Source organism: Cornus florida, unplaced genomic scaffold, assembly GCF_030987335.1.
Source record: "Cornus florida cultivar Cherokee Brave unplaced genomic scaffold, ASM3098733v1 CherokeeBrave_3.0.0_Hap2_Chr06, whole genome shotgun sequence".
NCBI classification, from domain to species: domain Eukaryota; kingdom Viridiplantae; phylum Streptophyta; class Magnoliopsida; order Cornales; family Cornaceae; genus Cornus; species Cornus florida.
Window position 1 is genome coordinate 5,419,930 of NW_026775576.1, and position 144,179 is coordinate 5,564,108.

General features: G+C 38.2%; 1 protein-coding gene and 1 long non-coding RNA gene across 7 annotated transcripts; both read right to left on the bottom strand.

Annotated features, from left to right (window-relative positions):
- Positions 1 to 5,541: 5,541 nt before the first annotated feature.
- Positions 5,542 to 7,377, bottom strand: LOC132311072 (uncharacterized). The gene is made up of 2 exons (XR_009482812.1): positions 7,099 to 7,377; positions 5,542 to 6,501 (listed from the first exon to the last, which is right to left on the bottom strand). It is a non-coding gene; the product is annotated as an uncharacterized LOC132311072 (long non-coding RNA).
- A 1,448-nt stretch (positions 7,378 to 8,825) lies between these two features.
- LOC132311073 (probable disease resistance protein At4g27220) lies at positions 8,826 to 74,363 on the bottom strand. Of its 6 annotated transcripts, XM_059808791.1 has the most exons (8): positions 74,163 to 74,360; positions 73,891 to 73,992; positions 73,354 to 73,482; positions 21,632 to 21,722; positions 18,203 to 21,546; positions 12,520 to 13,314; positions 10,086 to 10,244; positions 9,611 to 9,994 (listed from the first exon to the last, which is right to left on the bottom strand). In XM_059808791.1, the coding sequence occupies exons 5-7, from the start codon at positions 21,533 to 21,535 to the stop codon at positions 10,233 to 10,235; spliced, it is 4,140 nt and encodes a 1,379-aa protein (XP_059664774.1). In that variant the 5' UTR covers positions 21,536 to 21,546; positions 21,632 to 21,722; positions 73,354 to 73,482; positions 73,891 to 73,992; positions 74,163 to 74,360; the 3' UTR covers positions 9,611 to 9,994; positions 10,086 to 10,232. The 6 variants fall into 6 exon arrangements, with proteins under 6 accessions (XP_059664772.1, XP_059664774.1, XP_059664771.1 ...); XM_059808789.1 differs by lacking the exons at positions 9,611 to 9,994; positions 73,354 to 73,482 and adding an exon at positions 8,826 to 8,994; XM_059808788.1 differs by lacking the exon at positions 73,354 to 73,482.
- Between the last annotated feature and the right edge of the window lie 69,816 nt (positions 74,364 to 144,179).

Below are 144,179 nucleotides of genomic sequence, written 5' to 3' on the forward strand. Positions count from 1 at the left end.
AACACCCACGACTATAATCGAGAGAACCATTCGACCTGTCAAATGTACCATTAGGTACCCGGGAAAACAACCCATCATCATAGCTCAAGGATCAATTGATCTAACAACTGAAACTTCTTGGACACATAGTCCCATATCAAGTACACCACCATCCATGACAAATGACCTAAACACGTACAAAGAATACCATCAATCCCAAGTGAGTCTCTTTCTAAAATGGGATTGTACTACAACACGTACGCAACGCACAACACCGTACTCCGATTGTTACTAAGCATACTAAAAGCAATGATCATTGATCTTTAACCCGACATTATGTTAAGGAAAGACTGACTCAGAGAAATGGTTGGTTAGGCCATTCCCATCGTCGATCCGACCTCAACATCAATGTCGTTCTTGTCCTCAGGTCCAATCCTCAAGTACACTTACGCACCAACTCTTACGTCTAACTGTAGACACACTGTTCACGACACACGGTCAATCCAACCTCAATACATAAGTCCCATCACAGCTACTAGATACTACTGCTAACATCAAGAGTCTAAGAAAACCTACGTAACGGTCAACAAGTCGCGTCACACGCCGTATCGATCACGACCTCTCGGAACAAATCCCATAAAACCAAGGACTTCACCTCCTACCGTGGAGGTAAGTCGAACGATCCAGATCAAACCCTCACTCGAGATCCCTAATAAAAGGTAGGACACTATAAAAATCCATCCATCCACCGACACGCACAACTCCTATGTGGAGATACTAACTCACAGGAAACAATGTCCTTGCAAGGACTGAAACAAGAAGAAGGAAGAGCAAGTCCCTCTCCCGTAACAAAATAAACACACACTAATCGACACCTCGCATACGAAATACTAAGAAAGAGGAACTATACAGAGGCAAAACAGCTCAATCTGTAACTTATACACCTAACATTCGTACGTAATAGAGACCTGTGCCCCTTCCCGAAACACTAGAGCTAGACAACGAATCCTAAGACATCGAGTCTCATCCTGCCCAAAGAAGAACCTTACTAGCAGTAATCTAAACCTTCCATTCATAGAAATAACTACATGACGGTAAACAACCTCATCAATAACCTTTAGAGTAACATAGTTAAAAACTTTCTGTCATCAATCCATTAATGAAACCAACATATAAAAGCTCAACTACTAATAAAATATATGTCATTTTCTAATAAAACTGTTTATGAATACACACAGTCATATAAATACGTTATTACTTTAATATATAACGGTCACAACTGGTACATCATTACAACTTGAAACTCATACAAAACATTCTCGAACTAAATCCTGCTCCAAGGGCTCACACTAAGCATCATCAACATCACCCAGTCCGGAACCACAGTACGGGATATGTCCACTATCTTTGCACAGATGAACTTGACACTGCACAAAGTGCATAGGCATCTACCCAAACTCACGGGTAGCCCCCGTTACCAAAACAACAGTGTGCAGGCATCTCCTATCACACCCAATCCCATAGGTATCCCCCGTTACAAAACTCACAAGTATCCTCCATTACACAGTCATAGGTAACCCCCGTTACAACACCAAACTTACAGGTATCCCTCGTTACGACACGACACGACTCACAGGTAGCCCCCGTTACAATACGACATGACGCACTGGCAACAACATGACAAAACACACATATGACAATGAAACATGACTCCCAGATAACTATGTAACACGACTCACAGACAACCATGCAACACAACTTACAAACAACAGTGTGACACAACTCACAAACAATCATGCAACATAACTCACAGGTGTCCCCCATTACAACATGACACAACTCACAGGTATCCCCCGTTACAACACAACACGACTCATAGGTAGCCCTCGTTACAATACGACACGACTCACAGGTAGCCCCCGTTACAAAACTCACAGGTATCCCCCGTTACACAGTCACAGGTAACCCCCCATTACATCACAGTCACAGGTCGCCCCCGTTACATCATAATCAATTACAGTAATATCTCATCTCCTCTGTGGACAATCCCATTTTCATGTGGCCCAGCGATCACACCAAAAATAAACTTCGGAACTAGGTCTTTCAAGAGGACACTCCGCCTTGCAATGTCTTGGCTGCTTACAGTGATAACACATCACACTCGTCCTAGAGGACCCTAAAAAAGCACCAACAATAGGAGTAGCACCTGCCGTTCGCTGCTCCTGAGAAAACAATGAAGCACCTCTGTGCCTCTTCCTGTCCTAGCTCCCGAAAAAAGTACCCACACTCGTACCTCGTTCCTGAGAACCCACAATACCACTCCTTTCTTGCTAGTCCTTGGCTTCTGCTTCTGCCATCAGTGCTCTCATAACCGCTTCCGAATAATTCTTTAACCTCAAAAGTGTCACCCCTGGCCTAATTAAACGATTTAGACCATACACAAATTATCATGTCTTCTATTCTTCGTTCCCTAACACATCTGTAGCGAAACATGAAAGAGAAGTGAACTTATTCTCATATTCTGTCACTGACATGTCGCTTTGTTCAAGCCCGTCAAACTACATCCTTAATTCCCGTCTCTTAGTCTGCGGGAAATACTTATCGAAGAAAAGACTCTTGAAAGCATCCTAACTCATACTATCAATATCATGCGCGCTAGTCATGGTTTTCCACTATACTGCCGCATTGCTAACAAATTTATACGTGGCTAAGGTGATCTTCAACCGATCATCGGGTACGGCTATTGCCCTAAAATGCTTTTCAACTTCATCTAACCAATCATCCGCTACTAATGGATCTGGACCTCCCTCAAATGCTACTTTCATGAGTTTGTCAAACTGAATCAGGTACCTAAGATTCCGCTCCACTTCTGTCTCCTGTGGTTGAATAGCCGGTCGTGGTACCACTTGAGGAGTTATGGTACTCGCTAAATTCTGAAAGGCTGAGGTTACAGCCCTTGCTAATAGAACATCATCCTCTGTTACTTGTGGATTATCATCCACCTCTCCAACTCAGCCCTGTCCCAGTGAAACCCTATCCGACTGGGATGGCCCTTCACCTGTTTGCTCCCCAACTTCATCCGGATCCATCACTTCATGTAGTCTTTAAGCGCGGTACTACAAAAGCAACTAAATGATTAAATGATACATGAAGTAGCTCAATCCACGAGCTACGGTGATCACACTATCCGTTCGATAAGAACTAAAACATTTAGAGACATAGGAATAATCAAGCTCCTTATAAACGTGGGTCAAAACCCTTTATAACCCAACACAGCACTACTACGAAACCTCAAACTCGTTAACAATGGAACGTGCTAGCCATACATACATCAACTCCCTGGACGACCACAACGTAAACCTAGACGTGCAACTACGTCCTAAAATAGGGTCATAACTATCGTGCTCAAATAAGCATCATCACACCATATAATTCATGTTTTCATAGATTATAAACACTTAACTATTTGGTACATAGTCAATCAAGCATGTTTTCATTAACAATAAACAATTAACAATTAACCACATGGCAAATCAAGCATGCTTTAAACAAATTTAATCATATAAGTAGTTGCATACATACATTTAACATTAAACAGTTGGTCAAGCTTTTACATTTGACAATTAATAAACTCAATGAGTAATGAACACATAGACATCCATCAAACATGACCATGAAATAGATATATTAACAATTAAGCACATAGTAATAAGTCATGCTTTAAAACTAAACAAGCAATAGTTATATAAGTACGTAATACCGTTAAACCCAACTCTAACTCAATCTGGGTCAACCCTACCCATCGTCCTTAGGTTTTTGAACCTAAAGCTCAGATACCAAATTTGTAATGACCCGAACTCGGGGGTCCAAATCACTAACCGGTCCTTACCTGAACCCGAAGACACACTAGGGGTAAAATGGTCTTTTTACAATATGAGAGGATAATTTGCCTTACAACTAGTCAAACTAAATTTAAAACAATCATTCTAGTCGTTCCATGATGTTTGAAGAGGTTCTACGGTCATTAGTTATGATTTCCCTAAAACCGCCCTCACTCGGTTCAAGGTTACTTCCGACACTGTTCCACTAAAACCACCATAACTCTCAACATGAATGGAATTTGAAGATGATATTGGTCTCATTAGAAAGCTAACTCAAATCCTTGAAAATGGACATAGGAATGACCTAATTTGGGTTTAGAATGAAAAAGTTATGACCGCCCGAAGTTGAGTGATCTAAGCTGTCAAACTATGAAGGGCAAAAAGTCCACTAGAGGACTTGAACCGGTTCCCAAATCTTGGTACCGGTTCCACATGGGCAGAATGCCCAAACGTGAACCAAAACACCCCTTGAACCGGTTCCACAAATGCTGAACCGGTTCCAGAAGATCAGAAGCTTAAAATCAGCCCAGAAAAGCCTAAAACTGAGTATTTATGTACATGAACCCCCCTTTGGCCCCTTAGTGACCTCATTTAAAGTTCAAACATGTCCCAAATTATGCAATTGACAGTGTGTACAACAAAATTATACTCTCGTGCCTTCAATTAAACTGAGTCCGAGTCTAAGACATCATTTAAAGATCGATTTTATACAAACCAGATTCTTATACAATTTCAAAGAGTTAATTATAGAGAATGAGGCTTCCATGGCCAAAACTACATAGCTTTAATAAAAAATGAATTGAAGTCCTAGCTACATCAATATCCATGGATGTACATCATTCTCCAGCTCACCTCCGAATTCCTGAAAAGTGTTAACAATAATAGGGTGAGCTCAACAGCTCAGTAGAGAAAGCCTAAAGTACATTCCTAGAAATCTCGTGAGCAACAACCAAAGAAGAGGAGATCAAAGAAAAGGGATCATGGGAATATAAGTCATATCAATCATGCATTGATCGGTTGGTCAATTAAACATCAACATTCGCAATAGCACGAATCATTGTAAAATAGGGCTATTGGTCGGGTAAGTCGAACCACTGGGACTGCGCTAGTCTAAGGCAACCTAAGTGTCTAGAGTCATTCTTAGGATGATGAAGGGGTGTTCATAGAGGTTTTGTTTGTTGTCACTTAAATTAGGAATTCCAAATGCATAAAACACTAATTGCAAGGAATTTAGGATGAAAAAAATTAAGAAGAGGAGACTAGGGACGTGAATCCGCCTCCATCCCTATACATATACTAGATTAGACCTAAATTGGGGGAAAAACAACATATGATGGTCAAGACTTACATAGCAACACATGGTTGCCATGTAGGTAATCAAGGTACATTAGGTCTCAAACAAGTATAATCCATCAAAAGATAAACATGCTTCGACTACCTATCTAAGGTGTAGCTTATACACATTTACTTAAATGAGAGACTATCAAGTTCTTGACAAAATGATAAAGCACATGGAGTTAGAGATTAAGCATACACCATCAAAGGATTTCCTAAGCAATGGTCTATCAAAGTCACCTATCAACATGCCATGAAACCATTTCATAACTTTGCTTCCACTTTCACCATGAAAACTCAAGCAACATGATTACTCTAAGATATCATCTAAAACAAGATAATCAACTTAAAGAAATCATCCATACATATATCAACATTCATTACAACAAATGAGGTGCTCTTGGTTATGAAAAGACCATAAAATATACATGGCAAATCCCCAAAATAGACTATCCTAGGACATGCTTACAAGGGAGGGACTTCATCACCTCCCTAGAGAAAGAGTTAGTTACCCATTGCTAAGCTAGAAGAAGGAAGAAGCTCCATCCAAGACTCCATTTTCGTGCACCTACTGTAACACTCAAGAACACCCTCTTCCTTGCTCTCTTCTCTCTCCTCTATCTTGCTAGAATATAGGATAATGATTTTATGTGGTCCTCCCTTTCTCTTATCAAGCTCAAGTCAAGGCTCTCTCTCCTCCAAGGAACACCTCCAACCACTTCATAAAGAAGGAAGATGGCATTGAGGAAACCAATGTGCAAGTGGCTGAAATTGAGCCATTTTCGAGTGCAATCTGCCTGAATTTCGAGCACTCGAAGGGTGGTCTCGAGCACTCTAAATTAGTGTAATGAGGAACATGCAATTCTTACCCATCTCCGACCCACTGTGGAAGAATAACCATAACTTTGTGCTCCGAACTCCGAATGATGATCTGTTTGAAGATTTGGAGAGCTGATTCAGAGCTTTAAAAACTTCATGTTTTGATGAAGACCCAATTCTCAAGTCTGGTTAGTCGAAAATGGGGAGAAAGACAGTACTTCAGTGCTGCCAAGCAGTTCTGCGCACCTCTGGTAACAAGGCCATAACTCTCTGCTCCGAGCTTCGAATGATGAACCGTTTGAAGATTTAGAAAGCTAATTCAGAGCTCTAAATCTTTTATGTTATGATGGAAGTCCAGTTCTTGAGTTTGCTAGGTCGAAAATGGCGACAAAAGTCAGGTTCTACTGTTGCCAGAATTTCAGAATTGGCACCCTTTTTGTTCAAAATTCCACAAGGCATCATTTTTGCTTCCTTTTTGCACTTTAACCTGAAAATGTACAAAAACATGCAAATGGAGTTAATCTACATAAAATAATCAATTAATGGACTTTGTTAATGTAATTTAGGGCGCTTGAATATACAGTATTCAACGCTTATCATGCATGAATTTCACAAATTCACAAACCATTCAAATATTCCCTTCTTCCTTTCCAACCCAACCTCAATAAAACTCTCATAACCACCACCTTAATTTACAACACCACCACCATCTCATTTCCTAACCTTCTCTCCCACATCAAACCTTCATCCTTTCAACTCACCCCATACCAAGGATATGCACATCATACTACCACTCATCAATATATAAATCATCATAATAATCATATCAAAATACCCAAACATAAAATTTGATCATATAAATCATATTTTCACCTTTTCTCATAGAAAAAATAGCATGCTTGACACAAATATAAGAAACCATCATATTCTCAACCCAAGTAATTAGATCAATATTATCTTATGCTTAATATCACAACCAAAAATTTACAAACTAAGCATGCTTCACAATATCAAGATTTTCATGCAAGAAAATATATAGAAACCCACTAAAACTATAGCAATTTGTAATTTAAACTTCCCCTACCTCAATGGAGCAAGCCAAACAAGGCCTTAGCAAGCCCCAAATTTTGAAATTCTCTAAACCATAGCAATATGGGTGCCAAATGGAAGCCCTCTCCAAGCTCTCTAACTTCCCTACTTGCTCATGCTTAAAATCCCACCTTAAACTCTCCAAATCAAAGCTTGAATGATATATGACATATATGTGTGTGCATATGTGTGAATATAGAGAGAGATGGAGAAAGTGATAGAGAGAGAAGAATGGTGCCCGAAAATGAGAAGGAGAATGGGGAGAAGTGGTTGTCTTGCATCTTCTATGGCAAAGGTTGTGTCATGTGTCACCATCTTATGGTTACCAACTTATGCTTAAGTTACCAATATGTCCATACACTTTATACATAATACCATCCACATCCCACAAATATCTACCTCTAATATATAGATATAGATGTATACATATATATAAGAAAAGTCCATTATCCCCTTTCTTAAAATGGCAAAACTGGGAGAAGTTCTCAAGTCCGGAAATCGTCTCGACTTCCCAAAAATTCTAAAAATGATACCGTCACTTCTAATTGACTTAAAATGATTAAAAATAAATTTTCAAAACCCTCGGCTTAAGGAATTAACTAAAATGGCCCTCGGGACCTGCGTGGCACTCAAAACGAGAGGAGAATTAAAATAATCTAGAAAAATAAAATAGAAAAAATCAGTAACATTACAAAAAGTCCCATTTTAGCCTGAAAATCGAGCGTTTTCGAAAAATAACTGCTCACAGCCAAATGTTTTATCTTCTTGACATACCTTGCACTCAGGGGCATTTTGGTCATTTTATGTTACTTTTATTCTTGGTTTAGACCATCGTTGATCAGAGGACTTATTTTAGGGAGGGTTTCTTCACAAACTTTTTCCAAAAAGTCTCTTTTTAGCTTTCAAAATCACATGTTTTCAAAAAAATGACTGCTCGAAGCCAAATCGATCGTACTGGACACATTTTGGCAACATTTTTGTAAAACTTCATAAATTTATTTCTTCGTTCCAACTCCAAATCAAGTGATTTTTGAGTCAAAGTTTATTAGTTTTTCATTGTCTATCCAATGGTATGTACAGTAGCATCCATTTCTATTTGAAATGACCATTTTACCCCTAGTTTATTACCTTATCCGTTTTAAAACCCTAGCTTCCGCAATTTACCCTATTTTCAAAGTGTAAGTGATTTGTGTGTATTTCTTGTCAATGAAAAGAATAATAAAAAAATAAATATTAACATTGACTTGATTAAATAAGTGTACTTTTCTTTCTCCTTTAACAAGGATAAATTTAAAATTTCACTTTTATTAATACAATAAAAAATAAAATAAAATAAAATAAAAACCCATTAAAAATCTACTATCATAAAAAGTTGATTCTTTGGAACACCCCAAGAATTTTAGTGGAACTATTATGTTCTATTGGAATGCAGGCTAATCAAAGCAGAAAAGCAAGAGGTAATCCAGGCTAGTCAAATTCTCTGTATTGAATATAATGTGTGATTTTTTATTTATTTATAATTATTATTATTATATTATATACATATATATATATTTATATTTATATTTCCGAAAAACTCATATTCATTTAGCTCTACGAGAACTTCAACTCACACCTTTCGCTTTGAAAGGTAAAGAAAATACCATTGAGTTATATTGAGTTATAACCGGTGATGATAATAATGTGTAAAAGTATGTGTGTGCTATAATGTGAAAAAAATAATAATAATAATCAGCGCTCTTTGCTTAATAAATTAAGCAAATTTACTAATTCTGATAAAAATAATTAGTCTCCACAGTAGTCTTTAAACTTACTCTATCTCAAAAAAAAAAAAAAAAAAGTCGACTTTCGCCAGTATGTTGCCTCTTACCAACTGAACTCCCACATTTGCCTGTAAAAGATTTACAGTACAAGCATTTAGCATTCACTAAAAAACTATAGCTGCAACCAATAGTTTATACAAAGAAAATTGTTCATATAGAGTCATAAATTAAGTCGCACAATGCGGAAGCGAGATTGAGCGAATAAGAGAGTAGGAGCACGAAAACGACAAAATTTAAGTCACAGAGTAAAAAGGGAAGCAAGAGCGCGTAAGACGTAATAGCGACCCTTTGAGGAGAATTGTGTGACTTATATTGTAGTAACAAATTTGATGTATTTTATTAATTACTCACTCTACTCAAGTACCAGTGTAATAGTAAAAGCTGGATTAATAAGCATATAAGTTTATATATGAGACTGGTTGTTTTGCAAAAAATAACATTAAACGTTGCCTTTTTCTAACCTCCTCCCAACGATATGGATAATCCCACAACCACCAAAAAAAAAAAACCCGGGGGGGGGGGGGGGGGGTGTGTGTGTTTACATTTGTCCATCTTCTAACATTTCAACTTTTGTTAACATTCACAAGTTCAACTTAGAGGTCTGAGTCCCACTTCCCAATAACGTACTCAAGTCCAGTAATGAGAAGCAAGTTGTAAGAAACATTGATTGTTGCTCATCTGTCATCCCAAAAGAAATGTTCTGCAAAATCTCATTTTGCAATTGTTTCCACCCAACAGAGAGAATAAACACTCTTACTGAAGGGTTCAAGTACTAGAGAGCTACACAAAGAAAGCAGTAAATATATTGTAATATATACAGAGAAATCACAACATTTTTGTTACATATTGCTTGGTCTTTCAACATTTTTGTTACGTACTCAGATTTTTTATGAAGTATATCATGGAATTCATAATGTATGGAAAGTCTAGACTCTAATAAAGAATGACCCTTCCCTTGACATCACAGATGAGAAACATCTTCATTAAGGACTCTCTTTAGCATGTACCACCAAGGTTACTGCAGTTACGATCTGATATTAAAGTATTGGTGCAGCAAATCATGATCAACTACATGCAGTCAAAATAATCAACAAAAATCAATAATGGAGCCAAAAAAACAGCAAGCCAAGAAAGAAACACAAGAATATTCAAGATTTACCTGGTTCGGTGACCGAAGCTTCTAAGGTTCCTCTCCCTCTAGGTGTATATATATAGATATAGGTATACTATCCATTGTCAAGCCTTTAATAACATAGCATCCAACCTGGTTTAGTTGTTGTAGACCTCCCCTGGATAGGTTCATCAGCTAACACCAGTTCTGCACATTTTATTGCAATTTCACATATGAATAGTATTATTATGTTGTGAAGGAACAAGAAAGATTTTTTTTTTTTTTTTTTTTTTTTTTATCAATAAAAGAATATATTATTATAATGTCCAAGTAATTTTGAGCCAAAAGATATCCATTTATATAACTAGCTAGCCTCAACTACTTGATATACAACAGCATACCGTTGATCTCTGTACAAAGTGAGATAAGGCTCTCACCAAAAAAAATATAAATATAAATAATAAAAAGAAGAAAAAAAAGGTAAAAAAATAAAAAGTTGAAACAATTACAAACAATGCATTCAAGCTGTAAAAGTTTCACAACACATCCACCAACAATGCAAGGATTGATAAATGGTGCAGCAAATGAAAATATTGGAGGCTACTATGCGATGGATAAGAATATAGAGATAAAGAATGTGCATGACAATTGTTTCCTCATTCACTGAGGCACTTAACAGACAGTACAGGGTCCTCGGACATTATATACTCAACTACTCAACTGAAAAATGTTTAATCCCAACTAGTTGGATCCAAAAACTAAATAAAAAAATTAGTGTTTGATCATTTTGTGGTGCCAATGGCTCAGGCCAGATGTATAATATAAATAAATAATATTAGATATTGTAAAATTTAAACTAGGGTTCATATCCTTGGGCAAAATTGTGTAGATGTTACTAAATACAACAGACAGTAAAAGATCGAAAAGCAGGAGCAACGGAGTAAAGCTTTGAAGCTATGAAACCAATATGCGTGCGAGTCTTTATATACACATTTATACTTGAGGCATGATCATAAGTAGTCTAATGCAGCCCTAGGGTTTTCTTTCTCGGAGAAAATAATAATAATAACTGGTAAAGTTTAGAGAAACTTTTATGTGAATATAATAACTTCATAAACAATTACAAAACAGGGATTACTGAATTGCATACAAGTACAATATGCAGAATTTATTGGTAAAGGATTAATTACCACTCAAATCAAAATCATAATTGCTGAGGACTTGCTATACCCCTCATTACATGTAACATTAGTGTGTAAAGAAAAAAGTACAAACAGTTTAAGCAGAAAGGAAAATCAAACACTAGTAGCAGAAGGGGATTAACGAAACAACTACAATAAAAGACTAGTTTAAGTGATGGTATTGGCAATCATAACATTTATATGGGCTGTAACTTACTTAGCATAATGGACATGACCATCGGAGCTTGACATTCTTTTTTTTTTTTTCATTCCACAAGCATCACAAAATGTATTAATACACATGTTTTGGTCTCAGAATACAATAAATCTAGTTTTCGAATGGATTTTCATGACTGCTTTGTGAATTATAAAGATGACGTTAAATGACCAATCAATAAATTTTCAGGAACAAAAGTTTGATAATTCTTTTCAATATTTCTATGACAAAAATGAATATGTTAGAAACTATGCTAACTTGGAGAATCCACGGTTTGCAATGTGAGAAATGAAAAGAGTTCAAACAACTGTCTGATGCTGTCGTTTTATGAGTCTCATTCTAATCAAATATAGTGTATAGTAATGCTTAATTCTTTAATGAGTGTGCACATAGATGAATATATTTTACATAATGCTTAATTCTTAAATCACCCGCAGCATCCCAAGGTTTTAAACACACCAAAATAAACAAACTATATTTACATAACAGGAGATAAATAAATAGTCGCTGGTGTCAAAAATAAAAGCAGCTTGATAAAAATTAATGGTTTAAGCTACATTATCATTTAATTGGTCAAACTCCAAATCAAAATGATGTTCTACCCTTTCGTTAGATGTTTGCATTCCTTTCATGCTAATTGTGCCAGAACACTCATGCTATCCATAAAGAATGATATGGGCATTAAGGTAGAGGTCAGGATTGAGAAGAATTGCTGGGAAAACCATAGCCTGGTGTTCAAGGAAACCATACTTTAGTGATTAAAAACCGTGTTTTGTGCTCTGAAGGACTTAAAAATATTCAAGTACAATCGTGAACTGATGAAATGTTGGGATAAAAGAATTGGAAAATGAACGGAAAAAAAAAAAAAAAAAATATGACCTTTTATGATGTGACTTACATTTAGTTCTAACTGTAAAACTCATCAAAATTGCCAAATACACAATTCATGGACCACGTGTAATATGTTTCCTTTTCTTTTTTCTTTTCAGATATTTTTGATCCATTGAATGTTCAAGTTTTGTTATTTTCGTTATCTAAAATTTTACAAAGCATTGACAAGTATATTATGTATGCCATTAATCACCTTTCTTGTAGCGTGCAGTGAATCATCCGAATCAGAAAGAAAGCTTGCCGTCATTTTATGGCACTGATTCACCCTGCATTCTTTCAATGATGGAAATACAAATTGGGAACTCTCAGAACAGAAGCCAATGAGGTTTGGTAGTTCTTGGAGTAGCAGTTCCCTCAAATAGGGGAGCACAATCTGCTTCCCATCTCGACTATCCCCTTCCTTTTCTTTGCTAAACAATTCTTTTAATTGAGGGGATTTAGAAACTTCAAGAGATACTAGTTGCTGCAGGCCTTGAGCAATGTTGATTGGGAAGAGGCTCTTCAATTTGTCACATTCCATTACTGAGAGATACCTCAGTTTTGGGAAGGATATGGACTGAAGATAACTCTCTGATAACATTTTCTCGTTATCATCCTCGGCAATAATATGCTCCAATTCATCACAATCTTGTATGCAAAGAGTTCGCAGTTGCTGCATACTTTGAGCAAGAGTGGGGGAAAAGAGATTTTTTAATCTATTGCAACAACGCACTCTTACTTCTCTAAGACTCCTGAGGTTTACCGGTTGGGTGGGTCCCTTCCATATGCACTTCAATTCAGGTAAAAACTTTAAAATCAAGGTGTTCAATTTTGAGAGAGGCAGCTCATAGTCTTCCTCAATAATAATCCCATCAAGCAGAAATATCGCTTGCATTTCATCACATTCTTCAACAGTCACTTCTTTCAAAGCCGGTGATCTCATCAAGAAGTTGTTGAGAAATACTGCACACAATTTGTTGCATCTTCTCACATTAAGTACCTGTAAATTCTGTAAAACTGCAAACCCAATTAATAGCAGAACATGGAACATAAATTTATTGTGAATGCCATTGATTTAGATATATTTTAACCGAGTTACTAAATGAAATAAGTGGTAGTTATCAAACTGCATTATTGAAGCTGTTTCATGTGTTTCGAAATAATAGGATAATATAAAATTCTATTACATATGTAAATCAAATTTAGTGTGATAACCATCCATTGGGAGTTTGCATGAGCTGAGCTCATCCTTTCAAGGTTTCACCTGTCTTTTTTAATTCAGATCATCAATTTACTTCCTTTACTCCTAAAAGCAAAGTACATTAGGTAAGATAGTATAAATTAAAGACGCAATCATCCCAAAGTATAAGTATTACAAACTAAAAGGGAAAAACTTTTGGGAAGTGTAGGTTGCCAGTAGGCTGTAGCCACAGTACAGAACTCGTCAAAGAAGATCAAGTGCCATCATCCACAAGGTCAACACCAAAGGAAGGAGAAAAAGAAAAGAAGTGAAAAAAATCATTGAGTGTATGAACGTTGAAATATATGAGACCGATTAACGGTTTAATGAGCCTTAATCAACAATTTAACTAATTTCTTAAAAAAAGTAATGCCATATCAACAATATTTGAAGAATTGTTTTTTTCTGGACCACTCTTCCTAAGTCTCTTTTTCCAGCTGCTTGGAACAAGATTTTCCTTGTCAGGTCTTTTATGATTCAGAACTGTTCTTTTCAGACTGGAGATGGCAACAGTTTTAACTTCTTCAAGATCCTTGATGTGATGGTCTCTCCTTGTTGCAGAAATTTGGAGCAAGATCCTGCAGGGGTTTAGGAAGGGATGCTTTAGTTTCTTCCATTATTTTTAAAAGTCATTTGACTATTCCTAATTTCTTACCCCAGGCTGTCAAATATTACATCAGTTGCATGGAATTACTGTACACAGCACAAGCCTGGTATTAAAAAAAAAAAGAGTGTCGAATAATTGTAGTCCAAGGGTAGCTGTGTTCATTTCCTTGATTTTGCAGAATGCTATTCCATCTTTTGTCAATTTAAGGAAAATAGGTGTACAAATTGCTGCTATGTCATAATTATTTTCAAAATGAAGACTCAACTGATCATCACTTTTGGAGTTGTTATTATGCAGCTGCTGTTTGTAGATGTACTGTTAACCCCAAGGTTTCAACCCAAGGGCAATTGGGTAATTTTAAAGATAACAAGCTATTAATTTGAGAGTTTAACAATTTACTTGAGTGTGATCATTTCAGATTATTTGTGAAACTCAAGTACTCGAAGCACATCTGAACCTATGAATTATGACGATGATGGAATTTTAAGGTCAAGATCATGGGTAGTATAGGTTTGGTGAGAACTAGGTTTGATTGTAAACTGTAAAGTAATTCTTGTTGCATGTGATTTGAAAGCTCAAGTATAGGACTCTAAAATGAACCTAGGACCAAATAGATTAATTTCATGTCATATCATGGTCCCTAGAATGATTGACTTGACCCTTGGACTTAGATGATTTAAATCATAAATGCAAAACAGCCATTGAACAAGGTGAAAGTCACTTTGAACCTTAAAAGTTCAAATTCAAAAGTACAATTGACTAAGACGTCTACATGGCCAAGAGAAAAATGAACTTAAATGCAAATAAGTCACAGACGTCTATGTCTTCATGTTTTGGCCAGAAACTGCAAGTGAAAATTTTTCAGAAAAAGTCTATAAAGATGTCTATATGCTTGGACACAGATGTATATGCGCTCAAAATCTGCAGATCCATTTTTTTTTTCTTATTTGTTTTTCAAATAAATAAATAAAATAAAATAAGTCTTACAGGCATATATATCGTATAGATAGACGTCTATGCCTTCGTGATTCAAGACTTAACTGAGAAGGCATTTTCTGAGTTGTTCTATCGAATATCGATGTCTACCTGAAAGGTTACAGACATCTAACCATAAGGTAAAAAGGTCTCATTGGCGTCTATAGTCTCAGACTGACATTTATATGAGCACCATATTTCGCTTATACGCAAAACCAAAAACGCCTCTTAAGTGCTAAACAGATACTTTTCCCAATGAGGCTACAAATAGAAGGTCCTTGGCTCACTACCTTTATACTTTTTACTGCTTTACCAAATTAGGTAATAATTTTGAATATCTTGCCAAGCATTCATACCTTCATATTCTAGAGTTGAGCTTTGAGCTTTCATCACTTGCTACATCTATTACTTTAGAGAGAGAGCTTTGATTTGTAAACTCCATTAATTAAGGGATATCTCTTGTACACAAATTTTTCTATATTTGAGACTGTTGTAAAGGGTTAGTGCATGAAGTTGAGGTGAGGTACTCACTTAGCAAAGGAGAACAAGCTTGTGAAGCTGTGGAAAGGTTTTCTCTCCACCTGTGAAGGGGAGTGGTATAGTGGATTTGGAATCCTCGAGAGGTGCTCTGAGGCGTGGATATAGGCAGGAGTGCCAAACCACGTTACGAATTGGTATTCTTATGTTTGCATCTCCCTATCCTTGTATCTTTACTTCTGAGTATTGTATTTATATTAGCACTTCCATTTGCTAAATCTATTTGCACACCAAGTATTTGATGAAAGTAAAAAATCTACTATAGTTTGCCAAAAAGACCCAATTCACTCTCTTCTTGGGTCATTGTTTGGGTAACATATACCTTTGACATGGTGAACATTTGTTTGCCTCAAATACTCACTATTGATATGCTGGTTAAATGGTTCATACAATCCACATCCATTAAGTCTTCTAAATCAACCTTTCAGAACTGTGTTCTGCCTACTATCTATGGAGAATTTGGACTCAGATGAATTCTGGTGTGCATTGTGATTCTAAGAGGTCTGTTTAGGAGTTGGCTATGCTGGTTCTTTGAGAGTGCCTTGTCAGGATGGGATTGCAGCTGCATGATCTCCACCTTTTATTTCCTGCCATTTGATGTCTTTTTTGTGTATTGATTATGATCTCTTTTTTGATCTTTTTGCATTGGAAATGGTCTCTGCCATTAACTTTATTTTGGTAGGAGTTTCTGCCCTCCTTTTCCTTGTCCTTTTGTAGTTTTCTTTCAATGAAACACCCATTCAGGAAAAAACAAAAAATTATATATATATATATATATATATATATATATATATATATATCTCGTCTCCATCGGTGTTCCATTGCATAGCCTTTTCTTTAAATGCCAGATGAAGAATCAAACCCTTAACCCAGCTCTCCTTTTAGCTATCATGCCAGCAACAGTTTTCGAACGTAACCAAAGTTTTTTGGTTGGTCCATTTGCATTGGCATATGGGACTCATGGTTAGTACAAAAGAGATTGAATGTAGGCGAACAAAATATTGACCTCCTATTAAAACACATAACTAACAAAACAAACCTTTAAGCCCCAGCATGTTTGAGAGATTGTTAATTTTGAATTTAGGGTTTTTGCTCACTTATATTTCCCTATTTTTTCTTTTTTTCTTTTTTGATAAATATTATCAGTAATCGTCGGGACCAAAATAAATAAATGAAAGAAGAAAATCAAAACGTAACCCCAACATGGAATTAGCAACACAATCCACCCATTACTAACAAATCTGTTTCAGTATAGTTGTAAGAAGTCATATGATGGTGATTCCTTAAATTCATGTTAGTCCTAATCTACAAAGTGGAATTCAGATTATATGATATGTTTTTAAGTGTATATTTTTTCCTAATTTTTAAGTGAATATTTGTATTTATTTGGGAGTGGAGTCTCGTAAGGTAGAACCAAATGCCAATCTGAGGCTATGCAGAGCAGCAAACAGATGAAAGAAAATTTTGACATAGACTAGTCAAACCATCCATGTTATTCTTTTCCAAAGAGGGTTGCCAACTTGCCACAGCAATTTGAAGAGAAATTTTCCGATTGGTTCGGGGGGTGACTTAGAAAATCGATATTGCTGAATAGACACTCTCCATTCATGCTTTGCAAATTTCATTTGAACAGTCTGGAGTAAACCTAAATTCAAATGATTAATTATGGTGTATGAATTGCATTATGGATGAACTCAGATTACTGATATATTTTTTGACTCACTATTGGGGTTGTCTTATGGCAAAGGATATTATTTTTCTATTTTAACTAAAAAATTACTCATAAAATTGGAATTAAGTAAACCTGTAGGAGTCAATGGAATAATTAACATGTTTTATAAGTTTCACTTCACATTTAGCCACAAACTCCAGATAAAAGTGGGCTTGGGTGGAGGGCTGTTAAGCCTAACAAGCAAAGAAGTAAACATGTGCAACCAGCTAGACAACAACATCAAAACAGCATCACTAGACGTTAAGAGTCAAGTTCTAAGTATTAAATGAAACAATATAGTAATTTTCAATGCACGCTCAAACAGAATTTAGTATCTTTTGGTATTTCACATATGAAGGTAATTATCTTTGAATTCACTGAAAATAACTCAAAACTGACAAGTCTCATAGGTGGATATGGGTTCTAAGCACTATAAATGAACCTGATTTTAAAGAATAAAGATTCAATGTTGATATTTTCAATTTGGTGAGGTGGGGAATCCAAACTTTCTTGTGGCTTTAATGGCACCACTCAGGATGGACCGATGGAGCCATCCAGCTCATGGGAATGAGGGATTGGGGAATCTAATAATTTAGAGAGAAAAAGATAAATTAAAGCAAGAAAATAAGAAAATATATTCCATAATTATTAGTAGAGAAAGAGAGATGCAGGGTCTAAGCATAACTTCCTTGAACATCATCTAACTAACTAGCATTCCACTTGCATGATCTCCATATACGCATGTGCTCACAGCCTCAGACTCGTACACACAAAAGAAAAGAAAATAATATCAAAAGACAAACACATTTTTCTTGAGGAGTGTGTACCTTTCCTTTTGAAACTGTTGTACAAAGCAGATTAGCAGTAGCATCGGTTGTCATTCCTGGTAAGTCCTCCACCTGCAACTCTTTCATATGTGGCCATATAAAATGGTAACTTCCCGAGCAGACCCTGGTGAATCTTGGTAGTTTCCTAAGTTCCAGGTAGCTTAATTCTGGAAGCACAATCTCTGTCCTATATCTGATGTCTGCTTCTATTTCCTCACTGAATAACTCCTCTAGCTCAGAGGCTCCTACTACTTTTAGTTCTTTAAGGTGCCGAAGACTTCGAGCAATGGTGACTGAAAAGAGGCTATTCAATTTATCACATCCTTCTACTGTGAGAATTTGTAAGTGTGGGAAACTCGCTGCTTCTGCTTGGCACTGATCTGCTGCTGATAGATTCATTTCATGGTCCACATCTGCAATGATTTGTTCCAATTCTTGACACATGCGTATCTCAAGAATTTTTAACTGAATAAGACTTCGAGCAATTGGAAGTGGGAAGAAATTCCTAAGTCCTTTGCAATCCCTCACTTTTAGAACTTCAAGATTGTGGAGGTATACTAGGTGGGTGGGCCCTTTCCATATGCACTGGAGTTCACTCAAATATGACAATTTCAACTCTTTTAAATTCGAGAGAAATGGTATATTTTCTTCCTTAAAAAGAAACTCTTCTCCAAGTTGAAAAACATGTTGTATTTTATTACAATGTCCAATCTCCACTTTTTCCAACAATGGTGATCCCAGCACTGGAACTATATCACATAAATTTCTACACTGTGTCGCCACAAAGACCCGTAATTTTTGCAGAAATCCCACAGGGAGCCTACCACAGCATATCACTCTCATGCATTCCATTCCATCCAGATGTAATTCAGCCACATTAGGGAATGCAATTTGCTGTTTCCATTTTGTCGTATCGATCAGACATTCAATCTCATCACAGCAATGAAGCTTAAGACACTTCAACTCTTTCAAACCTTCTTGATCTATGTTGGGGATAATATTGCGAGAGCCTTCTTCCAGTGAAGTAAAAGATAAATACTCTGTTCTTGACAGCAACTCCTTGATGGCACTTGGTAAGGCGGAGTGAACGTATTCAAGTTGCAGGGAGTTTGAGTTGGGATATCCACCTGATTCACAACCTATGCCTATGTTATATCTTGTAAAGTTTCGAAAATGGAAGTCTTTGGGAAGACATAAAACATCTTCCATGACCACCGCTACATTTTTCAAGTGGGGCAATGAAATTAGCTCGGATAGGCTAGCATTGCTTCGTTCTTTGCTTGTGCTTTCAACCTCCCACCGCCTAAAATTTTTACCACCAATGTAAAGTTCTTCGAGTTTCAATAATCTTGAAATCACATAAGCAGGAATCATTTCTAGTGCATAACAATCTGTCAAATCTAACAATCTCAGATTGCTCAGTTCCCCTATTTCATTTGGCAGTTCATGAATTTCACAATTGCAGAAGCAAAGAAACTCAAGTTTCCTTAACTTTCCAAGAATAGATATGTTACCTAAAACCTGATCACACAAGTACAGAGTTCGAAGATTTGTCAATAGTTCGAGTGACGGCGGGAGTGACAAGGTAACTTGCATTTTTGGTCGTTCTACTTGCTGAACTATATTTATTTCGCCACAAAAGCCCCGGCTATGACTTAGATCTAAGACTCTGAGTCCTTTCATCCCTTCAAAGAATGAAGCTGGTATATTTACGCAAGCTTTATTTCTACCCAGCAACAAAGTGTCAAGTTTTGGACAGTTCAAGCCATCAGGAAGCTCATGAAGTTCATTGGCCATCAAGGAAATTACGGTGCAACGATCAAACCTTTCCTGCTCGGGCCACTTCTTCAAAGTGGAGCCAGCTCGTACCATGAACATATGCTTCTCTTTGGATGCTATCTGTAAGGCAACATCACGAACAACATCGTGCATTCTCACATATTGTTCCCCATCATGACTTAGCAACAAACCAGAAGCTTTAAGATTGTTGGTTATAGTACGCACTTTCCTCCTAGATTTTTCAATTGTATCAACATCCTTAAACAACCCCTGCCCTCCCATATATCTACACAAGTCCTCCAAATCAATTACATAGTCTTCTGGAAACAAGGAACAAAATAAGAAGCACCACTTGGTTTCCTTGCTAACTAGGTAATCATAACTCAGCTCAAGGCATTTGTAAACTTTTTTATCCACACCTTCAATGTCCACAGGTTGAGATACACGAAGTTGCTGAGCTGCTTCTTCCCATTCATCAAGACTTTTACCCCGTAGAGCCCTACCTACAGTTACAATTGCTATGGGCAACCCCTGACATTCCTTAGCAACTTGTGTTGCTACAGCATTTAGAGTTGGAATGTTGTCTCCTAAACCTGCATTCTTTTTTAATAAAACCTGTGTTTCTTCTTCGGATATGATATTCAGGGGGATCTTCCACTCAACCCCCATAGAGGTATATACTTGTTGGCGACGAGAAGTAAGAACAATTTTGCAACCTCTGTGATCATTACCAAAGGGAATTCCTATTTCTGTCAAGTTGAGATGTTCCCAAACATCATCCAAGATAATGAGGACCTTCTTCTCATTTTTTAATCTCATACACAACCTACCTGCTCTTCCGGTTTCACTTTCTTGATCAAATTTCAGACCTAACATGTCTGCAATTTGACCTTGAATTTCTTTTATTTTGATAGTTTGGGAGACAACAGCCATCACAACTTGATCAAATAGCTTTAATTGTTTGGCTTTCTTACCTACTTCTTTCACTAACATTGTCTTGCCAAGTCCTCCCATTCCATGTACCCCAATGATGTTAGTCTTATCATCTTTCAGTGCCTCCATAATCTGAATGAAGGCAGATTTTGTGGATTCAAAAGCCATAAAATCTCCGGATGACAAGAGTTCTATCCCCGGAGGAGCTGCATTGTGTGAGACACTATTGAAGTTGCCCTTTTCTTGGAGCCCAATAATAATGGTAGTCTTTTTTGTTAGTTTCTTACCTAACCTGTACCGCCTACTACAGTTGGGACACCACCCAGTAATGCAACTCTTGTTCACTCTGATTTCATCTTCCAAACTCGGCACCTCCATCGTGATACCATCCACATCTTTCAACCACTCCTGAACATCTTTTTCAATTTCTTCAACATTCCTCTTGGCTACTTCGACTAAATTGTGCACTTTATGTTGCATCAACTTCAAAGTTTCATTTTCTTTCCTGAGATCTTCAACAATGCTGTTGAAACAGATCATATAACGCAGTTGACGTTTGGTTGGCTCCACCAAGTACTCTCCAATCTTAATCCCAATGGAAGTTAAAATTTCCCCAGCCATTTATAGCGAATCTGAAAATGATTGACAAACAAAGAGTAAACAGAGCAACAACATTAATAAAACAGAGGATGCAAGGAATTCGGGTAGTACTAGTACCTATCACTTATTGAACTATGAAGGTAAGGATGGCAATTGGAGGCCACACGTTGACCACCAAATCGATGCCTCGGCTTTGCTTGCTTTTTAACTAGAAATCAGAAACAAGGAGATAGGTCAGTCGGAAAGTTCATATATTTCTGCTGAAAATAGAACATCTATTGGACCAACAGAAGTAAGGTCACAAACTACAATGACAATGTCAAGTATAAAGATTAGAGGGTGCATTTGATCTGAGGTTCATCTCTTGATGGAGAGTGCACATTATAGATTGCCCCATGTCATGTTCACTATTAAAAATATTATAATGACAGTTTAAAAGCACTCAAGAATTTTCTATGATTTTTCCTGAAGGAAATGCAAAACATTGTATTTTTTATGTGCTAACAGATATGTTGTATCAACATTCTTGCAAGTACTTGTTTGCTCTTCCTCACTTGTTTGCTCTTCCTCTATGTATACATGCACACACATGTATCTAAAACAAGGTGGTATAGCAAGGGCAGGGATAGATTTCAAGAAATTGTTTGCTATCAAGTATGGGACTGGAGAGAAACTTGCCACGGGTATGTGATGTGGGTTGTACGGGGTCCTTCTGGGAGTCAAATGCCTTCTTGGTGGGATTGACAGTGTAGGGGGTCTGTCCTGTACCCTTGCCATTGCCATCAACCAGGAAATGACAATCTGAGCCACTAGTTGAGTTAACTACCCAGCCCACTGTTGCAGGGACAACTTTTGAGATGTCAAAACCGAGGTAAGGGTAGGTTATGTAAAAGACCACAATCCCTAGTTCAAGTTAAGGCTGGGCTCAGGTTAATAAAACCCATCCACCCACCCTGCCCAAATATGTGTAAATTGTAGCAGATGCCTTTGTCCCATCACCCATGTCGGCTGGAAGACAAAAGGAGAGGCCACCAACTTCTATAAATATCACCATCAACTTCTTCAGTGGCATTTACATAATGCTATGTGATTAAAATTTTAAAGTTGAACTTCTATCCCTTGTTTATGCTATCGTGCACGAAATCATTCCCATGATACTAGTATGCATTTGGTTTAAAAAATTTATTCCGTGACTGATAAGAAAATGTCCCGTCCTGATTATAGTATTCCCCCGCATCAGCCTAGGGCAAGTTATGGGTTTGGGGATCTCTTCATTCACATAGTGGGCTAAGGAGATGGGTTACCCATTCCAAACTTTGGCACCATCGCCATTACTATCCATGCCTTAGCACGCAAAAACATAAATTAGTTAAGGTCTGTTCAGCACATGAAATATAAGTGGAGAAATAGACAAGAAAGACCACAACACAATACAAGAAATTATATTTACCCATAATAGGAAAACTTGTTCAAGATCATCATAATATGGAAAGATTAAAACAGCATGGACTTTCCTAAAACAGACAAAAAAATGTACATAAATAAAAATTCCAAGTTAGTAAATATTAGACACCCCATTTTGTGCCTTTTTTTCAGAAAAACTGATTTGGAAAAATATTCCACTCCCCAAACAATACCTAAAGGTCACAAATGACCCTGCTTAATTGCACCAAGCATCCCCCATGTTTCCATATAATCCTAGGGACGCAAATGCCCCCATTTCACACCAAAATCCAAGCAAAATGCTAGAGAGAGAAAGAAGAGATCTAGCTAGGTGGCTCCTCTTATCTTCAGCAACTAATATCCACCAATCCATTGCTTAAAGCCCTGCTCTTGGCTTTAGCGGTGTAGTCTAAGAAAAATCTAAGTAAGAAATTTTATGGAGTGCACTCTGTCTATGACATCACTCTAATGCTATAAAAGATTAATGGAGTGATGAAATTCTACTTAATTCTCTTTATTACTACTGTCTTTGATTACTTTCTTCATCTCTTATACAATACATTCACTACATCTACTCCTTTCTTTTCATACTTCTTCTTTTGCGATTTTCTTCATGTCTTTAGTCCAAGTTTAGGCTATTATGGTGCGATCTACATTATTTTAAAGATTGACACATAGTTTGGGGGAAATATTGTGGTGCAATCCGAATGTGGTATTACCCCATGGTAGAAAAGAACCATGGAGACACCAGAATTGCGTTGCATCCATCATCTTCATGCTTTTCAGAACATCGTATTTTCTCGACCTTATTTTTATAAAACACGACATTTTTCATCTCTTAAAAAGGATATGATTGAATAAGAAGATTAAGAGAAAATGGTAAGAGATGGTCAGTAAAATTAAGGGCAATATGTAGGAAATAATTATGCCAAATACCAAGCTCTAATACCACTTGAGAGTTACGCTATGCATAAAGGGGGTGAATAGGTCTAGATTGCTCATTTGATTGATTTTTAAATTATTTTCATTTTTAATGAATTGAAGTACAGTAAATAAATCACACATAAGCAGTAAAAATAAAATAAAAGAGAGTGCTCTTGCTTAAGTTTAAGGGGGAGATCACTCAAAGAGGGAGATAATTCTTTTTGGAGAGTTACATATTTACTTTCTTTGTTTTACTAAGCTTTCAGATGGGTAATTTTTAGTCTTGTTTTGCAGAATACAGGTTTTAATCATACTAACAAGATTCAGAAACCGTTGATTAATTATTACAACTACAGGTTAGGCTACAACTGTATTAGGTGGTTTTGTCACAAAATTGTCAAAGGGAGATTGTGAGAAACTTGGTTTTTATGTTGGCAAATTTTGGTGCACAAACGTGTTTAATTGATTTTTATGAGTGTATTGACAACATAATTGTTGCAAAGCTAATTTGAACAAGTTCAACACCAACAATTATTCAAACCAAGAGGATTGAATGAGTGATCATTGGAGATCAAACCACTGGTTAGAGAAACGGGTTGCCAAGAGCAAATTTCTTGACGATCAGACTATGTGCCTGGAGACTCAAATGGAGAGTTTGGTGGATCAGTCTATGTCAAAAGGTAACTAGGGTTCTAGGATTTGGGAACTGTTAACCTAATTGAACTTCTTTCTCGTAGTGGATTTGGTTTTTCTAGACCAGGTCCCGTGATTTTTCCCATTTTTTCCACATAAAAGATCTTGGTGTCCTTCATGCTTTTTACTGCTTTCATTTACTACTGTTTGAATGGTATGATTGTTTAGCATGATGGACTGACTGAATTTGTTCTTAAGTTTTAATTTAAATTTGAAATTCTGGTAATTTAGTTGAAAATTCAAAAGGTGGTTAAAATTACGTAAAGCTACAAGCAAGACCCATTCACCCCCCGTTCTAGGTCTAGATCATGGACCTTGCACAATCAGAATCTAGGGTTTTGGTCCTTACCCTATCGGCCATCACCCTTTTTTATTCTCCCTCCTTTACTTAGCTGAAATTTTCATAAAATAGCACTCCTTTTTGAGAACAATGAGCATGAGAAGGACAAAAACTCCATTTTTATAGTTTTCAAAAACCTAAATTACCATTAGACAAGGATTTAAGCACCGAATTGTTTAATCTGAATCTAACAGGCAAACATTGAAATGTCCAAGAGCATAACATTTGTTTCCAAAACACACAACTCTTTCAAAAAATTGAAGCCAACTCTGGAAAAGTTTAAAGGACAAAAACATTTGGGAATATCATTTAAGAATGTGATAATTGCCTTAAAATAATCAAACCCCATTTCCAAGATTCTTGGTAACATTGACATAAATGGAGTCACAATTCAAAGGGTCTTTCCAAATTAGTTGATCAAAAACTATTTCAAAATCCATATATTATTTAATGCCTATATTAGAGGAAACGTAAACACATCTAAAAATGTTAAATGGTGACTATATATTTCTACATAAGACCTAGTATAAACAATATTTGTCGCATTAAGCCTATTTCAAAAAATTCCACTTACAACTGTAAGTAAGACTGTTACTACTCCAATCATCATTGGGACTTGGAACCAGGATATCTAAAGGAATTGTGATCCCGAATTTGGTGTCGGGTAGCGTTTTCGACCCGACAACCAGTTGAATGGAAATTTTGACCCTTTTTATTGCGGGTTGTGGACCTTAATTAGTACGCTCTTGTAGCACAATATATAAAGGCTTTTAGGATTTGGAGTGGGATATTGAGAGACACTGAAAATCGCAGAAAAGAGAGTGAGAGCCGGAGCTAGGGTTTGGGGCTAAAACTAGTAATCTACTGAGTTTCGCATAATGAAAACTTACGTCGGATCTTCACCGTGGATGTAGGCTTTGCCAAACCACGCTAAATCATTGTGTTCTTTGTGGTGGCGTGTTTATTTTCTGTTGTGTTTCTTGGTTGTTTCTTGGGTTCGCTATATTTGTCATAACAAACTGGTATCAAAGCCTTTCGGGTCGAAGAGGGATGGCGTCTAAGTTTCTAGAAATCAAGAAGTTCAATGGAAGAAAATTTCAATCTGTGGCAGGTTAGGATGCAAGCTCTATTGGTTCAATATATGTTATCCAAAGTGCTGAAGGGGTAGGATGCACTGCCAGAAAAGATTAAAGATGAAGATAAGGTTATAGAGAAAGCACACAGTACGATTATGTTGTGCCTGAGTAATGAGGTTTTACAAGAAGTTGCTGGAGAGACTACGCCGAATGAGTTGTGGACCAAGTCTCGGTATATGACGACATCTCTTGCGAACCACTTGTATCTAAAGAAGCGGTTGTTCACTCTTCATATGCATGAAGGTTCGACTCTGAAAGAACATCTTGACGAGGTAAACAGTATTATCATGGAATTGAATAATATTGATATCAAGATAGAGGATGAAGATCGAGCTATTATTCTATTGTGTTCTTTACCACCCTTGTGTTATAAATTTGTCGATATGATGATGTATGGGAAAAATGTTTTGTCCATGGAAGACGTGAAGGCAGCTCTGAATTCCAAAGAGTTGCAAAAAAGGGCGTTTAAAGGCAATAGAGAGAGTCTGGCAGAGGGGTTGTTAGTTAGAGGGAGAATGAATCAGAAGGGAGAGTCTGGTAGTAAAGGTCGTTCCAAGTCTAAGAACAAAACGAAGGTGTTGAGAGAAAGACTGTTCGAAGCGTAAGAAGGGAAGAGGAAAATCCTTTGAAGCTGATTGTCTAGTTGTTGCAGAGGATAATGATTCCAGTTCTCACTATTTCTGTCAGTGGCTTTTGTGATTAGTGGATTCTTGATTCGGGTTGCTCGTTTCATGCTTGTCCAAACAGGTACTCGTTTACCTCTTACAAGTCTATTAATGGAGGGGTAGTTTTAATGGGAAATAATGCAGCATGCAAGGTTGTAGGTATCGGTACAGTTCGAATCAAAACGTATGACAGCATAGTGAAGACATTAACTTATGTCAGACATGTACCAGAACTGAGGTGAAGCATGTAGAGGTTCAATTAGATGATAATCTTGATCGGTTGACTAATGAGAGGTGCAGTTTTGGGCAGACGGAGATGCACAGTTGCAGTAGTGCAGTGTGGCTAGAGACAGGCCTAGGAGGGAGACTAGGCCACCTCAGAAGTATGGGTTTTCACATGCTGACACCTTTATGGTTGGCAGTGGCTACTTTAGAAGTGAGTTTGATAGTTGCATGCATCACATGAGGCTCTCAAATGGTTCATATTTGTCTCGTTGTTGTATGTTGATAGCTTGCAAGAACATATCTGAAATCAATATGTTTAAGGCTCAGCTTAGTGGTGAATTTGAGATGAAGGATCTTGTGTTGTAAAGAGGATTTTAGGCATGGAAAACTCACAGGGACAGAAGAGCGGGCAGATTGAATTTGTTAGAGAGGAAATACATTGAAAATGTGTTGGAACGCTTCGGTATGTAAGCATCAAAGCCTATGAGTACTCCATTGGCTACCCACTTTAGACTTTCAGCAAGATTGTCACCACAGACAGAGGAGGAGGTGGAGCATATGTCTCATGTTCCTTATGCTAGTGCAATTGGTAGCATCATGTATGCCATGGTGTGTGTTGGAAATCATATCTATAAGTTGACTCAATGATTGTAGCAGATTTATTGGGTCTTCATTATAGGCTAATGTTTAGGGATTTTATTTTTATTCTGATTTGATTTTATTCTCTTTATTCTGATTTTATTTTATTCTCTTTTCCATATTTGTAATTTTCCTCTTGTATATAATGATAGTCACGCTCCCAAATTGAGTACGCCAATTTTACCAAGTTACTTTTTGGTATCAGAGCCTCAAACCTACGCCTCCCCCCTCTCTCTTTCACCGCCTCTTTTGATCTCTCTCTCTCTCTATCTTGTCACAGCCCCTTCCCTATTTCTTTTTTTCCTTTTCTTCACAGACCCTCTCTCTTCTACAGGCTACTGTTTCGACAGTCCTAGGGGGAGCCAATCTCCTCTAGGTTCGACACCTGTAGAGGTATTCCCTTAAGTCTTTTTCATGCACTAAGGGTCAGAAGACGTGTTTGTAATTTTTTGGGACTGCCGGGATATTCGGCAGCATTTTCGAATCAGAGCGCCGTGTCTCCGGCTTCTTGGTTTGATCAAAATCAGGTTTATTCCTCCTTTATTTGAAATTATTGGTAATCTATTGAATTGTTCTATTTAAAATTATGGCTGAATCAAGTAATAATAAAGAAACACACACCGGCTCAACGAGTTACTAGTGTGCTGTTGAATGGCCATAATTTTGCATCCTAGGCTCGTTCCCTCCACCTTTATGTTGGTGGAAAAGGCAAATCTGGGTGGATTTTGGGTACTAAAAAGATGCCAGATATTAAAGATCCTAAATATGCTCAGTGGAATATGGACAATTGCACCATTTTAGGATGGATGTTTAATTCTATGGAGGAACGCATTTATAACATATTCATGTTTTATGACTCCGTTAATGACTTGTGGACTGCTTTGAATCAAATGTATGCTCATTCTAGGAATGATGCTCGTATTTTTTAATTATACCAAGATATTGCTAAGGCCTCGCAGGAAGGCCTGAATTTGTCTGTAGCTGATTACTTTGGGTATTTGAGATCTCGTTGGGAGGAACTAGCTCAATAAGAGCCTCTCAGTGAATTTCCTTTCGAGGCAGCCTCTCACGTGCTTCTGGAGGTCAGATTATTTGTCACCATTGTGGAGGGGTTGGACACGTTAAGGCTCGTTGCTTCAAACTTCATCCTAAACTGAAGCAGAAATTTTCTAGGAACCGTTTATCTGGAACTGGTTCTTCTCGTATTGCAGCTGTTGCAGAGACTCCTATTACTACCGGTGGATCTACTGTATTTCCTAGACTGAGCCAGCTTCAAACTCAAATTGGGCAGATCCAGGACCAGCTTGGCTCCTTTGCTTCTAGAGTTGGTGCTCCTTCAGCTGCTCCCACTGCCACTATTCCTACAGGTACTCCTACTGCATTTCATGTTAAAGCCAAGCAGCCCACTTGGGTTTTGGATTCTGGGGCCAATGATCACATGATTGGTGAGTTATCAGTTTTTTCTTCTAATGTCATACCTGTTACCCAATCTGTGTATCTTGCGGATGGTTCTACATCTTACATTCACAGTAAGGGTGATGTTTGTCTGTCTCCTGATATTACTCTTTCATCTGTCCTTCATGTACCTAAATTTGCCTTTAACCTTTTATCTGTTAGCTGGCTTGCAAAAAACCTCCAATGTGCAGTTATATTCTTACCAGATCACTGTTTATTGCAGGACCTTTGTTCGAAGAGAATTTTTGGCAGGGGTTATGAGCGTGATGGGCTTTACTATTTTGGGGAACCACCAGGAACAAGTCTTCAAGCTTCTGTCCTACCTACTTCTATTGTTTATGATGTTTCTTTTCGCACTTTTAGTCTGTGGCATGCACGTTTGTGGCATGTAAACTTTCAGTATCTATGCCTATTGTTTCCTTCGTTAAATAAAGCATGTAAGGACCATAAGTTTCAATGTGAAGTTTATGAGCTTTCTAAACGTAGTAGAACTAGCTATATTTCTCATATGAGTCGTGCTCCTAGTATGTTTGATCTTCTAATGTTTAGGGCCCTTCCCCAGTTACTGCTTTCTCTGGACATCAATATTATGTGACATTTATTGATGATTATTCTCGTTGTACTTTGGTTTATTTATTGAAAAAGAAATCTGATGTGTTTATTTTATTTACCCAGTTTCTTCAAATGATCAAAACCCAGTATAACACTGTTGTCCGTAATATTCGTTCTGATAATGGACGTGAATATGTTTCGAATGAGTTCTGGACTGAACTTAATAAAAAAGGGATTTTACATCAACTCACTTGCCCCTACACTCCTGAGCAAAATAGCGTGGCTGAAGGCAAAAACCGTCATCTTATGTCTGTGGTCCGATGTCTTCTGAGTGATATGCATGTGCCTAAATTCTATTGGCATATGGCTATTCTTACAGCTGCTTTTCTGATTAATCGTACTCCCAGTCGAGTTTTGGGTGGTAAGGCTCCACTTCAGATTCTCCAGCCTTATTATACATTGTTTCACCTTCTGCCTCGTGTTTTCGACTGTACTTGTTTTGTTCATAACCCTCCTTCTCTTCATAAACTTGATGATAAATGTATTAGGTGCATTTTCTTGGGGAATTCCACTATGTCAAAGGGCCATCGTTGTTATGATCCTGTGGCCAAAACATATGTATCATTCTCTTGATGTGACATTGCATGAAACTGTTCCTTTTTATAGTACTAATTATGTGGTACAGGATTCTCTCTCTTGTGGTCTGGAGAAGGAGATTTCTCCTTTTGCCCGTCTTGTTCCTCTATTTGAAAATCACACTGTCCTAGAATATCCTTCTCCATCCATGTAAGGTTCCCCTCCACCTTTGCAGGTCTACTCTCGTCGCCAAATCACTCAACCTCCCCTGCCCGAATCATCTTCAGAACCAGGTCCAGGTAACTCTCCTTCTCCTATAGCTCCTGCCATTCCTGAGCATACCTCTCGTTATCCTACCCGTGATCGTCACCCTCCTAATTAGTATGGTTTCTCTAGTAACACTAACCATCCTATTTCCCGATATGTCTCCTATGATGGTCTTTTAGGTGCATATAAATCCTTCCTGGGCAAGATTGTGCCGTATCTATTCCTCAATCAGTGTCAGAGGCCCTCCAGGATCCCAATTGGGTGTCTGCCATGACAACAGAAATGGATGCTTTACAACATAATAATACATGGGAACTTGTTGCTTTACCTGCTGAGGAGGTTGGCTGCAAATGGGTCTTTAATGTGAAATACTTAGCCAATGGTTCTATTGATCGGTATAAGGCTCGATTGGTGGCAAAAGGCTTTACTCAGATTCCGAGCAAAGACTTTAGTGCTACCTTTGCTCCTGTGGCAAAGTTGACGTCTGTGCGACTACTTATCTCCTTGTATGCTGCCCATTCTTGGCCTCTGCCTCAGTTAGATGTCAAGAATGCATTTCTTAATGGAGACTTACTTGAGACTATATATATGGATCCACCCCCTGGATTTCGGGTTGAGTCAGGGGAATTACTTCCAAATCCATCCGTGCATCAACGTTTAGTAGGTCATCTTATCTACTTGACTAACACAAGGCCCGATTTGACATTTGATGTTAGTGTGGTTAGTCAATTCATGCATGCCCCTCGCTCAGCTCATATAGATGCAGTCTACCATATTTTGAGGTATCTTAAGTTGCACCCTGGTCTTGGTCTGTTCTATGCCTCAGGAAATCAGTTTGGACTCTCATGCTTTACTGATGCAGACTATACTGGATGTAAGACAAATAGACGTTCTACCTCTGGCTTCTGTACTTTCTATGGTAATCATCTCATATCATGGAAGAGTAAGAAGCAAGTTGTTGTCTCCAGATCCTCTGTTGAAGCTGAATACCGAGCTATGGCTCAAGGCACTTGTGAGCTCCTTTGGCTTTAATCAATTTTGGGCGAGTTGGGTCTTGTGGAGAAAGGTTCTTCAAGGCTGTTTTGTGACAATAAATCAGCCATTATGCTTGCTTCCAATTCTGTTTTACATGAAAGGTCAAAACATATTGAGGTAGACATTCACTTTATTCGAGAGAAGGTTCGATCAGGTATCATTAATCCTATTTTTGTTCCCTCTTCAGAACAGACTGCAGATGTGTTCACAAAGTCTGTTGGGCCTTCTTTTCTCCAGTCTTCCATAGTCAAGCTGGGCTTGGTCAACATATTTGCTCCAGCTTGAGAGGGAGTGTTGGAAATCATATCTATAAGTTGACTCAATGATTGTGACAAATTTATTGGGTCTTCATTATAGGCTAATGTTTAGGGATTTTAATTTTATTCTGATTTGATTTTATTCTCTTTATTCTGATTTGATTTTATTCTCTTTTCCATATTTGTAATTTTCCTCTTGTATATAACGATAGTCAGGCTCTCAAATTGAGTACGCCAATTTTACCAAGTTACTTTTGTGTGCACTAGGCCGGACATTTCACATGCAGTTAGTATAGTGAGTAGATACATAGATAGACCTGGGAAGGTCCATTGGTAGGCTGTAAAGTGGATATTATGGTAATTGTGAGGCACTGCTTAATAATTTCATTTCATCATTTGTCATTCACTAGGTCGAAGTTAGCTTTTCGACGAAGTTGGGGTTACATTGTAGCCATGACCAGATTCATGTAAACCACTAAGTGATTGCAATGTGAGGTTACTTTTCCAACCTTTCTTATTTCAAACCACTAACTTTGTTTACTTCGTTTAGGCCATGTTTGCACGAAAAAATAACACCTAGCTCAGAACAAAACCTGCTGAACAAAAGGCGGGAAAATGCTCAAATGCCCAGAATTGCACTAAGACAAAGAAAAACAATCAAGGCAAGCATCCACGATAAGTATACAAGGACAAAAGGCATCAATCACTCACCAACAGAAAATGCGGAGTAAGGGGTCTTCACAATTCCTTCTTTTGAGGATAGTTATGATGGCTCGGAGGCGCTTTTCATTTATGAGACAAAGCTGATCATAGCGGGCTCAAACCCATTCGGCATCCTTAAACTGTGTCTCGAAGAGATTCTTAGTAAAGCAATCTCCACTTGTATTGGCAGAATGCTTCCATCCCGTACACCATAGAATCCTTATATGGGCTAAAGCAGACTCCTAGACAGTGGTACAAGCGATTTGACACCTTTATGCTTCCAAAAGATCATAGAGATCTCACAAGAACTATCTTGTGAGTGTAGAATGCTCATTATTACAACGGTTTGACAAGGATGTCAACCCATCGTAATAAACACACGTGCTCATTCATTCATATTTGCATTAAAAACACACATGCACAAGCATGTTAATTGCAGTGGAATGACATTCTTGTCAAACCGTTATAATAATTAACTTTCCAAATGCGAAATATAGTTCTCGTAGGATCTCTACGATCCTTTAGATGCTAACCAATGCAATTTCCTTCACGGGATATGCCAGTGAGTTCTAGTGCCTTGCATATATTCCATCGTTATTGACAATTCCCTAATGTTTCATGTAGGATGTTGGATTAGTCTATGACAGAGGCAGCAACACGTGTGGGAGTGTTGTTAGATATGTTGATTCAGATTACGCTGGAGATCTTGATAGGAGGGGATCCTTGACATGGTATGTCTTCACTCTTTGTGGGAGTGTGATTAGTTGGAAGGCAAGTTTGCAGTCCACAGTTGCATTGTCTACAACTGAGGCTAACATGGCAGCTACAGAGGCAGTGAAGGAAGCTATATGAATGAAAGGTTTGGTTGGTGATTTGGGGTTGCAGCAAGATGATTTGGTTGTGTTTTCCGATAGCCAAAGTGCCATACATCTGATTAAAAATTAGATGTTCCACGAGAGGACCAAGCACATTGATGTCAGGTTTCACTTTCATTAGAGATATGATTGCACAGGGTGCTATTGTAGTGAGGAAGATTGGGACAGTAGAGAATCCAGTGGATATGATGACTAAGGTCATTCCTACTATCAAGTTTAGACACTGTTTGGACTTGATTGGTGCCTACAATTGCTGAGGCCCTTAGGGGCATGTGAAGGAGGCAAAATGAGTAGTTGGTGATTGTGGAGCTTGGCATAATTTGACCCAAGGTGGAGATTTGTGATATTTGTGGCCCGAATTTGATGTCAGGTTGCATTTGCAACCCGTTTTTGATCTGACAACTCATTTTTTTTTCTTTCATAATTGGTGTTGTATACATGGAAAAATAAAATTTAGGTGTACAGAAGGCATAGCCTCGTAATGGAGCCAAACAAATAGCCATTAGCCATTAGTACTCTCTTGTAGCTCGATATATAGAGGCGTTTAGGGTTTGGAGTGGAATATTGACAGACACTAAAAAGCGCAGAAAAGAGAGTGAGAGCCAGAGCTAGTGTTTTGGGCTGAAACTTGTAATCTCTTGAGTTTCACATAGTGAAAACATTCGCTGAATATTCACTGTGGATGTAGTCTTTGCCAAACCACGCTAAATCTTTGTGTTCTTTGTGTGTGGCATGTTTATTTTCTTGGTTGTTTCTTGGGTTCGTTGCGTTTGTCGTAACAAGAATGTTCATATTCATGAGAGATAGGGAGAGAGAGAGAGAGAAAGAGAGATAGAGAGAAAAATGTATCCTTGTGTATATTATCTATCTGCAGCCCTCTAAATAAGGCTTATATAAGAACAAGGGTTAGACACCCTAATTACATAATTACACAATAACCCTAACTACTATGGGTAATTACATAATGACCCAACACTATAAAGAATATACATTCTAACACTCCCCCTCAAGTTGGAGAATATATATCAAATAATCCCATCTTGGAATAGATAGTCCTTAACCGATTATAACCCAGTGCTTTGGTAAACATATCAGCTAGTTGATCTTCAGACTTCACAAATGGAGTAGAGATGCTACCACTTAATATTTTTTCCCGAGTAAAATGACAATCAACCTCAATATGTTTGGTTCTCTCATGAAACACAAGATTCGATGCAATGTGAACTGCTACTTGGTTATCACAGAACAATGGAGTAGGAGTTTCAACTGTCAACTTAAGTTCTTTTAGAAGATTTTGTATCCATGTCAACTCACTAGTGGTATGTGCCATTGCCCTGTACTCAGCTTCAGCACTAGATCGAGCTACCACCGTTTGCTTTTTACTTTTCCACGTAACAAGATTTCCTCCTACAAATGTACAGTAGCCTGTAGTAGATCTCCTATCTGAAGGAGAACCAGCCCAATCAGCATCTGTAAAGCCTTCCACCCTGAGATGACCATTTGAATGGTATAGTAACCCAAAACCTGGAGCTCGTTTGAGATATCGGATAATCCGAAGAACAGCAATCCAATGTGGCATTCTAGGAGCTCCCATAAACTGACTTACAACGCTAGCTGCATATGAAATATCAGGTCGAGTGATAGGGAGGTAAATTAATTTCCCAACAAGGCAACGAAATCTGCCTAGGTCATTAAATAGATCACCCTCATCAGACACAAGTTTTGTATTTGAATCCATAGGAGCATCAACCGGACGACCACCTAACATACCCGTTTCTTCTAGCAAATTCAACACATATTTTCGTTGAGATAAACTTATACCTTCCTTGGATCTAGCAACTTCAATACCCAAGAAATATCTAAGTTTACCCAAGTCTTTAGTGTTGAACCGATTTTGCAGAAACAACTTCAACTTAGCAATGCCTGCAGAATCATCACCTGTGATCACAATATCATCTACATACACCACAAGAAAGATGAAGCCAGCTTTAGTGCGCAGGTGAAATACCGAATGATCGGTCTGGCATCTATTAAGACCAAATTCTAATGCCGCCTCAGAGAATTTCCCAAACCAAGCCCGTGGAGATTGTTTCAATCCATACAGGGCCTTTTTAAGGCGACAAACAGTGTGACGATACTCCCCCTGAGCAACAAACCTAGGTGGTTGCTCCATATAAACTTCTTCAACTAAGTCACCATGTAAGAAGGCATTTTTGACATCCAATTAGAACAACGGCCAGTTACAATTGGCAACAATGGAAATAAGAATCCGAATAGAAGAAATCTTAGCAATAGGAGAAAAAGTCTCATCATAATCAACACCATAAGTCTGAGTGTACCCCTTTGCCACTAGACGAGCCTTCAACCGCTCAATAGATCAACTTGAAGGTATTTAACTGTGTAGACCCACTTACAACCAACCGGTTTGGAGCCCGGAGGTAAGGGAACAAGATCCCATGTTCCATTACGATGAAGGGCATCCATTTCATCTACCATGGCTTGCCGCCAACCCAAATCAGAGAGAGCATCCTGCAATGTCTTTGGAATAAAAGTAGCAAATACTTTAGATAAAAAACAAGATAAAGAGGATGAAATATGACGATAGGAGACAAAGTTAGAAATAGGATGTGCAGTAACACACAACTGAAAACCTTTACGAAGGGCAATAGGCAAATCATAAGGTAAAGGCGTCGGATCCGAAGACTCTAAAGGAGATGGAGGGAGCGAAGTAGGCGGTCGAGGTCGTCGAGTATAAACCTGCAATGGAACAGCAAACCGAGGAGGTGCGGAAACAGGAAACTGAGAGGGAACCGATGGTAGAGGTGGCTCAGAAGTAATATTGAGAGGACTAGTAGAATCAGAAAAATATGGGATAGACTCAGAAAATGTTACATCAGCACTAGTGAAATAGCATTGGAAATGAGGACTGTAACAACGATAGCCCTTCTAAGTGCGTGAATACCCAAGAAAAACACATTTAGTTGCACGAGGGTCGAGTTTATCAAGACCAGGTCCAAGGTTATGGACAAAACACACACAGCCAAAGACCCGCGGAGTCAGATTAAACGATATGGAGTCTGGAAATAGAACAGAGTGAGGGGATTTACCGTGTAGCACTGACGAGGGCATCCTATTAATAAGATGACATGCCGTAAGAAAAACATCACTCCAAAAACGTTTGGGAACATGCATATAAAATAAAAGGGCATGACAGACTTCCAGAAGATGACAATTTTTACGCTCAGCTACTCCGTTTTGTTGCGGAGTATAAGTACAAGAGGATTGATGAATGATACCTTTAGCATGAAAATAAGTCTCAAAAGGGTCCGAGAAATATTCTTTGGCATTGTCAGAACGTAAAACTTTAATGGAACACCCAAATTGAGTTTTGATTTCTTTGCGAAATATTTGAAAAATAGAAAACAACTCAGAACAATTTTTCATTAAAAACAACCAAGTCATCCGAGAATGATCATCCACAAAAGTCACAAAATAACGAAATCCATTAATAGAAATATGTTTTATTGGTCCCCATACATCTGAATGAACAAATTGGAAAGGACTAGCCACACGATTATTAGCTCTTGGCTTAAAAGATACACGACAATGCTTACTAAGCTGACATGTTTCACAAGACAGAGACTTAACATGACTAAGACCGGGAACTTGACGCTGCAAAACTGATAGTGAGGGATGGCCGAGACAACAGTGCCACTGGAAAGAAGACAAAGATGATTGAAGAGCCGTGGGAGATGGTGCAAGATCGAAGTAATACAAGCCACCTACTTCATGTCCCATACCAATCCTCTTCTTCGTCTTGAGATCCTGAAAAAGACAACATGTGGGATAAAATGTTACAGAACAGTTAAGAGATTTAGTAATTTTGCTAATGGACAACAAATTAAAAGGGAATTGAGGAACATATAACACAGAGGAAAGGGACATAGAAGGGGTAAGATGAACAGTTCCCAAACCCAAGACTTTAGTTGATGATCCATTAACAAGAATAACACTTTGAGAGGAAGGAGCAGACTGAAAATCAGATAGGAGATGAGAAACTACCAGTCATGTGATCGGATGCGCCAAAGTCAAGAATCCAGGGACTCTGACTAAAGGACAAAAGGCATGCAGGGGCACTACCTGATTGAGCCAATGACCCCATGGAAGATGAGGTGGAAGTCCGTTGTTGAGACAAAAATTGAGCATACTCATCACGGGGAATCTTGACCATAGTAGTCTCAACAGCCACATGTGGAGCAGTGGATGTGGCAGAGAGAGAAGAATCCCCATCACTAGCAGTCACTTGATGTGCATAGGAAGAAGATGGCAGTTTCCCGTGAAGATCCCAACAGTAATTGACCGTGTGATTAGTAAGACCGCAGTGAGTGCAAATTTTTGAGTCTCTGCCTTTGCCTCGACCACGACCACGGCCGAAACGACCACCGCCACCACCTCCACGAGAAGACTGAAAGCCACCCTGGTTCACAACTAAGGCAGAACGTTCACTGTTAGAAGGAGCAGTGACACCACTGGAAGTACTGCCTGAAGAGCCACTAGATAAAGTGGCACGCTGGAGACTGGATAACATATCAAGTAGAGAGGGAAGTGTAAGGCTACCCAAAATCTGTGCACGAGCAGGTTCATACTCTTGTGACAATCCTGTGAGAACCCGAACAACATTAAAATCCTCACGTTGCTGCTGCATGCTTTTCACATCAGAGGTGATGGGTTGATACATATTCATTTCTTCACACAGTCCCATTGCCCGTGAGAGGTATTCTTCTAAACTGTGAGTCCCTTGCTGGAGATCAAAAAATTGTCTACACACCTCATAAGCTCTGGTTATATTACCAGCACCAAAATATAACTGTTGGAGTCGAGTCCATATCTCCTTGGCAGTGTCCAGATATAACAGGTTGGAGCAAATATGAGGTTCAATACAATTCAGCATTAAGGAGATGATCTGAGCATCCCTTTGTTCCCATGAACTAAAATTAGCATCACTGCTTTTGGGTTTATCTTGAACCAAATGATCGCCAAAGCCTTTGGCTTTCAGGAAAAAAGCTACTGACTTGGCCCATAAAATGTAATTTTTTCCATTAAGCTTGACTGAATTCATAGGAGGATTAAAGGATGCAGGAGATAGGAGATCTGAACTGGAAGCCATGGAGAAGATTTTTAAAAAAAAATGAACCTGGGGAAAATGCAGAATCGGAACGGGTCAGATCTGGGTCGGATCAGGAACCGGGCCGGATCTGGTTCGGATCAGGAACCGGGTCGGATCTGGAACCGAATCGGATCTGGGTAATTGGATTGGATCAAAACAAGTCTCTGTTATCCCGGTTTTAGTAAACCAGGATTGGAATAGTGTAGCTGCGCAACCAAACAGGGCTGTTCTTCTTCACAACCCCACCAACAGACTCTGGCAAGCACACAGCGGTGACACCACACAACCTCCGCAACTTCCGACCAAGAAAAAAAGGGCAAATCAATGAAGCTTCACCTCTGCCAACAACAACGGTGGGTGTCGGCGAGCTTGCTGACGATCGATACGGCAACAACACAAGCGGCCAAGGGGCTTCAGATCTGACGGCGACAAAGGAGGCTGCAGATCTGACGACGACGACTACGGGCTTCAGATCTGACGGCAACTAAGGACGATGGTGATTATAGGTGATGTTCTCAACCTACCAACGACATGAACTTCCGACAAAGACACCGACGACATACTCACGATTCCAGTCACTCTCATAAAAGGGCAACACACTTATTGTTTCCCACACCCATGAATTTATATCGCTCTGATACCATGTTCAGATTCATAAGAGATAGGGAGGGAGAGAGAGAGAGAGAGAGAAAGAGAGATAGAGAGAAAAATGTATCCTTGTGTATATTATCTATCTGCAGCCCTCTAAATAAGGCTTATATAAGAACAAGGGTTAGACACCCTAATTACATAATTACACAATAACCCTAACTACTATGGGTAATTACATAATGACCCAACACTATAAAGAATATACATTCTAACAAAGAATATATGGGAAAAGCTTGAAGAGTAGTTATTGAATTGACAAGGATTGTTTACAGCAAAACAAACGGGCACTTATCAGTCCCTTTATTAAAGCATGGATGAACTTGGACTTTATTAAATAGGAAGACATTTTTCAGGGCACCATTTGTTATTTGCATCAATCCCTCCTCCTTAAAGAAGAAAATTTACGACGATTAATCAAAAACATAAAGATGGCCTTCAATGTTTTTTTTCCTCTTCTCCGTACACAAACTGAATGTACCACAAATTGCTCTCTATTTTCAGAAAGGAATTTCAATACACTTCACTCAATAATCCTCTCTTTTCTCTCTCTAGCTTCTATTTATAGAAGCGTACATTTGCCTTAGGAACCTCTCTCAAAATCTTCTGAGTTGGGCCAATCTTCAGTGAGCCTTTTGCTTGGGCTGTCATGAAAGGAAAACTCTCTCTTCCTTCGGATAAGGTTGGGCCCATAGGTGGTTTAAATGAGCATTGGGCCTGTTGGGCCGTCCTACAGTTGGACTGATGACCCCTTTAAACTCGGGGCCCAATGGATCGGGTCATATATGGCCTGGTTCATTTTCGGTACCTTCACCTACCCCCTAATCTCTTCCTAATTAATTAGGGCGAGATTATCTAAGGGACGTAATCATGATGTGACGGCTCGGTGTGATGACGTCGGGAAGCGGATAGTCAGTACAGAGATCAATTTTTTTAAAACTGAAGCATCACCATTTCTCTGACGTCTCGGTCAACGAGGAGATCTTCTCCTGCGAGCCTTTCCTATGGATCTCTTGTCTCCAACTCTGCGATGATTCTATTGAATCTATTCCTTAAGGTTAGTTCTGATCTCCAGTTATTTCTTAGAAAGCTCTCTTCTTTTTATAGATTTGAGGGTTCCACCTATCGTCATAATGGCCAGTGACTTAAAATCCCTAAGATCCCTGGGGATGTTTTAATTAGACGTTGCCCCGAGGATGTAAATGTGAGGACCAGTGAAGGTCTCCTTCAAGGGGAGATCCTCCTCTCCCCCCTTTATTTAAACGTAGTTAGGTTCCCTCTGCATCATTTTTCCTGTTATGTCCTTAACAAATTAAGATTTTCCCCTCTCCAAGTGAACCCCAATTTCTTTAGGATCTTGTCAGTCCTTTTGATTTTGAACAATAACAAAGATTTTGAACAATGACAGAGATCTGGAACTTGACATTCTGGATCTTCTCCTCTACTACAAGGTTAGTAAGATTAGGCAGAACGAAAGGTACTACCACCTCTTCCCCATTGCCAAACGATCCATATGTACGGACAAACCTGATTCTGAGAAGGGTTGGAAGGATGGTCTAATAGGGGTCAGAGGGGCAGGCAAACTCCATCTTTTAGGGATTTTCCCATCCCGACCGCCTTTGGCGAGTGCTCTGTCCCCTTATATGTTAAATATAAAAAGCATAAAAGCTAGTGCCCATGTGAAATTTGCATTCCACGCTTTTGTTCTTTCCTTTGCCATTCCCTGGGCATCCCTTATGACGAGTTGAGTTACAGCGTTCGCAGGGCCAGACTTGACAATTTGAAAGAGAAAGTGTGGAGTAACATCCCTTCATCTTCTGAGCTACTTAAACCAGAAACCCTTAACAACATATCATTTTTGGGAGTTTGCATGGATGAGGTACAGATCCCCTCGTTCGGAAGGAGAAAAGATCCTCCTAGGGCTATCCCTGCTACTGCCCCAGCGCCGAGAACTTCCCACCTGTCCAAGAGTCTGCCTCGGATAAGGGGAAAGGAAAGAGACCCCAACCAGAGGGGGGATCTAGGTCTAATATGGACGACATTCCCTTAGCACAAAGGATTCGAACTTCGAGGGTGACCAAGCCTCCTCCGCAACAAGAGGTGCCTGTTTCTGACGGTGGAACTGGTGGAGCAGAAGGGACTTCGTCACCCCATCAGACAGTGATCCCATGGACTCCCAGGTTAATCCGAGTGAACGGATCGGTTGTCGCTCCCACAGACACAATGTTTAAGGACGGTCCAATCGCTCTTGCTTATTACAAGAATATGTGGACTCCACAGGATGTGAATGTCCAAAGAGAGATGAGCCGGAGGGAGATTTTCAGTCGGTTCCCAATTTCTACCATGGAGGTGATTTGCTTCTTGACCCTTGCTAGTTTCTTCTCTTTCTTTTTAATGGTCTAACCACGTTAGGCTCACATTGGGCATAATAGCTTTCATGTGTTTGCATATAGACTCTGTTCGGGATGATCACCATTCAGAGGCAGCTTGAGATAGCTGATAAGAAGGTGTGCAACTTCTCTGCTGGGCTCAAAACTGTAAACAATGAGATGAGGAAGATCAGCACCAAAAACACACAGTTGGAGCTCCAGTTGATTGCTCTGGAGAAGGAGAGGGATGCTCTGCAGAAAGAGAGACGCTCTGCAAAATGAGAGGGGCGATCTCCAGAGCGCCTTAAAGACCGAGCGGGTCGAACGGTTAGCCCTTAAGAGGAAGTCCTTAGACGCCCATACGGCCTTATTGAGCGTAAGAAGCAGGGTTGAAGGTGGGATGAAGGCCTTACACGCTCGTTTCTCCCGAGTTAGTGCTCTCAGGTACGCTGAAGGGTACAGGGAAGGTTTCACAAACCGTTCCCCCTTGAAGGGCAAACAAGCTCTTATACCGATCCGGATGATTGTGACAGCAATCTTAAGATTGACCAGCCAGGCAATTACACCGACCCAACCCCTGATCCGGCCGAGCTCATCTTCAGGGAGTGCAAGGAGATTGTGACCTCTGGGGTCATTCCACCTGTTTTTGCAATTAAACCTCTGAGTGCCACTCCTGGGCCTTCTGTCCCTCCACCGGCCCATGCTGTTGATAGTCAAGTTCGGAGGCCTGAGGATGTCGTTCAGATCGACTCCCCATCCAGAGGGAATGAAGAGGTGAATGATGTTCGGGATGATGCTGAATCGGTCCGAGAGGATGAGAGAGTGGATTAGGATCTAGTAAATCCTTGTTTTTGTTCTCTTTTTATTCTAAAACTGAATTTTCTAAGGCTGAGAACACCTGCTTTTGTGTCCCTGAACAAAAATACATGAAGAACCTTTTAGGCTCTGTTTTGATTTCATTTTTGCTTGCAAATTACACAAGTATTTAACGCTCAGCTCTCAACATGTGCTATATCTCCTTTTATGAATCTTTACAAGTGCTTGGTGTTCGGCCAGAATGCCACTTGCCACTGGCTTATGTTCGTACAAGTTTTTGGCATTTAGCTCATAGTGCCACTTGCCACTTACTTGATAAAGTGCTTGGCTATGAAGGCCCTAGTTTTTAAAGCCAGTGAGTCCTGTGATGAACTGAAGATTGACCCGATAGCGGATCCAGATGCGGAAGCAAGAAACAAAACAACTATCTCCCAAGGCACAACACACCTCTAAGACACTTTAATGACCTTCTATGAGGTCATGGAACTCAAAAGAATCAAATGCGGAAACTAAGATAAAAAGGAGCAAAATAGTCATTTCTGAAACTATGGATTCGGGTGCCACCGAGCACACCACAGAAAGACAACAGCAAAACTAATCAAGATGGACTCAAGAATCACATGATTTGGAGTCCGGACGAAGGAGAAACGGTAAGACGAAGAAAAACGAGCACCTAAGGCTAAAAGGGTAAACTGGTAATTATCCAGGAAGATCCGAGTGCAGCCAAATACACCGTTGGAAAGACAGCCAAAAATTAGCCAAGATTAAAAAAAAGTTCACTCGATTTAGAGTACAGATGAAGGAGAACGAGCGAAAACAAAAGTCGACGTCACAACGTCGAGACGAGCACCCCATGAGCACCCCGACAAGCACCATGACATGCTAGGGGAAGAAAAGTTCCAGCCAAAACTAAGAGCCGAAATGAGGTCCGAAATAACTTTTTCTAGAAAAACACGAAGAAGAAACCCCCCCCTAAAATCGAGTTTTCTACCCGATTTCGTGGAGGAAAACGAAAAAACTTATTGTGAAATACCCAAAATGCCCCTAGATCAGAAGAGGTCAAGAGGGTCCAAAAGCTGCTACAGGATCAGTCCGCAACTGAGAGTAAAAACGGGCCATCAAACGAATTTTTCTGGAAAAACACGAAGAAGAACCCCCCCCCCCCCCCAAATAATCAAGTTTTCTACCCGACAACGCGGACGGAAATAAAGAAAATGCACTGTAAAATGCCCAGAATACCCCCAAGAAAATCAGGTCAAGAAGTTTAAAATCTTTTCGAGCTGCTGCCAAAGGAAAGGAAATGGGGCTTCGGGAGCTTTTTAAATTGCCTAAATTGAAAATACAATCTTAAAATACACCCACAAAACCCCCAAAAGTTTCGGATCGGTCGACACATTTTTCAAAAAAAAATCGATGAATGGTACTAAGTACTAAAATCTAAAGTTTTAAAAACATATTTGTAAACTTTAGAATTAATGGCCCTTGGCCTCATATCATACATACAAAATAAGCATCCAAAAAGTGTACTTACGTACAAATTACATATTTGGCATCAAGGATACAAGTTTTTTATATATAAAACTACAAGTCATCCAAGGAATGATGAGCATCACGAACCAAGCCTTCGTACCTAAAACAAATCCCCAGTAACTTCAGGGTGAGTAACATAAAGCTACTCGAAGGAAATGAGCATGCATCGACCTAGCATTTTACAATTCTATCACCTTAAGGTGAAACATGTTGAAGGGGCTCATGCCACCTAACGTCTATGTCAAGGTGAGACTCAGGGATCATCCTAAGCTACTCATGCAATTGAATTGAACCACGGCATACAAGTATACATACTCAAGTATGCAAGTCAATATTAAAACATGATATATGATATACAAACATACATTTACAAGTATACTAAACCATATTAAACAAGTTATGCAATGCTAAGCATGCATATACAAATATACAATTAACATGGAAAACTCATGAATCAAGTATACAGGCACAAGTATACTAAGATAAATGAATTACGCATAAGACAAGCATACACGACACAACTATACAAAATGAAATCCGATTGCACAAATCAAACATACAATGCGTAAGTATACTAAAAAGGGTTTAGATACACCACTAAGGATACAAGTTCAAGTATGCTAAATGAGATCTAAATACACAAAACAAGTATACATTTTCAAGTATACTAAATAAGATCTAAACACACGAAGCAAATATACAGTTTCAAGTATACTAAATAAAATCTAAAATGCAAGGTAAGCACAAATTCACAAGTTATAACTAATCCATGATTAACAACTTGAAATTAAATGCTAAATCAAATAATGGAAAAACTAGGACATGCGGTCGCTAGACCAATCAAGTATTTTCGGGTAATTACGACCCACAAGGTACCACCTAGTGCGCACTTATGACTTAGAGGACACTTGTCCACGTACTAGAGCCAAACCCTAGCCATCACATAAATTATGTCCTCACAAGCTTTCCAAAATCAATAAGTTCAAAACTTATACAAAATCAAATGCGAGTTACCACATTCCATGCACAAGTAAGGTTGAATCCAAACAAACTATATCCTATAATTCAAGTCTATATAGCATATGACATGTCATGTCCTCAATATGCAATTCATATCCAAGACAAGAATATTTTACAACAATTGAACCAAATTACCATCCTAAGCCACAAGTATTAAATAAGCTACAATTTAGTAACTAACTTTCAAGGTAAGCAATTATAATATTCTAACAAGTTATACACCTACACAAGATATATTTAAACAAGTCATGCAAGACAATGATATCCTATATTATGCTAAGTCCAATTCCTTGATTTAAACATAGAAACAATTTCAAAGACATAGTTAAATCCATGGAACAAGCAAATAGAATTTAATTAACTAAGATAATTAAATTCTCTAAATTTCAAATCAATCCTAAATAATCTCAAATTAATATATGTTAAGGGACATAGCATAGTCTTCACATATATCACATCAAATATCGAATCAAGGGATTAAAACACTTAAAATAAAATTAATTAAACTCATTAATTAATTTTCTCTAGATTTCCAAATAACTCCAAATGTCCTCAATTTTACATAGGTTGAAGAACATACCAAGGCCTATTTTAATATCATATTACAAGTTGATTTCATACTTGTTACAATTATGTGAATTAATCTTTCACAAAAGATAAATATTAAATAAAATTTGCATTTCTTATTCAAATGCTCCCAATTTAATATATGTTGATATACATACCAAAGCCTAATTTACTAGCATGCCACAATTTAATTCTAAGGTACACACCTTTATGAGAATTAAATCTTAAACATAGAAAATAATTAAATTAAATTCTAAAACTTGAACAAAGGCATGCTTACAAGTTGTATATGTTTATATGACAATCAATACAACATTAATATAAACTAAAGACACCCCCTACCTCAATTTGAGATGAAAATCTCAAAAGCCACCAAAATGAAACGGCTCCGAATCCGACAATACTTCGAGATTTTGTCGGGGATAACGCCGTGAACATTAAACTCCAAAGAAGGCCTGCCAAAATCCTAACTTGACCTCAAACCCGAACTCAAAAATTGGCCAAAAACGGGTTCTAATAAGAGGGAAAAATGCGCATTGTCAAGACAAACACAAAATACAAAAGGCACTACGACTTTTTAACAAAGGGAAGGAGGTTTAATTAAGAGAAGAATGGTGGCAGCCCCCCTTGGGCTGCCATGGCAGCTGCTGGTCGTGCATGAAGAGAAGAGAAGGTCAAAAATGAAATGTCTCACCCCCCCTTTTATAGGAAAACCCTAAAAGTGCCCCGAAAGGGCCCCGCCGGGTCCGGAAAAGTGGAATTTGAGCAGACGCGCTCAAACGGCAAAACTTTGTGAACGAAAAAGAACCGAAATGAGAAAATATGAATAACGGAAGAAACAGCGTCAAAAACCGAGTCTCGAGCAAAGAGATATGCCCTGAACAAGTTCGACGGGCAATCGGGCTAGGAACCCTGAAACTGGGGGAAAACGACTAGAAGGCATACGAAGATTCAGGCTCAGAATGAGGCATTTTTGCAATGACTTTCATTAATTGCACAATGGCCCCTCCAAAAAGTGATAACTGCACTAATGACCCAGAATGAAAATATCTTCCAAAAATATTTTCTTAAAAACCTCTGAAATAAAATATCTTCAAAAGATATTTACAAAAAAAGACTCCAAGAAACAAAAATATTTCTGAAGAACTTTTACATCCATGCCCCTATGGACACCGGGAGCAACCAGAGTACTTTACTCCAAAAGCAAAGATACGTATTTCATGGAAACCACTTAGAATGAAGATACGTGAAGTCAAAAACCAATTCCGAACACAAAAAGTGAGGTTATGCCAACAAAGTGACAAACGGGAAAAAGACAAAATAGGGAAAAGAGCGAAAAGTGAATAGTGTCGAAAAACGAAAAATGTGGAAATGACTCGGTCCTTAAAGGAAGTTGTCAATCCAAAGGAAAAAGTCCCAGAAACCATTTTCGAGCACTCGAGACGACACTAAGTGACAAGAAACCGAACTCAGAAAAGAAATTTCAACGAAAAAAATTCATTCGTAAAATTCTGAGGAAAAAGGAAAAGAAGGAAATGACTGGGTCATTACAACCTACCCTCCTTAAAGAGATTTCGTCCACGAAATCAGGAACACTCCCAGAAGAACCGAACAAAGACCGTACACAAGGTCACACCAAGAAACAGATCATAAAGTACCCAAGGACAACTCCAAAGGTCTCAAGATCAACGAATGGACACGAAACCGCGAACAGTGAGACACCTCTCCAAACGAATTGATATACTAACCCAATGTCAACCACCCAAAAGAGACCAAGGCGACTACACGTCGAAACAAAGAACACGACCAGAAGCAACATGGCAGCACGAATAGCGACTAGAACCCGCCCATAACGTACCCAAGGCGTGGTAGCATCCACAGTGTCAAGTGCCCGCCCACACTCACATTACTAGCTAGGTAATGCAAGGTAGCATCGACAGTAACTAACACTCGCCCACACACAACCTGTACGGTAGCATGACAGTATAAAGCCCTAATTCGTCATCTGCCCCCAACAAGCTTACCCGTGAAACCTATCGATATAAATAACATCAATGTCAAACAATCATTACCAAAAGCACCACGAGAACCAAGCATCTGTGAGAGTTGCGATATGGTCCAAAATATCCGGCCGGACCATTCTGGCCAATCCAAAACTCTAACAACAATGTCATAGGCACCGCCACGCTTAAGGCCTTAAATCCTCAATACTGGAAAAACTGACAACCCCAAGTCTCAAAACACCGTTGTCAACCACATCAGTCACGAATCCAAAGCCTGACAAGTCTATGCCCTCAAGCCAATGGATCAGATTTTACAAAATCAAACAATATCATCATTGCCCTAGCCACAACGACTCCCAACAAGACAATGCACCCAAAATTCTCCACGTCATCCTAAAGCTGACCTACTACAAGGCTACGCCTAGGAATCAAGACATCGGATCAAGCTCACACACACAACCCCAACAACCAAGGTCATACAACCCCAAGCACAATGCAGAATGATAAAAAAGAATAAACTAATAAAGCAATTAGTCATGAAACATATATATACATATGCAAGTATACATTCACAAGTATGCTAAGAAATATCGAAATGGAAATACAATATATGTGTACAAGTATACATCCACAGGTATACTAAGCAGTACTAAATCCATGGTAGACAAGTATACAGGCTCAGGTATACTAAACCAAAATGAACTGAAATAAACAACGTGCAAGCACACTAGGTACAAGTATACTAAATGTAAATAAAAGTCCATGCACCATACAACTAAACACATAGTGTACAAGGGCAATCAAATATACTACCTATCACATAGGGGTCAAGCATCAGAGACATGCTACACATCACCTACGACGCTAGTAGATATAGTAAATGGAAAACACATCATCTATATCATTGCATAACTACCAAATAGTCACATCTCCCAACACGTTTCTAAGGCATGCTCAAAACAACAAGGCATATAAACATATAGGAATCACTATGCAAATAACAATCCCACAAAATCACAAGCAAGAAGGGATGAAATGCCTCTCAGAAGGACAAACTCACCGAACCCAAAAACCCGAATGAGTCCAATCCCTCACCGCAAGGAAGTCAATCATCTCCTAGAATGAACACTAAGGTCCCTGAAACAAAGAGTCTACAAGTCTTTCCCAAGACTGGCTCAAACACAAGGTTCCTAACGCCACACAAAACAAACAACAATATAATGGATAGTTCCAACATTAACCATTAAGAGACACCAACAAGAGAACTCAACTCAAGATGCCAATGAGTTCGATGAGAACTCCACAGGATCCTATCAAAACCCTAAACGCAACCCCAAGTCTTCTATGACGAGGGAGAGTAATTAATTGCACCACGGAAACACACACACCCCAACCTTAACTCATAAGAGCTGTCCAAGGCAAAACAAGAATAATCCCAGGTCAATGCACCTATCAAATCCCTAACCATCACTCTAAGAAGAAGAGACGCGAGGACCTCACCGTTGAAGATCACGAAAATAAATCTCCCAATCCCCAAGGAAGAACTCGAGTCAATTCGACTCGTCGTCCCATAACGTTAGAAACAAGACCCCAATGACATCACCACATCAAGGTCACCACGAAACTCCAAGAGATGATGCCATAGCATCAATCTCAACCAACCAAGCTGGGACAACCTGCAATGCCTAAACAAGACACAAAATAAACAGTTAACGCGTAACATAGCAATGAATTACATACTTACACAAGTAGTAAGGAATCACATAAGGCATGTCAATGTATGCATCATACTATCATGCTAAGAATAACAAGTACATGCAATACACTAAAGTAGACAAGCATAACCAACATGCTAAGCAGACAAGCGTAAATCAATATGCTAAAACAGACAAGCATATACAATGTAATAAGGTCGACAAGCATATACAGTGTGCTAAGGCAGGCAAGCACATATAATATACTAAAGCAACAACCATATATATCATACTGAGACAGTTAAAGTAAACTTCTAAACATACGTCCACATAAGCACGTAAACATGTGATCACATTCAACATATTGTCAAGAAGCAAATAAAAACATAGAGCATGGCAACACAAGAATGATATGCACCAAAAACCCGTCGTCCTAAGGTTTTCGAACCTAAGAGCTCTGATACCACCTATGACGGCCCTAGTTTTTCAAGCTAGTGCATCCTGTGATGAACCGAAGATTGACCCGATAGCGGATCCAGATGCGAAAGCAAGAAACAAAACAACGGTCTCCCAAGGCACAACACACCTCTAAAACACTTTGATGACCTTCCATGAGGTCATAGAACTCAAAAGAATCAAATGCGGAAGTTCAGATAAAAAAAAATAACAATTAAGCCCCCAGGGGCAAAATAGTCATTTCTGAAATTATGGATTCGGGTGCCACCGAGCACACCACTGAAAGACAACAAAAAAATTAATCAAGATGGACTCAAGAATCGCATGATTCGGAGTCCGAACGAAGGAGAAACGACAAAACGAAGAAAAACGAGCACCTAAGACTAAAAGGATAAACTGGTAATTATCTAGGAAGATCCAGGTGCAACCGAGCACACCGTTGGAAAGACAGCGAAAAATTAGCCAAATTCAAAAAAAAGTTCACTCGATTTGGAGTCCGGACGAAGGAGAACGAGCGAAAACAAAAGTCGACGTCACGACGTCGAGACAAGCACCCCACGAGCACCCCGACAAGCACCATGACATGCTAGGTGAAGAAAAGTTCCAACCAGAACTGAGAGCCGAAATGAGGTCCGAAACAACTTTTTCTAGAAAAACACGAAGAAGAAACCCCCACTAAAATCGAGTTTTCTACTCGACCACGCGGAGGAAAACGAAAAAAACTCACTGTGAAATACCCAAAATGTCCCTAGATCAGAAGAGATCAAGAGGGTCAAAAAGCTGCTACAGGATCTGTCCGCAACTGAGAGCAAAAACGGGCCATCAAACGAATTTTTCTGGAAATACACGAATAAGAAACCCCCCCCCCCCCCCCCCCCCAATCAAGTTTTCTACCCAACAACGCGGACAGAAACGAAGAAAATGCACTATAAAATGCCCAGAATACCCCAAGAAAATCAGGTCAAGAAGTTTAAAATCTTTTCGAGCTGCTGCCAAAGGAAAGAAAATGGGGCTTCAGGAGCTTTTTAAATTGCCTAAATTGAAAATACAATCTTAAAATACACCCACAAAACCCCCAAAAGTTTCGGATCGGTCGACACATTTTTCAAAAAAAAATCGATGAATAGTACCAAGTACTAAAATCTCAAGTTTTAAAAACATATTTGTAAACTTTAGAATTAATGGCCCTTGGCCTCATATCATACATACAAAATAAGCATCCAAAAAGTGTACTTACGTACAAATTACATATTTGGCATCAAGGATACAAGTTTTTTATATATAAAACTACAAATTGACATTTCATGCTAACATTTGCATGAAATGGGAGTTTTAAAAGCTACAAGTCATCCAAGGAATGATGAGCATCACGAACCAAGCCTTCGTACCTAAAACAAATCCCCAGTAACTTCGGGGTGAGTAACATAAAGCTATTCGAAGGAAATGAGCATGCATCGACCTAGCATTTTACAATTCTATCACCTTAAAGTGAAACATGTTGAAGGGGCTCATGCCACCTAACGTCTATGTCAAGGTGAGACTCAGGGATCATCCTAAGCTACTCACGCAATTGAATTGAACCACGGCATACAAGTATACATGCTCAAGTATGCAAGTCAATATTAAAACATGATATATGATATACAAACATACATTTACAAGTATACTAAACCATATTAAACAAGTTATGCAATGCTAAGCATGCATATACAAATATACAATTAACATGGAAAACTCATGAATCAAGTATACAGGCACAAGTATACTAAGCTAAATGAATTACGCATAAGACAAGCATACACGACACAACTATACAAAATGAAATCCGATTGCACAAATCAAACGTACAATACGTAAGTATACTAAATAGGGTTTAGATACACCACAAAGGATACAAGTTCAAGTATGCTAAATGAGATCTAAATACACAAAACAAGTATACATTTTCAAGTATACTAAATAAGATCTAAACACATAAAGCAAGTATATAGTTTCAAGTATACTAAATAAGATCTAAAATGCAAAGTAAGCATAAATTCACAAGTTATAACTAATCCATGATTAACAACTTGAAATTAAATGCGAAATCAAATAATGGAAAGACTAGGACATGCGATCGTTAGACCAAGCAAGTATTTTCGGGTAATTACGACCCACAAAGTACCACCTAGTGCGCACTTATGACTTAGAGGACACTTGTCCACGTACTAGAGTCAAACCCTAGCCATCACATAAATTACGTCCTCACAAGCTTTCCAAAATCAATAAGTTCAAAACTTATACAAAATCAAATGCGAGTTACCACATTCCATGCACAAGTAAGGTTGAATCCATACAAACCATATCCTATAATTCAAGTCTATATAGCATATAACATGTCATGTTCTCAATATGCAATTTATACCCAAGGCAAGAATATTTTAAAACAATTGAACCAAATTACCATCCTAAGTCACAAGTACTAAATAAGCTATAATTTAGTAACTAGCTTTCAAGGTAAAAATTGTAATATTCTAACAAGCTATATACCTACACAAGATATATTTAAACATGTCATGCAAGACAATAATATCCTATATCATGCTAAGTTTAATTCCTTGATTTAAACATAGAAACAATTTCAAAGACATAGTTAAATCCATGGAACAACTAGATAGAATTTAATTACTCTCTAGATTTCAAATCAATCCCAAATAATCTCAAAATAATATATGTTAAGGGACATAGTATAGTCTTCACATATATTACATCAAATATCAAATCAAGGGATTAAAACACTTAAAATAAAATTAATTAAACTCATTAATTAATTTTCTCTAGATTTCCAAATAACTTTAAATGTCCTCAATTTTACATAGGTTGAAGAACATAGCAAAGCCTATTTTAATATCACATTACAAGTTGAATTCATACTTATTACAACTATGTGAATTAATCTTTCACAAAAAATAAATATTAAATAAAATTTGCATTTCTTATTCAAATGCTCCCAATTTAATACATGTTAATATACATACCAAGGCCTAATTTACTAGCATGCCACAATTTAATTCTAAGGTACACACCTTCATGAGAATTAAATCTTAAAAATAGAAAATAATTAAATTAAATTCTAAAACTTGAACAAAGGCATACTTACAAGTTGTATATGCTTATATAACAATCAACACAACATTAATATAAACTTAAGACACCCCCTACCTCAATTTGAGATGAAAATCTCAAAAGCAACCAAAATAAAATGGCTCCGATTCTGACAATACTTCGGAGTTTTGTCGGGGACAACGCCGTGAACATTAAACTCCAAATAGGGCCTACCAAAATCCTAACTTGACCTCAAACCCGAACTCAAAAATTGGCTAAAAAGGGGTTCTAATAAGGGGGAAAGATGCGCGTAATCAAGACAAACACAAAACACAAAGGCACTACGACTTTTTAACAAAGGGAATGAAGTTTAATTGAGAGAAGAAGGGTGGAAGCCCCCCTTGGGCTGTCATGGCAGCTGCTGGTCGTGCATGAAGAGAGGAGAAGGTCAAACATGAAATGTCTCACCCCCCTTTTATAGGTAAACCCTAAAAGTGCCCCGAAAGGGCCCCCGCCGGGCCCGGAAAAGTGGAATTTAAGCAAACGCGCTCAAACGGCAAAACTCTATGAATGAAAAAGAACCGAAATGAGAAAATATGAACAACAGAAGAAACGGCGTCAAAAACCGATTCCCTAGTAGAGAGATATGCCCCGAACAAGTTCGGCAGCAATTAAAGCCAGAACCCCTTAAACTTGGGGGAAAACGACCAGAAGGCAATTCTAAAAGCACACGAATCGACAAAAAGTAAAAATGAATCCTGTACAAGGATCCAAGCTCAAAACGAGGCATTTTTGCAATAACTTTCAGTAATTGCACAATGGCCCCTCCAAAAAGTGAAAACTGCACTAATGACCCAGAATGAAAATATCTTCCAAAAATATTTTCTAAAAAACCCCTGAAATAAAATATCTTCAAAAGATATTTATAAAAAAACACCCCAAGAAACAAAAATATTTCTGAAGAACTTTGCATCCATGCCCTTGTGGACACCGGGAGCAACCAGAGTACTTTACTCCAAAAGCAAAGATACGTATTTCGTGGAAACCACTTAGAATGAAGATACGTGAAGTCAAAATCCAACTCCGAACACAAAAAGTGAGGTTATGCCAACAAAGTGATGAACTGGGAAAAGACAAAATAGGGAAAAGGACGAAAAGTGAATAATGTCAAAAAACGAAAAATGTGAAAATGACTCAATCCTTAAAGGAAGTTGTCAATCCAAAGGAAAGAGTCTCAGAAACCATTTCCGAGCACTCGAGACGACACTAAGTGACAAGAAACCGAACTCAGAAAAGAAATTTCAATGAAAAAAATTCATCCGTAAAATTCTGAGGAAAAAGGAAAGTATGGAAATGACCGGGTCATTACATTGGCGCTCAACCAGAATGCCACCTGCCACTAGCTTATGTTTATACAAGTTTTTGGCGCTCGGCTCATAGTGCCACTTGCCACTTACTTGATTAAGTGCTTGACGCTCGGCTAGAATGCCACTTGCCACTGACTTATTTATATTTGTGCAAGTTTTTGGCGTTCGGCTTATAGTGCCACTTGCCACTTACTTGGTTAAGTGCTTGGCGCTCGGCTAGAATGCCACTTGTCACTGACTTATTTATATTTGTGCAAGTTTTTGGCTTTCAGCTCATAGTACCACCGGCTTGGTTAAGCTCTTGGCGCTCAGCTATGATGTCTCTTGCCACTGGCTTGATTAAGCTCCTGGCGCTCGGCTATGTTGTCTCTTGCCACCGGCTCGGTTAAGCTCTTGGCGTTCAGCTATGATGCCTCTTGCCACTGGCTCGCTTAAGCTCTTAACGCTCAGCTATGATGCCTCTTGCCACTGACTTGGTTAAGCTCTTGGCGCTCAACTATGATGCCATTTGCCCACTAGCTTAAGTGCAAATTTCATAAGTTTTTGGCGTTCGACTAAAAATGCCACTTGCCACTCTCTTGTGTGCACATTTCATAAGTTCTTGCTTAAACTTCTTCTTTCAAAAGAAAACCTCTTTTTTTTTATAGATTTTGTTTGACCAGTGCACTGGCACTTACATAAAGGATTATATTTATAATGGAAATTGAAATTAAAACTTAATTGACAATTTTACTCTACTGGTAATACCTCTTCAGAAACGTTGTGTTCCACGGTTTGTTAACCCGTCTTCCGGCTAACGTTTCCAGCATATATGCCTCCTTTCCTACGACCTCTGCAACTCTGTACGGTCCTTCCCAATGTGGCATCATTTTCTTAGTGATACCCACCACTCTCTTTAGCACTAAGTGTGACTGTTCATAAGTGTCTGCTGGTAGGAGGCAAAGCTTACCGCTGTTGCATCTCTATTTTCTTCTAAGAGATCAAGGTTGAGCTCCAACATCTTATCTTTCTGCTCTTGATTCCATGCCTAGGCTCCGAACGGTTGGTACTATGTGCTCAACCGGTATCACTACCTCAGTGCTATACGCCATAGCGAATGGACTTTCGCCGGTAGGTCCTCTTGGGGTTGTTCGATAAGCCCACAGGACGTTCGGGAGTTCCTCAAGCCATTTTCCCTTCTTATCTTCAAGCTTCTTCTTGATGCAGGCAAAAATTGTCCTGTTCATGATCTCAGCTTGTCTATTACCTTGTGGATGGCTGACTGCTGCCAAGATTGATCCCTTGTTCCTCCAATAGGCTTTTCACATGCTTATTGTCCAGGTTGGTACCATTATCCATAACGATTGACCTTGGTACTCCAAAGTGACAAATGATGTTGTTCCAGATGAAGCGCCTCACTTAAGTCACGCTAGGGTACGACTCTGCCTCCCACTTAGTGAAATAGTCTGTTGCAAACAGAACGTATTGGTTTTGCAATCTTGCCTTTGGTAAAGGGCCAACCACATCCATCCCCCATTGCGCGAAAGGCCATGGTTTGGCCATTACGTGCAAGTCTTCAGGTGGTTGGTGAATTAGTGGTCCGTACCTTTGGCATTTGTCACATCTCCTGGAATATTCTTCGGCATTTCACGACATGTGTGGCCAGAAGTAGCCCTGGGTTATCGCCTTGTGCTCTAGGGATCTTCCCCCCGAATAGTGGCCACACACTCCCTCGTGAATGGCTCGCAGGATCTGTCTTGCCTCCGAGGGGGTGACGCACATCAAGAAAGGGCTGAAAAGAACCTTCTGTACAACTGGTTGTGGACGATCGCATGCTTTGCAGCACTTGACCTGATTTTCCTTGCCTCATCCTTCTGTTCGAGCAGCTCCCATCTCTTATGAAAGATATGATGGGATCTATCCAACTCGGCTCATAAGGTATGACATTCACCTGAAGATGGTCAAGGCCGAGCGGTTCTTCAAAGATTGATGGATGATACAGCACGTCAATAGGAACCACTCTTGCCAGTGACTCTCCAGAACTTGATGCGCTGCAAGCCAGTCAGTCAACATCCTCATCGTCCTCTCTAGGCAATTAAGCGAACTTGACTAAGTCAAACCCTTTTGCCTCTTACCCAACAGCAGAACGGTAAGCCTACATTACGTTGTCTTTGATGCTGTACTCCCCAGTCACTTGTCTTATGACCAGCTGCGAGTTACTAAAAGCAGTCAGGCTCTTGATCTTTAACTCTTTGGCGAGCCTTAACCCTACTAGCAATGCCTCATACTCTGCTTCGTTATTAGTTGCTTCGAATTCGAGCCTAACTGCTTGGCAAAGGGTTATGCCTTCGGGGGTCTGTAACTTGACTCCTACGCCTGCCCCCAGCTGATTGGACGAACCATCGACAAAGAGCTTCCATGGTTGGTCCCCTAGGACCTCCTCTTTATCATCTGTGTCACATTCCAACATAAAATCAGCCACTGCCTGGCCTTTTATGGCCGTTCAGGGTTCATAGGTGATTTCGAATGAACTTAACTCGATCGCCCATTTGGTCAATCTTCCTGACAGGTCGGGCTTATGAAGAATGATCCTTATAGGAAAGGTGGTGAGGACAACAATGGGATCGGATTCAAAATAATGCCGAAGCTTCTTCTTGGCATTCACCAATGCCAGGATAACTCTTTTGGCCTTTAAGTATCTTTTCTCTAGGTCAGTCATCGTTTTGCTAACATAGAACACAGGATACTGTTTTCCTCCTTCTTCCCGAACCAAGACAGCGCTCGTTGCTACGTTCGACACTCCGAGATACAGAAAAAGCTTCTCGTCTTGCTTTGGCAGAGAGGATTGGTGAGCTTTGCATGTATTCCTTTAGTCTGGTCAAGGCTTGTCATTGTTCATCCCCTCAGGCCTGCCGTCCATGGCCACTTATTGTGTCGAAGAATGGCTTGCAACGGTCTGACAGCCTTGAGATGAACCTGCTTAGCGCAACTATCCTTCCAGTGAGGGCTTGGACTTCTTCAATGGTTCTTGGCTCTTCATTCTTTATTAAGGCCTCAGCCTGAGCAGGGCTTACCTCGATTCCTTGGCTGTTAACAATATGACCCAAGAACTGTCCAGAACCCACTCCAAATAAGCAGTTGGAGGGGTTGAGTCTCATATTATGCTTTCGTAGCACCTCAAACATCTCTTGTAAGTGCGCTAGGTGTTCATCCTTCTTTTTACTGTTCACAACTATGTCATCAATGTAAGCCTCGACAGTTTTGCCCATTTGCTTTTTGAAAACCTTGCTAACTAGCCTTTGGTAAGTTGCTCCCGCATTCTTCAGGCCGAACGGCATGACCTTATAGCAATAGGTCCCTCGTTCTGTCACAAATGATGTCTTCTCTTCGTCATCCGGATTCATTGGGATCTAGTTGTAGCCCAAGTAGTCGTCCAGAAAGGTCAGGCGCTCGTACCCGTTTGTTGCATCTACCATCAGATCAATTTTTGGCAAAGGGAAACTGTCCTTCGGGCAAGCTTTGTTTAGATTGGTAAAATCAATACAACCCCTCCATTTCTCGTTCTTCTTTCAAACGACCACCACTTTTAAGAGCAAGGAAGTGTACTGAACCTCTCTGATAAAGCCTGCCTCCAACAGTTTGTCTACCTCTTCGACTATAATCTGGTTTCGCTCTGGCGCAAACCTTTTTTGCCTCTGTCTAACAGGTTTGAAGTTTGGATCAACATTGAGGGTGTGACATGATTAAATAAGGGCCAACTCCTGGCATGTCCAAATGAATCCAAGCAAACACATCTGTGTTCTTGGTCAAAAGCTCGACTAAAAGTCGCTTCTCCTCCATGGTAAGCTGCGTCCCTATCCTCGTTGTTCTCTCGGGCATCAGAGGATCAATCTGCACATCTCCATTGGCTCTTCTGATAAGGACCATCGGTTCTGCCTCCTCCCCAACTCCTTTGGGTGGAGGTTCCTGTAATTGCTTTCTTGGGCGTGCAGGACGGGCGATCGCCTTACCCTTCTTGTTGGCCTTTAGAGTTACGAAGTAGCATTCCTTTGCAGCTACCTGATCACCATGAATGTCAATAACCTCATCCCCGTTCAGACTTAAAACACCTCATGACTTGGTTCAAAGTAGATGGAACTCCTTGGACTCAGTGAATCCAGCCTCTTCCCATCGAGAGGTTATAGGAAGGGTGGACATCCACAACAACAAAACTCTCTGTCAAGTTTCTCTTTGTTGCATAAACTGGCACCTCGACCACTCCGATCAACTCTACTCGCTTTCCATCAAACCCTAGCAAGGGATTTCCAGTAGGCCTGGTCTGCTTTGGGTTTATTCTCAACTATTCGAACGCCACCTTTGTCATGATGTTTGCACTGCTACCCGGGTTAATAAGGACTCTCCTAACCATACAGTTCGACACCAATAAGCTTATCACTAGTGGGTTCTCATGGGGAGTTTGAATTCTTTGGAGGTCAGCTCTGTCAAATCTAATTTGAGCTGTGTTGCCCTCCTGGCGCACTGTGTTGACACTGCCTATCCTCCTCATCATATGGGATTGACGCAGGCGCGTTCAGCGTAGCTCTTCCGACTCAACCACTGCCTCGGGCCTGTCATGGATAGCATTTATAATTCAGACTGGTTGGGCGTCCTGGTAATTTGGCCTCTGATTTCTCTGTCGGGAAGACTTGGCACATCAGGGCGTCGTCTTCTGTGTCCAAGGCCATCTTCAACTGAATATGGTAAACACGCTCGATCGGGTCTTTCGTCCTGTCATACAGAGTGAATACTGGCATAGAAAACTTCCTTGGCTTCGGTGCTTTCAAGATCTCATCTGTAAATGGTGAATCAGCCGTCCGAGCCGACGTGCGAAGGGCCTCATTCTGCTCGATCTGTCTTTTCCTGGTGCTCCCCGATGCTATCGTCGTTGACTGAAGCATAGTATCAAATGACTTGCCTGCAGTTGACTCCTTACGCCATGTAAGATCATTCTCATCACGCTCGATCTCATCGTCCTGTCTGAGATCTCCATGATTCGGATCCATATGAACGGATCCTTCTCTCTCTACCTGACGATCGACGTACGGTGGCACCAACCTTTCGTCTGCTGGTGGTGGTCGGGGAATCAACGGAACATTTCTTCGTTCCAATCCAACTCTTAGCTCAGTGTTCTCTCGCCTTAAGGTTTCGATCATGTTCATCATCTCATCGAGCTTCGTTTACTGTTCGTCTTCCTGCTGATGGGAGCCTTCTCCTCTGATCATTGTTCTTGAACGGAGTTAGGTCATTTGGTACTGAAAATCAATCGGATCTAACCTTCCTTACTGAGAACCGATCAGATCTATCTTTCCTCACTGAAAATTGATCAAATCTAACTTTCCTTTCGTAAAAATCAATCAGATCTAACCTTCCTCGCTGAGAATTGATCAGATCTATCCTTCTTCACTGAAAATCAATCAGGTTTATCCTTCCTTACTGGAAATCGATCAGATCTAACATTCCTTACGTAAAAATCAATCAGATCTCACCTTCCTCGCTGAGAATCGATCTTCCTTACATGAAAATCGATCGGATCAAACCTTCCATACTTGAAAATCGATCAGATCTCCTTGTCGTTTCCCACAGACAGCGCCAGATGAATGTACCACAAATTGCTCTCTATTTTCAAAAAGGATTTTCAATACACTTCACTCAATAATCCCCTCTTTTCTCTCTCTAGCTTCTATCTATAGAAGCGTACATTTGCCTTAGGAACCTCTCTCAAAATCTTCCGAGCTGGGCCAATCTTTGGTGAGTGAAGATGCAAGAAATTCATTCCCTCTTTCTCTCTAGAATTCTTACACTTCAACCAAAAGATCCCCCTCTTCTTTTCATTCCTTCCCTTATTTATAGATATTTACAAGATATTTACAAGATATTTACAAATATTGACGGATTGCTGGATCTGGGCCTGTTCCTCCATAAGTCCTGGTCACCTTTGATGGGCTTATTCGCGTTCGGCCCATATGGCAATGTCTTTTTATGGGCCGACCCAGCTGTACGGACCGGATGTCGTGCTTGCAAGTCAGATCCGGCCCATGTCGTCCTGGGCCTCCTCAACTGCCCCCATAATTGCCCCTTATTTAATAAGGGGGTAATTATTGATGGCGTCTCATCATGACGTTGACGGCTCGAGAAAACCACGTGGGGGAACGGACGGTCAGATCCAGAATCAATGTTCCGGGGCTCGAGGAATTTCTCGCCTTCCCGACGCTTCGGCCCTCGGGCCCCCCTCGCCTTTATAAGGCTCTAGAATACCACTTCACGTCCTTTTACCGTCTCCATCATCAGTCAAATCTCTCTCTTTCTAGAACAGTGCTAAGCTTTTTCTAGTGAAATCCTTCAAGAGTCATTCTTCCAGCGATCTTGCAGTCCTCTGAAGTTAGTTTTGTTCCTTTTTACTTTCGGCAGGCTTCTATTTACCCCCTTTTAGATCCTTCAAGCACTTCCACCATGGTTGTAGATCTGGATGTTCTTCGTATGAGACTTAGACTTCCTGACAACATCGAAGTTAGGGTTTGCCCTCAGGATGTTAACATTATGACCGGTGCCGGCCTCCTGCCCGGCGAAGTCTTATTCACGAACCTTCAATTGAATGTTGTTAGGTTCCCTCTGCACCCTTTCTTTAGTTATGTCTTCAATAGATTGGGGATATCCCCCCTGCAGGTCAACCCCAACTTCTTTAGAATCATATCCGTTATGCTCCTGTTGATGCGTGACAGAAATCTGGACCTCGACCTCATAGACCTTCTTCTGTGCTATAAGGTCAGTAAGATCCGTACTAACGAACCCTTCTACCACCTCTACCCGTTCGAGAAGATATCCATATGTACGGACACAATAAAATCTGAAAAGGGTTGGAGGGATAGCATCGTGGGCATTAGTGGGGCTTGGTCTTCGCCGGCTGCAGAGGGTTACCCAATCCCGAGCGCCTTTGGTGTCTGTTCTGTCTCCTCCTATAAGAAATTCAAATCTCATAAACATGATTGCCCCTGCGAAACATGCGTTCCCCGTTTTTGTACTTTCTTATGCCGTTCCTTAGGAATACCTTGTGATGACTTGAGCTACAGTGTTTGCAGGGATAGGAGTAATTACTTGAAGAAATACGTTTTGAACGATATTCCTTCCTGCTCAGATCTCCTCACTTCAGACAACCTCTTAGCGCTCTCATCACTCGGCTACAACATGAGCAGGCTTCAGATTCCTTCTTTTGGCAGGAAGAAAAATACTCCCCCAGCCACTCCTGCTGCTGGGGCGACCTCCTCTCCAGCATCAGCCTCTTCCTCAGCCACCATCTCTGACACTATCCCGAGCACAGTGACTATTAACTCTGTTGTCAGCACCCCTGCTGCCAACCAGAGTGCGTCTCCCCAAACTACCACAGCCCCTGCTGCTGCGGGGGGCGTTCGGGATAAAGAACGAGGCAAAAGGCCTCATCCTGACAGCGAAGTCGATCCAGAGGAGGAGCCTCTCATAAGAAGGACCCGGGTCTCCGGGCCGGGTGCTCTCTTGCACCGTGCGATCAGAGCTCCTGCTCCCTCTGGGCCTACTGCAGCTGGTGGCTCCGTTTCTGCTTCAGGCCCCCCTTCTATCCCCACCTTACCGCCATGGGCCCCTCGGTACACCCGAACGGATGGGACGTTCGTGAAACCGAACGAGACCATGCTGAAGGATGGCCAGACCGCCATGGCGTACTATAGGAGCATGTGGACTCCGAAAGACCTTGAGGCGGCAAAGGGCCTATCCCAGAAGGATGTGTTCAGCCGCTTTCCCCAATCTGCTATGGAGGTGACTTTTATTTTCCAACTCATGAATTCTCTCATATTATTTGGTCTTGCCTTCGCCCGACCTGACTATTGGCTTAACCGTTCTTAATGTACACCTATGCAGACATTGTTCGGAATGATGGCTATGCAGAAGCAGGTGGAGATGGGGAACGCCAGGGCTCGTAAGTTTTCTGATAGCCTGGAGGTGGCTAATAAAGAAAACGACTTTCTCGCCATGAAGAATACCGAGGTACTGGCTCGGCTCGAAAAAACTGAACAGGAGAGAGATGTCCTGAAGAAGGAGAATGACTCTCTTCAGGATAAGAAGGATGCCCTCCAGCTTGAAAAGAGCGTCTGGCAGACTGAGCGTGACTCAATCAGAGACGAAAAGGCAGAACTCCAGCGCCTTCTGGCTGATGAACAGTCTGCTCGGATGGCTTTTGAGAAAAGAGCTCTGGACGAGCGTACCGCTCTGATCGATGCGATCAGCAGAGTGAGCGGTGGGATGCTGGCTCTTCACGCTCGGTTCTCAAGGGTCGGTGCTCTTAGATATGCTCAAGGATTCCGGGAAGGTTTCGCCGACCGAGTTCCGGATGAGGGACAGACCAGTTCCACTCCAGATGAGGTCGACAAGGATCTAGGGATCGAACCTCTGGGGGTCTATGTCGACCCAGAACCCACCGAAGCGGAGCGCATATTCGATGAGTGCCAGGACATTGCTTCCTCAAGGATCATCACAGCTCCTCCTACCGCTCTGCCTCTGACCGCTCCTCAATCGTCAACTGTGGTACCTTCCATAGCCACTGCTGACGCTGAGCCCCAGCCGAACGATTCAGTCATTCATCTTGATTCCCCACCTCGTGAAGGTGAGACGGCTGATGGGGCCGAGGAGGCGGGTCGGCACAACCAGGATGCTGTTGGTACTGAGGCGTCTAGCTAGGGCTCCTTTGGACTCTTCCATTCCATATCTTTTTGTAACGATGGACATCTCACTTTTTGTAAACTCAATGCTTAATATCAATGAAATGACAGAACTCTTTTTCCCTTTGTGTTGTGCTCTGTTCAACCGATTTTCAATACATATATATCTTTTCTCTCTTTTCTTTTATATTAGCTTTGCCGTGTGTTTGTTTATGGCAAGTGCCTGGCGTTCGGCTTATAGTGCCAGCTGCCACTTATCTTGCTTAAGTGCCTGGCGCTCGGCTAGAATGCCACTTGCCACTTGGCTTTAAATTTTTAGCAAGTGTCTGGCGTTCGGCTTATAGTGCCAGCTGCCACTTATCTTGCTTAAGTGCCTGGCGCTCGGCTAGAATGCCACTTGCCACTTGGCTTTAAATTTTTAGCAAGTGTCTGGCGTTCGGCTTATAGTGCCAGCTGCCACTTATCTTGCTTAAGTGCCTGGCGCTCGGCTAGAATGCCACTTGCCACTTGGCTTTTCATTTTTTAGTAGGCCGTTGGAAAAGAAAGTTATTTTTTGTAAATTTCAGTAACTTGCACATTCATACATATTTGATTGACAACAAACAACATCCAATTAAAGCCGAAACTTAGCTTTTATTGGTAGTACCTCTTCAGAGACGTGGCGTTCCAGGGCTTGCTGACCAACCTTCCCGCCATGGTTTCCAACGTATATGCCCCCTTGCCTATGACTTCTGCGATTCTGTATGGGCCTTCCCAGGGTGGCATCATTTTTTTGACCATCCCCACCTTTCTTTTCAGAACCAGATCGCCAGGGGCAAAATCCCTGTGTTTTACTCTTTTGTTGTGACTATTCGCCAACACTTGTTGATACGATGCTAACCTTATAGCCGCTGTGTCCCTCCTTTCGTCTATCATATCGAGGTTCAATCTTAACATCTTGTCGTTCTGATCTCGACTCCATGCTAAGCTTCTGATAGTGGGGACCAAATGCTCAACCGGTATAACTGCCTCGGTACCATATGCCATTGCAAACGGGCTCTCCCCAGTCGGCCGCCTTGGGGTGGTTCTGTAAGCCCATAGAACGTTCGGGAGTTCATCCAACCACTTCCCTTTATGATCTTCCAGCTTCTTCTTAATGCAGGCGAAAATGGTTCTGTTTGTGATTTCTGCTTGTCCGTTGGCCTGAGGATGACTTACTGCAGTCAACTTCTGGTTGATTCCGTACTCCTCCAGCAGCTTTCTTACTTGCCTGCTGTCGAGGTTTGTGCCATTGTCCATGACTATTGATCTGGGAACGCCGAAACGGCAGATAATATTGTTCCAAATAAATCGTCTCACATGAGTCTGAGTCACGCTAGGATATGGTTCTGCTTCCACCCATTTAGTGAAGTAATCCGTGGCCAGTAACACATACTTGTTCTGAGCTCTTGCAGTTGGCAGAGGACCGACCACATCCATCCCCCATTGCGCGAAAGGCCATGGCGAGGCCATTACGTGCAATTCCTCAGGTGGTTGGTGGATCAATGGTCCATATCGTTGGCATTTATCGCACCTTCGAGAGAACTCCTCCGCATCTCTTGACATGTTTGGCCAGAAATACCCTTGTGTCATTGCTTTATGCGCTAACGATCGCCCCCCAGAATGATTGCCACACACACCCTCATGAATAGCTCGCAATACCTACTGCGACTCCGCGGGGGTGACACACTTCAAGTATGGGCCAGAGTAGGACCTTCTGTACAGCTGGTTACGCACGATGGCGTACTTTGCAGCATTCTTTTTGAGTCTCCTAGCTTCATCCCTCTGCATAGGCAAAACGCCATCTCGAATATAGGTAATGATGGGGTCAATCCAACTCGGTTCATACGGTATGATGTTGACTTGCCAAGGGTCAGAGTCCAAGGGTTCTTCGAAAATAGATGGCTGGGTCAGTATTCCTACTGGAATCACCCTCGCCAATGTTTCACCGCAACTCGAAGCACTACATGCTAACCGGTCCGCATCTGCATTCTGTTCCCTCGGCAACTGTATGAATTCAATCTTTGCAAAGTCCTTGGCTTTATGCAGAACGGCAGAACGATATGCCCCCATCGTGTCATCCTTGGTCGCGTACTCCCCATTTACCTGCCGAACAATCAGCTGCGAGTCACTATACACAGTCAAACTTTTGATCTGTAGCTCTCTGGCCAACTTTAATCCATTTAGCAACGCCTCGTATTCCGCTTCATTATTGGTGGCTCGGAACTCAAGTCTGAGTGCTTGGCTCAAGGAAGTACCCTCTGGGGTTTGCAGTTTGACCCCAATTCCAGCCCCCATCTGGTTAGAGGAGCCATCCACAAAAAGTTTCCAAGAGCCGCATCTAAGGTCTTCTTCCGTATCCTCGGCATCACATTCTAGCAGGAAATCGGCCACCGCTTGCCCTTTAACAGCTGTTCTCGGCTCATACGTTATGTCAAATGAACTCAACTCTATGGCCCACTTTGTCATTCTGCCCGAGAGCTCTGGCTTGTGCATAAGCGTTCTGATTGGAAAAGTTGTTAGAACAGCTATGGGGTGGGATTCGAAATAATGCCTCAACTTTCTTTTTGCATTTACAAGTGCAAGTACCACCCGTTCGGCCTTTGAGTATCTTTTTTCTGCCTCTGTCAGTGTTTTGCTTACATAAAATACCGGGTATTGCACCCCTTCCTTGCAACGAATCAGAACGGCACTCGTCGCGACACCAGATACTCCAAGATATAGAAATAACTTTTCTTCCGGATCTGGGGCTGACAGGACTGGTGGATTCTGCATATATTCCTTCAAATGAGTCAATGCTTGTCGTTGCTCATCCCCCCAGACCTGCCTTCCATGGCTCCGAATCGTGTCAAAGAACGGTTTGCAGTGATCTGACAATTTTGAAATAAATCGACTTAATGCAGCTATTCGTCCTATGAAGGCTTGCACCTCTCTGATCGTCTTTGGCTCGGCATTCTTAATCAAAGCCTCTGCTTGAGCGGGGCTAACTTCGATGCCTCTGCGGTTGACCACGTGTCCCAGAAACTGTCCGGAACTCACACCGAACGAGCACTTGGTTGGATTGAGCCTCATCCCATATTGCTTCAGTACATCAAATACATCTTGCAGATGCTTCAGATGATCATCCTTCTTCCTACTCTTTACCACCATATCATCAATATAGGCTTCCACAATCTTTCCCATTTGATTCTTAAAAATTTTGCTAACAAGTCTTTGATAAGTTGCTCCCGCATTCTTTAGTCCGAAAGGCATAACTTTGTAGCAGTATGTTCCTCGCTCGGTGACAAAAGAAGTTTTTTCTTCATCTGCGGGGTCCATAGGGATCTGATTATAACCTGAATAAGCGTCCAGAAAGGTTAAACGCTCATACCCGGTGGTGGCATCCACCATTTGATCAATCTTAGGCAGCGGGAAGCTGTCCTTCGGACAGGCTTTGTTCAAATTGGTGAAATCAATGCATACTCGCCATTTCCCATTCTTCTTCTGCACGACAACGACGTTGGACAACCAATCAGGGTAGTGCACTTCTCTGATAAATCCCGCATCAAGCAGCCTATCGACTTCTTCCGCTATGATTTGATTACGTTCTGGAGCAAATCTTCGCTGCTTCTGTTTCACTGGTTTGAAGTTGGGATTGACATTCAGGGAATGACAGGATACGGAGGGACTAATTCCAGGCATGTCTAGGTGACTCCATGCAAATACGTCGGCATTGTGGGACAAGAAATCCACTAGCTCTTGCTGCTCTTCTCTGGTCAGTCTTATACCTACTCTGGTAGTTCGTTCTGGCCTGGACTGATCGATCTGCACATCCAGAAGGGGCTCCCCGGTCAAGTCGACTGACTCCTCCACCCTGTTCTGCTCGGGCGGAGGTTCCTGTAATTGCTATCTGGGGCTTGCCGAACGGACGGGCGCCTTCCCTTTCCCAGCATGCTTTAGTGTGACGGAATAACACTCTTTGGCTGCGACCTGATCCCCCCGAATGTCTATCACTTTATCTCCATCGGGTCCGAGGCACCTCATGACCTGATGCAGAGTTGAGGGTACACCTTGGACTCTGTGAATCCATCCTCTTCCCATCAGGAGATTATACGAGGGGTGAATTTCTACAACCACAAAAGTTTCCATAAGAGCTCGTTCTGCAGCTTGAACTTCCACTTCCACCATCCCGACGGGCTCCACCCTCTTCCCATCGAACCCTAACAAGGGATTTCCAGTGGGCTTCAGCCTCTCTGGTTTAATCTCGAGCCTATCAAATGTGTCCCTCGGCATGACATTCGCACTGCTCCCAGGATCGATCAGAACTCTGCGCACCAAGCAGTCCGCCACTGTTAAACTGACTACCAACGGGTTTTCATGGGGTAGTTGAACACGCTGCAGGTCTGTCCAGTCGAACTTTATCTGCATCGACGGGCTCTGCTGGTGTAGAGTATTCACACTGCTGACCCTTTTCTTCATCTGCGCCTGCCGCAGGCGCGCCCGGAGTAGCTCATCTGACTCTTCACTAGGTTCGGGTCGACCATGGATAGCATTGATTATACGAACTGGTTGTGAATTGTGGGAGCTTTGTTTATGACTCCTTTTTATTTGTTCCACCGGTCGATTCTGCTCTATCGCCGAGCCTTGAACATAACTCGCGAACTCCCCTCTAGCTATCAACATCTCCACTTGCCTCCTCAGGTTCCTGCATTCGTTAGTCTGATGACCGAAATCGGAATGGAAAGCACAATGTTTAGTTTGATCCCTCTGTTCGAGGGGTTGCCTAATTGGCAGTGGTGGATGAAACTTATCTTTGTTCTCCTGATACAGCCTCGCCAGAGTGACCTTCAGCGGAGTAATCAGCTCTTCCTCCCTGGACCTTTTTTCTGCCTTCCAAGAGGTCTGACGTTGCGGCTGAGCCTGCTTCTGCCTGATCTTTGCCTTGGACTTTTCCTCGGTCGACACGAGCGACGCTGTCCGAGCATTAGCTGCCTCCTCTTCTTCTAGGCGCACAAAGCCATCGGCTCTTTCATTGAGTTCATCCATAGTAGTCGGCGTGTTCACTACCAGACTGGTCTGAAACGGAGTTCCACGTGTCATGGCTAACTTGAAGGCTTGAACTGCTGTAGAAGGGTGGCATTCGATCACCATACTCTTAGTGAGATTAAACCTGGTAAGAAAAGCCTGGAGACGTTCATCTTTGTGCTGCCTCATCGTGAATAGGCTCGAGATGTCCTTCGGTGGGCGCTTGTTCCCATAGTACTGGCTTATGAACCGATCGCACAGGTTTCTGAAGCTACCAATGGAGCTCCTAGGCAAGTTTTTGAACCAGCTGAGCGCCGGTCCGGCTAGGCTTGTAGGGAAACATTTGCACATTAAAGAGTCGTTTTCCGTATTCAGGGCCATTTTCAACTGGATATGGTACACATGATCGATCGGATCGGTTGTTCCGTCAAACAGAATAAAGACTGGCATAGCAAACTTCCTTGGATGCGGGGCATTCAAGATCTCGTCGGTGAATGGTGAATCAACCGTCCGAGCTGCGGATCGGAGAGCTTCATTCTCTCTCTGGAGTCCAGCGGTAGCTCTGTGAGTTACGGTTCTGCCCTCCGAACCGCGATGAGTGATAGTAGCCATGGAGGGCCGGTAAGACGGATCGAACGACCGTTCCTCTATGAACTCTCTTTGCCAAGGCGACTCTACTCGACGGCGATCAACCTCTATCACTTCCTCTCGGTCGAACCTTTCCCGATGCGGATCGAAGGTTATGGCTTCATTCCGTCTAATCTGCTCATGTCGCGGATCAACGTGAGTCGATCCTTCGTGATCCTCGACTCGACGAACATTTGGCGGCAAATTGTCCATCATCCTTTCATCACGGTGGTGAGCTGACTGATTGTTCTCGTCCTGCTCGCCTTGACGCGCGATATTAGATTGAACACCTCCTTCACCGACCGGAAGTGGATGCGAAACCGCAGGTATTTGCCGATGTTGCATTCCAGCTTTCAATTCTGCATTCTCTTTTTTGAGAGCTTCAATCAAGTTCATCAACTCCTCAAGCTTTGTTTGCTGGACAGCCTCCATCGGATTGGAGCTTTCACCTATCATTATTCCTGAACGGAGTAAAGGCATTAATCTCAAGTTCTTGAGTAGATCCGAGCTTCGTGAGTGGGAATTTTTCAGATCTGGTTTCGAATTCTCCGAATTATGCTCACCGTTTACGAGATCTGACTTGTCTGAACTCTAAATCCGTCAGATCCTGCCACAATCGAACAACTCGTTGTTGCGTAGATCTGAAGCCACTTCTGCCAAAGCTTTAAGAATTGTAATTCCTCCAGAGTAGGTCACAATCGCTCAGATCTGGATCCAAATCCCAAAGATCGAGTCTCGATCAACCGAATTGGTCTGAATCCACTCGATATTCCTCATTGATCAACCAAACTTCCATGCGATTCCCACAGACGGCGCCAATTGAAGATGCAAGAAATTCATTCCCTCTTTCTCTCTCTAGAATTCTTACACTTCAACCAAAAGATCCCCCTCTTCTTTTCATTCCTTCCCTTATTTATAGATATTTACAAGATATTTACAAGATATTTACAAATATTGACGGATTGCTGGATCTGGGCCTGTTCCTCCATAAGTCCTGGTCACCTTTGATGGGCTTATTCGCGTTCGGCCCATATGGCAGTGTCTTTTTATGGGCCGACCCAGCTGTACAGACCGGATGTCGTGCTTGCAAGTCAGATCCGGCCCATGTCGTCCTGGGCCTCCTCAGTGAGCCTTTTGCTTAGGCAGTCATGAAAGGAAGACTCTCTCTTCCTTCCGAGAAGGTTGGGCCTGTAGGTGGTTTAAATGAGCATTGGGACTGTTGGGCCGTCCTACGGTTGGACTGATGACCCCTTCAAACTCTGGGCCAAATGGATCAGGTCATATATGGCCCGGTTCATTTTCGGTACCCAAACCAAACACGCTAGTCTTCTTTCACCAACAATGGACACCTTTGCACAAACTTCCTGAGCTCTCCTTTGAAATTTAGCAAATTTTTAAAACTTCCTTGAACACAGCATGAACCAAGTTGTATCGATTTTAATATTGAAGCAACTCCTAGTTGTATCTAGGTCTAGAAATTCATCCCAAACCAAATTATTAATGTGAAATCTATAGTTTGTCAACTCTATGAATGAAGCAACTTCATTTCCAACCAAATTCTCCAAGGTAACTGAACTTGATTTAGTGCACCATGCACCAATTATAATTGGAAATTTAATTCATGGGAACGCACGTAAACTCTAAAGTTTCTACAGCCTGGATATCAAATTTTAAGTCTATAATACCAAGAAGCAGACCTTGACAAGAATCTTCTGAATCAGATTTATTATAGTCACTTTCGAAGTCTTTAACTACTAGTTCATTTGCCTCCATTTGTTGTTCTTGAATGAAAAAGTCATCTTCGGTGCTTGCGAAAAATATCATTAATATTTTTAGAGACATCTTAAAAGTTAAAGACTCAAATCTTCTCTTGAGGCTCACAAGCTCCTTGCTTACGGATTTCTTTATATCACTTGCACTTGTATGCAAGCCCCAAAAGTGGGCTCACTATAGTTTATCCACTTACCCATTTTTGCCTACCAGGACTTTGGATATAGAAGACAACTACAAAGCTTGAATATGAATTCTGATCTTAGTACCTGCTCTTGAACTAGAACAAGTTGCTTCAATTTGTTCAACCACTTTCGTTATCTATGATTGATAATAAAAAAATAATGGAAAGGTAGATAGTGATATAACTAGTAGAATTGGACTGGGTTGCACAAAATGGAAACAAGGTAGTGGGATATTATGTGATAAAAGAATAACACACAGACTAAAAGAAATTTTTTATAGGACCATTATCAAACCACAGCTATGTTGTATTGGGCAGAGTGTTGGGCCCTAAAAAGAAACAAGAACAAAGCCTTCAAGTAGCGAAAATGAGAACGGTAAGATGGATGAGTGGAGTGACTAGAAGAGATAGGGTCACCAATGAAAGTGTGAGAGAAAAATCAGGTGTAGCACCCATGGGTGAGAAAATGAGAGAGAGTAAACTTAGATGGTTTGTACACATACATCAAAGGCTAGAGACGCAACAGTTAAACGAGAAAAGACTAGTTGTAATAGAAGGTAAGAGACGGAGAGGATGACCAAAAATAACATGGGATGAGGTTTTTAAAAATGACTTCAAAAAGTTAAATATAGTAGATGAAATGGCATGTAATAGAAAAGATTGGAGAGAGAGAATTCATGTGGCCGACCCATTCATGTGGGATTAAGGCAAGGATGATGATGATGATGATGAAATCCACAGTATGCAGACTGAATAATTACAGCTACCTAAGCTTCTAACAAGTTCTTTTCTGTATTAACTACTTGCTCAGTTTTCTTTCCTTTCATTATTGCTCAAGTGAACTTAAATTGTTGCATCTTTTGATTTGAATATATCACCTAATTTTTTTCTCCCCATTTTGCAATTCTGGACGGCATGTGCTGCTGAAATCTTTCTTCAACAGGCTACTTTGTGCAATTTTCACATTGGTATGTATTTGTTTACTGGCCCCTTGGTCTCCTTGTGGGCAAATTAAGAGGAGAAATGATTACAGATTGATCGAATCTAGTGTATAGTTAAATAATTTGATGTTGCAGATTCGCCGGGTCTTCTCTTGAGCCACGCTGCTTCTTGCCTAGTCATAGATCCGTACTTATCACAGATATGAAGGAGAGGCCTGATACCACTAGCAGCAAACTGGAACAAAGATAAAATTTACTTACAAATATAAGTAAGACTGTCATTGCTCCAATTATCATTGGTTGCCCCTTTTACAGCATAACTACTAGTGACATCTGATTTTCTCTCAAAAGACTTTTCAGATTCCCACACCATATGAGTGACACTTCTACCACTTCTCTATGTTATCATTTAGTAATTCCAAACCATAATCAGTACTCCTGAAGAAACAAGGATGAACTTGGACTTCATTAAATTGAAAGACACTTTTCGAGGCACCATTAATTATTTGCATCACAATTCCAAAAAGACCCGCGTAAAATTGCCTCATAGACTCACAACAAAACAAACTCCCTTAAGGGAGCACCCTTCCTTAAATTATGTGTACTCATTTACCCAACACCAATTCATTCATTATTTTAAATTTAGGACAAAATCCCTTGCCGGACAAAAATTGGCAATTAAGAATTTTCACTCACAAGAAAACCCAAAAAAGGACATCCATCGTAATTAGTAATTGAGACATCGTAATTACACCTTAAAAAATATTTCATGAAGCAGCTTGTCTTCTTTCACCACACCAAATTGGGTGCTAATTCTCTATAAAATGACTTCTTTTTTCTTTTCTTTTTTCCATCAAATCCTTTTGTAACTCTTCTAAATTAACAAAACTTGAACCTTGATACAAGCAAAATTTGGATATCTTCCAGAATTTCTCCACTACAAATTGCATGAACAAAATTTCAGTTCCTCCCTGAAAACCCAAAGTGTTAGCTGTAAAATTCCACAAAGCTGCAACTCTCACCAAGCTTAACTTTTGAAACTTCAGAGCAACCAGAGACCAACATTGTTTTGAAATTCCATAAACTCCCTAGGTCAAACCTTTGGCTTAATTGCTTGGCATGTGGAAGCATTAATTACTTTGGGTTTAACTCCTTGGAAATATACAAGTGCAGGGATAGACAATAAAGAATATAACAGAGAAAGACGAATTTATGTGGTTCACCCACAATAACAATGAGTTCAAGGGCAAAGATGACAAACAAATTTCACTAGTGTAAAAGAAAAAAATTCATATTTGAACCAAAATCTCCAAAGAGTGTATAAAACCCATGACCAAAGCTCTTTTAATTTGATATTATAATTGACACCCAAACCAAAACGCCAGGTAAGATCCTATAAATTTGCCTTACACCCTGGTTATAAAACATGTTCCCCATGAGGAAACCATGAGGAAGACCGCTCCTTAGCCCTTCCCACAGGTATAATCAATTCCTGACATCAATTCTCTTCTTCTAAAGAGGTACCAAATTCTTATTGAACAAGGATAAGATGCCAGGACTTCTTCCACAAGGATAACTATAAGAGAAAGCCTGTAAAACTAAGAAATTTGAGACAAACTCGCAACACAGTGTTATAACTATTTATATATAAGAACTTCACAGAAAATTTAGCCCAACTCCTCCTGTGGTAAAGTAATTTACTAAACCATACTTTTAGTAGACAAAATTAGATCCAATAATCTATTAAGCTCAGCTGAAACTCAAGTTGATAAGCTTTTAAGCATCCTGAGCTATATCAAAAAAACAAGCACAACTTAAGCTTGCCCGAGTATAAATTCGAACTAAATTGTGGGACAAATGATCCAATCTCAAACTTCTCTTTGCAACTCATTAATATATTGAGCTAAACTTGAGAAACCCAATATCGGGTTCATTTTACAGCCCTAAATTTTACTTTAATTATGGCTGTTCTACATAGCAGTTACAATTAATATATATATATATATATATATATAAAATGCAGTTGGCATAGTGAGACTCAAGTACTGCTTTTATTTAAGTATCATATATATAGCAAGAAAACCGTACCAAGAACAAGCTTGGAATAGAGTTCAGCTATTGTAACTGGAGCTCATGTTGGCGCAAATCCGATAAGCCCAACTGATGGCCTCACCCACCATAAACACATGTAGTGCTCCTTATAATAGTTCATATTAGCTGTTGCAGAATTTTTCGTTCATTTAAATTGCATGGACAATGAAACAATCATAAAAAATGAAAACAAATAAAAAGACCATTGCTCAATTCCAGCGGTTATCAGTTCAAGATGCTTAAAGGGCCACATCGAATTTAGACTTCAGACCTAACTCTGGTGTGGCCCTCATATTTAAGCCAATGTTCATATACACGACATCGCAAACCTTTAACTTTGCACCAAGCAATGGCTCCTAAGGAATGAAATGAAATGAAAATGAAAATATTCCCCCAATTAAATTCTTAAATTTGATCAATTCAACATGATATCGCAAAATTCATCAATAGATTGGATTTGATAAAAATTAAAATTAAAAATGAAGATTAATTACAACTGACTTATAAAAATAAGAGGGCATCTTTGAAGTTTACCTCTATTTATCTTCAATTCTGTGCAGTTACAAATTATCCACCACCGCTCGATTGCTCCGAGTGTTGAAGATGGTACAATAGCTTGATAGAATCGTGCACGAACTACGGATGAAGAAAAGCAACTTTTAAGCTCTGAAATTGCACTTTGAAAATAGATACTAGCACAGTATGGTTTCAATTGCACTGAAAATGGCTTTGAGAGATTGAATACAATATACAGAAAATATAATATATATATATATATATATACATGTATGACACACAACACATACCTTTTGACATTGTTTCGTGTACGCCTCTTATTGCTATGATTTTCACGCGAGTGAGGTCAACGAGTTTAGATAATTGGAAATAGGCAGGAAGGAAGCTCGAAAAAGACACGTAGTTCGTCGAGTAGGTCCGAAAAAGACACGTTATTTCCGAGGATCTTTAACCTAAAAAAAACAAACAAGGAATCCAAGGATCGTGGAGGTCGGGAGTTCCCATTTGCACTCTTCTTCTTCTTCTTTTTTCTCCTTTAATGAAATGACCTAAATATCCCACGTACTTTTCTCTTTCTTTTTAGGTAAAGTCCAATATACCCCCCTCAACTATGTCAACTATGTCCTAAGTGTAACTAAACCCCCTCAACTACAAATAACCCCCTCTAACTATGTGATTTATTAAGTTTTAGGACAGAGAAGGTATTTTCGGTACACTTTCGTCACCGAAAATTGGTAAAGACCTTTTTACCCTTTGCACAACAAGTTGCTATTTAAAAATGAGGTATTGTTGTAAAATTAGCTAAATAACGTGGGACCATGTAATCAGAAGAGCCACTAAAATTTTGACATTTATACAACCTTATCGCAACAAACCAATGATATTCGACAACACAAGACAATTGTCACCTCCCACAACACTCGTCAATTTCTTGACATGAAGGAAAAAAAAAATAGAGAAAAAAGAATTCAGAAAAAGGTATATACAGTGGGAGGGAGAGAGGAGAAGAGAGAGATGCTCAGCATGGTGAACAAATTTTTTTTCTCTTCAATATCAGGATTTTGGAATGAGTAAAAAGGCATGTTTCAATGCAAGAATTTAGGCATCTATAGTTCCTTATTTACTTTGACAGATCCAATTCATCACCATCCAAAGTTCCAAACCCAGTTTCAGATTTTTTTTTTTTTCTTAGTAAATAAACCCAGTTTCAAACTTCCAACACTCAAACTTCAGATTTTATAATTCAATTTTCAATTGTTCACTTCAACTGTGATTCTTGTTGTGGACATGTAAGTATTGGCGTCGTCTACAGCTACTTCTCTCTGGTCTCCGGCAACTCCTTCGTCTGCAAATCAATAAAAAAATGTGAACTCTGTGATCAGATCGATCACAATTGCCTTGAAAAGGAACCGAAGATTTTGCAGTTCCTGAGTGCAAGCCCTAACATTCTCCAAATCAACGAGGACAAGAACTACCTCCACGTCGTCACTGATCTCTACGATAGTATACGATTCCTCCGATCTCTACCATGTATCTTAAAGCGCACATTCTTTCGCAAAATTGAACGATATATATATATATATATATATATATATATATATATATATATATATATATAGGCAGAATGAGATATAGAGAGAATTGGGTCCGAGCGACAAATTTAGGAAGATGAAGATAGAGACCTTAGGGCGTGTTTGGATGGGTATTGGGTTGAATAGTAATAAGAAGGCACTATGGTCTTTTACTTTTCATAAGGGCTATATGGTCATTTAATTAAATATGGATTGTCACATGACTTGCCGATCATTGGGCAAATTGCAACCAAAGGGCTATGTTCAAGGGGGTTTTATGCTACTTTAGTAGTCTATGGGGGTATTTTGCTAAAAAGGATATAGTTAAGGGGGGTTTATTGCACTTTACCCTTTTTTTTTTTATCACTAACTTCACAATTCACTTGTTTTTTTTCTCCTTTAATTAAATGACCTAAATATCCCTCGTACTTTTCTTTATTTTTTTATCACTAACTTCACAATTCACTTGGAAAGAATTGAACATGTCTTTGCAGGCGATTTGCATTAATTTTTTTTTTTTTTTGGTTAATTTCACTGTCATCCTTCAGGTTTGACAAAATATCACTCTCAAACATCTTTCAAAAATAACTGTCACTAAGGTTCATTTCTATTTTTCCATTAAAAATATAAAAAAGACAATTTTACTCATTATTTTTTAATCCTATTTATTCTAAAATATCCATTATACCTTCAGCTATATATATATATTACAATCACAAATATATCGACGACATCTTTGTGCGATGACGGCAAAAGGCTGTAAACTGCAGCATTGATTTTTTTACCGAACTAATAAATTGGCAGTGGTCAGCAGTGATGGGTGGTGGTGGATATTCATGATCCCGTGGACGGTGGTGGTTTGGTGGGAAGGAAGACATCAAACCAAAGATTGCGGGTGGAGTTGACGGCGACGTCCGAGGTCTTGATGCCTTTGATGGGTTTGGAAATTTTGAATTAGGTAGAGCTCTGACGTGGAGGAAATGCACCACCAACTATCACCGTTCACAGCGTTGGGTGGAACTCTGAAGTTGCAACGGCGCATTTGTCGAGGTGCCTTCCGGCCGGCCGGTATGAACTTTCCATCGCAGCCATACACGGCGTGGCTGCCAAGTCTGACAGCATTGTTCTTCAGGCTGTATTTCTTGGGCGCCACTTTATTCGGCGGCACGTTAGCTCCATCTGGGTTGAGACGAGTTACCTAACTCGGTGGCAACTCAATCTCCTCGTTTTGCTCCTCTTCCTCTTGATCCTCAAACTCCATTAACATTTCTTTCACTAATACAACAACTAATTATATATAATCAATATTTTTATATATATATATATATATATATATATATATATATGTATATATATAGTATAAACCTATTATGGGTTTAAACAAAATGGGTATTGTTAACCCTAAAACCAATTTTGACGATCACAAAGCATTAACTGTGTTTTAAAGACTAACGTTTGCCTTCAGAACACATAACAGGTTTGTTACTTAAGTCTAAAAGCGAAGTGGAAATCAAGGAAAGATAAAGCCAAGCATATGCACTCCAAAGACAAAAGAAAACAAGTTATTCACTTCAAACTCCAAAGTCTGGCTTTTCAAATGGGGTAGATAGGTTTGGAGAGTGCCATAGATTCAAATGTTAAATGTTAATCTTTAAAGCCTAAGAAAAAGAGGAGGATGGAGGTTCACAGTAAGTTTGGTTTGGCCAAAAAGTGTTTCGGCCGACCGAACATGAAGTTTTAGCCGACCGATAAGGGTTTTCACAAAATTATATATGTATCAGCCGACCGAAGGTTATCCATCAGCCGACCAATATAATGAAGTCCCGAGAGCTGTAACTTTAAACAACCGTTTCGGCCGACCGACGATTGAAGATCAGCCGGCTGACGAAAGGCTTTCAGCCGACCGATAATGCTCCATCAGCCGACCGATACAAGTCAATTTCAAATCAAATGGCTACCTACGAACTTAGATTATTGACACCTCATCTCCAACAGCTATATTGACCTCCAACAGCTATATTGACTTCCTCTCTCTATAAATAGGAGCTGCAGCTTATGTTATAATATACACATCCATTGAGAGCAATTTAAAGATTAATCAAGAGCTTCATTCTAGAGCATTCAAGGCAATCATTTGATCACTCATTCCAATCTAGAGATTTGAGCTTTATTTTATTCATTTACTTACTCTAGTTGTGAGCTTAAAAATTGTAAATCTATCTTGAGAGAAATTCAATCTTGTACTTCAACTACAATCTTTTTTACAAACTTGTAAGGGTTGGTGTGACCCAAAAGAAGCCTAGGAGAAAGGTGTTCTCCTAGCAAAAAAAGGGAAGCAAAGGCTTGCTTTATGTGAAGGTTTGCTCTCCACCATTAAGGAGAAAATCTAGTGGATTGAGAAGTCTCAAGAGGGATCTTGAGCCGAGGAGTAGGAGCTTCCGAACCTCGCTAAAAATCTCCGTATCATTGTTTGCAAATTCTTATCCCTATCTCTTTTATATTTATGCTTTGAATTATTATCTACTTTAATTGACTATTGCATAATTGTTTATCTCTAGTGAAATTGTAAATTTTATTAATTGGCCATTGACTCTATTCAGCCCCCCCCCCCCCCCCTCTCTAGAGTCAATTATTGTTCAACATTTGGTATCAAAGCCTAATCTCTGAACGATCATGGCCAATTTTCATCAAAAAGGTCAATCTAATAATAGACCTCCTTGGTTTAATGGAAATGATTACAATTATTGGAAAATCAAAATGAGAGCATTTCTAAGAGGTCTAAACATCGATGCTTGGAAAGCCACCGAACAAGGTAATCACATTCTAACCAAAGTTGTTGATGGCCAAAGAGTTCCAAAAATCGATAATGAGTGGACTCAAAATGAGCGTAGGCTTGTTCAATGTAATGTCATGGCTATCACAAATCTTTATTGTGCTCTAAGCAAAAATGAATTCAACAGAGTTTCGGATTGTGAAACGGCCAAAGAGATTTGGGATAAACTTGAAATTACATATGTTGGCACTAGTCATGTTAAGGAATCTAAAATGAACATGCTTGTCCATAAATATGAATTATTTACTATGAACAACAAAGAAACAATTAGTGAAATGTATTCTCGATTTACTAACATTGTCAATCCTTTGAAGGCTCTTGGAAAGTCATATACATCATCCGAAAATGTGAGAAAAATTCTTAGATCCTTGCTTAAGAATTGGGAAGCTAAGAAGACCGCTATTTAAGAAGCGAAAAATCTCAACACACTCCTTATTGATGAGCTCATTGGTTCTTTGATGGCAAATGAGCTAGAAATGAATAATGGAGATGACAACAACGAAACTCACAAGAAAGATCTAGCTCTTCAAGCCACTACCAAGGAGGTTGAAGTTGAGAAAGCTCTCGATAATGAAGAAGAGGAAGAAATTGCACTCATCACCAAAACCGTGAGAAGAGTTCTTCAAATGAAGAAGTACCAAAAGACCAACAATCTCAAAAGAAGTGGTTCCACAAGTGAGCAAGGAAAAAGAGAAGCATCTAGTTGTTTTCATTGTGGAAAACCGGGGCACTTCAAATTGGATTGCTATGCATACAAAAATGAAAAGGAACGGAAAAAAGAAAGCCCAAGCCATGCGTGCTACATGGGAGGATGATGATTCAAATGGATCCGGAAGTGATGATGAACTCAATGAATTGGTCAATCTTTGCCTCATGGCCGATGAAGATGAGGTAAACTCTAACAATGACTCATTTGATTTAGAAACTACTTATAATGAATTAGTTGATGCTCATAATTACTTACTTGATGCTTTTAAAGAATTGCATGATGAATTAGGCAAGATGGTTCAAAAGTGTGCTAGTCTTAAAAGAGAAAACTACATTATCTCTCAAAAGCTTGAAAAATCTCTTCTTGAAAATGAAGCATTGAAAAAGGTAAAAAAATGTGAATTAGCTAAAGAATTAGCGTCTATTGATTTGGTTTCCAAAATAAGTCATTAAAAGTCATAATTGAAGATCAAATTGAGACTTTAGCTAAGTTCACAAAAGGTAGAGAGAATTTAAATCTTATGCTTGGCAAGCAAAGAAATGCTTATGCTAAGAATGGACTTGGATATGATCCTCACAACAAAGACTCTTGTTTAATAAAGAAGAGAAAACATTTGAACGACTATTTTGTTAAAAATTCCTCTCAAAGTCCAAAATGTAATTATTGTAAAAAGCTAGGACATAAGATTAATCATTGTCCTATTAGGCCATGCAAAACAAAAGAAATTTGGGCTATTAAAGGAACATATATGCCTCTTCCTAACTCCAATGGACCCAAGAAAATGTGGGTACCAAAAGAAGATTACTTAAATTCCTTTTGTAGGTTTGCTTGAAGACTTCATCATCATCCAAGGACAAGTGGTTTCTTGATAGTGGATGCTTAAGACATATGACGGGAGATCGTTCAAATTTTTTCTCAATCAAGCCTCATAAAGGAGGAAGTGTCACTTTTGGAGACAACTCAAAAGGCAAGGTCATTGGCATTGGATCTATTGGTATCTCTTCTTCCCTATCTATTGATGACGTGTTACTTGTCAAAGGCTTAAAACATAACTTGCTTAGCATTAGTCAACTATGTGATAAAGGTTATGATGTGCTTTTTAAATCGGGTAAATGCATTGTTAAAAAGAATAACAATGAAGTATTTCATGCTCTTAGAAATGGAAATGTGTATACTTTACTTTTATGTGAATTGCATGATTAAGATGTTAAGTGCCTTGTATCTTCTAATGAAAATAGTTGGTTGTGGTATAGAAGATTAGGTCATGCTAGCATGGAATTGATTTCAAAATTATATAAGCATGAGTTAGTCAAAGGCCTTCCAAAGACTAACTTTTCAAAAGATAAAACTTGTAGTGCATGCCAAATAGGCAAACAAATAAAGTCATCATTCAAAAGAAAAAAGGATATAACGTCTACAAGACCACTTGAACTAATTCATATGGACTTATTTGGTCCAGGGAGAGTAGCTAGTCTAGGTGGAAAACTCTATGCTTTTGTCATTGTTGATGACTACTCTAGATTCTCTTGGGTATTTTTCCTTTCACACAAAAATGAGACTTACACAATTTTCTCTAAATTTTGTAAAAGAGTCGAAAATGAAAAGGAGTATAGGATTAAAACCATTAGAAGTGATAGAGGAAGAGAATTTGACAATCAAGACGTTGAAAGGTTTTGTGATGAAAATGGATATACTTAGACATTGACGGTCATTCACAAAAAGATAAATAAATAAGTATGGTTCGTTGGAGTTCGTAGCCTTTCTAACTAGAGTTATTAAGCCCTAGGAGTGTTTTTACACTTAGCACCCTAAAGCCATCTGATTTGAGAGTTGTTGGCCTAACACTTGCTACATGGGTCGGTTAGAAAGCTTAAGGAACTTCGACATTGCACGACCATAATATGTATATAAAATAAGTAACAAAAAGTGTATTATTAATAAAGTCATGCCTTAGGGATCCCATTTAGAAGGAAATTCAATGATTTGAAAACTTGTGTTCCTAAGATTGGATAAAGAGGGTAAAAGCCGATATTGGGAATCCAGTTCATTTTCACTGAAGTTAGAGTTTAATTTTATTTTTGAAATGACAATTGAAGTGTTTATGTAGACTATGATGATTGATGCATAATAGTTGAAATATGTTTTACCATGTTGTATATCAAGGCCTCATATATGCAAGGTAGTCTGCCTAATGAGTCTGTCTCCAATTTTCTGTTGTTCCAAGTTACATTTGAGCTTTGTAGATATTTTTGCACGTCATGATTGATGCATGTTGTCAGCATTCCATATGTTGTCATTTTTGTTAGGTTCTATATTTTGGTTTTGCTATGGGACTAGCAAAATGTAAGTTTGGGGGTGTGATAAGCGCCGAATATTGCATATTCAAGCGCCCTTATTTGCATTAGTTACATCCATTAGTTGATAATAATGCATAGTTTAGCTTTATTTGTTTGTTTTCGTTTATTTACAGGTCGGTTCCCCTGATTATAGCTAAAGGAACGGTTTTGATGATCCTTTGAAGAACCAAAGCAAGCCGTGCTGGGGACTGTTTTTGAGCCAAGTTTCTTGAGCTATCATGTGTTTAAGTCTTGTAGCATCATATTCAGAATGACGATTGTGTCGTCAGGCCAATCCAAAGTGGCTAAGGAGAAGACTACATGCCATGAGCACAAGCCTCCGCGGGCGCCCGCCAAACATCCTAGTAGCATGCCTTCCTCCGTGGGCCCCCGCCATGCTCCTGCGGGTGCTCGCCGCCCCATCGCGGGCGGGCGCCCGCCAAAACCTCCAGTACACCACTTGCGGATGTAAGCACCCGCGGGCGCTCACCATTTTGCAGACAGCCAGGCATGGGTTCCCTCTTTTCTCACCAAATGTTATCCCCTAAATTAGGGGATTGCTCTAATATTGTCTAGGGATGAGAGGCCATGAACTTAAGGGTAGTTGGGAGGCTATCTTGATGGATATAAGGCATGTATGGTTGTAAGAAAAAGACATATCTCACATTTGGCTAAGTTCTAAAGAGAGAAAGATTAGAAGAGAGGGTTTTTGTGTGGCTTAAAGGGCTGAGCTCGAAAATGGAAGAAGTCTCAAAGCTTCCTCCTTCCTCTAGTGTATCTATGGGTAACTAAACCTTCATCTAGTGAGGTGATGAAGCCCTCCCTTGTAAGCATGTTCTAGATTAATTTATATTTTGGGGATAATAATGTATAATTTTGGTCTTTCCATGACCTAGAGCTTCTCACTTGTTGTAATGGATTCTAATGTCTATAAATGGTTATTTTGAGTTAATTGTCTTGTCTTAGATGATTTCTTTTATTAACTATATTGCTTGTATTTTCATAGTGACAATGAAAATAAGGTTGTGGAATGGTTTTAATCGCATGTTGATAGAGAGCCTTGATAGTCCATTGCTTAGGTAATCCCTTTGATGGTTTATGCTTGATTCCTAACTTCATGTGCTTTATCATTTGATTAAGGGCTTGATGATCTTTTACTTAAGAGAGTATGCTTGATACTACACCCTAGTTTAGGTAGTTCAATTTATATGAACTTTTGATGGATTATTCTTGTTTTTAATTTAATGAACTTCTTGACGATTATATGGCAACAATAGGTTGCTATATAATTCTTGACCATTATATATATTGTTTCTCCCTAATTTAGTCTTTTTCTAGCATGTGTAAAGGGTTGGAGGATTCATTTCCCTTGTCTTCTATTTCTGAATTTCTTTTCACTAAAGTTCTTGCAAGTTATTGTTTTATGCATTTTAAATTCCTAAGTTTAGTGACAAACCAACAAACCTCTATATACCCTTTCATCATTCTAAAAGTGATTCTAGATATCTTAGATGCCATAAACTAGCAGTCCCAGTGATTCGACTTACCCGACCAATAGCCCTATTTTACAATGATTTGTGCTATTGCAAATGTTAATGCATAATTGTCATACCGATCACATGTCCCCAATCGGTCAAAGGTAAAACCCCATGGAATGACCATAAAGCCCTCTAAACTTCCCCAAAACACCAATTATGCCATTTGTATAATAAAGTCCATAATACCCTCTTATATAATCAAATATCATTTATGTCATACTCACAACAAAAGACCACACTACCCTTCTTTAATTAATCAATTGACATTATAAAAAGAAATATATATAAAAAGGAACAAATCATCGCGGTCTCCGTAATATAAAAGGATTTCATCCCCGAAATCAAGTCATACCTGGGAAAGAAAACAAACTCGTATATGCAGAAGGAACATCCTGCTCTCGTATATGCAGAAGGAACATCCTGCTCTCGTTCCCAAGTAGCTTCATTGACACCGTGGTGTTGCCATAAAACCTTCGCGAGAGGCACCGTTTTACCCCTTAACACTTTGTCCTGAGTATCAAGAATCTGAATGGGTCCATTCTCATAAGAAATGTCCTCATCTATGTCAACATCAACCTAATTCAACACGTGAGTTGGATCAAGTTCATACTTCCGTAACATCGAAACATGAAACACATTATGAACTCTATCCATCTGTGGTGGCAATGCCAACCTGTAAGTAACCTCGCTTACACGATCCGGAATCTCAAATGGCCCAATAAAATGAGGTGACAACTTGCCACTCTTTCCAAATCATAACAATCATTTTCGTGGAGAAACCCTAAGAAACACGTAGTCTCCCACCTCAAAGGATAACGGTCGTCTCCACCTATCAACATAACTTTTTTGTCGACTCTACGCAGTCAACAACCGCTGCCGAATTAACTTAATCTTTTCTATAGTTTCTAGAATAATATCTGGTCCTAAGGCAGTTGTCTCACCCACCTCAGCCCAACAAATAGGAGAACGACACGGCCTACCATACTGTGACGACCCTGGTTTTTAGGCCAGCGTGTCCTGTGATGAACCGTAAGGATGATCCGATAACGGATCCGAATGCGGAAGCGAAAACAGAAAATAAGACTCTAAGAAGTCAAAGTGACCTTCCATGAGGTCGTGGAACTCAACAAGAACTGATGCGGAAGCAAAAGATCGAAAATATGACAAATAAGCCCCCAGGGGCAAAATAGTCATTTCTAAAAATAGTAGATTCGGGTGCCACCGAGCACACCGCTGGAAGGAGAACAAAAAATTAATCAAGATGGACTCAAGAATCGCATGATTCGGAGTCCGAACAAAGGAGAAACGGCATGACGAAGAAAAAAATGAGCACTTAAAGAAAAAAGGGTAAACTGGTAATTATCCAGGAAGAACCGGGTGTAACCGAGCACACCGTTGGAAAGACAGCGAAAAATTAGTCAAGTTCAAAAAAAAATTCACTTGAATCGGAGTCCGGACAAAGGAGAAAAGCCCAAAAGAAGAATTGACGTCGCGGCGGCCCGACAAGGGGCCATGGCGCACATGGCGCCCATGCACAAGCCCACCGGCGCCCAAAGACACGGCTGGTGGCAGCCCTTGGCTGCTGCTACATTTTTTTTTTATCTGCCCAGAACTGATGCTTGAAACGGAGGTCAAGATGAGTTTTTCTGGAAAGACACGAAGAAGAAACCCCCCTAAAATCGAGTTTTCTACCTGACAGCGCGGACGGAATCGAAAAAAACTCACTGTGAAATCCCGAAAATACCCCTAGATTAGAACTGAACAAGAGGGTCATAAAGCTGCTAAATGAAAACTGGAAGCTGAAACTTCACGAGGGATTTCTGGTACCAAGACGACCTTTTCTGGAAAAACACGAAAAAGAAACCCCCTCTAAAATCACGTTTTCTAAGCGACCATGTCGAAAGAAGGAAATAAAACTGAGGTGAAAGGTCCATAATGCCCTTAGATCAGAATATGCAAAAAAAATGCGAAATGAATTCACAAGAGGCTCAAAACACAAACGATGAGGTTTTGCATGGAAACGACTATGCACGCAAACGTAACTTACCTATTTAGACGCGCTACAATGGTCCATGGCTTAAAAATATAGCCGATGCAACATCCGACCCCCCAACAGGCAAAAAGGCAAAAATGGACTTGGAATGGAAAACATGGAATCCAAAAATACAAAATGGAGTCAAATGACCATTTGGCCCTTGGTCATACTTCATACAAGATTAATAAGACCCTATGAAAGAATGAAAATGGAATTCCCACACCCGATGCAACCATGGTGAAGCAATGAGTTGCGATTTTTCAAGGTTTTCATAATATTTCATGAAGTGAAAAAGTTGTATAGAATACAATATACATGTCATTGGCCTCCGGCCTCATCTCATCCATGTCAAATACATTGAAAGGAGTGCACTTATGTATACATTACATACATGGAATCAAATATACATATTTTGACATATAAGTCTACAAAATGACATTTCATACTAATATTTGCATGAAATGGAAACTTGAAAGCTACACGACATCCAAGGAATGCTAGGTTTCACGAACCAAGTCTTCGTACCTGAAATACACCCCAGTATCGTAGGGGTGAGTAACATAAAGCTACTCGTAGGAGATGAGCATGTATCGACTTAGCATTTTACAAATTTATCACCTTAAGGTGAAACATGTTAAAGGGGCTCATGCCACCTAACGTCTATGTCCAAGTGAAACTCGGCGAGCATCCTAAGTTACCTTAGAGTCTAAGCAATAAGAATCATGATATACATATGTGTATGAAACGAATCATGGTTGGGATAATCTAAAGAACACGACAAGAAGAATGCTTGAGCATATATTAACATGAATTGCATTTTCAATACAATTGAACTAGGTCTAAAGTAATCTATACAACATAACAAAAGTATATTTGAATACAAGTTAACAAGAATCACATTATCCATGCAATTCAACAACAAAAGAGCATGTTATACAATGCAACAAGGTTTAAGTTCTCAAAGCCATCAACTTAGAATTTAAAGCACAAAATAACAGTAGTGGTTCATGCCACCTAACGTCTATGTTATAAATGAATCAATAGGATCAATCCTAAGCTTTATTAGAACGTCAAAACACGATTTTCAATATCGATACAATTTAACCAACATTGGAACTTCCAATACAACGCATAAAGCACTATTTCGTAAAGTTAACCTCCTGTAACTTAAAATGGAACGACAAATAAGAAACAACAAGTTACAACATCATCTAGTTATCAACTTGAAAATGAAATGAGAAATCAAACAAAGTGGATACTCGGACGTCACGCCGAATCAGACCGACAACATAGTTACTTTAGGGTTACTAGCCCATGGGTAACCTCCCTATGTGCACACTAGACCATATAGAGGGACTATCCCCCGTACTAGAACCACGTCCTAGCCATAGTCAAACAACGACATCCCCAAGTTTTCAAAATCAACAAGTTGTGCAACAACGCATATATCAACAGGAATATGCAAGATAATCAACTATCTACTAAGCACAACCAAATTTGGAAACCTATACGACACATGCTCTAAATCCACAACTAATATGATATGATGAATGTCGAATCTTCAGTGTGCGATTCGTTACACGCTATGCATGAAAGATGTTAAACACGAAGTGTGCAAATCATTACACAAGGCAACAATATATTCAATAAGGAACACATATTCTCATGAATACAAACATAGCAACTATGTTATCCAATGTTCAAAACATAACCAAATGAATATACAACAAGTCTAAGTTCATGATTTGAATATAGAAACCACTTCTAAAACACAACTAGATCATGGAGCAAATTGAAAGAATTTAAATAGATAAACACAATTAAATTCTCTAGATTCCGATTCAATTCCAAATAACCTCAATTTAATACATGTTAAAGGACATGGTATGGTCATCACCTATATCCATTCTAAAACTCAATTAGGTTGTTGGAACAACAAATTAGAACTTTAATTAAATCATGCTAATTTAATTACCAAGGTTCAAACAACTTCTAATAGTCCCAAATTAATATATACTAGTAAGCAAGTCATGGCCAATACAAATATCAAGTTAAAACCTTAATTAAGTTAATGGGACCACAAAATAGATTTTAATTAAAATCTCTAAATTTTTAAACTTAACCAAATGCTCTCAATTTAACATATCTTAGAGAATATGTCAAGGACTAATGTAATATCACATTACAAGTTTATTTCATTCAATTTAAGACCATGTGAATTAAATTTTCACTAAAGTTAAATATAAATTAAAAGTTGCAATTCTCATGTAATTAATCCCAATTTAATATATGTGAACAACCACACCAAAGCTTAATTTTCTAGCATGCCACAATACAATCCCAAGTTGTATATATCACCATGAGGATTAAATCTTAAACATGGAATTTAATTAAATAAAAGGTTTCAAAACCTCACCGAATATTCTAAATCAAATATATGTGAAGCTATATGGCATGTAGATCAAGAATATCAAGTCAAAATTCAAATAGAGTGAATAGTGCACTCGGGGCAAATTAATTAATCAAATTAATTAATAATTACTAATTTTCAAAACACCTCCAATTACTTTCAAATTCAACTATGTTGGAGAGCATGCAAAGGCCTAATTTAATATGCTAACACATATTGATTTTAAGCTAGTTAAGGCCATGTGAATTAATCTTTCACCTAAGATAAATATTAAATAAAATCTTTAATACTTATTCAAATGTTCCAATTTTAATACACGACAATGAGCATATCAAGGGGCAATATAAAATCATGCTACATGTTTAAACCAAGTCATGAGCAACCGGAAAAATTAGATCCCGTACAAGAAAAATAAATAATAAAATCTCTAGATTTTATATTTAATCATGCAAACAAGTAGTATAAGCATCACAAACATGCTATATAACAAGAATTTAAACCTAGAACATCTCCTACCTCAATTTGAGATGAAAATCCCAAAGGCCCACCAAAATAAAAGTGCTCCGAATTCGACGATACCGAGAGGTTTTGTCGGGGACAACGCCGTGAACATAACCCCCATGAAAGCCCTATCAAAATCATAACTTGACCTCAAAACCAAACTCAAGAAATGGTCAAAACTGAATTCTAATAAGGGGGAAAGGTAGAGCACGGCGAGGGGAACAACAAACGTTAAGGCCGAAGACTTTCCATCAAGGAAAAGTGAACCAAAAGAGGAGAGAGAAGATGGCAGCACCCCTTGGGCTGCCATGGGAGCTCCAGGTCGTGCATGAAGAGGGGAGAAGATGAAAAATGTAATATCTCACCCCCCTTTTATAGAAATCTCAAAAAGTGCCCCGAACGGACCTCGCCGGGTCCGAAAAAGTAAAATTTGAGTAGACGCGCTAAAATGGCAAAACTTTGTGAACGAAAAAGATTCAAAATAATAAAATATAAACAACGGAAGAAACAGCGTCAAAAATTGAGTCCCGAGCAAAAAATTATGCCCAAAACAAATTTGGCGCTAACTGGGGCCATAAACCCTGAAACTGGAAAACATCGTCCAGGAGGAAATTCCAAGAGTACACAACTCGACGAAATGTGAAAATGAATCTTGTACGAGAATCCAGGCTCAAAATAAGACATTTTGCAATAACTTTCATTAATTGCACAATGGCACCTCCAAAAATTGAAAACTGCACTTATGGCCCAAAATGAAAATATCTTCCAAAAATATTTTCTTAAAAACCCCTAAAATAAAATATCTTCAAAAGATATTTACGAAAAACACCCCAAGAAAAGAAAATAATTTCAAAGAACTTTGCATCCATGCCCCTATGGACACCGGGAGCAACCAGAATACTTTCTTGCAAAAGTAAAGATACGTATTTCGTGGAAACCACTCAAGATGAAGGCACGTGAAGTCAAAAACCAACTCCGAGCATGAGAAGTGAGGTTGTGCCAAAAACTGACAAACAGAGATAAGACGAAATAGGGAAAATGACATAATAGGGAAAAGACGAAATAGCGCATAGTGTCCGAAAAACAAAAAATGCGAAAATGACTCGGTCCTCAAAGGAAGTTGTCAATTCACATGAAAGAGTCTCAGAAACCAATTCTGAGCACTCGAGATGACACTAAGCGACACGAAACAGAGCTCAGAAAAGAAAATTAAACGAAAAAAATTCATTCGTAAAATTTCAAGAAAAAGGAAAGGAAGGCAAATGACCGGGTCCTTACACATACAATGCCTCAAAATGACCCATCTCAATACTCGACTGATAACTGTTATTATAGGCAAACTCAACAAGAGGTAAATGATCCTCCCAACTATCACCAAAGTCAAGTACACAAGCCCAAAGCATATCCTCTAAGATCTGGATAGTACGCTCTGACTGACCGTCCATTTGTGGATCGAATGCCATACTAAAATGCAACGGTGAACTAAACACTGCGTGAAGTCCTTCCCAAAACTTCAATGTGAACTTGGCATCCCTGTCCAAAACAATGGACACTGGAACCCGTGCAATCTGACGATCTCTTTGACATACAATCTGCCAAGTACCTTAGCAGAATCTGTCGTCTTAATAGGCAAAAAATGAGCTGTCTTAGTCAATCTATCAATAATGACCCAAACAGACTCATTACCCCTCTATGACCTCGGAAGCCCTATCACAAAATCCATAGCAATGCACTCCCATTTCTATTACGTTACAGGCAATGGCTGCAATAAACCTGCGGGTCTTTGATGCTTTGCCTTTACCTGCTAACAGGTAAGACATCTAGCAACAAACTGAGCCACATTTGTCTTCATCCCATTTCACCAATACTGACGTTTCAAGTTATGATACATTTTGGTACCACCTGGATGAACAGTAAAATGAGAAGTATGAAATTCTCGTAACACATCCTCCCGACAAACTGTAGGAACCATAAGCAAACCTCTGAACCATAAACCACCATCTGTGTGTAAGGCCCAGTCTTTTACTATGTCCCCACCTTAAATCAACTGACGAATAACAGCTAAATCTGAATCATGTCTCTGTAATTCAATCACTTGCATAATAAGAGTAGGTTAAACCATAAGACTAAACAGAAAAGCTGACTCACTACTAACATTACTGTCACAACACTGTAATCCCATCTCTGTCATAGTCTCTAACATCTTCCATTTCTGAATGGCTAAACTAACAAAAATCCCGTGAGACTTCTGGCTTAAGGCATCTGTTACCACATTTGTCTTACCCGGATGATACTATAAATCAAAATCATAGTCGTCCAAATACTCAACCCATCGTCTCTGTTTATTGTTCCAGTCCTTCTAAGAGAAAAGGTACTTGAGACTCTTGTGATCCAAGAACACCTCGAATCTCTTACCATACAAGTAATGTCTCCAGCTTTTCAAAGCGAAGACAACTGCTACTAACTCCAAGTCATAAATGGGATAGTTAGCTCGTAAATCTTCAACTATCTAGATCCATAAGCCACTACTTTACCACTCTGCATCAACACACAACCCAAACCATCCCGAGAGGCATCACAAAAGACAATATAACCCAAACCATGCTCAGGTATCACCAACACTGGAGCCATAGTCAATCTTGTTTTTAAATCCTGAAAAGATGACTCACAAGCTTCAGTCCAATCAAATTTGATCCCCTTTCGGGTCATTCTCATCATAGGAGTGGCTAAGCGAGAAAAGTCCCTCACAAACCTACAGTAATAACCCGCTAAGCCAAGAAAACTCCTAATCTCATACACATTCTTGGGACATTCCCAATAAAGGACTATTTTTATCTTTAAAGGATCAACTGATACACCACTACCAGAAACAACGTGTCCTAGAAATTTCACCTCTTATAGCCAAAATTCACACTTTGAATACTTGGCATACAAATGGTGCTCTCTCAACATCTGTAACACAATCCTCAGATGGATTTCGTGATCCTCCCGAGATCATGAATATATAAGAATATCATCCACAAACATTACCACAAACTGGTCCAGATATCAATGGAAGACACGATGCATCATATCCATGAATGCCGCTGGTGCATTAGTCAAACCAAAAGGCATCACAAGAAACTCATAATGGCTATACCGTGTATGAAAAGCTGTCTTCGGAATATCCTCATCCTGAACTCGTAACTAGTAGTAATCAGATCTTAGATCAATCTTGGAAAAGCAAATAGCTCCCCTCAACTGATCAAATAAATCATCAATTCGCGATAAATGATACTTGTTCTTGATGGTTGCATGATTTAATTTTCGATAATCAGTACATAACCTCATAGAACCATCATTTTTCTTTGCAAACAACACTGGCGCGCCCCACGGTGAAACACTAGGCCAAATAAAACCTTTCAGTCTCAAATCATCTAACAATTTCTTTAACTCTTCCAGCTCTACTAGTGCCATATGATACGAAGCCATACAAATCGACGTGGTACCAGGCATCAAGTCAATCACAAACTCAACCTCTCTTCTAAAAGGTAAATTCGGTAAGTCGTCCGGAAATAAATCTAAGAAGTCACAAACAACTAATGGATAAACTGTCCCTACATCATCATTTTTTTCAGCTAGGATGCTAGCTAAGAAGAAATCACAACGGTCCCGACCACGAACACCATAACAAGCCGAAACGAGGAAATCACCTCGATCTCCCACAAAGAAAAACCACTATCCCTCAGGCGTACAAACTGAAACTCTACCACTGAAACAGTCTATTGTAGCATAAAATGATGACAACCAGTTCATCCAGAGAATGACGTCAAACCCCATCATCTCAAGAATGATGAGATAAAAAACCAGAGTCCTCCCAGCAATCACAATAGTGTAATCTTGCACCACTTTACTCAAAACCAAGGAACCACTAATACGGCGTATCAACACATAACGCTCGGTCTAGAAAACTAATCTCCAATCCTGATACAAGTGCAAATGAATATAAAATAAATGAATGAGATGCACTAGAATCAAATAAAATATGAGCCCAAGATCCAAAGACTAGAAACATACCCCTCACCACTGATGATCCTGAAGAAGACTCAGGTAATGCATACACATAACTCTGGGATGCCTGGGCCTGTAAACCTCCAGCCTGAACTCCCGACTACTAACCAGTCCCAGTAAAAGTACCCTTTCCAGCTGGTCTCGATCCCTGAGAAGTTAAAGCTGGCTGTGGTGGTGGCGGTGGTCTAAATCCAGACTGTACTATGGCAGACTAAGAAGGCCTTTGCTGTGCACCATGATAAGTGCTTAAATGTTGCACATTTTAGCACCTAAGTTAGGGTATTTCAGTTTTTGCATCTATCTTACTTTTATGTTTTAGTCCTAATTTATGTTTATGTGTATTTTAGGGTAATAAAGTTCAAACGGGTTTAAATCGGTCCATTACTGCATTTTTGGAGATAAGCAAAAAGTTCCAGAACGCATCAGGACAAATTCAGAAGGAAGCAGGAAAATGCAACAGACACTATATTGCGTCTCGATGCAGCTTTTGGCATTTGAACGCGAATCCACATTACACAGCGTCTTGATGCCAAATTCTGTGTCCCGACGCTAGGCTTACTGGCAGCAATTTAAGTTACGGGTTGTTTTGATGGCTACGGGCTTTGGTCTTTTAGGCTTATTTTTGTAACCTATGGGCTTTATTAGGTTTTGTAAGGGAAAACAAGACCTTTATTTATAGTTAGTTTTTATTATTTATTTTTATTAAGTTTTATATTCTGTAATTAATTACGTTCTCTCTGGGAAAAAGGCGAAAGAAGAGAATAGAAGAAGAACAGGCTAAGGTTTTGAAAAAACTCAAAGATGAAGGGCCAAAAGATGGAGATATAGCTTGTTGACACCATGATCCTCTCCTCCATGAGCTAGTTCTTCACTTAGGGCTTGGATAAGCCCTAAGTTCATGTAATCTAAACCTTTGTATTTCTTTTCTTGGGGAATTATTATGTTGTAATTAAATGTATGGCCTTGTAATTTATTTATATATACATGCTTGATTTGACAAATTAGGGCTTGTGTTGATGAATTCTTCCATTGAAATCTCCAAGTTGATTATATGTCTATATATGATTAATTAGGGATTTTATTCTTCATTAGATAATATAAAATTAATTCTTTCATTAATTCTATATGTAATTTGCATGTCTATGTGTGATTACTTTAGAATTATATTCTACACTAGATACTTCTTGTAGTTGTGTTTAGTGATGACCATAGTATGATACTTATTTGATACAATTGTCAATTAATTTGATAGATAAAGGTTTAATCTTGATGGGTTGTTCTATAAATTAACTTACCTGTCATTAGTTAATTGTAGTAAAGTAGGCAATTCATGCTTGATTATGTTAATCCATGCTTCTAATTACAATTAGTATTATCCTCTTGATTGATGTGTGCTCTTATTGGATACATTTGTGAATGTGTATGGTGGGTTATGACATAGTCTTGAATGAGTTCTACACTTTAGTTTAATTATCATTAGGTAGACAATTCATTATCGATGTTGATAATCTATGCTTACAATTGTGATTTGTGATGATAATGTGGCCACATCTGTAATTATACTAACGATTTCCCCATTAATTGAAAGCATATGGTTAATTGCAAAAGCTTAGTGGTGAATCCTAACCCTAAGACTCTCTTCCTATCTCTTTAATTCTTAGTTTAATTTACTTGTATTGTCATTTCCATTTCCATACTTCCAATTGAATTCTAGCTTAATCACTTCACCAAAATATTTTTCTCTCAAACTCTCTCTCTCTCTCTCTTTGTTTTACAATCTAATTAACTTTAAAACCAAGTTTAATCCCAACACGTGTTCAATCCCTTAGGAACAATCCCTTCTCACTTCATACTTGACGATATACATGTTAAGCGGCTTTTATATAAATTTAAAGTATGATACTCGTTTGATAACATTTCCAAAACCAAAGTTGTGGAGGGAAAAAATCCCCCTCTCAAGTAAGAATTGTCCACGTTATCACACTACAAAATTATCTTAGGTACAACAAGGGCCCAATCGGTGTCAAGCCTAAATTGGGAGAACCCAGTCCAGAGCAAGCCCAAACAAAGTCTTGGCTTCCATATAGGCCACTGACTCAGGCCATCCGGCCCACTTACCAAGCCCAGACGTCAATAGCCCGAGGCACCAAGGGTGAACTCCAAGCCCATTAGCTCAATCGTCTGGATCAGCCCACATTCAGCCCAATCCTAATCAAAGGTAGACCAGTCCTACAAGACAAAGGAATCAACAAAGAAAACAAGTTCTGTGTAAGGAAAGTCCGGCATGGAAAGAATTGTAAGAAGGAAAGGATTGTAATTATAAAGAATGTCATATATGGAATGGATTGGAGGACAAGCCATGCGAGTCCTAGCATGATTCCACCACTTTGTTTCCTATAAATAGAGGTTTAGACCTCCAATAAAATCATCGAGCATTATACACTTATTCTGGGTATTAAATTTGCTTATTCTGAATGAGTTGTATATTTCTTTTTATTTATTTTAATTGAGAGAAATTCTGCATCTACACTTTGGCGCCGTCTGTAGGAAGCTTATAGAAATATACTCCCACTTTTGTTTCAAATTGTTTTTGTTTCCACGATCTAGAATGTCGAACGGAGAATCAACGGTAGCTGATCAGCAGATGGAGTTGATGCAAAAGATGTGAGAAGAGTTCTTGCACTAATTCGAAGCACTTCGTCAGGCGAATAAAGCCAGCGTAGCCCAGATTACATTGCTTCAACAGCAAAATGACACCCTTCAAACGGCTATGGCTCAGTTGACACCTCAACCACCACCAGTTAATTTGGTTGCGCCCCCTCCCAACCAAAACGAGCCTCAGGTCAATGGGGTTCGGCTTAGTGAAGTTCGGCCCAGTGAAGTTCATCAAGAGCAGAAGACAAGGTCCGAGGCAGTAGCTTCGGACAATCTTCCTCATCGCATACAGGACGAGCAAGCCGAATTTAGCCGTAAGCTTACGGTATAGTCTAATGGAGTTCCAGATAGTGCAGGAGTAAAGGAGGCCTTTGACGAGAAGAAACTCTTGAGAGTTCAAACGCCTGCCAAGATGGCTAGGGAACATAACAATTCTCTCGTGAAGACCCCATTTACTGATGATGTGTACCTTGTTGACAGACCTAAGAAATTCACTATGCCTTCCTTTACCCAGTTTGATGGTACGGGAGATCCTTCTCGGCACCTAGATCACTACGCACAAAAAATGGCTCTGGACGATCACAATAACCCATGGATGTACAAATTTTTCCCTACCAGTCTGACAAGGGCTGCGCTGGAGTGGTTCAGGAATAGGCCACACAAATCTATTCCAGACTATGAAACTCTGTGCACTATGTTCCTGGCATAGTATTGCGGTAATAAGAAGCAAAAGAAGAGTATTAGTAGCCTTTTCACTATAAGGTAGAAGAAAGGCGAAACACTATAGGATTTCTTGTCCAGATTCAACATGAAGGCTTCAGAAATGGTAGATTGTCATCCTGCTACCGCAATACAAACATTTAAACTTGCAATGATTCAGGGAACCAAGTTCCATACATCCCGAGTTAAATATTCCCCTCTGGATATATAAACTCTCAACGCTAGGGCACAGATCTACATCTGGCTTGAGGAGAATGTGGCCCACCGAGCATAGCATGCCACCCTCATTACAGTAGAAAACAAGCCTCAGGAAAGGGTTTCAAACTCAAAAAGCCAAAAAAAGCAGCACATTTCGGCACCAGCCATTCAAATACCCGAGAAAAGGCAAAGGACAAAGGAAAGGTTCACACCTCTTTGCACAACCTTGGCTCAGCTATTCCAGGAGAATAAGATGAAGTTTGTAGCCCCTCAGCCAATAAGGCAACCTTTGGAACAGAGAGACAAGAACAAGCACTGCGCCTACTATAGAGATTACGAGCATACAACTAATGATTGCAGATCCCTTAGGCGGCAGGTGGAAAACATGATACTGAGAGGTGAATTGGCAGACTATTTCGCAACAAAGGAGTACGTGAAGCCTCGAGAGGTCAATCCTTAGAAAGTTGAAGGTAATCAAGTAAAGGTCATCCATGCAGTATATGGAACATCGGAGGATGATCAAGAGTTAGAGGAGGTATATAGGTCCCAATTGAGAATAGCCCATAAGCTAAGGAGGTTATCCTTAGTGAATGCTATCGCTTCGGGAAGCGTCAACATTGGTCATCAATCTCTTGGTGGAGAATTATATGATTAAGATGGTTTTGATAGACACGAGTAACAGTGCCAACATCATCACAAAGGCGGTCTTTATGCAGCTGGGGATTCTGTCATCATCAATTTGGCCCACCTCCAGCCCCTTGATGGGTTTTGATGGTACAAAGGTGGACCCCTTTGGGGTAATTGACCTATTCGTGACCACCGCAAAGAGGATACTGAAGGAGAACTTTGTTTTAACGGAGATCCACCCTTCCTATAATCTCATTATGGGAAGAGGCTGGATCCACCGAATGAACGGGGTTCCATCTACCCTTCATCAAGTGATATGATGCTCGTCTCCGGACGGTAAAGAGGTTATTGACCTCAGGGGGTATCAAGTTGCTACCAAAGAATGCTATATATTGACACAGAATAAGGCAAAGAAGGTAACAAAACAGTCCCAATCGATCACACCTCCTGGGAGCATATCCAAATAGTAACTACAGAACCCTCTGCCCAGGTTTTTGAAAGCAAAGGATGAGAATGAAGCTAAAAAGCTTACCGAGGAGTCTTTGGAGGCTGTCAAAGTAATCCTCAGCGATCCTCAGAAAGTCATTTCGGTATAGCACTCCTCCTAAGTTTAAAGATCCTGGTGCTCCTACCATTTCGTGCACCATTGGAAACAATGTGATAGACAGAGCACTTCTTGATCTTGGAGTGAGTGTTATAAATATGAAGTAATATGTCATGCTTTATTAAAAACCAGGAAACAAACCAAAATCTGTGCACATCAAAAAGTGAACCTACAATTGTTATGCCAAACACGGCCTAAAATAGTAGCAAAATTCAAGACATAAACAAATAGTATGAAATAAAAGAAGCAAATATAAAATCAGTCTGCCCTCGGAGTAGAGGAGGAAGTGTCTGCTCCCCCAGGAGTAAGATCAATTAGTGACTGTATCATCACCGACAAGAGCTGTTGTCCTTCTCTAGTCTCCTTACGAAATTCCATATGGTTGCCCTCCATGGTACCGACCTGCAGCTGCAGATTGTCAATCCTGGTGCTGAGAGAGTCGTACTCTGCTCTAGTCATAACAGGTGACTGTGGGCTAACAAGTACAGGGTCATCATATGCAGCCTCCATAAGAACATTAACATCACCCTAATTGAATTCATCACCAATGTGGAGCTGTCGAGCCTTTTTTAATTGGGAGCTGCTTTTCTTCCACTCAGTGAGATTGTAACTGTACACATCCTCCTCCTTGTCCTCCTTACGTCGCACCTTAAGCCCCTTATTTTTTAGCATCTTCGTGACCAAATAGGGAAAGAGGAATGACCATGTCATGACATTATCCAATTGTCTAACAAGGAGATCACGATACAACTTTAGAATTTGGTCCTATATGAGTTGTGGGACACAAAACCAATAACCTTGTTCTGCGGCATAGAGGGTGTCTAGAAAAGCACCCTTTCTTTCAGAATGCTTAGCCACTGGAAAAAAAATTCTTAGCAAGGACAGAGTCTATGAACCAAAGCCGGCATGGAATGTAAGACTTGTTAGTGTTGGTTGTGTGACGAGTTGTGAAAGTATTATGACATATTTCATGCACAATGTCCGGTAAGGTGATGGTGCCCGAGAAAGCACCATAAATAGGCTCCTCCTCCTCATTCAAAGGAGAAGTCAAAGGACAATGCCAAGTTGTAGCAATGTCAATGACGGTGACTTCATAAGGTGTGCCATCAATTGTTGTCCTTATCACATTCGGCTTGGCGCATGAGTAAGTCATGTTAGAATAAAACTGTCGGATGATTTGTGGAAAGAAAGCATAAGTACATGGCTTAAATAAAGCTATGAGGCTATAATTTCTCAATTCCAAGACCGACCACACCATTTTCGGGTGATCTTGGAATTCATGCTCAATGGTTAATTCAAACTCATGTTCAATTGGCCAATTAGACCAATCCGGAGTAAGAGCCTCCTCAGAAGAGCTTTTGGAAGTGTGTAGACGCATGGAAGTAGAACCAGAAGACATTTGAGTGAAGAAATTTGGTTCAGGACTTTTGTCAAACATGTGGTGTGTAAGACTGAAAAGAAGGGAACATATATTAAGATTAGAATGATTTGAACCCAAGATCCATGAACCTAGAATAGAAGCACAACAAATCCCCACATAATAGATAAATCCTCCACAAAATTAAGCCCTAACCTCTATAAAATACTCAAGAGTTGAAAGATGGAAGTGAAAAGAACTTACCTCAAGTTGGAGTTCCAAACTTTGCCCTTTTTGATGGAATGATGATGATGAGAAGTGAAGAATATGAAAAGATGGAGATGTAGATGGTGAAAGAGAAGATTGAGAAGGTGAGAAAGGTAGGGAAATGAGGTGGGAGTCGTAGAGAGAAAAGATGGAATGAATAATAAAAAGAGAAAGATGTAACTTATAATAAAAATTCATGGGCTCGGATTCACAATTAGGTTATGGCGTCTAGACGGGAGATGATGGAATGGGGCACGCTGGTGATTCATGCGTGCAGCTCGTGGTACAGATAGAGATGGCGTCCGAACACGGGTAGTGGCGTCCGGATGCGAGAGTGCCTAGAGATTGGCGTCTGGACGCGAGTAGTAACGTCCGTACGTAAGTAGTGGCATCCAGACGCGGGTCTTCTCAGAAATTGGCGTTCGGACGTAAATTTGTCAGTTATTTGCTGAAGATGAGCCCAAAAATTCCCGAAGATGTTACCGAAACTATAATGGGACTATAGAAACCCACAATGACCACTGAAATGGAAATCTAGATGATTCCAAGTGGAGTCTCTACTTAGTTATTTTCTAAAAATTTTGGTTTATGGTAACAAAGATATAAGGAAGCTTGGAATAGAAAGAATTGCTTCCTTGAAATGTTAAATTTAATGTCGATAGCTAGACGTTATGGGAATCTAAATAGTCCTCATAAATTGGATCCGTCAAGATGATTGAATCCACATATCTGACCGGGACTAGGTTGTTAATGTAAGGCTTAAGCCGCTGACGATTGACTTTAAAAAGATTCCCATTCTTTGGGTCTTGCAACTCAACTGTACCATGAGGGAAGACAAAAATGATAAGGAAAGGACCTTCCCACCGTGAACGGAGTTTCCCAGGAAAGAGTTGCAAACAGGAATTAAAAAGCCAAACTTTTTGACCCGAAGCAAAAGACTTCTTGACGATATGCTTATTGTGGAATGCTTTAGTCTTTGCTTTATAAATTTTGGCACTTTCATAAGCCTCATTCCGGATTTCCTCTAGCTCATTGAGCTGCAATTTTTGGTTAGAGTCGGCCTGATCAAGATTGAAATTGCACATTTTTTTGCCCAAAAGGCACGATGCTCTAATTCAGCCGGTAAGGTGACATGCCAATTTGGTGTCTTAAACGCAGTTCGGTAAGCCCAAAGCACATCGTTCAGTTGTAATAACCAATCTTTGCGGTCCGGTCTGACCGTCTTTTCAAGAATATTTTTGATTTCCTGATTTGAGACTTCCACTTGACCACTCGATTAAGGATGGTAAGGCATGGCAACTTTATGAGTGACAGAGTACTTAAGGAGGACAGATCGAAGATAGCGATTATAGAAATGAGATCCTCCGTCACTTAAAAGTGCTCTAGGTGTACCAAACCGACTGAATATGTTTATTTGAATGAACTTGACCGCTACATCAAGGTCATTGGTTATGGTTGCCTTAGCCTCTATCCATTTAGATACATAATCCACCGCTAAGAGAATGTAGAAATAGCCATAGGAAGATGGGAATGGTCCCATAAAATCTATTCCCCATACATCAAAATTTCAACAATTAAAATTGAGTTCAGTGGCATCATATCTCTTTTAGACATGGCCCTAAGCTTTTGACATCACTCACAAGACTTGCAAAAATTGTAAGCAACCCTGAATAATGAAGGCCAATAAAACCCACTTTGAAGGACTTTAGATGAAGTCTTTTTAGCATTAAAGTATCCTCCACATTTGAGAGTGTGACAGAATTTTAGAATGTTTTAGACATCATTTTCAGGAATGCATCTCCAGATTATTTGATCCGGGCAATACTTAAACAATTCCGGGTCTTCCCAAAAGAAATTTTTGATTTGAGCGAAGAACCGGTCTTTCTCTTGCTTAGACCATTGGGATAGAATTTTTCCAACTGCAAGATAGTTGACAATGTCAGCAAACCAAGGAGGCGACACATGAGAAATCTGAAAGAGTTGCTCATCCGGAAGGAATCATAAACTGGAGAAAAATCAAAAGTGTTCTCAATAAGAATCTGAGAGAGATGGTCTGCTACAACATTGTCAGTGCCTTTTTTGTCCTTAATCTCAATGTTGAACTCTTGGAGTATGAGTATCCAACGAATGAGTCGAGGTTTGGTCTCTTTCTTTGCAAGCAGATGCCTTAACGTGGCATGATCCATGAAGACAATGACCTTGGATCCAAGAAGATATGAACAAAATTTATCCAATGCATAAACAACAGCTAGCAACTCTTTCTCAGTTGTCGTATAATTCAATTGAGGATCTGAGAGGGTCTTGCTGGCGTAATAAATGGCATGAGGAGCTTTATCCATACGCTGGCCTAAAAGTAGCACCTAATGTATAATCGGATGCATCATATATGATCTCAAAGGGAAGAGACCAGTTAGGTGGTGCCAGACTAGGGTGGAAGAGAGTAATGAACAGAGCTTCTTAAAAGCTTCCAAACATGCTTCATCAAATTTGAAAGTAGTATCCTTGGCAAGAAGATGGCACAGGCAGAGATATCTTGCTAAAGTCTTTGATGAAGCGGTGATAAAAGCCATCATGGCCACGAAAAGATCGAATTTATCTCACCGAAGAAGGAGGAGGAAGGCTGTGAATTAATTCAACTTTTGCCTTATCTACCTCAATCCCCTTAGAAATAATATGTCCCAAGATAATCCCTTTTTGTACTATGAAATGACTCTTTCACAACTTAAGATCAAATTTGTCTCCTTACATCTTTGAAGCATAAGAGATAGATTATGGAGACAAGATTCAAAGGAAGATCCAAAGACAGAAAAATCGTCCATGAACACTTCAAGAAATTTTTCGACAATATCAGAAAATATGGACATCGTGCATTTCTAAAAAGTGGCTGGTGTATTACATAACCCAAAGGGTATGCGATGAGAAAAAGTTCCAAAAGGACAAGTAAAGGTGGTCTTCTCTTGATCTTAAGGATCTACAGCCACTTGGTTATAGCCTGAATAACCATTAAGAAAACAATAATAGCTTTGGCCGGCTAACCTTTCTAGGATTTGATCAATGAATGGAAGTGGAAAATGATCTTTCCTAGTTGCAGAGTTTAGTTTCCTATAATCTATGCACCCACGCCAACCAGTGGTGGGGCGTTGTGGCACAAGTTCCCCCATCGAATTTCCAACAATGGTGAGTCTGGATTTCTTTGGAATAACTTGAGTGGGGCTTACCCACTTGCTATCTGAGATGGTATAAATGATTCCCGCAACTAATAGCTTGATTACCTCTTTCATGAAAACCTCCTTCATGTTAGGATTTAACCAACGCTGCACCTTTTGGAAAAGTGTTGCATCTTCCTCCAAAAGAATGCGGTGCATGCAAATTGAGCGGTCAATTCCTTTTAAATTAGCCACCGACCAACCAATAGCTTTTTTGTGCTCTTGTAGCACCGCTAAAAGGTTGTTTTCTTGGTTTTTGGAAAGATCCGATATAATAATGACCGGAAGAGTTTTGTTTGTACCAAGAAATACATACTTGAGATTAACCGGGAGTGGCTTTAACTCAAGTTAAGGTGGAGATTTCAGCGAAGGAATAGGAGGAGTGCTGAAAATTAATGGAAGAGGTTTTTTGGTAACTTCCAAGAAAGAAAGTCTCATATTGCATTGGCCTCAAGCAAAGAGTTAATGTAATGTTACTGGTTTTCGCCATTTTTCATTTTCTAGAATTTTCTATTTTTGGCAAGGGTATTTTCGTCTTTTCACGTTTTGCTTGCCAGACATCGTAGGGTGTACCGGGTGTGTCAGAGAGTTGGTTGGGGCATTTCACTGAGTTTGGGACTCTTAGGAATGAAACGGTTGCCATTCGGCATTTTTCCCTTTTTCGGGCCTGACGGTCCCGTGTGGGACCTGCTACCGGAATTATTGAGTACGGGGGTGTCGGTTGGTTCCATTTGCATTTCATTTATTTTATTTAATATGTTTTATGTAGTATTTGTTGGTTTTTGTGCATATTTGTGTGGTGGGAAATAAAAGGAAAAAAAAAAAAAAGATTTTTGGTGGTTGGACCCATCACCACCTTTTTGACTTTTGGATGGCTAAGAGGCCATAACTTTGGCCTTATTTCTTCCTCTCTCTCCCGGATCTCTCTCTTTCCCTTCTCTTTTTCTTTTTTTTCTTCTTTGCAAATTTTAAACTTCAATTACTCCTAAACCATTAGGAGATTTTTGGAGCCGTTTGCGGCAAATCGAAGAGCTCAGTGAGATCTTCAAGTTGATATAAACAATTTCAGCTTTGGTCAACCCTAAAGATTTCAAAATCTAGGGTCTAAATTGGGGATTTTTGCATCATTGGAGGTAAGGGTGTTTAATTTACAATTTCTTGAGTCCTAGTGAGTTATTCTTTCTTAAATTGTAGTAGACTATGTTAAATTGTGATTAACTCATACTAAGTTGATTTTATGCTATGTGTATGAGTTGTAATTTCATATGAACTTTATGTTTAGTGATGTTTATGCTTAATTGTTGATGAAATATGGTATATGCATGCTTAAATGATCATATTTTTATTGTGTAATTGTTGTGATTTTGTTAAGTACAAGTATGTTATGTTATATATGAAGTTCCTTATTTGAGCATGCACATGTTAACGTAGAATTGTGCTATCTTATGACATTTATGAAGCTTGTTGCATTCATACATTTCATTGGGAAGAAATATGAATGATGTTTTGAATAAAATGAAATGGGGTTTTTGGGAAATTTTTTGAAAAGTTTTATAAAAAACCTGGTCGCCTAGGGGTTACTGAAGGGTCATGGTGTTAGTGATGCCTAGAGGGGACTAGAGAAATTTTCTTAGCGTGGTTGACTTACCTGAGCCCTAAATAACGCCACGGGGTTACCATGGGTCAGGGACAGTAGTCAATCCTCCTCTCGTGTCACCATGGGGTCACCATGGGACAAGTTTCATTAACATCTTGGAAATGACGATGGAAGTGGTTTTGGAAATGGGAGCGACATTGTATAACATTGCATCCCATCTTATGACATTTGCATCTATGATTCGGATATGTTGATGTTGTTATGTGGCTATTTTCTCCCCGGTAAAGCATGACCCCAATCACTTGTTCTTATTTATTGTGTGAATTCACGAGATCTCAAGAGGTGTGCCTTAAGCACTACCTACTGAGCAATTTGCTCACCCCTTATATTAACATTTTTTAGGACACGGCAAGGAAGTGGCGGATGACAATCCACCACAGACATGAAAGGACTAGAAGTGTATTTTAAAATCATTTTGTAAACTTGAGCTCATTTTTGTATAGCACCATGATAGGAATGTATTAAGTTCGTTTAGCATGGGCCTATATTATAACTTTGAGCTTGACTCCACTTTGTTGTAAATTGAACTAGTTATAAAGACTATGTATAATCCTCATGTAAGTGAAGAAAATGGTGTTACCTTATACTATATTATTGATGTTCATAACTATGGAATGTAAAATGTTGTTGTGGTGTATTGGGACAGGTTTTTAGATCAAGCTCAAATCTATTCAGGGGTTATTGTACACTTTGGATATTCCAGTAGCAGGTCTTAGGCTCTAAGAGCCATTTCGGTTGACCGAAATGGTACTTCGGTCGACCAATCCTTTTCATAGTCTCGGGAATTTTCATTTCGGTCAACCGAAATAGAGCTGTTTATGCATCATTGTTCCTCCTTTGGTCTTTGAATCACCCCAAGCCTTGGAACGTTGTCTAGAACCTTCTAGAAGTGTAATTTGGACATAAGGATGATGGGTTGACCTTAGATATGAGGTGAATTGACTTAAGTGACCTCGGGTTCGGATAAGGACCCGGTTAACGGTTTGAACCCACGGGTTCAGGTCGTTACAGTTAACTTCATGAATGGATTGATCAATATCATAATCTTCAAAACCAAAATAAGCCAAGCAAGTTTCAAGAAGATCTTAACCTAGAATGAATGGGAGAGATTCTTCAACCATTTCATCTATGATGTCAAAAGAGAAACACTCATATTCTTTCGAAGGATGATGAGAAGCACTAAAGATGTTAAGCTTTATCTTTATATTTCCAAAAGAAATATCCATCACCCCAGTTCGGCAATTAATTGAAGCATTAGCAGTGGCCAAAAAGGGCAGACCAAGGATCACAGGAATGTGTCTTTTGGGATCGTGAACTGACTCAGTATCTAGAACTAAGAAGTCTACTGGAAAGTAGAACTTATCCACCTGAATCAGTACATCCTCTATGATACCACGAGGTTATTTGACAGATCTATCTACAAGTTGCAAGACAACTGTGGTTGGTTTGAGTTCTCCTAAGCCAAGTTACAAGTATACTGAGTAAGGAATCAGATTTACACTTGATCCTACGTCAAGGAGAGCCTTTTCTATCTCATTGTCTCCAGTGACACACGAGATTGTCGAGGCACCTAGATCCTTAAACTTTGGAGGTGTATTATGCTGAATGATAGCACTTACTTGCTCAGTTAACCTCACCTTCCTAGGAGTATTACTCCTAGAAATGCGTTTTTGAGTACATAAATCATTGAGAAATTTAGCATAAGGTGGAATTTGCTTAATGGCATGAAGGAGAGGAATGTTGATCTTTACTTGCCTAAAGACTTCAAACATTTCTTGAATTTTATCGGCTTTTTTCCCAAAGTGTGTAGACTCTTTGAGGCGTTGAGGAAAAGGAGCCTTAGGCTCATAAGATGTCTCAACATTTGGAATTGGCAAATTTGGAATTTCTGGAATCACATTCAGATTTTTTGGTGAAAAACATGCATTCTTGTGAGCAAGAGTTTCAGTTCTTTCATCAACTTTATTGTCCACAATTCTTCCACTCTCAAGTATGGTGATTGCTTGAACTTGCTCAAGATTTGAACCACTCGGAGGAGTGATTTCATTAATCATATATTACCTTTTCGGGTTCACCACAGGTTGAGCTGGAAGTTTTCTCGTGTCCCTCTTATGAAACTGGTTCACAGAAGTAGCCAATTGTCCAGTTGGGTTTCAATGTTGGCTATTGATTGGGAATGAGTATTAACCAATTGCACAGTTGATTGCATACCACTAATGGCAGCCATTATCTGCTTATTGGAATTCAATATCTTATCTAATTGAGACAGAGAATGTGTAGCAGGATTTTGATTAGAAGAGCTCGCATTATAGGAAGGAGGACGGTAGCTTGAAAAGCTTGGAATTGCCGGTTCATGGGCTGAGAATTAAGCTGAGTTGATTACGCATAACCTTGAAATGATGAATTTTATGGGGCTTGTTGCCTCCACGAGAAATTTGGATGATCTCTGCAACCCGAATTGTAAGTATTGGAATAAGGATTATTTCCAGGGCAAGAGAACATGGCATTTGCCTGTTCTGGCAAACCTTCAGAAAATTACTCCAGTGTGGAGCAATCTTCTGCATTATGAAAAGTGCTTGTGCATTGTGCACACACAGCACTAGACGGAGAATTTTGAGAAGATATGAGATGTGGTGCCACAAGATGAAAAACTTTGTGGGCTATGGCATCCACTTGAGAGGCTTTTTCCCTAAGAGTCCGTGGTTGGCACAGATTTGAGGGTTTCATAACATTTGAAGTAAAAGCTCTACGAGAATTATGTTGTATAGAATTTTTGCTTATATTCTCAAGTAGAGTCCAAGCATCATCAAGATTTTTAGACATGAACATACCCCCAAATGAAGAAATTTGATTATAGAAGGCTTGCACCAACTGCCACTTTGGAATTTGGTGGTGCGGACACTTCCTTAGAAAATCTTGAAGTCTTTCCCATATCTCATAAAATTATTCCCCATCAATTTGGGAAAATCTAAGAATGAATTGACGCATTTGATTAATCTTACTCACATGATATTACTTTTTAAGAAATTTTTGATGAAATTGGATCCACGAAGTGATGGAATTTGTAACAAGAGAGTTCAACCAATACTTTGCTCTTTCTTTTAGAGAAAATGGGAAGAGAAGCATATGAAGTGCATCTTTGGGGAAGTCCTTCATCTTGATGGTGGAGCAGATTTCCAAGAATTCATTAAGATATTTATAAGGATCTTCATTATCAAACCTATGATAGATTGGAATCATTTGGATTGTAGTAGATTTTGTAGCAACCCGAGTTTTTAAACCCAGTGCGTCAGTGATGAACCGAAAGTTGATCCGATAATGGATCCGAATGCGGAAGCAAAAGATGAAACTGAAGTCTTTAAAGATATAAACCATCTCTAAGACACCAATGTGACCTTCCATGAAGTCATGAAGCTCAAAGAGAATGAAAGCGAAAACAAGGGTCAAAACGGGCAAAAACCGTAAACCAAGGGGCAAAATGGTCAACTCACCATTAGAAGGAGAAACTTGACTCTAAAAAAGTCAAATAAGGTGAAAAAAACCTAATCTAATCATTTCATAACAATCCAAGAGGTTCTAAGAACATTAGACAAGAATCCCACCAAAATGCCCTTTCCCGGTTGAAGTAAAAACTGACACTACTTCACTAAAACATGAATAACTCCCACTATGATTGGAATATGAGAATGGTATTAGTACCATTGGAAAGATGACTCAAAATTCATGAATTTAGGCTCAAGAATCACCCCATTTGGATTTAAAATGATGAAGTTATGGTCATTTGAAGTCAGAACATCAGTGCTGAAACTGAACTGAAGAAGTTGGGTGAAAAGGGTCATTTTAGTCGACTGATATAACCCATCGGATGACCAAAATGAACATGCTGAGAGCAAAAATCAAGTTTTTAAGGCTTGGTTGTTTTGGTAGACCGAAGTAACCCATCGGACGATCGAAATAGGTCCAAACAGTGCAAAAGCCTACTAGAAATGAGTGATTACTGTTAGGCCTGATCGCAGTTCGGATTGGTTCGGTTTGGAGGTAAAGATCAAACCGAACCAGTCCCCACAGATTGGCAAAAATTGAAACCAAACCGATCCGTGGGGGCCTTCAATCTGAACCAAACCGATCCGTGAAGTAACGGATTGGATCGGATCGGTTTCTGCGGATTGGCCTTTGTCAATCTTGTTCATTTTTTTTAAAAAATATGAATACAAAATCAATGATATTTATAGGGAAAAAGAAGAGTCCATGGCAGCAAGGAAACCCTAAAACAAAAAAACCACAAAGAAACAAAATTTCAGAAAAAGCAAAACACCGAACATATGCGAGAACCCTCCGTGATGGCGTACACAGTGGAGCCCGAAGTCACACAGTTACAATTCAGCCACGGGATGGCCGTCGGCAGCATCGTCTTCCAGAATAAGAAGATCCATCACTGTGTTATGGTGATTAACAGAAAATATTGATGTTATTTACAAAAAAAATGTTCAGAAAAGAGGAGAAGAAGAAGATCCATGCAAAAATTTTGTGAACTCACCGGAAAAGAGGTAGATCCACTCGTAGAGGTCGCTGTTGCTTCGAATCTGGTGAACGATTATTGAGCGGTGATTGATTGATTGAGAGGCGAGAGATTGGGAGGCGAAGAGTGATAAAAAACAGAGGTGAAGAGTGAAGAATGAAAAGGGTGGAGAGAAAAGGAGAGGGAGGCGCGGCTGTAATAATGAAACGAGATGCCAGATGAGAGTAATAATTTGGGAGCTAGGGTTAGAATAATGAATAAAAGAAAGAAGTAAGAATTACCATAATAATTATATTGTATTCAATATTGTATATATATATATATAATATTATTCAGCAACGGTTCGGTTCGGATTAACTTACAAATCGGATTAGCAACGGTTTGGTTCGGATCGGTTAACGGTTCGGATCGATTTTTCCAGGGTCCAATCCGTTAACCGAACCGCAAATACTGGATTGCAAATTTTCCAAACCATCACTGAACCACGAGATCTAAAAACCGAATCGAACCACACGGATCGGATTGGTTCGGACCGTATTGACGGATTAACGGATTATTTGCTCACCCCTAATTACTGTGCATTAACAACTCCAAAGGCTATTGGTCGACCGAAATGAAGTTTCGGATAACCGAAACAATTCAAAAAGCTCAGAATGAACCTACTATGAACAAGATTTGATGAAGCTTCACCCAAGCATCAAACCCCAACATGGATATGATCCAAAAACATGATTTTAAGCTATATAAACATGCTAGCAAGTATAATTTACATATTGAAATATATTACAATGGCCTATGGCCTTATTACATGACATTTGCTCAAATTCACATACCAAACCTCAAAGTTGGAAAAGAATACGTTTCAAAAGCAAAACTTGGAATCTAAGTGCATACACATAAACTTTAAAGTTGGTGACCCTTGGCCACAAATCATACATATGATATAGGTTCCAAATAGCATACTTAAGTACACTTTACATGTAATAAGACAAAAAGAACATGTTGAACCTAACTAAGTGTTACAACATCAAAAGTAAGACTTAAACATGCTAACACTTGCATGTGAGTAAGAATGCTTTGAAAGAAACTTCAAATCTCCAAACCATCAAAGTTAAATGCCAATCTCCATATCTTGTAACTTGTACCTGAAATATGCCCCAGTAACGTAGGGGTGAGCAAGATAAAGCTACTCGTAGGAAATGATCATGCATCGACCTACGTTTTACAAGTTTGCATGATTTAATCATTGTGGTTCATTCCACCTAACGTCTATGTCAATGTGAGACTCAGGGAGCATCCTAAGCTACCCTAGATCAGTTCTAGCATCAATCACCTCATTCATGCAATTTCAACAACATAGGAGCATGCTTACACAAAGCAACAATATAAGAACATGTTTACACCAAGCATTAATATAGGAATATGCTTACACAAAGCAACAAGATATAGATTTTTCAAGTAATCAACTTAAAATCTAAAATGTGAAATCAACTAAATATAGCAATTTTGTATAGATGTACTTAACAATATCAAATCGCTAATAGCCAAAACCATAAGTCACAATATAAACACGATTGTAAACTTGGAATTGAATGTGAAAACAAATAGTGGAAAACTTGGACATCACGCTCGGAATTCTACCGAGACCTCAATGATTATTCCGGGCACTTACCCGCAGGGAAAACTACCCTAAGTGCGCACTATCTCAATTGGGGAGAACTCATACTTCCCGCACTAGAGCCAAACTCTAGTCATGTCACATGTAACAACAATGTCCTAAGAGAATCCAAAATATACCAAATAAGTTCACAACTTATACTTAATTTATATAATGCATGAAATTACCTTCCATGCACAAGTAGGTTAAAACCACACAATCCATGTCTTAGGATTCACATTCTAAAATGGCATACATAATGTCAACACAAAGTGTACAATTCATTACACAAGTCAATCATATATTCAATACTGGAAACAAGTTCTCATGAATATAAATTTAACAATAATACTCTTCAATGCTTAAAACATAATCAACTGAATACTCAACAAGTCCAAATCCATGATCTCAACATAGAAGCAACTTCTAAAACATGATTAAATCTATGGATAAACAAGATAGAATTTAATTAAATCAAAATAATTAAACTCTCTAGATTTCAATTCGTTTCCAAATGGCCTCAATTTAATATATGTTAAAGGACAAATCATGGTCATTACATATATGCATTCAAAAGCTTAATTAGGCCAATGAAACCACAAAATAGATTTTAATTAATTCATTTAATTAAAGTCTCTAGAATTTTAAACTCAACCAAATGCTTTCAAATTAAAGTATGTTAACAAACATGTCAAAACTTAATTTAAAAGCATAATACAACTTAATTTCATGCAAGGTATGGCCATGAACTTTAATCTTTCACAAAAGATTAATATTAAATAAAAAGTGTAATTCTTATTTAATTAATCCCAATTTAATTTATGTTAACAAACATATTAAAACTAAACTTTCTAGCATGCCACAATTCAAATCAAAGTTACATATCATTATGAATTTTAAATCTTATATAAAAAAATAAAAATTACTAACTTTCTAGATTTGATACAAGGCATACATATATGTTGTATAATCATGGAAAACATACAATACAACACACAAATAATCCTAAAACATTCCCTACCTCCATTTGAGATGGAATCTCAAATCCCCACCAAAATGAATGTGTTTCGAATCCGATGAAACTTCTAGGTTTTGTCAGGGACAACACCACGAACATAACCCCCAAGGAAGCCCCATCAAATTCATATCTTGAATCCAAACTTGAACTCAAGAAATGGCCAAAACTGAATTCTGATAAGGGGGAATGGTAGAGCATGTCGAGGGGAACAGTAAACATAAAGGTACTACACATTTTCAACCAAGGGAAGTGGCTGGAAAAATAAGAAGAAGACCGGTAGCCATGGCTGCCATGAGATCCGGCCAAGAGAGAGGAAAGAGAGAGAAAATATCTGATTTCTCTTGCCTTACACCCTATTTATGGAAAAACCCTAAAAGTGTCCTAAAAGGGCCTCGTCGGGTCCGGAAAAGTGAAATTTGTGCAGAAGCGCTCAAATAGCAAAACTCCGTGAATGAAAAAGATTCAAAATGAGAAAATAAGAACAACGGAAGAAACAATATAAAAAACTGAGTTCCGAGCAGAAAGTTATGCCCCAAACAAGTTTGGCGCAAACCGGAGCCAGAAACCTTGAAACTGGAAAACATCAACCAGAAGGAAATTCCAAGAGTACGCGACTTGACGAAAAGTGAAAATGAATCCCGTACGAGGATCCAAGCTCAAAACAAGGCATTTAGCAATAACTTTCATTAATTGCACAATGGCCCCTCCAGAAAGTGAAAACTGCGAAACTGCCCCAAAATGAAAATATCTTCCAAAAAGATATTTTCTTGGAAACCCCTGAAATAAATATCTTCAAAAGATATTTATGAAAAACACCCCAAGAAAAGAAAAAGATTCCAAAGAACTATGCATTCATGCCCCTATGGACACCGGGAGCAACCAGAGTACTTTACTACAAAAGTAAAGATACGTATTTCATGGAAACCACTGAGAATGAAGATATGTGAAGTTAAAAATCAACTTCAAACACAAGAAGTGTGGTTACACCAACAAAGTGACAAACAGGGAAAAGACAAAATAGGGAAAAAGACGAAATGGGGAAAAGGACAAAAAGTGAATAGTGTCGAAAAACGAAAAATGTGGAAATGACTCGATCCTCAAAGGAAGTTGTCAATCCAAAGAAAAGAGTCTTGGAAATCACTCCAAAGCACTTGAGACGACACTAAGCGACGAGGAACTGAACTCAGAAAGAAAAAGATCAATGGAAAAAAAATATCCGTGAAAATCTGAGAAAGGGAAAGGAATAAAAATGACCGGGTCATTACAAATTTGATCTCATAATGATGAGCCTCAACATTGGGCATGACAATACATAATGGAGATGTATATGTGGAGGATACAAAGTGATCCCTTAGAGTCATCGGGGCTAAATTTTCATTTTCAGCTCTAGGATTTTCAATTCTAGCATTTTTGAGATTAGCCGGTTCGAGATTATTTTGTTCATCAGCCATATTGTCTACTTCAATTTCAAGTTCTCTTATAGTTTCAGGTTCCCTAAGGTTCCTTCTTTATTGCCTAAGAGTCCTTTCAAGTAAAGCAATATCAATTGGTTCCTCAAGATTTGGTAGAGACGATGACCTACGATTTACCATCAACTAACAAATACAACAATTACAACAACCCTTCACCAATACATCCACATACATTGATCCCTTTTTCCTTAATTCAACAATAATGAAAAATAGATTTAAATGGCCATGACAAGGACCTATGCTCTGAGCAACACAGAAAAATTTGCTCGACAAGGGCCAAACAATGAATACTCTAGAAACTTCAAAAACTTACCCAAAGTCCTTAAGGCTTCAAATTTTATAATTAAATCACCTAGAAAGTCTTCAATTCCTAGTAACACAAAAACACACTAAAAATATAAAACACACTGAAATAAATAAAATATATACAATCAAACATAAAGCAATTTTTAAACTTAGATTACAAAACCGTATGCAATCCCCGGCAACGGCGCCAAAAGTTGATGGGTACAAATTGTTACCACTTAAAATACCACTTGCAATATCACAATTTAATGTATAATAAGGCTATAGTAAGGGTTGTCGAACCACAAGGATTGCTAGTTTATGGCAACCAAAATTATAAAATTGCTTTTTAATTTGATAAGAGAGATAGTAGTTTGATTGGTTTGTCACTTAAAACTATGGAACGGAATTGCATAAAAATAGTAAACAAAATGAATTCAAATGGATTGAACTTCTAGAGATAAAGGCTAGGGAATTGACTTCACCAAAACCTCATAAACATGCTAACTTGCACTCAACTTGGGGATAAATGACTACGTATATAAAATGATGTGTATAAGTATAAAACAACCACAACATCTTCTAAAAAATCATACATTTAAGGATTAAGCATAACCCATCTTTGGTTAGCATGGTTTATCCACCTAAACTAGGTTGTGGTATGAACCATCTTCCCTAGGCATGGCCTATCAGTCCATCAATTGTATGTTGAAGCACATGAAATTCAATTATCTATTATAAATTATCTTCAGTTGGCATGGACCATCTACCTAACTAAATTAATCTAAATGTGTAGCATAGCCCATCTTTCTTAGGTATAATCTATACAAATCCTCAATTAACATGCCAATAAAACTATTTCATAAATTCATTCCCATTGTCACTATAGGAAATCAAGTGGATAATTGTGTCAATATGATTTCTAAGACAAGATAAACACATCAACATAACTATATATTCAAATGAAAATCACATAAATTAATTCAATGTAGAAACACATCAATTTAATGTAAATAACTTCTAATTTATGAAACTAATATATATAAGATGAATCCCCAAATTGAAATAACAATTACACTAGGTTACATCAACTCCCTAGGAAGGGAGTTAGTTCCTCATGGATCTGGTAGCAACATCAAGGATTGAAGAAGAAGAAGATTCCCCTTTCAGCCCCATTGTTACAAAACTCAGCATAAACCCTAGGAAAATCTCTTCTTCTCTCTTTATCTTTTTCAATGATAATAATAATGATAATCTTTACAAGCCTTTTGCCCTTCTTTAATTCAAAAGTGGGCTGCCAAATACCCTAACCCGTTCAAATTCAAATTTCCTATAAAAAAGGAACAAACTTTGACTAAATCAAAGTAGAGACCCGTATGCTGGCGTTCGGACGTGAGGTTAAGTTCATGGCGTCCGGACACGAAGTCTTGCGTCCGGACGCGAGGTTAATGCATAGCATAAAACGCAACTTGTTTTGTATTTCTTCAGCTTGGAGTATTAAGTCCTTCTTCATCCTAATGTGTTTCTGAGAGTTTCCAAAGATACATTGGAAACTCTTTTCTTGACTAACCCTAGATGTTGACACCTGGAGTGCATTTGATCTTCAAAAGCTCTTAAAGTCTTCTTTTTATTTCTTTTTGGAGAGTACACCTGAAAATAGACAAAAACACAAAAATGAAGATAATCTATATACAAAAACCAGATAATGGACTTAACTAATGCAATTAAAGGCACTTGAATATACAATATTTGGTGTTTATCAGGCATCGATGCCATTATGACACCGGATGAGGATGACTAACAGCTGATGCATACGACCACTGACGATTAGGTGATTGACATTTCTATCCCTACCATTGCTGTTGCTTGCCGATGCCCCCATCTTTCTCCATTAGTCGCTAACTTTGGGGATCCACTGTATCCCAGCATTCTAGAGTACCCTTCTGAGATGACCATGGTTGCGACATTATCTCCACAGGCTGCCTTTGAAGGTAATACATTTGGAGACAGGGTTGATATTGATCCCCAATACTGGTTCTTTGATTCTGTGCTGCACCTCAATGCCTTTCCTTCAGGCCATGGCACACAGAGGCGAGAGGGGATTCTACAGGCTTTATACTGTAAGAGCCAGGGTTACTGGATTTCTGTTCGTGATCTCATTTGGGAGTTCATTCACAAATTCTGGGACAATATGATCTTCAAGCACAATTCTAGAGTTGATGCTTGGCTTTTACCATATGGCCACCTGATTACATAGCTATTGATTGACCAGGGCTATCACTTTGGCCCAGTTGAGATTCCAGAGACTGCTGTGCAGAGAGCAAGGAGGGCATATGACATGGCGAAGTGGACCAAGACATTCAATTCCTGTACAAAGAATAGAAAAAATAGAGACAAGAAAAGATGATGCAAGTAATTTGTTTACCAATTAAAATCACCACTTGCAATAGCATAAATCATTGTAGAATAGAGCTATTAGAAGGGGTTTGTCGAACCACAAGGATTGCTAGTTTATGGCAATCAAAGTTATAAAATTACTTTAAATTTGATTAAAGAGATGATTGTTTGATTTGTTTGTCACTTAAAACTATGAATTGAAATTGCATAAAAATAGTAAATAAATTGAATTCAAATGGATTAAACTTATAAAGAGAAGGCTAGGGAATTGACTTCACCTCAACCCTCGTAAATATGTCTAATTGCAATCAACTTGGGGACTAACTATGTATACAACCATGATATGTAGAAATGCATAATAACCACAATATCTTCAAGAAGTTCATACACTCATAAGTTAAGTATAATCCGTCAAATGTTGGTATGATTCATCTACCTAAACTAGGGTGTAGTATGAAACATCTTCCCTAAGTCATGGACTATCAAATCCCTTTCATGTATGGTAAATGCACATGAAGTCAAAGACTAAGCCATAATCCATCAAAGGTTTTCCAAAGTCATGGACTATCAAAATCTTCATACAACATACCAAGAAAACCATTGCATAATCTCATCTTCATTCTCACTATAAAGATGTAAGAAATATAATCATAAAAAACTGAATTCTAAGACTTCTTCGTGATGTGGATCAAACATACCAGTTTCTTTCATTTGTAGAGGGGAGTTCGCGTCTATCGAGCAAGAAAGGTAGATTTCCAAGCGTGAGATGATAGATAGACAATTCAACATAATAATGAAATCCGATTACAACACATGTAATTCTATAGATTATGCAATTTGCCCTATACATATTAAACCCCCAATTTAAAATACAATCAGAATATGTTTACTTAGAATGGGCTACATCAACTCCCTAGGAAGGGAGTTAGTTCTTCATAGACAAGGCAGCAGCTTCAAGGATTGAAGAAGAAGAAGACCTACACTCCAGCCCCATGGTTGTAACCTCTTTCAGAAGAAAAACTCAGCAAACCCTCCAAAACTTTCTATCCCGTTTTTTTCAAGATAATTTTATAATCAATATCCCTCCTTTTTCCAATATAGATATATCCATAATAAACCAAAAATGGGTTACAAAAAACCCAAATTTCATGGCTTTAGTCTCCTAAAGTAAATGGAAAACATTCCCTAAATTAAGGGAATACTTTTGACCAAAAGAGATTTTCTGCCAGAAATTCCTTGAGACATTGACCTCCAATTTCTAACCCTTAGATGTGTAAATTTGACTTCCACAAAAACATGAAGTATCTAGGGCTATGAATCAAATTTCCACATAATCAAACTTCGCATCAATTGGATTTTTAACGAAAGAGTTATGCCTTTTTTACCGCAAGTGTGCAATGCTGAATTTTGACAGCCTGACAATATTCTAACAGCAGTAACATGCGACCTTGTTCTCCAATTTTGACCTCTCAAATTTCAAAATTGGACTTTCCTTAAAAGATAACCCACTTAGAAATATGAGTTAGCTTCCCACAAAATTGAATGGTTCATCATTTGGAGTTTGGAGCAGAGAGTTATGGCCAAAATGCCACAGGTGCGTAGTGCTGATTTTTGCTAGAATTGCTCCTTGCTTCTTTATGGGCCAAAATGTGCTTGCCATTGAACTTGGGCCAATGAATTCAACCTTCTTCCTTATTATAATGCTAAATGTGTCCATGAGATATTGGGCTATCTTTCTTTGTAAGACTTGGTCAAATAAGTTCCATATTATTTTGTTCTTCAAAAGCCCATAAAGCCTTATTTTTCTTTATTTTTAGGGAGAAATCCTGAAAATAGACAAAAACACAAAAACACCTATAAAGTAAACATTATTAACATGAAAATGGACTAAGCTATGCAATTAAGGGTGCTTGAATATGCAATATTCGGCGCTTATCAAAAGGGAGAAAGCCCAGTAGAGAGTCATAGAGGATGCAGACGAGGGATCTCCAGGATCTAATACTTCCCCACCTACCTTACAGCTAGATGTACCTCTTCTATCCCAGCAGGCCAGCCCCTCTCATATCCTTCCTATAGAGCTGATGCCATAAGCTAACACTTAATCCCGTCATGCCAGTTCAGACTCCAGCTACAGATCTGATTTCATTCAATTGCATACAGACTTTATTTCTTTTAGAGCTGATATGATCGGGCGGCACGAAGATATTACGAGGCGTCATGATGATTTGGAGTGGAGGCACGATGATTTAGTCCAGCCATCTGATGATTTGAGGATTGACATTCCGAGGCGAGGAGAGATATTGCGACATTACGGAAAGACATTTAGACATCGCTCACTCGACATAGCCGGGAGATGTCCGATATGCTCCAGATCATTGCCGATATGATGACACCGGATGTTGCACCCTGATTCCACCATTTTCTCTCTCTATTACTCATTACCCGCTTGCTACACTAATACTTTTTGCTACTCTGATATTATTGGGATATTTTTGCACTGTTTTGATACTCTGCACTGATTTTGGATATTATTTTACACTACACTGGATATATTTGGTTTTGGATATTGCTTTTGGATATATTTTTCATCTATGGATTTTTGGATTTTGATATTAGTTTTGGATATTTTGAGTTCTACACTGCTATATGTCATGATTTTTGTCCAATTCTCAATTCCACCACTCATTTATATCATTAATGCATATGCTTTGACAGTTGCTAGTGTGACCATTTTTAAGATAGGCTTTTGGAACCTAAGGTTGGGGGTGCGCCTTCCATAACTAATCTTCCGTTACCGGGTCCTATTTGTTACACCCATTTGGTATACTCTTTCCATTATCAGTTGCTTCATGGTACATTGAGGACAATGCACAGATTAAGTTTGGGTGTGTGTGAGCATATTTTACATGTCGCACTTAGTTTTTATGCATATGGTATGACTTGAGAGTTTTTAGCCATGATTTTGATCTTTTGAGGAGCATAATACTTAGAATTTAAAATTTGCTTGACTTGAGAGTGCAATACTCCTTGTATGCCTTGTGGATGCCATTTAGGAGTAAATTTTTCAAAAGATTAATATCTTACTTGCATTTGTAGTCCACATCATCTTGACTTTGTGATTGTTTTGAGATTCACTCTAGAATTCTACACTAGCACAGGTGCACACTAGCATTAATTTGTGGGGTACATGCTTTGTTGATTATTGATTTGGTCATATCCCAATTGATTTATGTTCATTCGGGATTTTGGAGAATGCCATGATGTCTCTTCTCATTTGTGAAGTTTTATCCACAGTGTAGTAATTCTTTAAGAATTCCTGTTGCATCATGTCCCATGTAGATATGAAATTAGATGGAAGGGACTGCAACCAGGTTCTTACCTTGTCCTTGAGAGAGAATTGGAAAAGACGCATCCTAAATGAGTCATTGGAAATAGTGGTCAACTTGGTAGTTGAACATAATTCCAAAAAGGCATCCAAGTGCATATAAGGATCCTTTGTTGCAAACCCATGGGATGTAGGAAACATTTGGATCATAGTGTAGTAATTCTTTAAGAATTCCTGTTGCATCATGTCCCATGTAGATATAGAATTAGATGGAAGGGACTGCAACCAGGTTCTTACTTTGTCCTTGAGAGAGAATTGGAAAAGACGCACCGTAAATGAGTCATTGGAATAGTGGTCAACTTGGTAGTTGAACATAATTCCAAAAAGACATTCAAGTGCATATAAGGATCCTCTATTGCAACCCATGGGATGTAGGAAGCATTTGGATCATAGCAGGCTTGATCTCATAATGGGTTGCATTAGCATCGGGAAATACAAAGCACGAAGGGGATGTATATGAAGTAGGAATGAAGTGATCCCTCAACTATTGTTGTGGGAACAAGTGCTTGTGGCACTTGTTCTCCATTTGGTGGTGCATTACGATTATCAGCCATGTTATCAATAGAAGAACTTCCGATCAAATTCGAATCCTTTTTAAGTTTTCTAAGTTGACTAAGAGTTTTCTCTATTTAGGGTAATACAATATTATTGGTTCTCATTGAGAGCGACGACCTAACATGCATTATGTAATACCCCTAATTTTAAAAGGATAGTCTTGGTATTTATTATTTTAATTGAAATTTTATTTATTTACTTGATTATTTGGCTATTTGATTACGTGTTTAATTGAATTTGTAATTAAATATTTTATTTGAATTAAATGATTAGTCGAAATTATATGCTTAAATATTTTATTTGAATTGATTGATTTAATTGATGTGGTTGTTTATTTATAATTAATTGTAAATTAAATGATTAAATGATTAAATGTTTATTTTATTTTATGGTTATGGTTAGTAGTAATGGGCCAACCAATTAGGGTCCATGGACTATTTGGATATGAGATTTAATGTGTATGGATAATTACCCATGGATAGTTGTATATGTATATATATAGCTATATATATATATAAGGAAATTAATTAATTAATTAATATTAACATTAGTATTAATAAATAATCTGATGTATGTATTTATATATTTAAATAATAAGGATATACATAGATTTTATACGTAACATATTTTTATTTAATATTTTAATATTTTAATTTTATTATTTTCTTTATTAAGTTGGCATGGATTGGGAAAATGATTAGGGTTATTTTAGTTGTCTATAAATATATAACTATAGGGTTGTAAAAGGGGCTGAAAAATAAATCACGTAATATATTTAAGAGTTAGAGAGAGAAGGAGGAAGAGGAACAAAGAAGGAGAAGAAGAACCATTAGAGAAGAAGATCAAGGAAGAAGGAGTTTAACTTTCGATCCGAAAGTTTAAGGCAAGTTCTTGTGCTACACTTCCCCCTTAGATCTGTGATCTATATATCTCTAGTATAACTTTAGGGATGTTTAAAGAACAATTAAAACTGGAATCTAAAATTTAATTGATTTAGAACATAGGTTTTATGAATTATGTTCTTGTTTGTTCTTATTGTATGAATTAATAAATTCATGGGTTAAATCTGATTTCTTTATTAGATTTCTACATGTTATAATTATGTAATTTCATACTTGTGTGTTGATGGGACTTAGTAACATGTCTTAGAACCCTTAACAATGAAGAACAGGTTTACAGTTGGTTTTCTAGGCTGATTTGCATAACAGTGCTCGATCCGCTGTTACAGTGCTCGAGCCTTGGAAGCAAAGTTCGAGCCATGGGTGAAAAGCTCGAACCTTGGATGCAAAGCTCGAGTTATTGATGAAAAGCTCGAGCCATGGATAGAAAGATAAAGCTATCAGGGTAAAAGCTCTAGCCTTACCCAGGGAATTTTCGTAAACAGCATGTAAATTGACCTTAATTGATTTTGAGGGGTCCCGAACATTAAATAGGGACTAGGTATGAGTTTAAATAAATTTAAATAGACTTGATCATAACAATGTATGCTATTTGAAATTTTTTTTTTTTAAAAGAATGAATGGATTTAATCTTTTTAATTTGTTCTAGCAATTGAAATCAAATATTTAGCATGAATTGTATTTGGGGAATGCTTACTTGACTGTGAAATAAAATATCAGAATGTTTAAGATTCAGTTTGTGTGCGATACATGATGTAGGAAACTTAAGTAAATTATAAGTTATTCCTATTTTGTGATAACATGATATTATGTTATTATGCTTATTTATGGATTATTTGATGTATTACTTATTTATTATGTCAATTATTGGATTGTATAGAGATAATGCATCAGTATGGGATGGTGGCATTGTAGGGATGGTTTAACTTATCAATTAAGTCCTACTTATTTTTGTATAAGGGAATTGATTAACTAAAATATTAAGTCCTACTTATATTTCTGTCAGGTCAACTGAACAAGTTAGATAACACATCGTGGTTTACTTTATATTGGATAGGATGGATGTTATATATGTATAGATATATGCCATGATATGAGCTTGAGTCTTAGGATCTATGGTTAGGGTGTGTATATTACATTGGGGTGGTAGCTGGCTGTCGTGGATTATAGTGTGCCCTAGTAGCCCTAGGTACTCATGCTCACTGTATGTGCGATTTGCATATTGCCTTCTATTCAGGTTGAGACCGCTCTATGGTCCAGTAAGAGCCCTTTAGTGTGTATCTATATATATATATTTATGGACTATGTAGTTATTGCATGGGTTAGTTATAAATGTGTAGCTTCTCCGGTCTTTGTTTGGGTTTTCGTAAAAAGGACTTATTTGTGGGCCTGACCCACTATTATTGTTTAGGTGTTCGTCAATTTCAGACATAGAGCTTGCTCGTGCTGAGCAGAGACAGTCCACATCATTCTTGATCTAGAACATAGGTTTTATGAATTATGTTCGTGTTTATTCTTGTTGTATAAATTGATAAATTTATGGGTTAAATTTGATTTATTTATTGGATTTCTACATGTTATAATTATGTAATTTCATGTTTGTGTGTTGATGGGACTTAGTAAATGCCTTAGAACCCTTAACAATGAAGAACATGTTTACAGTTGGATTTCTGGGCTGATTCGCGTAACAGTGCTCGATCCCCTGTTACAGTGCTCAAGCCTTGGAAGCAATGCTCAAGCCATCGGTAAAAAGCTCGAGTCTTGGACACAAAGTTCGAGCTATTGATGCAAAACTCAAGTTATTGATGAAAAACTCAAGCCATGGATAGAAAGCTCGAGCTATTAGGATAAAAGCTTGAGCCGTACCTCGGGAATTTTCGTAAACAGCGTGTAAATTGACCTTAATTGATTTTGAGGGGTCCCGAACATTAAATAGGGACTAGGTATAAATTTAAATAAATTTTAAATAGACTTGATTATAACGATGCATGCTATTTGAATTTTTTTTTTAAAGAATGAATGGATTTAATCTTTTTAATTTGTTCTACCAATTGAGATCAAATGTTTAACATGAATTGTATTTGGGGAATGCTTACTTAATTGTGAAATAAAATATCAGCATGTGTAGGATTCAGTTTGTGTGGGATACATGATGTAGGAAGCTTAAATAAATTATAAGTTATTCCTATTTTGTGATAGCATGATATTTTGTTATTATGTTTATTTTTGGATTATTTGATGTATTACTTTATTTATTACATCAATTATTGGATTGTATGGAAGTAATGCACCTGTATGGGATGGTGACATTCTAAGGATGGATTAACTTATCAGTGAAGTCCTACCTATTTTTGTATAAGGGAATGGATTAATTAAAGTGTTAAGTCCTACTTATATTCGTGTCAGGTCAACTGAAAAAGTTGGATGACACATCGTGGTTTTCTTTATATTGGATAGGATGAATGTTATATATGTATAGATATGTGCCATGATATGAGCTTGAGTCTCAAGATCTATGGTTAGGGTGCGTATATTGCATTGGGTTACTAACTGGCTGTGGTGGATTATAGTGTGCCCTAGTAGGCTTAGGTACTCATGCCCATTGTATGTGCGATTTGCATGTTGCTTTCTATTCAGGTTGAGACCGCCCTATAGTCCGAAGCCCTTTAGTGTGTATATATATATATATATATTTATGGACTATATAGTTATTGCATGGGTTAGCTATAGATGTGTAGTTTCTCCGGTCTCTGTTTGGGTTGTCGTAGAAAAGACTTGTTCGTAGGCCTGACCCACTATTATTTTTCAGGTGTTCGTCAGTTTCAAACATAGAGCTTGTTCGTACTGAGCAGAGACAATCCACATTATTCTTCCGATTCTACGTAGGATTCTCTTTATGTTTTAGTTTTTGGATTTATTTCTTTTTTTCATTTAGGATTATTAGGGGCCACATTATGGATTCCTGAGTTGCAATGGTATCAGAGAATTTGGATGTTTCATTTGGAGGATTGTTTATTTATTTAAATTGAGGATTATTTATTTAGTTTCTCTGAGCTATTTATTATTCTTAAATTTATTTTGTATTCTATGTTCGATTAAATACTTTAATTGTTCGATATCCCTCGGATCTGTGCTCGGACTTGATCACCCGTGGCTCTAGAATTGAAGGGTATCACACACTATATCAACTTGCACTAGTAGTAACCAAAATAAAAATTCCAAGTTACGAAAGAAGTAAAAAACTCACAAAAGATTTATAAACCGAAGCTTTTATCCTTTAAGGGTCTTTGTCCTTACTGCTAATTTCCTGCACTTGAAAAGAAAAAGAAATAGGGTGTGATATTAGAAAGTCCGAAGACTGATAAAGCAAAAATAAACTAATTAAAAACTAAACAAATGAACAAATCTCCCCGGCAACGGCGCCAAAAATTGATGTGTGCTCAATGTTTCCACCCGCAATAGTACGAATCTTGGTAGGATAAGACTATATAGAGGGTGTCAATCCCATAGGGAGATGAGTGTTCTCTATTTTGTTTCTAACTAATCCAATTTCTCTTGGTTTAAAGGTAACTGATTTGATTTGTTTGATTGGTTGTCACGAACATAAAATAAATTTAAACTAAAATTAAATTAAAGAGATCAGAGGGAAAAGGTCATAGGGCTTGATTTCACCACGAACCTTTGTACTATGGTTAACTGTTCAACCTTGGAATTTCAACAATTTATATATTCAATGAATTAAACTCAATAATATTCGTTTAATTCGGTTTTAAAGAAAGATGTCTTGTAAAATTCAATTAACTATAACCTATTTACGGTTAGCATGGACTATCCACCTACCTACTTCTATTTAATACCCCGATATTTTAAATGATTTATTAATTGGGATTAATTACTTTTATTTTATTGATTAATTATTTTATTTTTTATTTTTAACTGATTTGTTTTATTTAATTGAGTGTTTAGATTAATTGTCTTATTTTAATTAGATTATATTTCATGATTATATTTGTTGAATTGATATAGTGTTTTGCTTTATGGAATGCTATGATTAAATTGTCTATTTAATTTATGTGTATTTATGTTTCTGTGAATTATTTACAATTATTATATCTAATTTAATTATTTTAATTGGATTAGGCTTAAGAGGAGTGAGACCAATGGATGTGATCTTGGGTTTGAAGGAAGTCTTATTGGGTTAACTAATAAGGGCCCATGGTTATAAAGATATTTAAATAATTATCTTTGCATAATTATATATATATAATTATATGTATATAAATATAATTAATTAATAACTATTATGGAAGGAAATATATACATATATATATATATATTGATATATATATGTATATGATTTAATTAGTTAAGGATTAACATGGAAGGAAATATACATATATATATATATATATATTATATAATATATGTGTATATATATTATTTAAGATAATTATTATTTTATTTGGTAGTCATAGTAGGAATAGGATTAGGTGTTTTAATGTGGTTATATATACACACAGGGTTTTATACCGTTAAAAGTTTTCCACGTTAAAAAAATAATAGAGGCAGAGAGAGAGGATTTAAGAAAGAGGACGTCGGGATTGGAAGAGACAATCAAGGCTTGAAGCATCGGTTTCGTTTCGAAACCTTCAGGCGAGTTTTCTCTATTTTTCCTCTTAGAACTCTTAAGTATTTCACCTTGAGTATCAGGACTTTAGATTAAATTTATTAATTTAAATCATGGTTAGAGCGGATTAATCAAAAACATTTAGTTAATTTTATTTGATTAAATCAGGATTAAATCGGAGTAGTTAAAAGCATGATTTATTATTATTTCATATTTTTGGAGTTTTGAAGTTTAATTGTAATATATAGGTGTTGTGTATATTTTAAATCAATTTATAGGTTGATTTATGACCCAAGAGGGTTGATTATGGTTCTGGAATTTTTTGAATTTATGTTATATTTTTTGAAATTATTTTAGAGTTTGTTTTATGTATATTGTTGTATAATTATATGCACGGTGTATAAGAGGATTTTGTAAATCGGCGCCTAAATAGGGAGTTAATCCAGTGCAGAGCAGCATAATGTAATGGTGTGTACGCGGATCTTGGCCATTGGATTAGGATGATGAGGGGGCGGATGATCCAGTGAAACATGGCACAAGTTAATATGGTATGCCATGCAACTGGGCCATTTATGGAGTCTGGTCAAGGGTGGTTTGATCTAGTGTATCGTAGACCGTGGATAATTGGTGCGCCCACAGATCTGGAGCATTGATAGAGGAGAAATAATCCTGTGCGGTTGAGCTCGCAGGAGCTAAAAGAGCTCAGCCAATACCAGCACACACGAAGGCTTGGATCCAGCACGTGCAAACGCATGCTAAACGTGTGGGCACGCGTGGGAAATCCCTGTTGGCCTTTTTCGATACTTGAAATTGAAACGATCATAACTTCGTCATCTTAAATCGAAATTGGGTCACTCTTGAGCTCAAATTTAAGAATATTTCGCCCTCTTTCCAATGGTACCAATTTTATTCTCAAATTTCCATCATACTAAGAGATATTTACATTTTAGTGAGATGGTGTCGAAAAATTACTTAAACTAATATGGAGTATTTATGGGAAACCATTTATGACGATATTTAGTAGCATTTAACTTACGTAAATATCATTAATTAATAGTTTGGTAATGAAAGGAGTTATATATATACTTATTTATATATGTGTATATATGATTTAATTAATTTATGTTTAAGATGAAAGAATATATATATATATATATATATATATATATATATATATATATATTCATTGATATATATGTATATATGATTTTAAATAATAAAGGATTATTATGGAAGGTGTTATACATAAATATATTAAATAATATATGTGTATATGTATATATTATTAAGATAATGATTGTTATTATTCTTATTTGATATAATTGGATAGGCTAGTTATTAAATTAGTGATATGTTTATAATCTACATGAGATTTCTATGTATGAATTAGCTATCGTTGAGTCTAAAGTTGGTACATAGTTGAATTGTAGGCATGGATGAGTTGCCATATGTGTAAATATATTGCCTGAGTATTTGTATGAATAAAATACATACATAGGAAGCATGGATGAGTTGTTAGTTTAAAAGTATAAATATAAATATATATATATATATAATTGTAGAGGCATGGTTGAATTGCCAATATATAAATAAATATACTTGTGAAGGCATGGTTGAATTACCAATGTATAAATAAAAGCATGGTTGAGTTGCCAATATATAAATAAATATATTTAAATGGCATGGTTGATTTGTCAAAGCGTAATTAAATTGTTATGTGTTAGATGATTAAAATTTCATCTATGGTTATTGTATATGTAAGTTAGATTAGGATTAGATATTCTTATATTAGAATAATGTAGTACTTACAGGTTAATTATTTATTTTATTATATTAATTAAATAATATTAGTGGAGAAATAGATGATTTGTCAAAGTTTGGATATGGAATATGTGATAACTAAAATTACTATTAGGGATTGGATTAAATGTATTATTCCTTTAATTATGTTTTATTATTTAAATGGTTTAATAATCGTTTAGGATGGAATTAAGTTTTAAGGAACTTTTCTTTAAAATAAACGATGGATTGGTCTATATATGATTATTATTTAATGATTATTTATGGGTTTTGAAAATTAATGAACCTAGTAATAGATGTGGTTGTTGTATTTTATATAATTAATTATATATATGTGTATGATTGTATATTAAAGATAAAAGACTTCATTAGGATTGATTTTTGTCAAAGATGATCTTTTATTGGTTTTTAGAGGCCTAGTAGAGAGAGCTTGCTCGTGGGTCTAACTCACAATTTATTTTTTAGGTTATTAGAAGGTCTAAGTCTCAATGTTGAGGATTTGCAGCTGGAGGACTTATCCATTCTTTCTATTTTATTTCAAAGTAGGATATTATTACTTTAGCATTTATTGATGAATTTCTAGATAGTGGAGTTTGGTTAAGGGGTCATTGAGTTACGGGATTCCCGAGTTCTAACCAATGGAGAATTATTAATCAAATTATTATTTAATAAATTTTCCTTCAGTGAGTTATTTATTTATTTTAGTTTTCTTTTTGTACTATGTGCTTGTTTGAAATACTTTAATTGTTTTGATATCCCTTAATTTTGTGTGCAGATTTGATCAACCCGTGTTCTGAAATTATGGGGTATCACATTCTAACTACTTTAACTAATTTTGTAGTATAATCCATCTTTCCTAAGTATAGACTATGAAAACATTCATTTATAAAAAATATTTGAACACCATTGCATGATCTCCATTCTTATGTCCGAGAAGCTATTAGTCGCCAATCTCGTACACTAAGAATGGGTTGAGAATAATTAATGAATACCTAAATCTAAGACAAGGTATTAAATATTCAAAAACTATTTAAACATTAAAATCCAATTGATGCGACTTAATTGCTCAGAATCATGCAATCAAAATATATAATTCATTAAAATGCCCAAAGTTGAAACAATCAAACCATAGAACTTAGATCGGGTTACATCAGTACCCTAAGAGATGAATTAGCTACTCATGACGATGCAGGATATCATTTATGCTATTGTGGTCTTTATCGTCACATGCGACACTTCTCTTCTCAGGATCTTCAACTTCTAAGGTTATGGAAACCCTAAAAGCCACCACTATAATATGAGACTTTTGAAATAATACGAGAGAAAAAAGACAATTCTTTTGAGGCCTTGTGCATTCTTTTATAGAAGAATTAAGGTTTTGACGGGCTTTTAGGTCTTCTGGCCCATCTTGGATGAAATAAGACTTAAAAAGGATAAATCCCACAACTTATAATTCCAACCTATCATGGAGGGCTCGAGCTTTAGAAGCAGAGCTCGAGCTATTTGGGATAGGCTCGAGCTTTGGAAGCAAAGCTCGAGCTTTCTTGAACATGGCTTGAGCTTCATAGAATGGTGCTCGATCTTCAATTTGTAATTAGCCAAATTTTTCCAACTATTTTCCGAAGCGTCTTTTCCATCAACACTTAGAATATTTTTTGGTTTTCTTCCTTTTAACAGTGCTCGATCTTTTTTTCATGGTGCTCGAGCTTTAGGTGTAAAGCTCGAGCTTTTGGCTCAGGGCTCAAGCTATGAGTGACAGTGTTCGATCCCTTGAGGTCTGGCATGAGGCCCTGGGAGCTTGGCTTTCTCTGAAATCAACTATTCAAATTCTGACGCCTCATGCTCGAGCTTTTAGGCAAAGGTTCGAACACCCTTATATAGAGCTCAAGGTCTGGGGTCCAAGCTCGAGCTTTGATGCCTTAGTTGATTTTCTTGTTTTCCTGCGGAGCTTGAGCCTTAGAACTGAGGCTTGAGCTTTGGCACTTGAATTATTCCAAACTTCACCATTTTGACTCTTGGCTTACTTTGAATGACTGGCAACGACTCTATAAGTTTCGATATCAATATTTTCATTATAAAGACTCGGTTTTAACCGTTTCTTTAGGAAAGTACCGACAAACACGAAATAAACACAAATTATTCTAACAATGGATAGAAGTATCACTTTAGGTCTTAACATACGTATATTTAGGGGCTCGAATATGTATTATTCAGTGCTCATCACCACATAAACTCGTCAGTAAGGTAGCATCGTCGGCAACTAACACCCGCCCACGACACACAATTTTGTACAGTAGCATGACAATATATAGCCTTAGTTCATAACATGCCCCCACTAAGTCTACCCGTGAAGTCTCTCGACACAAATGACATCAATGCCCTAAAGCAATCATTGCCAAAAGCATTACGATAACCAGGCATTCTGTTAGAGTTGGGGTAAGGTCCAAAGATGTATGGCTAGACCATCTCGACCAATTCCAAACCTCTAACAACAATGTTATAGGCACCGTCACGCTTAAGGCCTTAAATCATCAATATAAAAAAACCTACATCTCAAAATAATAGAACCTCAAAATCAAGTCACTTCAATCAAATCAAGGACTCCTCTAAACACTTCCATCAATAACTCTTAAACACGAATCCAAAGCCTGACAAGTCTGTGACCTCAAGCGACAATGGATCAAACACCACAAAATTATAAAGGCAACAATATCTCCCAAGGCACAATAATCTTTACCATAAGACAATACACCAAAAATCTTACACACAAAGTCTCCTTAATACAACAAGTCTCCAAATCGAGTATTACATCTCAAACCTATCATTTAAAAAAAATCTCTCCACGAGAGAATCGAGGAGAGAAGTTTCCACAAAGTAGTCACTTATCGCCAATGTGACAAACCCCAAACGAATTAAAAAGCCCAAGTGTCGAAAAGTCTCCCAAAATATCTCAAAAGCCAACTCTCCAAAGAAGCCATTAATGATCACGAAACCGCGCAAAGCACTATCCTGAAACAGATCCATGTACAGGCAACACACCAAAATCACAACACTGGATCAAAATTCCTATCACGGACAACCAATCCTCAAACACAAATCCACCACGTAACTCACTCATCACAATCCTGACAACCAAGGTCACGAAACCCTATGCATCAATGCTTGAATAATTATATAACATGAACACCATGTAATGATAAAACTAGTCAATGAAACACCAATAAGAAAACTACAACATAGGACCATGTCCCTCATCATAAAACAATCATATATATAGTGACCATGTTAAAATATCAAAATAAATGTACACTATGTATACAATTCCAATGCAACACAATGTACCTATGTAAGTACTCGACACTCACATAGTACATACCCACAATATCAAATTATATAAATCAATTAACATCTTACAAACACATCATATAGCCTACATAAGGCAATTAAATAATCTATCTATCACATAGGGGCCAAGTAAACAACGACACGCTATACAACACTAATGATACTAACATGTTAAAAAACTATAGCATATGAAAAATGCATCATCTCTATAACCACACAAACCAACACATAGCCACATATCCTAAACATATTTCTAAGGCATGCTAAAAAACAATAAGGCACATAAACATCTAAGGGTGACTATACATAACAATGCCATAAAATCATAAGTAAAATGGAATGCCTCTCAAACAACAAGACAACACAAAACAACAATTGTAATGGATAGTTCCAACACTAACCATCACAGGACATCCACAAAAAAAACATATCTCAAGATGTCAATGAGTCTGATGGGGACTCTATAGGATTCTATTAGAACCCTAACACACAACCCCTAGTCCCCAATGACAAGGGAGAGTAATAAACTGCACCAATGTAATTAATCACACGAAATCACACATCCCAACTGTAGCTCACAAGAATTGTCCAAGGTAAACGCAAGAAGAATTCTAGGTCAACACACCTATTAAGTCCCTAAACCATCACTCCAAGAAGACAAGACACGAGAACCTTGCTGTTGAGGCTCACAAAAACAAATCTCTTATTCCCCAAGGAAGAGAGCAATAAAAGAAAATGAGATGAAACGGTGCCTCAATGACCGATGCCTCATCTCGTCAAACAAATACTACAACCTTATGCTCACATGAGCCTCACTAAAATCAACCGTAAACCCAAAATCTCAAAACTCCTAAACCGTCTAAATAGACAAAAAGGCTCCCATAATGGAGACCTTACAAAACAAATTCCTCCTACCCAAGGTAGAAAACCTAACTGACAAAAACGTGTCTAAGGATACTATGGACTCGAAGAGACAATGCTCTAGCATTAATCTCACCGAACCAAGTATGAATAATGCATAAAATCAAAACAAGATACAAAATAAACATAAGGCTACCAAGATCATTACGCGTCACGTAGAAAGATCTCAAGATAAAATACTTTACTAAACTACGTCTAATGCTGTCACTACAATCAAGTTATGCACATAGAATACATTCATTTATATATATAGGCACACTAAACATTCAGCTTACAACCTGGCAACAGGACTACATACTTATACAAGTAGCAAACAATCCACATATAGCATGTTCTGTCACATAGCAAGTAGGTAAAAATCAAAACAACAACGCAAGTAGTGACTAGCATACTCTCAACCTAACACAAGGTCATCACAACACTTAACACTTAATCATGCTCAGCAATTAGCATACATCATAAGGCATAAACACATAACATGCAACCGTTAAGCTACCAAATAGCATACGCATATAAATAGCAGCTTAATGTCCTAAGTGCTTTATCAGAAGGTATCATATCAAGCTGAACATACTCATACTTATCACATAGCATATACACAAACATAACAACTAGCATGCTCCAAAGAAAATATATGCGCCTAACAATGCATGAAACTCGAAATGAGAAGCTCTTTGCCCCCTCAAACATCTTATTAACCGTCTAAGTCAAAGACACGATGAGTGATGAGGAAGGATAATTAATTACTTCCAAGCACTCGTGGCCACATGCAACTCGTCGAATGAATTCACGAAATGAAATATGAAAATACACACAAGGACACCTAGATCATATGATATCACATAATCAATACTTTAAACACATAAGTACTCTAATCATGTTAAGTCATATAGTAAAAGCGCCAAACAATTTAGCACATAATCATACATATCATATAAAAGATGCTTTTAAACACTTAAGCATATAAGCATGTAAACATGTGAACGCATCAAAGTATGTCAACAAGAAGCATGAAATGAACCCAAAACCCGTCGTCCTAAGGTTTTTGAACCTCAAGCTCTGATACCACTTATGATGGCCCGAATTTCAAAGAACCCGGTGCATCAGCAAGTAACCCAAAAACTGACCCGATAACGGATCCCAAATGCAGAAGCAATACAAAGAGAAGAGGTCTTTAAAGATGAATATCATCTCTAAGATGCCAAAGTGACTTCCCAAGAAGCCATAAGACTCAAAAGAAACAAATGCGGAAGCTAGGGTTTTAAAAGAGACAAAGTAATGAACTAGGGGTAAATTGGTCATTTTAAACAAAAATAGATGCTACCGTGCATACCATTAGATAGAAAATGAAAAATTAATAAACTTTGACTCAAAAATCACTTGATTTGGAGTTAGAACGAAGAAGATATGAATTTCTGAAGTTTTACAAAAACATTGCCAAAATGTGCCCTACACGATCGATTTGGCTACGAGCAGTAATTTTTTTTAAACACGTGATTTTTAAGGCTAAAACAGGACTTTTTGGAAGAGGTTTGTGAAGAAACCCCCTATAAAAATGAATCATCTGATCAACCATGGTCCAAACTAAGAATAAAAAGTAAGGTAAAATGACCAAAATGCCCCAGAGTGCAAGGTATGTTAAGAAGATAAAACATTTGGTAGTGAGCAGTTATTTTTTTGAAAACTCTTGATTTTCAGGGCTAGAATGGGACCCTTTGGAAAAATTTTGTGAAGTAACCCTCCTAAAAATGAGTCCTCTGATCAAATATGGTCCAAATCAAAAATAAAATGAGAGATAAAAACATGTTATAAAATGTCATACATTCCATACATAAAAAGTGTTGGGCCCTTAGCCTCATTACATACAAATTAAAGTAGCATCAAAATAGAGTACTTAAGTTCATATTACACATCCAAAAGGAAGCAAGGAATGTTTCTAAACAAGTTATACATTAACAACTTCAAAAAAGCAGATATCATGCCATGTCAAAAATATACAAAAAGTATCCAAATGAAACTCAAGCCAAGCTAGGGATGTTTTGCATCCAAAAAGTGAGTCTCCTTGCCTGAAAACAAATATCAACTAGGGTGAATAAATTAGTTACTCAGTAGGATGAAGTGTATGCGTATACCCTAGAGTTTCAATGGTTTTCGAAAGTGTAATATAAACCAAACACATGTGGATCATGCCTCCTAGTGTCTAGTTTCAAAGGGAAGCTAAGGGATCATCCTAAAGCTAACTTTGAAACATTTTGAAAGCAATCCACAATAAGTAACGAAAGTAAACAATATTAGAAACACCAATGCCAACAACAAGTTACAACTACCTAGGATTGTCAACTTGAAATAAAAATGCGAAATCAAACAATAGTAATATACTTGTAAGAAAAACTACCACATAGCTAGCAAAATAACAAAGTTTACTCCACTCCAAGGACTATAATTCAATACACACGTAGACTTCGCTATGATGTAACTCACGCATGTGACTTCATGATACAATGTGATGATATGCCGGAAATCACATCCGATTAAAATGATTGGTGCACTTTCGCACCCCACTGGCCAAGTGTGCTTAGGGATTTTCAGCCCTTGGACTCAATGTCCAATTCTCAAGTTCGGATAGCTTCTATCCTTTAATCATGTCATAGATGCCGTACACACACAACTTGTAACCTCATGAACAAAATGATGACCATTATTTACATGCAATTACACAATTCATACCTAAGTCTTCTAAACTACAATGGCATTTACAATGTCAAGTTTACAATGTAAATACCATTACACTACTACAAGGTTGTCAACATAGGCAATTCATTCATGCTATCAAAGTAAGCTTAAATCCCTAATTTTAGACAACAACATAGTTTAATTTCACACATAATCAATGACAAGAATAATTCTAGAATATTATAGTTATAACAACAAAATAATAGTAGAATTTAATTCTCTATTGAGTGAAACAACAACTACACAAGAGATAAATCATATATAAGTCTTGCACAAAATGAAACCCTAGGTTAGATATAACAACATTCATCTAAATACAACCCTAGAACTTCATATAACATGCATACAATGTATATCAACCTCAAAGAACACAAGATACACAAATAATATAAACATAAGGCAACCCCTACCTCACTAGAGAATTGTATCTCTAGAAACCTCAAGGAAATGGATGCAAAATGGGAGAGCAAGCAAAGGTGTGGTAGAGATGGATGTGAGGAAGCTTTTGTCTTCAAGGTGGAAGACCCAAAGCCAAAAGGAAGAGGCTTGAAAATGAGTTACAAGGTCTAGATTTCTATGTCTTCGATGGAGTTTAAGTGTGAGAAATGAAGAAGATAACCAACATTACTAGAAAATCCACTAACCTAAATGTGTAATGTTAGTTAATAAAACTATACCAACACCACCTTTCTCACACACATACACATCCACCCTCCACTTGTCACCATCCTAGGCCAACTCACAAGGCTAAATCTAAGCCTTACACTTGTCAAAATCCTAGGCTAACAAGTGATCCAATGGAAAGTCAACAAATGGGCCAATGACTTATCACACTTTCTTAAAATTGCAAGTTAGTCCCTCTTCTAAATATCTCAAAGAATATTTACAAAAAGGTCCCTAAGACAAAATATCTCAAAAACTTAATAATGCAAATAACCCCTAAAAATGAAAATGTTTCTGAAACCTATGCATCCATACCCCCAAAAAATAAAATAAAACTAGCATGCTTTTCTATTAAATTAAATCATGCATTGACAATAAAAGATAAAATAATGCAATGCGCATGGTGCAAGAAATCGGTTCCGGACAACGAACCCTACCTCGGGTTTTGACAAAACCCTAACGCAACGTGAAAAAGAAATAAACAAATAAATAAATAATTATATAAATAATAATAATAATAAATGAATGTTAGAAATAGGATAAAGATGACACGGTCATCACACTAATTGTATGTAACCATGTCAAATTGATGTCACTATGTAAAATTTCTTAACGGTTGTTGTGCTAAACACGTTTCATGTTACAAATTAGTTAATATGGCATCCTTTATGTTAAATTAATGCTAAGAAAGTAATGACATGGTAGTGGTTATGGTACTAGATACTAATTGTTGTTTATGTGATGTTGACATTAGTAAAAGTGTTAAAACTTTTCATACATTATAACTATGGCATTGATGGTATTCCTGAGTGGTGAAGGATGTGGAATGTGAATTGTGAATTTTAAAGAAGTTTTGAGGAAAGGTTTGTCTCAAACCTGATAGTTGGGAAGGTACCCCTTTGCCAGCGGTGTTAGCTAGTTAATAGGGATATAGGAGGTACCAGAGAGTAATTTAGCAACCTCGGGCCCCAAATGGTAGTTGGGAGGTACCATTTCCTAGGGATGACTAGCAAATTCTCCCTAGGGATCGCGGGAGGTACCCAAAGTTCGGCTAGTTAGCACATTTTCGGTGTGGGTGTGTGTGTGGATATGCGAGGGTGTGTGTGTGGTATGCGGTTGCATAGTGCATTTCATACATTTTATTGCATGTGGTTGATGATGATGGTTATTTGATGTTAAAACAGTGTATGTGAAACCCAAACATGATCCATCTATTCTTTATGTGTAAAGTATGCCATTGGTTACTTTGCTTGAGGAAGTGCCAATTAGGCATTCTCTACATTCTCTACTAAGCCTTTGTGCTCATCCTTCTACTTAACATTTTTTAGGAAATGAAAAGGAAATCATGGACAACCCACATCCTCACACATGATGGCATTGTGGACACCTTTTGACTACTAGACGTTTAGTTTATTTTGAAAGCATGTAACATTTGATGTAAATGAGACTTGTAATGAAACGTAATTATTTGGCTGTAAGCTTGTATTTAATAGTTACTTGTATTCATTTTGTAGATGGAAATAGTTTTGAGACAATCCTTTTGACTTTTGTGGTCTTAGTAGGATTTCTAATCCCATGTAAGGCCTTATGACCATTCTTAGATGTAATCAGACCTATTTTGGACTTTAAATGATGTATGGATTCCATTTTGTTGTCATTTCTAATCTTATATATAAATCATGTTTAGGCAGGATGTAATGCACCCTAATGATCTTCTATTGGACCTAAGTGGTGCCCATAACCCTTTGCACTCAATTTAGGCTTTTTGGGCTATTTTTATCATTTTGGCCATATTGAACTGATTCAACCCCCTTGAACTTCAAGGGTGAAATTTGGTTCCCAATGTGGGAACCCTGCCTATGTTGAACCGGTTCAAGTTTCCCAGAACCATTTTGTCTTGGCAAGTTCCAGTTTTGGACCTTTAACTTCGAGCAGTCATAACTTCTTCATTTCAAATCCAAATAGGGTCATTATTGAGTTCAAATTGAATCATTTTGAGTCCGATTTCCAATGACACCAACCTCATCTTTAGATTCCAAACATACTGAGTGATATATGTATTTTAGTGAGATAGTGTCGGGATTTCTCTTGAACCGAAAAGGGGCACTTTTGGACAAGCCATGACTAATGCCCTTAGAACCTCATAGAATGTTATGAATGACTAGGATGGATTGTATAAACCTTACATGACCAGGTTAGGGTCAAATTATCTATACTTAATGTAAAATGACCATTTTACCCCTAGCATGTCCTCAGGTTCGGGTATGTTTTCGGTTAGCAATTCGGACCCCCGGGTTCGGGTCATTACAAGTTTTGGTATTAGAGCATTTGGTTCAAAAACCTAAGGACGATGGGTAGGGTTGACCTAGATGGGAGTCGAAACTTGGTTTGTTATCATTGCATGCTTATGTGTTATTTGTTTATTGAGTTAAAAACATGCTCTGTATGATTAGGTGCTATTTGTTTAAGTTAAGAAGTATGTTATATGAAAAGTATGATTATGTGCTAAGTTATACGCATACTTACGTGTTATATGTGTGTTATACTTAACTTAAATGATTTATGAGCATGCCATCCATTATTGCTTACTACTCGTGCCAGTATATGACGTTATTGCTCTATGTGATCATTTGCTATTTACTTAGCCTGCCTTTGCGTAAATGAGTAGGTGCTATATTTCCAATATGTATTGGTTTGTCAAGTGTGTTTCTATATCGCATTAACTAGGTGAGTTGTCTTCTTTGATTAGAGCAAGAATCAGTGTATATGAGCGGGAATGATGTGATTAGCATCATCTTTTGGAGTATGGTTAAATTTAATCACGTTATTGCAATTAGGAGTCTTGTCCCTAGAGACTTGAGACGGTGATAGGGTTTGGCCTTAAGTCCCCTCCGAGACAGAGGTTCTCGTTTCCGTGCATAAGAGAGAGTTTGTGTTATTTTTTCTTATCATAGTGGTTGGATTCTTGAGGTGATAGGCTAGTAGGATTAAATGTGTGGGTCATAGGTTTATTTCGTGTGACCAAATTTTGTTAGATATCGTGGAGTGTATGTAGTCCGTATGGTATGCGACTTGTGAAAGAATTTGATTATCAAGAGAAGAGTATGGTTGGGGAGTGTAGGTTTCTATCATTGATAGTCATGTTGGAATTAGGACACAGTGTCTCACTTAGATTATCATCTAGAAAGACGGGGTTAAGGGTTGAGGTTGACCTTGAGTAGTTTATGAGGGAGGTGAGTTACACCTTTTTACTCTATGCTCTAGTTCTGGGAGCCAGGTGACGTGATAATTCAGAGTGATGACAGACCATTGATCACAAATCGCGGTGAGCCAAGAAGAGGAGTGACCTCTTGGGCTTGGTGGCCTATTCTATTTAATTTCTTTATTTTATGGCCTAGTGAGCGGGTGTTTCTTGAGCGTGTGCAGGTAGCACTAGTAGGATACTACACTGGGCAAGCTACGGGCACACAACTTAAATGAAATCGACTGAAGATCCCATTGTGTTGGATTATATTTATAGCAATTGGTTAGGAAAAGGATAGTGATGGGAGCGTTGGAGAAGTGGGACTTTTCGTTTGGTCGAGTAGGTCATTTGGGGATAATGACTTCAGTGTCCAGTTAGATAACAGTGAATGACCCTTGTTTTGCAGTCGAACTTGAGTTATGATTTGACTAGTTAGCTATTTGACATGATGTTTATTTCTTTATTGGGGTTTATTATTGTAGCATTGCCATGTATGATTCTCATCCTTGTAGTAGGTTATTGACCGTGGTGTCGTTTATCGAGAGTGATGTGTACTCTCGTATTGGGTTGGCGTCATTCTTGAATGATTGAAGGAGAGAGTGGCTAGTGGAGACTAGTTGTTTATAGGAAATGGGAGGTTTGAGCTGTGATGTTTCTCAAATTTTCCATTTTTCAGGCATTTTTTGAATTTTCGGATTATTTTATTTTTTTCACCTCATTTTGCGTGCCATGAAGGTTCCGAGAGTGACTTAGGGCATTTCTTAGAGTTTAAAACTCTTAAGAAGGCATTTTGATCCATTTAGATGTTTTTAAAATTTTTGGGCCAAGAGGTCCCAGGTGAGTCCCTCACCGGGATTTTTCTTACTCGAAATTATTTTTCGTGGTCATTACATTGCGTATTTTATTATTTGGAGCTTATCTAAGTGGTTATGTGCTTTATTATACATTATTGCATGTATAATATGTGTATATGGGTAAGGGAGGGCATTTTAGTCATTTTGTAGGTTAAGGTTGACCAAAACACTATAAATACACCTCTCATTCAGATTTTTACTCACCTTTCCTTCCTTTACCAGTCGATCATCTCCCTCTTTCTCTAGAAACTTCACTTTCTCTTTCTAAACCTATATTTCAGGCCTCTGATTCTCCCTCTTCCTCCATGATTTGAACTTTGCCATTGAAGGCAAAGTTAACGAGCTAGCTCGACGAGGGCTACGATTTGATCAGAGCCAATCTCCATTTGGGCTACATTAGATTTTCGGAAATTTGGGAAATTTGGGGCTTTTGCTTAATTCTTGAGGTATGGGTCTCTAAAGCCTACATCCTTTGGTTTTTGGGAATTAATTTTCTTATATTTGTGTATAGCATGAATAAATTGTGATTTTTAAGTACGATATTATGTTTTATGTAACGAAATATGTTGAATTATATGCTTATGTGAGCTTTTGTGAAGATATATGTTTAATTAGTGTTATCACATGATTTTTATGTTTAAAATGCCATGATTGATGAGTTGATTGCATGATAAATTATTATGTTAATTTACTCCCAAAGCATACAAGTATGATTGTAGTCAGTATGAATTTTCATATTGGTGAAGCGACCCGAGCGTGTGCACAAAATAATGCACAACACTTTGAGTTTGGAAATTAGTGTCAAGTGGGCATCATACTTTAAATTTATAAACCGCTTAACACCTATACTGTATAGTATGAGTGAGAATGGATCGTCTTATGAGTTTATACGTGTTGGAATTTAAATTCAACTCTAATGTATCAAATGATTGCAAAGGAGGGTTGATTGTTTGATTCCACTAAATTTAATTAAATTAAAATGCGATTAAAGTAAACTAAGTTGAGATAGAGATTTAAGAGATGAGAAAAAAGGCTTAGGGCGTTAGAATTGCCACCAAACTCGTTCACCAAACCACACACTTTTAACTAATTGGGGAAAACATTCTTGTGAACAAAATGTGACTACCAATTGCTATATTAAGCATGGACCATCAAATTCAAGAATGAATTGTCTACCTAAGAGACAAATAAACTAAGTATAGCACAACCCATCAATTATAAACATGACCAATCAAATTAGTAACAATTGTAACACACATCAATCTAAAGAATCATAGAATTTGCAATAATAAGCCATGAAATATCATATCAAGCATAGATTATCTACCTACCTGCAAACATGAATTAAATTGTAGAATAACCCATTAAGCATAAACATAATCCATCAAATTAATTGACAAACCCATATAATGAAAATCATGCCTATCCATCACTAGATCCTTAATTCATCACACATGGACATGCAACAATCATAGAGAAACTAGTGTAGAGATCAATTCCCAAATAATCACACATATGAAAATATGTAATCACAAAGAGAATCAATAGGAAGAATTAAACCATAGAAATCAAAGGAGAACCTAAGATTCATTTTATACACAAGGCTAAAACACTAATCACAAGATATTATTCGCCAAAAAGTATAAAAGAGATAGAGGTTTAGATTACAAACTTGGGGCTCATCTAAGCCCCAAGGAGAAGTTTAGCCAATCATGGAGGAGGTGGGTGTGATTTTGGAACCCTCAAGGACAATCCCCAAACATGGCTTCATCTTCTTACTCTTCTTCTTTGTTGAATTCTATAGAGAGAGTGTGTGTAGGTCTTGAGTTGTGTTCTTAGTGCCTCCACTCTCCTCTTTTCTTCTATAATCTCTAACTTTTCTAGAGAGAGAAACTAACTATTACAATGTAAAAAGAAAATAATAATTCAAGATGCAATGTGTAATGACCCGGTCATTTTTCTTCCTTTTCTTTTTCTCAGATTTTAACGGATATTTTTTTTCCGTTGTCTTTTCCTTTTTGGGTTTGGTTTTTTATCACTTGATGTCGTCTCGAGTACTCTGGAATGATTTCCGATACTCTTTTCCTTAGATCGAAAACTTCCTTTGGGGATTGTGTTATTTCCATATTTTATTTTTCCGAACACTATTTACATTTTGTCTTTTTCTCGTTTATCCTTTTTCCTTACACAACCTCACTTTTTGTGCTCGGATTTGATTCCGGTTTTGCATTCATTCATGATATTTGATTTCCATGTTAGTGGTATTTTTACTTTTCTAGAAAAGCATGTTGATTGCTTACTTCTTTAATAAAGGGGCATTAATGCATACTTTAGTGTAATTATTCTTAACTTGTGGGGTTTTAGTGTAATTAAATAAAGTAATTATTTTTCATCTTGGGAACCATTTAGCAATTAAATTTGGAAGATATTTTCAAAAAGGACCTTTTTGCAATTTTTGAAAAGTGTGACAAGTGTCACACTCTCATTGGTCCACTTGTTGACATTTGTGTGAAAACACTTTAATGTATTGGAAGATGACATTTGGAGGGTGAGGATTCACTTACTTGTTGGCCTAGGATTGGTGCACTTGTTGGCTTGGATGGTTGATAAGTGTAGGTGTGGGATTAAGCCTAAGAAGGAGCCATGGATTGGTGACAAATGTAGGTTCACAATTTAGTCTTGCAAATATCTTTGGGCCACTTTGGGATTATGGTTTTAAAGGAGGGTTTTTGTGCAATTGACCATAGATGTGTGTGTTGACCATGGTGTAAGAGCACATAGTGAGTGGAGGATTTCTATTTCCTCCACTCATACTTAACCATAATATTTCATTCTCTTCCTTACAACAAAACCCTAGCCTCCATGGATGGAGCTCGAAGCCTTAGGCATTGACCTTGATCTTTGAGGCCCTTCCACTTACTTTTGACCATAAAGCATAGAATACTTTTTGTTCCCCTCATCCTCCTCTTCAAAACACTTGAAGGATCTAGACTAACTCCTAGTTTTGCTTTGGTATCTAGAGATTCAATTCTCTAGTGAGGTATTTATCTATTATTTTGAAATATTTTTATGTCATTATTGAGTGTTTTACATGCATGGAAGAGAAGGACTTGTATTTTGCCCTTAAACTATTTTAACTTGAAATAAATCTTGTCAAATTAAATATAGAATATGAAAATATACTCAATCAGCTTTCATTTAGTTTTGGTTTAATATAATTTGGATTTAAAATGAATTAATTATGAATTTTTGAAGTTGCAAGCTAGTTGTTGGAAATTTGAAGCTTTTCCTTTTCGATCCAGAAATGAATTTTTATATGGAGATGTGGTGCTTCAATTGCCTTAAAATGTTTACTAGAACTTCCCCCATGGGTTTTACACTACTCAGAATTTTTTCACCATTTTAGAGCATTTCTAAAAGTATTTAAAAATCCGAAACTATCTGCTGTCCATGTTTTTATTGCAGCTGGAAAACATATTTTTAGATGATTTATTTCACTAACCTTTTGACATTGGATCATGGCTTAAATTTTTAGTTTTACACTCTCATATGTTTACTTCCAAAATAAATTAGGTTTGCCCAATTTGGATGACAAATGAATTTTTCATGAATTTTCAAAGTTGGAAGCTACAGGCTGAAAATGTATTTTCTGAGCAGAATTTGTTTCAAAGTTGTGGGTCAAAACTGTTTCAATTGGGAAAATATTTTGTTAAACTAAATTAATATTATCAAATTACAGTGTTTAAGCTTTCATTGGGCTTTGGATTCATTCAATTTTGTTTATAATTGAATTTTACAAGTTGAAGGTAGCAAGTTGAAAAATCTGTTTTGTGGACTGAAAATTTGGGGCGATTTTATTTCGGTGATAATTGGGATTTTCATTCCAATAGAGCTAGGGAATGTTTTAGGATTATTTGTGTGTTGTATTGTATGTTTTCCATGATTATACAACATATATGTATGTCTTGTATCAAATCTAGAAAGTTAGTAATTTTTATTTCTCTGTATAAGATTTAAAATTTATGATGATGTATAACTTTGATTTGAGTTGTAACATGCCAGGAAATTATGCTTAGATATGTTGGTTAACATATATTAAGTTTGGATCATTTGATTAAGAATTACAACTTTTATTTAATATTTATCTTTAGTGAAAGTTTAATTCACATGGTTGTATCAAGCATTAAATTAAGTTGTAATATGGTATTTAAATAGGCCTTGGCATGTTCTCTAACATAGATTAAATTGAGGGCATTTGGAATTGTTTAAAAATCTAGACGAAATTAATTAATTAGCTTGATTAATTTTGTTTTAAGTGTTTTAATCACTTAATTTATCATTTGATGTTATATATATGATGATCATGACATGTCTTTCAATATATATTAAATTGAGGTTATTTGGATTAACTTGGAATTTAGAGAATTTAACTATTTATGTTTAATTAAATTCTACTTTATTACTCCATGGATTTAATTGCATTTTGGAAGTTGTTTATATATTTAAATCATGGATTTGGATTTGATGTATGTTCACTTGATTACTTTTGAGCATTGGATAACATAGTTGTTACTTTTATATTCATGAGAATATGTTTTTCCTTATTGAATATATTGTTGCTATGTGTAAAGAATTGCACACTTTGTTTTTGACATCTTACATGCCATAGTAGTTGTGAATTTTGAGCATGTATTGTATAAGTTTCCAAAATTTGGATTGTGCTTGGTAAATAGTTGATATCTTGTATATACATGTTGATATATATACGTTGTTGCACAATTTGTTGATTTTGGAAACTTGGGGATGTCGTTGTTTGGCTACGGCTAGGACTTGGTTCTAGTACGGGGGATTGTCCCTCTATACAGTTTAGTGCGCACATAGGGAGGTTACCCATGGGCTAGTAACCCTAAAGTAACTATGTTGTCGGTCTGATCCGGCGTGACGTCCGAGTATCCACTTTGTTTGATTTCGTATTTCATTTCAAGTTGATAACTAGATGATATCGTAACTTGTTGTTCCTTATTTGATTTCCTATTTTGAGTTTAAGATGTAGCTTTGTGAAAGCATGCTTCATGCGTTGTATTGGAAGTTCCATTGTTGGTTAAATTGCATCAATATCATAATTTGTGTTTTGATGTTCAAATGTAGTTTAGGAATGACCTTATAGATTCATTTTGAATATAGACGTTAGGTGGCATGACCCACACTTGTTGTTTTCGTATTTTGGATTTCAAGTTGAAGACTTTGAGAATCTATATCTTGTTGCCTTGTATAACATGTTTCCATGTTGTTTGAATTGTATGAACAATGTAATTATGATAGAAATGATCTAGGTAGCTTAAGATGCTCTCTGGGTCTCATCTTGACATAGACGTTAGGTGGCATGAGCCCCTTTAACATGTTTCACCATAAGGTGATAAAATTGTAAAATGCTAGGTCGATGCATGCTAATCTCCTACGAGTAGCTTTATGTTACTCACCCATATGATACTGGGGCATATTTCAAGTACAGGACTTAGGATTTGAAGATTCCATTGTTCCTTGGATGGTTTACAGTTTCTAAGTTTCTATTTTATGCAAGTGTTAGCATAAGATGCCTCTTTGTAGCCTTATTTGTTTAAACTTGTATTCGTTGATTCGTATATGTAAAGTGTATGAAAGTGCTCTATTTTTAATGTATTTAACATGTATGAGATGAGGCCGGAGGCCAATGACATGTATCTCGTTTTCTATGCACTTTTGTTTTTAAAGTTTATTATTAAAATATTGAAAAATATTAAGTCATTGCTTCATAACTTTCGCATCGGGTGTTGGAATTTCATATCTTTTCTGCCCGGACTCAGAATCAGACGATTCTTGAGTCTAATTTTGTTCATTTTTCGTTGTCCTTCCAATGGTGTGCACGGTGGCACCCTTTTCAGTGAGAAATGACCATTTTGCCCTTAGTTCATCTTTTTTCAGGTTAGGCATTCTTGTTTCATTTGCTTGGCTCATTTGAGTTCCGTGGTTTCATGGAGAGTCATTTTGGGGCCTTAGGGATGACGTACATCTCTTAAGGTCATTTGGCTTCTTTCGCTTCCGCATTTCGGGTCCGTTATCCGGTCAACTTTCGGTTCATCACTAACGCACCGGGTTGAGAAATTCGGGTCGTTACAGGTGGTATCAGAGCTCCTAGGTTTGAATGCCTTGGACGACGGGTTTTGGGTGCATATCGTGCTTATGTTGCCATACTCTATGTGTTTATATGCTTCATGATAATATGTTTTGGTTTGATAACATGTCTATATGCTTACGTGCTACATGTGGTATGCCATTTGTTTAGCCTAATTTAATTATTATGTAAAGAGCATGACATATGATGTATTCTAGATCAGATTTGTATATACATAACTGTGTTGCATAATTGGCATGACACGAGATTGGTCATTAAGGCTCGAGTTGAGGTTGATGGTGATTGTAGTCACGGTTGTATTGTAGTTTAGGTTGTTATTGACCTAGAGTTGGTTTTGAGGTAAGTGGAGAGACACTTTTTATTTAGGCTCTCGTGGGGTGAGCCATTAGGTACAACCGTAATACTGGATTTGTTGATTTTAGGCCATGGTTAGGTTTTAGACCTTTTGGGATCCTTGGTTGTTTTGGAAGGTGCCTCTGAGATTGCA

What these genes read in the sequence shown, in the direction of transcription:
- LOC132311073 (XM_059808789.1), bottom strand. Translation starts at nt 21,535, where the DNA reads ATGGCTGGGGAAATTTTAACTTCCATTGGGATTAAGATTGGAGAGTAC. An exon ending in CAACAGTTTCAAAAGGAAAG is followed by an intron (nt 13,315 to 18,202) that starts GTACACACTCCT and finishes GCAGTTTTACAG; the next exon opens with AATTTACAGGTACTTAATGT.